General features: G+C 41.1%; 1 protein-coding gene and 3 long non-coding RNA genes across 25 annotated transcripts in view; 2 read left to right on the plus strand and 2 right to left on the minus strand.

The window, feature by feature from the left end:
- LOC138356756 (uncharacterized) overlaps positions 1 to 22,855 on the plus strand; it is a 100,273-nt gene extending 77,418 nt beyond the window's left edge. The window contains exon 2 of the long non-coding RNA XR_011224636.1: positions 22,698 to 22,855. This is a non-coding gene — a long non-coding RNA (uncharacterized lncRNA). The remainder of the gene's footprint in view (positions 1 to 22,697) is intronic.
- A 6,184-nt stretch (positions 22,856 to 29,039) lies between these two features.
- Positions 29,040 to 43,109, plus strand: LOC138356761 (uncharacterized). 5 transcript variants are annotated; one of them, XR_011224639.1, is made up of 6 exons: positions 29,172 to 29,186; positions 30,663 to 30,851; positions 33,747 to 33,908; positions 35,405 to 35,568; positions 36,815 to 36,913; positions 43,011 to 43,109. It is a non-coding gene; the product is annotated as an uncharacterized lncRNA (long non-coding RNA). The 5 variants fall into 5 exon arrangements; XR_011224644.1 differs by lacking the exon at positions 30,663 to 30,851 and having other exon boundaries at positions 29,040 to 29,186; XR_011224638.1 differs by lacking the exon at positions 29,172 to 29,186 and having other exon boundaries at positions 30,538 to 30,851; positions 33,747 to 33,940.
- On the minus strand, positions 42,935 to 46,248 carry LOC138356773 (uncharacterized). Of its 3 annotated transcripts, XR_011224651.1 has the most exons (5): positions 46,006 to 46,248; positions 44,717 to 44,937; positions 44,513 to 44,566; positions 43,642 to 43,713; positions 42,935 to 43,078 (listed from the first exon to the last, which is right to left on the minus strand). It is a non-coding gene; the product is annotated as an uncharacterized lncRNA (long non-coding RNA). The 3 variants fall into 3 exon arrangements; XR_011224649.1 differs by lacking the exons at positions 42,935 to 43,078; positions 43,642 to 43,713; positions 44,513 to 44,566 and adding an exon at positions 44,011 to 44,079; XR_011224646.1 differs by lacking the exons at positions 42,935 to 43,078; positions 43,642 to 43,713 and having other exon boundaries at positions 44,125 to 44,566.
- A 10,305-nt stretch (positions 46,249 to 56,553) lies between these two features.
- On the minus strand, positions 56,554 to 101,928 carry Mvl (solute carrier family member malvolio). Of its 16 annotated transcripts, none has more exons than XR_011224658.1 (14): positions 101,688 to 101,928; positions 90,944 to 91,177; positions 89,654 to 89,776; positions 85,532 to 85,758; positions 84,510 to 84,804; positions 83,024 to 83,182; positions 81,597 to 81,644; positions 79,355 to 79,513; positions 71,247 to 71,339; positions 69,192 to 69,322; positions 68,756 to 68,966; positions 66,644 to 66,702; positions 61,419 to 61,492; positions 56,554 to 57,366 (listed from the first exon to the last, which is right to left on the minus strand). XR_011224658.1 is itself a non-coding variant. In XM_069313156.1 (13 exons), exons 2-13 carry the CDS (start codon positions 91,160 to 91,162, stop codon positions 57,333 to 57,335), a joined length of 1,773 nt encoding a protein of 590 aa, XP_069169257.1. In that variant the 5' UTR covers positions 91,163 to 91,177; positions 101,688 to 101,928; the 3' UTR covers positions 56,554 to 57,332. The 16 variants fall into 16 exon arrangements, 10 of the variants coding, with proteins under 10 accessions (XP_069169257.1, XP_069169264.1, XP_069169239.1 ...); XR_011224657.1 differs by having other exon boundaries at positions 56,554 to 58,319; XR_011224659.1 differs by having other exon boundaries at positions 56,554 to 58,319; positions 101,803 to 101,923.
- Positions 101,929 to 123,680: the final 21,752 nt, after the last annotated feature.

The raw sequence follows: 123,680 nt of genomic DNA on the forward strand, positions 1-123,680 counted from the left end.
CGCTTCCGCTACACATAAGGGCCATAACTGGCCGACCCCTCACAGTGTTCAAGAGAGAACTGGATAAACACCTCCAAAGGATACCTGATCAGCCGGGCTGTGACTCATACGTCAGGCTGCGAGCAGCCGCGTCCAACAGCCTGGTTGATCAGTCCAGCAACCAGGAGGGCTGGTCGACATCCGGGCCGCGGGGACGCTAAGCCTCGGAAGCACCTCAAGGTAAGGTTGGCTCCTTGCAGGGTGAAAATTACAGAGGCTATAATGAATAATCAAATGAAAACTTAACACAATTTACTTTATTAGATACAAACACATGAAAAATAATACCTGAAACTGTGTTAACATACACTTGGCTTTCATACACGAAAACATAACATGAACAAACTTAGGTTCAAGATACACCGCCACAGAGCCGGTGGCTGAGCGGACAGAACACTGGACGCGTGATCCTGTGGTCCCGGGCTCGATCCCGGGCGCCGGCGAGAAACAATAGGGCAGAGGTTCTTTCATCCTGATGCCCCTGTAACCTAACAGTAAATAGGTACCTGGGTGTTAGTCAGCTGTCACGGGCTGCTTTTTCCTGGGAGTGGAGGCCTGGTCGAGGACCGGGCCGCGGGGACACTAAAGCCCCGAAATCATCTCAAGATAACCAAGATAACCACCGGCACACGACGAAGCAGGGAGCAAGGGACGAGTGAAGGCGGCAATGATGACCCCAGAACATCCGAAGGTGTGACTGACAAGGTGTGGAAGGTCACGAATATTTATACCCCGGCTGGTGACGCCACATCCTTTGTCACCGAGGCCTGGAGGCCGGCGGCGTAACTGGTAGTTAGCCACAGATGACGAGCTCGCTGTGGGGCGCCGGCAGGTGTGGGGCGCCGGCAGGTGTGCATCTGACTGGGGGTCGAGGGTTGGATGGAGGGTGACTGGAAGGGCTTCTGTCTGGGGCTGCTGTCGTAGAGGTGAAATGCAGAGTGGTGTACGTGAAGGGGAGTAGGAAGAGGCAGTTTCCTCTCTTATGTGGGGGACTTGCATGATATCATCTTTATCTCCATTTTTCACCCCTTTTTTCTCTCACACACACCTGCTCTGCCTGCCCCCCCCCCCCCCTCCCTCTCCTCCATCCTCTCCCCCTCCCTCACCTCCCCCCTTTTCCTCCGTTTCTTTTCCTCTGCTCCCCTCCACACCTTTTCTTCTGCTCCCCTCCACACCTTTTCTTCTACTCCTCACTCGTCTTCTCAACACTCTTCCTCTTTCCTCTTGCACTCTGCCTTCTCTCCCACATGCTCGACCTCCTCGTATCAACTCATATATATATATATATATATATATATATATATATATATATATATATATATATATATATAATATATATAATATAAATATATATATATATATATATATATATAATATATATATATATATATATATGTCGTACCTAGTAGCCAGAACTCACTTCTCAGCCTACTATTCAAGGCCCGATTTGCCTAATAAGCCTAGTTTTCCTGAATTAATATATTTACTATAATTTTTTTCTTATGAAATGATAAAGCAACCCTTTTCTCTATGTATGAGGTCAATTTTTTTTTATTGGAGTTAAAATTAACGTAGATATATGACCGAACCTAACCAACCCTACCTAACCTAACCTAACCTATATTTATAGGTAAGGTTAGGTTAGGTAGCCAAAAAAAGCTAGGTTAGGTTAGGTTAGGTAGGTTAGGTAGACGAAAAAACATTAATTCATGAAAACTTGGCTTATTAGGCAAATCGGGCCTTGAATAGTAGGCTGAGAAGTGCGTTCTGGCTATTAGGTACGACATATATATATATATATATATATATATATATATATATATATATAAGTTGCATATAGTCCTGGGGACCATTCAGGCTTGTTCGCATATATTATATTATATTATATTATATTATATTATATTAATATATATATATATATATATATATATATATATATATATATATAAATATATATATATATATATATATATATATATATATATATATATATATATATATATATATATATATATATATATATTATATTAATATATATATATTAATATAATATAATATAATATGATATGCGAACAAGCCTGAATGGTCCCCAGGACTATATGCAACTTATATATATATAATATATATAATATATTAATTATAAAGTATATATTAGTAGCAGTTTTTCTTGTAAACATTTGTTGAACATGACCGAAGGGGTAAGATTAATGATTCTAACACGAATATTCTCAATATTTCCCACGTTTTTCTTCACTGTCGGGGGTAATTGAAAAATTAACTCTCCAAAGTTCATTTTCTCATTTTTTATTAATAGGTAGACGCCTAAAAGCATTTCGCAAGGACTTCTCACATTATCAGACAGGTTTACACAATTCATTTCATGCTTATATTCGTACATGTGCCCATCGGGACTCAAGAAGGCTGCCTCTTTAGGGCAGGTTTTAGTGCAGGAAAGTTACTCCAAACCTGCACTAAAAAGGCACCCTTCTTGAGTCCCGATGGGCACATGTACAAGCAAGTAGATGGGGTCGCCATGGGTTCTCCCATAGGTGTCCTATTTGCAAACTTCTAGATGGGTATCATAGAGCAGAGGGTCGTAGTTGATACGGATTTGAAACCCGCCATTTACTGCAGGTATGTTGACATTTTTATGCAGGTACCTGATGTCAGACGTCTGCAGCAGCAGCAGCAGGAGTCATTCGAGCAGAATTCGGTGTTATGTTTCACGTACGAGATGGAGAGTGATGGGAGGCTGCCCTTTCTAGATGAAACAGTCACGGAAAGGAATGGAGGGTTTCACACTGCAGTGTACACTAAGGAAACAAACATAGTAATGTACCTTAATGCCAATAGTGACTGCCCAGACAGGTACAAGAGGAGTGTTGTCAACGATTACTTTGACCGTGCTCTCAGTCACAACTCAGGTTGGAAGCAAGTCGATGAAGAACTCTGTATAGTAAGGCAGGTCCTAGTCAACAATGACTTCTCTAACGGTTATGTTGAAAACGTCATAAAAAGAAAGGTGAAACGTCATGCAACCTCTGAAGAGTCAACTAACACAACACCTGTACCCCCCTATTAGACTGTTTTACAGGAACTTCTTTTCGACTGCTCATAAAACGGAGGAAAGTGTCCTGAAAGATATTAATAGGAACGTTATCCCCACAGACAAAGGTCAGAAGATACAATTGACAATTTACTACAAAAACAAGAAAACGGCCAACCTATTCATGAAAAACTTCCCAGACACCAAACAGAACGCCTTGAAAGAGACCAATGTCGTCTATGCCTTCACATGCCCACTTGGGGACTGTAAGCCCCAAAGATCTCAGTATATAGGCAAGACAACAACGTCTCTTTCCAGGCGATTAACAATGCACAAACAACAGGGCTCCATCAAGGAGCATATAATCTCCTCTCACAACCAAACCATCACCAGAGAAACCTAAACAAGCAACACGGAAATCATCGATAGATGCAGCGATAGCCGGAGACTCGACATCAGCGAGGCACTACACATCAAAAAGTCAACACCAGCAATCAACAGCCAATTAATGCATAACTATATTGTACCCACTTCAAGACTGCGAACCAATATAGAAGCAGCAAGAGAAAATAAGGGCCAATAGGCCCTTTGTAGTTACTTTCATTCTTATGTTCTCATATGCAATTTATACCCATTGATTCGTGTTCTATCTTTTGTCACCTCGCTCAAAAACATTTGTCACATCACCTCACCCAAAACGAATATAAGCATGAAATGATGTGTGTAAACCTGTCTTTGAAAATGTGAGAAGTCCTTGCGAAACGCTTTTTAACGTCAGACCATAAATATAAAAATGAGAAAATTAACTTTGTGGAGTTAATTTTCCAATTACCCCCGACAGTAAAGAAAAACGTAAGAAATATTGAGAAGATTCGTGTTAGAATCACTAATCTTACCCTTACGGTCATATTCAATATATATATATATATATATATATATATATATATATATATATATATATATATATATATATATATATGAGAGAGAGAGCCCCGTTACCTAACGCCCCGTAACTCTGATGCTCTTATTGGTCGCCCGGATGGTATCACAGTGAACCCCTGGAAGAATGGCAAGCAGTTGGTATGGGACTACACGTGCGTATCAACCCTGGCTAACACCTACATTAACCTCAGTGTTGCACAACCAGGTGGCGCTGCCTCCCACAGGGAAGCGGCCAAATCCCGTAAGTATAGAGAACTGGATCACCACTACAATTTTGTCCCCATTGCTTCTGAGACACTCGGCGCCTGGGGTAAAAGTGCTACCAGTTTTTTGAAGGAACTGGGTTCTAGGCTCATTGAAACAACAAGGGACCCAAGAGCTGCAAGCTTTCTTTTCCAGCGCCTCAGTGTGGCGATACAGAGGGGAAATGCGCACTGCATCCAGGGTTCCTGCCCGCCATCTGAGGAGCTGGAGGAACTCGACAACCTATGATAACCATCTTTGTAACCCATATGTAACTCCTTTTTTGTAACAAAGTTCAAATAAAGTAAATATATATGTGTACATACAAAAGAATGTGGGTGGTAGGAGAAGATAATATTAGTGTTCAGTGAGAAACCACAAGGTCTCCTCTGAATACTTTTTATTTTCTTCTCCGAGGCTATGGGTCCCCACATTGGCACCAGAGGTGGTACCCTCACAAACTTTTATATATATATATATATATATATATATATATATATATATATATATATATATATATATATATATAATATGCAAACAAGCCTGAATGGTCCCTAGGACTATATACAACTGAAAACTCACACCCCAGAAGTGACTCGAACCCATACTGCCAGGAGCAACGCAACTGGTATGTACAGGGACGCCTTAATCCGCTTGACCATCACGACCGGACATAAGGAAGTGATAGCCGAAGCTATTTGAACCACTTCCCCGCCGGCACTCGGATGGTAATCTTGGGTTAGAGTCACTTCTGGGGTGTGAGTTTTCAGTTATATATATATATATATATATATATATATATATATATATATATATATATATATATATATATATATATATATATATATATATAACGCTTCCCAGCCTATATGCAGGTAATCGAGGAGGTATTCCCGCTACACATGACAAAACACTTGGACAATACCTGCCATATTTCTGACAATATCTTAGGGAAGGAATAACATGGTGTTGGTTCCCCACACACAATATCGGCGGCCAGGACCTGATGAACGACATCCTCTACCAGGCTTGGGGACCTTCCTCTCTCTCTCTCTCTCTCTCTGTCTGTCTCTCTCTCTCTCTCTCTCTCTCTCTCTCTCTCTCTCTCTCTCTCTGTCTCTGTCTATCTCTCTCTCTGTCTCTCTCTCTGTCTCTCTCTCTATCTCTCTCTCTGTCTCTCTCTGTCTCTGTCTCTGTCTCTGTCGCTCTCTATCTCTCTCTCTGTCTCTCTCTCTGTCTCTCTCTCTCTCTGTCTCTGTCGCTCTCTATCTCTCTCTGTCTCTCTCTCTGTCTCTCTGTCTCTCTCTCTGTCTCTCTCTCTGTCTCTCTCTCTCTCTGTCTCTCTCTCTGTCTCTCTCTTATCGAGGTCTCTCTACAAGGTCGAATTACTGACCCTTCGCAAGATGCACCCCCACAACAAGCTGACTAACTCCTGGGTACCTATTTACTGCTGGGTGGACAGGTGAATGAGGTGAAAGGAAACGCGCCCAACCATTTTTGTTCAGCCTGGGATTCGAACCAGGAATTCTAAGATTGAGAGTCAAGAGCAGCAGATCAATTTACAGAACAGAGATTTCAGATTTACAGAAATCGCAACAGAACAGCAGACTAACGGCAGCAGATTTAGAACAGCAGATAGTAATTTTAGGTCAATAAACAGTCGGACTACAATCTTTTCAAGATTATACATGACAGATATCAGCAGGTTTACAAGTAAGTCATTAACTATTATCAAACATTATTGATTAATGGCTAACTTGTTAAGCTGCTGATATCTGATATGTATAATCTTGGAAAAAAATTTTTAGTCCGTCTGTTAGTTTAGTTAAAATTTTCTGTCTGCTGTTCTGTTGCAATTTCTGCTGTTCCATTCAACATGTAATTATTTTAAATTTCTTTTCAATTTTTGTCTTTTCAATTTCAGTTTAATTCTTGGTTTTGACCTCAATTAGTTTTGTCTTAATTTTTAAGTTTATTTTTCCACATCATGCCCGAAACGCTGTGCATATTAGTGGCTTTAGTCACAGCATATATTAGCTCTATCTAGAAATCCAACATCCTGTTTGTAACTCATTTTGTACGCAAATACTTTCCCCACTTTGGAGCCGGTCGGCCGAGCGGACAGCACGCTGGACTTGTGATCCTGTGGTCCTGGGTTCGATCCCAGGCGCCGGCGAGAAACATTGGGCAGAGTTTCTTTCACCCTATGCCCCTGTTACCTAGCAGTAAAATAGGTACCTGGGTGTTAGTCAGCTGTCACGGGCTGCTTACTGGGGGTGGAGGCCTGGTCGAGGACCGGGCCGCGGGGACACTAAAAGCCCCGAAATCATCTCAAGATAACCTCAAGATAACCTAAATAAAATTATCAAGAAGGAGCCCGACTGTACTCCCGGGACACTTAAACACAACATCAACAAACTTGAACACGACGCTGACACAAACCTCTAGTGACCAATCCACACACTAGAAAATGAAGGGACGACGACGTTTCGGTCCGTCCTGGACCATTCTCAAGTCGATTCTCACAATCGACTTGAGAATGGTCCAGGACGGACCGAAACGTCGTCGTTCTTTCATTTTCTAGTGTGTGGATTGGTCAACATACTTCAGCCACGTTATTGTGACTCTTCGCCTGCAAACCTCTAGTGTCAATGTTTGCTTGAACAGGCCGGTGCGTGATGCAGGGGATGTGTGTCCCACCCCCTGAAAGCCATTGTGTCTGGCTTGCTACACCTCCCCATAATGTCCACCCCACCTCCCCGTAATGTCCACCCCACCTCCCCGTAATGTCCACCCCACCTCCCCGTAATGTCCACCCCACCTCCCCGTAATGTCCACCCCACCTCCCCGTAATGTCCACCCCACCTCCCCGTAATGTCCACCCCACCTCCCCGTAATGTCCACCCCACCTCCCCGTAATGTCCACCCCACCTCCCCGTAATGTCCACCCCACCTCCCCGTAATGTCCACCCCACCTCCCCGTAATGTCCACCCCACCTCCCCGTAATGTCCACCCCACCTCCCCGTAATGTCCACCCCACCTCCCCGTAATGTCCACCCCACCTCCCCGTAATGTCCACCCCACCTCCCCGTAATGTCCACCCCACCTCCCCATAATGTCCACCATACACTCAGGTATTATGATGATGATGATGTGGTGTGGAGGTCCTGTGTAAAGGTGCGTGTGTTGTCTACTCCTGGTTCACTCTCCTCTACTGCCTCAGGGGAGTGTTGACAGGAACAGTGAGGAGTGAAAGAGAAGGGGTGGGGGGGGAGAGGAGGGAAAGGGGGACAGACAGTGTGAGAGGGAAGAGGTGAAAATAGACATAAAGATGACAAGAGAGGAGAGGGGTGAAGGAGGAAGAACAGTAAAGTGATATAAAAAAACGGGTAAATAGAAGACAAGAAAGAAAAAGAAGGAAGAGACAGGCGAGGACTGGTAGAGAGAGGAGTAAAACAGAAAAGATAGATGGGTGAAGATGGAGAAATGTGATCGAAGAGGCATACGAGGAAGTCAAACATGTGGCATAGAAGGCAAAGATTGCAAGAGGGAAGAGGAAGAGATTAAAATGGCAAATAAAGAGAAGTTTGAGGAAGAAGAGCAGGAGAGGAGGACAGGGAAGGAGTACTACAGATACGAGGAAGAGGCTGAAGGGAAGTGAAAGATGGGGAGGGAGAGAGAGAGAGAGAGAGAGAGAGAGAGAGAGAGAGAGAGAGAGAGAGAGAGAGAGAGAGAGAGAGGGGGGGGGATGAGAATATAACAAGTATCCTGGAGTACAGATCAACAGCTTTCCCACCATCAGTATTGTGAGGACATTATGAGTGAGTTGCGCATCTCCTCACTACTCTTGCCGCCGCCTTTTATTTGTCAGGGATATTCCCGCGCGGGCCCTAAGCCTCTGGCTGGCCCACTAAGTGTTACTTGTTTCTGTTTTACTTGGGCGGAGTATGAGTATTTATGACTTGTATGGTCGCTTCAGTAAGATTATGCCCAAGTGTTTAACAACTTCTTCTGCTCTGTTGAATCCAAGTTGAAATATTATTGGGTTTGCAACTGTGTACTGTGTTAGATAATGTTCCAGTGGTCTGTCGGGCATTTCTCCACAGTGCTGACATTTCCTCTCATCTTCCGGAACCAGTAAGCCTATTTCCCCATGCACATGGGTATCCAAGCCTGATGCGATGTAAGTGTACTTCTGTTGTTCTACTGCTCCCTTTCATCAAACTAAGTGGTTCGTAGTTGGTTGAATTCTTGTACCAACCCGCAGATCCTGATGTTGCAACTGCTGTGTTGTGGTCAATGTATATCTTCTGCATTGTTCTATTTCTAATTACTTTCTTAATCTGTGATAGACTCTGTGGTATGTAAATGTCTACATTTCTTCTCTTAGTTGCAAGTTTTGCAGCTTCGTCTGCAATATCATTCCCTATTATTCCTTTAATAATATGAATATATATCCTTGGTGATACATATCACTCAGTTGATAAGTACCAGACGGCCTTGACGTTTGAGTGTTTGCATTAATGCTATGACATTTGTGGTCAAATGGATGTTGTCACGTATGTGTTCTTGTTGCAAGGTTTCAATGGCAGTTCTCGAATCTGTATGTCTGAACACAGATATGCTGTCGGTGTTCAGCAAGAGCATGTTCTAAAGCCTTTTGAATGGCTAGCATCTCTATAAACTTGAACACCCGTTACAGAGTCTCTAACTAACTACAGAATTTGCTGCCTTAACTTCAGCTCGGGATTCTTGTCCCAGCTGGTCTACTGATCCAGCTGTGTGAAGTATGGATGGTTGGCTTCTGCACATCTGCCACTGTTGCTTGGTCTTCAGGAAGATTGACAACATTGATCATGGAGTATTTCAGAGAGAAAGGAAGAGATGGGGAAAGGCAGAGAGGAAGAGGGAGCGAGCGAGCGAGGGAGGGTGAGGGAGAGAGAGGGAGGGAGTGAGGGATGGAGATGGAGAGGGAGTGAGGAAGGGAGAGAGAGAGAAAGAGAGGGAGTGAGGAAGGGAGAGAGAGAGAGGGGGGGGGAGGAAGGGGAAGCGGAGGGAGAAAAAGAGGGAAGAGAGAGAGGAAGTGGACAGTGTACACAGTGTATGGTTCTAGTGTGGAAAGGGAAGGGAGCGAGGAGGGTCTCTCAGGAGGGAAGACCTGGCAGTGTTGCTGCTGGTGGAAGACCTGGCAGTGTTGCTGCTGGTGGAAGACCTGGCAGTGTTGCTGCTGCAGGAAGGACATCAGCTGCCACACTCAGGGCCACGCTGTGGTCCTCAAGGTGGTGACAAGACTCCTGCCTGGTTGGCTCTGACCAAGCCAGTAGTCTTCAGTAGTTTTCAGATGTCTTCAGTTGTCTTCAGAAGTGCTTACATATCAGTAGTCGCCTGTCAGTCACTGTGAGGGAGCAAGATCTAGCTCTGGGCCCCGCCTCCTACCCGTTTATAGCTGGCACGTTTAATTACCTCAACATTTCAATTTCCATCATATTTTGTTTCATGAAGTTGGGGATAGAATTGATTCCGACAACCTCTTCTACCAATGTACTTCCCTCTCCGTCCACCGGTTCAGGGCAGGAGATTTTCCTTACATTTCTTCGACTCAATTGTGTGTCCAGTTACCACCGAGGTCCCCTTGTTCTACCTTGTTTGTCCACATTGTATAAAAGATCCTAAAGGAAATAGACAGAGATCAAATCCCTTCTGTTTCTTCTCTCTCTCCTGATAGGTTGCGAGGATGAGTTCAATACCCTCACAGCCCATCCTTCTCAGTTCTGGTGCTCGTCTAGTTGAAAACTTCTGAACTTTTTCAAGTTGTTTTGGTGCTTAACTGGGTTGCTTGCTGGTGCTGCATACTCAAGTACTGGTCTCACATAGGTAGTGTGTATGGACTTTAAGCTCTCCTAGTTTAAATTCTTAAATTATGTTCACTTCCTGTCTGTTTCATTTCTTGATTTTGGGAATTACGTTCACTTTTTCCAGAGTTCCAGGAGCCCTTGTATCTCCAGCGCCAGGTTGCCACACATCGCACCTCTTGCTTCCTAGTTTATTCTGGTTGAGAAGTTAATGAAATATGTATTTTGTGAACGTTGTTGAGAGCAGCCAGTGTGGCTCTAGGGCTTGGAGTCAACATTATCATGTTTGCTTCTCACTACACGCGCGGTCTTCTCTCTAATTTTCTCTCAACATTTTAGATAAGACTTTCGACACAAATCCCAAATTACTGCAGAATACTTCATTATAGATCTAATTTACGAGTTGAGTAATAAACACCATTTAGCAACTGTGTGATGCACAATACAAAAATGCTAATTTCGTAGCTCATTTAAATGCAGCATTTTTTTGACGTGTTGTGAAGGACAGATCTCCATAACTTCCGGTCCTAATTGACAACTGACATTGAATATCAGCGTTTCCCTGTCAAGTCCTGTCAAGTCCGGCGAGAGGCCGGTGAGTCTGGCACTGAGGCAGAGTCCGGTTGGCCTTCCTTCGGGGCAACAATATCTTGATAATGTCGTCTCAGAGATAAAATAGTTCTCAGAGTTTCACTGACGGCAGTTAAGACCATTTTCTTGGCGCCTGAAACAAAGTTAATTAAAGTGTACAATTATCTGAAGAGACAATAATCTATGGTGTTCACCTCCAGGATGGTGGTGTTCACCTCCAGGATGGTGGTGTTCACCTCCGGGATGGTGGTGTTCACCTCCGGGATGGTGGTGTTCACCTCCAGGAGGGTGGTGTTCACCTCCAGGATGGTGGTGTTCACCTCCAGGAGGGTGGTGTTCACCTCCAGGATGGTGGTGTTCACCTCCGGGATGGTGGTGTTCACCTCCGGGATGGTGGTGTTCACCTCCGGGATGGTGGTGTTCACCTCCAGGATGGTGGTGTTCACCTCCAGGATGGTGGTGTTCACCTCCGGGATGGTGGTGTTCACCTCCGGGATGGTGGTGTTCACCTCCGGGATGGTGGTGTTCACCTCCAGGATGGTGGTGTTCACCTCCAGGATGGTGGTGTTCACCTCCAGGATGGTGGTGTTCACCTCCGGGATGGTGGTGTTCACCTCCGGGATGGTGGTGTTCACCTCCGGGATGGTGGTGTTCACCTCCGGGATAATGGTGTTCACCTCCGGGATGGTGGTGTTCACCTCCGGGATGGTGGTGTTCACCTCCAGGATGGTGGTGTTCACCTCCGGGATGGTGGTGTTCACCTCCGGGATGGTGGTGTTCACCTCCGGGATGGTGGTGTTCACCTCCGGGATAATGGTGTTCACCTCCGGGATGGTGGTGTTCACCTCCGGGATGGTGGTGTTCACCTCCAGGATGGTGGTGTTCACCTCCGGGATGGTGGTGTTCACCTCCGGGATGGTGGTGTTCACCTCCGGGATGGTGGTGTTCACCTCCGGGATGGTGGTGTTCACCTCCGGGATGGTGGTGTTCACCTCCAGGATGGTGGTGTTCACCTCCGGGATGGTGGTGTTCACCTCCGGGATGGTGGTGTTCACCTCCGGGATGGTGGTGTTCACCTCCAGGATGGTGGTGTTCACCTCCGGGATAATGGTGTTCACCTCCGGGATGGTGGTGTTCACCTCCGGGATGGTGGTGTTCACCTCCAGGATGGTGGTGTTCACCTCCGGGAGGGTGGTGTTCACCTCCGGGATAATGGTGTTCACCTCCAGGATGGTGGTGTTCCACTGAAGCTGTCTGATCACATTGTAACAATATTATAATGACAAAAACTACTGTTTTAACTATTAATACCTTTACTAAAAATGGAAAAAAAACTGAATATACCAACAGAAGGAACACGAACAACAGTACCACATCATCATCATTATCATCATCATCATCATCATCATCATCAAGCCCTAACGACGACAATGACAACAGCAACGCCAGAGCATCAATGCCTCACCCGAGTGATGAAAAACTAAATGGCCGACAATTAGTACACAACATCTCCCCCCATCAAACTGCCCGCCACACTAACTCGTCTCCAATACATTAATATGTATTAGGAGGGCCCGGTGAGGCAGAACTCGGGCCGCCCGTACACGCCAAATCCTCCTAAAGTTTCCACATTTATGAGACTTTGGAAGCGACGTGAATGATCCGGTGTGTGACCAGACGCCAATGGTCGGGAGTTGTCTTATGATTATCTAAGGCATAAGGGTGAGGGTGAGTGGAGAGGGTTGCCAGAGAGACTGTTACAGACGTGGGCAGGAGACGACTTGCTGCACCTCGACAAGACAGGTCCAGCAAGCGAGCCAAGGGGGTGTCACTTACCATGTTGACAGTCGGGCTCTAACTGGCAGATGTTTCCTCCCTCGCGTGGGAGCTGACTAACGAAGAGAGTTGTTAGAATTGTTAGAAGGTATCGTGAGGTATGTGTGTGTGCTTGCTATGAAGTCAATAACACTGGGCAGGTAATCAGAGAGTGTCCCGGTGATTTCCGGACACACACACATTGTACGAGGGAATTTTGTACACTGGGAAGCCAGTGAACGAACAGAGGGGAGCCGCAAGGAAGTGGATACGTGGACAGGGTCATTAGAACACCGGGCGGCGGCGGTGGTGGCAAAATGTAAAAATATTATAATGTATTGATGGGGAAGTGTTTAATTATCCGTCTGCCAATACGGTGGTCTGCAAGACACTGGTGCACTCCCCCCTCTCCCTCCCCTTGACCCCCCTCCTTCCTTGACCCCCCTCCTTCCTTGACCCCCCCCTCCTTCCTTGACCCCCCCTCCTTCCTTGTCCCCCCTCCTTCCATGACCCCCCTCTCCCTTCTTTCTCCCCCTGGCCCACCCCCAACTTTCCCCAACTTCCTTCCCGTGGCCCCCATCCTCCAAGCTGTTATACCCCATCAAAAGCGGCTGCATCCCATAGTTGACCTTCCCCGTGTGTTTAACAAGCCAGGACTACACACACACACACACACACACACACACACACACACACAGCCTGCAGTCCATAACTAGTTAAACACAAGACAAAGTTAGAGAAGATTCAGCGGTATGCCACCAGGCTCGTCCCGGAACTGAGAGGAATGAGCTACGAGGAAAGGCTAAAGGAGCTGAACCTCACGTCCCTGGAAAACAGAAGAGTAAGGGGAGACATGATTATCACCTACAAAATTCTCAGGGGAATTGACAGGGTGGACAAAAACAAACTCTTCAGCACGGGTGGGACACGAACACGGGAACACAGGTGGAAACTTAGTACCCAGATGAGCCACAGAGACGTCAGAAAGATATTTTTCAGTGTCAGAGTAGTTAATAATTGGAATGCTTTAGGCAGTGATGTGGTGGAGGCTGACTCCATACACAGTTTCAAGTGTAGATATGATAGAGCCCAGTAGGCTCAGGAACCTGTACACCTGTTGATTGACAGTTGAGAGGCGGGACCAAAGAGACAAAGCTCAACCCCCGCAAGCACAGTTAGGTGAGAACGCGCGCGCACACAAACCCTCCTACCCCCCCCCCCCACCCCAACCCCAGTCCTCCCCAACACACAGCTTTCAGGATTGGCTGTCCACAGAACCGTGATCGATTCCCGGCCGAGACAGAAACAAATTGGCACAGTTTATTTCACCTGATCACTCTGTTCACCTAGCAATAAATAAATACTCTGGGAGTTAGACAGCTGTTGCACGCTGTATTCCGAGGATGTGTGTGAGTACTCACCTAGATGTGCTTGCCGGGTCGAGCTAGGCTCCTAGCCCCACCTTCTGAACGTTCTTTGTTTTATTAACATATATACAAGAGTTCTTGCATTCTTAAGCCACTACCACACACAGCGTTTCGGACAAGTCCTTAATCTTAATGTTCCCCGGAATACGACCCGCCAAATCGTTTAACAACCAGGTACCCATTCACTGCTGGGTGAACAGGGACAACAGTTAAGGATTGGCGTCAAGTCAGGCCTCCCAATCTGGACACGAACCCCAGACCAAATCGTTCTCTAAGCACTGGGCGAGTGTCTTACCACTGCGCCGCAGGGACTGAATACAATGACACTTCTCAGGCTTCTCATTTATCATATTTACATTTAAAACTTTAAGTGGACTTAGCCTCAACGGCTCCTACGTCTAACCAACTCCACCTTTTAACAGCTCTAACACTGAACAAGTTCTTTCTGACGTTTTTAGTTCATATATTATGCACCCAATACCCATCTTGTGGGCGGTAGTGGAAAGGGTTACAGAGGCACATAATGGGCTCAGGGACTGAACCCCACAATTCATTTAGCTAAGCAAGTTACAATCTTGATGAACTAGTTACACAATTCAGTATAAGTCGTCACATCAACAATGGGTTCAAGATCGACCACAAGTACAGTTTCTAAATTAAGCAACTGACATATGTGGAGAGCTAGTGTCACAATTGATATGTTTATCCTTTAGGAGGCCTGGTCGACGACCGGGCCGCGGGGACGCTAAGCCCCGGAAGCACCTCAAGGTAAGGTAACCACGCGGCTGTGAGTCGTGACTCGTCTGTGTCTCAGGTTTCCATCCTCGTTCTGCTGTTCCGAGCTTTGAACAATGCTGCTTTGTCTAGCTTAACATATATGATTTTAAGGGAAATTGATATCATATTTCCCCCCCTCTCTCCTTTCCCGCAGTGTGGGAAGGTCCAGTTCCCTCACCCTTCCCTCATACCTTAAGCCCTTCCATTCAGGAACGAGTCTTGTTGCATATCTCTGGACTCTTTCTAGTTCCTCTTTGTCCTTTTTCAGATAAGGGCTCTATGCTGTGGATGCATATTCCTGTGTGTGTGTGTGTGTGTGTGTGTGTGTGTGTGTGTGTGTGTGTGTGTGTGTGTGTGTGTGTGTGTGTGTACTCACCTAGTTGTGTACTCACCTAGTTGTGTCTGCAGGATCGAGCATTGACTCTTGGATCCCGCCTTTCGAGCATCGGTTGTTTACAGCAATGACTCCTGTCCCATTTCCCTATCATACCTGGTTTTAAAATTATGAATAATATTTGCTTCCACAACCTGTTCCTGAAGTGCATTCCATTTCCCCACTACTCTCACGCTAAAAGAAAACTTCCTAACATCTCTGTGACTCATCTGAGTTTCAAGCTTCCATCCATGTCCTCTCGTTCTGTTACTATTCCGTGTGAACATTTCGTTTATGTCCACTCTGTCAATCCCTCTGAGTATTTTATACGTTCCTATCATGTCCCCCCTCTCTCTTCTTCTTTCTAGTGTTGTAAGGCACAGTTCCCTCAGGCGCTCCTCATACCCAATCCCTCGTAGCTCTGGGACGAGTCTCGTTGCAAACCTCTGAACCTTTTCCAGTTTCATTATATGCTTCTTCAGATGGGGACTCCATGATGAGGCGGCATACTCTAAGACTGGCCTCACGTAGGCAGTGTAAAGCGCCCTAAATGCCTCCTTACTTAGGTTTCTGAATGATGTTCTAACTTTTGCCAGTGTAGAGTACGCTGCTGTCATTATCCTATTTATATGTGCCTCAGGAGATAGATTAGGTGTTACGTTCACACCCAGGTCTCTTTCGCGCGTCGTCACAGGTAGGCTGTTCCCCTTTCATTGTGTACTGTCCCTTTAGTCTCCTATCTCCTAGTCCCATTTCCATAACTTTACATTTGCTCGTGTTGAATTCCAGTAGCCATTTCTCTGACCATCTCTGCAACCTGTTCAGGTCCTCTTGGAGGATCCTGCAATCCTCATCTGTCACAACTCTTCTCATCAACTTTGCGTCATCCGCAAACATCGACATGTAGGACTCTACACCTGTAAACATGCCGTTAACATATACAAGAAATAGAATTGGTCCCAGCACCGATCCTTGTGGTACTCCACTTGTTACTGTTCGCCAGTCCGACTTCTCGCCCCTTACCGTAACTCTTTGGCTCCTTCCTGTTAGGTAGTTCCTTATCCATGCTAGGACCTTTCCCCCCACCCCCGCCTGCCTCTCGAGTTTGAACAGCAGTCTCATGTGCGGTACTGTATCAAAGGCTTTTTGGCAGTCCAGAAATATGCAGTCTGCCCAACCATCTCTATCCTGTCTTATCCTCGTTATTTTATCATAGAATTCCAGAAGGTTTGTTAGGCACGATTTCCTTTTCCAGAACCCATGTTGATGTTTGTTCCCAAACCTAATGTTCTCCAGGTGTGCAACCAGTCGTAGCCTAATTATTCTTAACAGTATTTTACAGGGGATGCTTGTCAGTGATACAGGTCTATAGTTAAGTGCCTCCTCCCTATCACCTTTCTTGAAGATCGGCACAACATTTGCCTCCTTCCAGCAACTGGGCAATTCTCCCGACATAAGTGACTCATTAAAGATCATTGCCAGAGGCACACTGAGGGCCTGTGCTGCTTCTTTTAGTATCCACGGTGATACTTTGTCTGGTCCAACTGCTTTAGTTTCATCCAGTGTTGTCAACTGTTTCATTACCTCCTCTGCTGTCACCTCTATATCTGATAGTCTTTCATCTAGGGTAACCCCTTCCAACAATGGGAGCTTCTCAGGCTCGGTAGTGAACACCTACCTCGGTAGTGAACACCTACCTCGGTAGTGAACACCTACCTCGGTAGTGAACACTTACCTCGGTAGTGAACACCTACCTCGGTAGTGAACACCTACCTCGGTAGTGAACACCTAGTGAAAGTGTGTGTGTGTGTGTGTGTGTGTGTGTGTGTGTGTGTGTGTGTGTGTGTGTGTGTGTGTGTGTGTGTGAGTGAGTTAGTTATAAATAATAAATAATTTTTTATTCGGGAAAAGCACATACATAGTTGATTGACAAACATAATGCTGTATTTATAGATAGTTACTTTAATACACGGAATTATTGTAGGTCGGCAGACAGAAGGTTACACAAACGAGGGTTAGGCAGTCGGGGTCCAAGAGCTAAGAGTTTTGACCCTACAAGCACAAGTAGTAAACATAAGGCTGGCGTGAGCAGCTGTTCCTGGCCGCGTCACTCTCGTTAAACACCAAGTTCCTGATTTATACGACAACTGAGGCGGCCTTGTAGTGCTTCAGGCGTAAATCACTTGAGTTATTGGAGCAATTGAGGTTGAAAGCTGGCCCTCCCCCTTCCCCCACCTCCCCCTCCTTATCCTTCCCCTTCCCCTCTCCTTCCCCTTCCTCCTTCCCCTCTTCCGATGACGGCACGTACCTACTGGGCGGGCAGAAGTCGCGGGTGGTACGTCTAGCAGGAGTTTGATAGTAGTATGTCTTTAGTGGGTGGTAGATCTCTTGCGTGGTAGATCTTTTGTGTGGTAGATCTCGTGTGGTAGATCTATTGTGTGGTAGATCTCGTGTGGTAGATCTTTTGTGTGGTAGATCTCTTGCGTGGTAGATCTCTTGCGTGGTAGATCTCTTGTGTGGTAGATCTCTTGCGTGGTAGATCTTTTGCGTGGTAGATGTTTTGCGTGGTAGATCTCTCGGGAGGTAGACGCGCGTCGTCCTCATCAGATATCAGTACTGTGTAATATCTGTGACAATGGCCGGTCGGCCGAGCGGACAGCACACTGGACTTGTGTTCCTGTGGTCCCGTGTTCGATCCCGGGCGGCAGCGAGAAACAACGGCCAGAGTTTCTTTCACCCTATGCCCCTGTCACCTAGCAGTAAAATAGGTACCTGGGTGTTAGTCAGCTGTCACGGGCTGCTTCCTGGGGGTGGAGGCCTGGTCGAGGACCGGGCCGCGGGGAGACTAAAGCCCCGAAATCATCTCAAGATAACCTCAAGATATGGCTATATATGTACTCTCGATGATAGCATGTCACCTCCACTCTCCCAAGTCTGTTACTGCCTTGTGTGTCTCCCCGGGGGTGGTGGTGTCTCCCCGGGGGTGGTGGTGGTGGTGTCTCCCCGGGGGTGGTGGTGGTGTCTCCCCGGGGGTGGTGGTGGTGGTGTCTCCCCGGGGGTGGTGGTGGTGGTGTCTCCCCGGGGGTGGTGGTGGTGGATTCTCCCCGGGGGTGGTGGTGGTGGTGTCTCCCCGGGGGTGGTGGTGGTGGTGTCACCCCGGGGGTGGTGGTGGTGGTGTCTCCCCGGGGACGGTACTGGTGTCTCCCCGGGAGGGGGGGCAAGGTATCACCTGCATCCCCCCCCCCCCCGGTCGGGGCTTGGTGTTCCGGACTACGGCAGTTATCGTCGTCTGCTCCAGCAAGTCGTTTTTTTCTACATAAGAAATATTATATATTATCGTTTTCTGTTATACTTTGACTGTTTTCATTCACCACTTGTCTGTGCCGTTATCTCCTGGCACGGACACGGACACGGCCACAGACAGGGCCAGACACGGACACAGCCACAGACAGGGCCAGACACGGACACGGCCACAGACAGGGCCAGACACGGACACGGCCACAGACAGGGCCAGACACGGACACGGCCACAGAAAGGGCCAGACACGGACACGGCCACAGACAGGGCCAGACACGGACACGGCCACAGACAGGGCCAGACACGGACACGGCCACAGACAGGGCCAGACACGGACACGGCCACAGAAAGGGCCAGACACGGACACGGCCACAGACAGGGCCAGACACGGACACGGCCACAGACAGGGCCAGACACGGACACGGCCACAGACAGGGCCAGACACGGACACGGCCACAGACAGGGCCAGACACGGACACTATAAAGAGGAATGGTTTGGTAACCTATGGAAGAATCGCAGTACCTTCGCCTGCTACCTGAAGGTGTTCTGGGAGTTGTTCTCCTACACAAGCCCGGTCCGGACGTGTCCAGCTTGACTTGTGATAACTTGGTCTAACATGCTGGATGCATGGAGAGCCCAACGAGGCCGCACATCCACCACAACCTGGTTGATCCAGCACTTCTTGAAAAAAAAAACATGCCTAATTATCTCTTGAAAACGTCCACTTTTGTTCCAGCAATATTTCTTACGCTTGCTGGGAGGATATTGAGGAGCCTCGGTACCTATTTAACTCCTGGATGAACAGAAGCTACAGTTAAGGATTGGCGCCCAGTCAATCTTCCCCGGCCAGAATACGAACCCCGGGGCCAAAGCGCTTGCTAAACACCAGCTGGGTCAGATTCACGAGAGCACTTACGCAAACACTTACGAACCTGCACATCTTTTCTCAATCTTTGGCGGCTTTGTTTACAATTATTAAACAGTTAATGAGCTCCGAAGCACCAGGAGGCTGTTTATAACAATAACAACAGTTGATTGGGAAGTTTTCATGCTTGTAAACTGTTTAATAAATGTAACCAAAGCCGTCAAAGATTGAGGAAAGATGTACACGTTCGTAAGTGCTTGCGTAAGTGCTTTTATGAATCTGGCCCCAGGCCGAGTGTGTTACCACTTGGCCACGGGGACTGGTATACCACATTTGCTTACAGCATAGCGTAAGTTGATATCCGGTGTTGGTACGTCAACAGCAGCCACAACAACCAGAGAGAACACACAGAAATCACACTAACGTGATGTATCCAATGAACAAATCCACAAGGGCCGTGACGGAGAGGCTACGAGATCCAGTAAGTTCAGTAGAGCTTCGGTTTCAACTCTTTTTACCCTGTCGTAGCTCAGTCGATTAAGGCAGTGTCTGGGATGCTCCCGGACGCAGGTTCGAATCCTCGTCACGGCCCTTGTGGATTTGTTAACCAGAGAGAACTTCAGCGCAGCAAGATATTAACGTTGTCCCAAGACGTAAACAGCCAAACACTCGTAAACCTTGGCGGTGAGGTCGTTAAGAGAATTGCCAGAGTGGTTTATGTTTAATTGTTAGAGGTGGTGGTGGTGGGCTGGCTTACATCACACTGCCACACGGCCGTATATGCATGCTCGCTCAGCGGTATATGCATGCTCGCTCAGCGGTATATGCATGCTCGCTCAGCGGTATACGCATGCTCGCTCAGCGGTATATGCATGCTCGTTCCTTCGAAGGATAATTCCTTCTCTTCTACCTCCTTGAATTATGGTCTCTCCATACTGCCGTTCACCTTTCATGTGAGTCTACAATTAAAGAAGCACTAGTAGGGGGAAAGTAATTATCACAAGAAGGCACCAAGCCTCCCCGTCTTGGTGCCTTCTTTCGATAATTTTTCAATGTCGGGGATATTCAAAAGGCGCTAAATATCACCGAGGATGCCAATAGGATGCCTCGCCTTGCTACACGAGGCGAGCGATGTCAAAGGTATCAGATTCATTAAGGATTTTGTCGAGGGACATCAGGAGAGCAAGACACGCAATCGTCCTGAATATCTGGACATTTCACAAGGCGGTACACTACTGTGAGAGGGACAATGCTGTTTGGACAGTAAAGAGCAGGGCGGCGTTCCATACACGCGTCCATGAGTTACGCGTGTATGGACAATACGTAACCCTAGTCAAAGAGTTACAGCCCCGCTCCTGTGCCAGGTAAGTCTACAGCGGGCTCACCACAGCCCGTTCTACTTTAAGGTAAGGAAACTATGAGGATGAAATTACGTACATTTTGATTTTACTTTATAATAATAATAATAATATAGACAAGATGAAGCGAGCTGAAGCAGCTGGCAGCGGCGGAGGTGCACGACATTGTGACCAACCAACCAACTATGCCTTATTCAAGGCATAGTTGTCCATCCTATGCCTTGACTAAGGCATAGGACGAACAACTTTTTCATTCGTTAAGAAGTGAGTTCCATAGACTGAGTCCTTTTATTTGTATGGAGTGTTTGCACAGATTTAGTTTGATTCTGAGGCTATCAAAGATATATTTATTTCTGTATTTATAATAATACCAATACGGCTGGGAACCCACCAAAACTCAACTGTCATAAATCTGCTGGCGATTTCTACCTGGGGAAGATGGCAGGTCACATTTGCATGAGAAAACACAGGTGATTATGATAACTAGACCGCACATTGCAAAACTACACGAGTGCCAGTCAGAGTGGGGTTACAAGTAACCTGGGAACCCACACAGTCAACAAAGTGTCTATGGATATACACATCATCAGGGCAGCTATGGTTGTCCGGACAAAGATCATAACATGCGTCTGCGTCTGGGATGCTCCCGGACGCATCTTGAGGTTATCTTGAGATGATTTCGGGGCTTTAGTGTCCCCGCGGCCTGGTCCTCGACCAGGCCTCCACCCCCGGGAAGCAGCCCGTGACAGCTGACTAACACCCAGGTACCTATTTTACTGCTAGGTAACAGGGGGCATAGGGTGAAAGAAACTCTGCCCATTGTTTCTCGCCGGCGCCCGGGATCGACCCCGGGACCACAGGATCACAAGTCCAGCGTGCTGTCCGCTCGGCCGACCGGCTCCCTGCATGGGAGCAGGGCATGTTCCCTCCCGGCATGTTCGAATCCTCGTCACGGCCCTTGTGGATTTGTTCAAAGATCATAATACTTAGTTCGGCCTGTAGCAGGACCAAACAAATCTTGGAACGTAGCAGGGGAAACGGGAAGCAAATGTGTGCGAGTGTGGTGACGCTACGCCGATGACCTCCACAGGGATTGGGGACGAACCCACGTGGAGGACGTACGTGTAGTTCCTTCCATGTTACAATGGAAGGAACCACACCAGGGGACGAGGTAAAATTTAAATTTTGCCCCGAGGGGCGAGTTTATTGGGCAGCGCCACTCATCTTGTGAGTGAACATACCGCCATAGCAGAATGTACAACACTCCCCAATAGGAAGAAAACCCGCTGGGTTGTTCATCCTGTCACTTGTACACTATGGGACGAGGTAGTCACCACAGGGGGCTTGGAGCTCAACCCAGCCACAGAAGTGGGAGGGGAACAGTCAGTCAGTCACTAGGAACTAAGAACTAAGAAGCCCAGTCTAAGAACTAGTTCCCAGAGATGAACTAAGCCCAGTCATCAGGGGTATTCAGAGACAAAGCCGGGCCTGAGCCCAACTGACCCCCCCCCCCCCCCGGCCTCTCTACAATCAGATCTTCTCTACCTGCCAAATATGCCCTAGTATGCTCCAACAAGCCCGAGTATAACGAGAAACAAATATATGAGTTGGTCTTTGATCCAGCATATGCTCGAATGACCGCCAAAGGTAGGATGGTTGGTCAAATATCGCACACATCCGCCGCTGCCAGCTGCTTCAGCTCGCTTCATCTCGTCCTCTAGTTGACGGTCAGAGACAAAGACGTGGGATTTGATTCCTGATATTCATCTAGTTGGACTTGCAGGAGTGAGCTACATCTCTTAGGATCCCGCCTCCGAACATCCTATTGAGCAGTCATATTTACTTTTGAAACTGTGTGTGGAGTCTGTCACCACCTTGTCAGTTTTAGCACATTCTGTGTTCATTATCATTACCAATGACAAAATTATTTTTAATATTTCTGTGGTTTATCTGGATGCTTAGCACATCTTCGTGTACCACCCTTGCTAAAGTCTCTCCTTATCTACACTGTTAATTTTCCTGAGAATTTTGTATGTGGTGATCATGCCTTATGTTTCTTTTCCATTCCAGTGCCGGGGGCTCTAACTTTGTTTAGTTTTTCCTCGTGAAGCTCATCCCGGGTTTGGTACTAGTCTTGTGGTATACCTATGAACTTACTCCAGCTTCATAGTACTAACAAGTTCCGAGCGACTCCCACTTCAGATTCCTAGAAGTCCGTTCTTATGTTAGCCAAACATTCACATGCAGCCACGGGAGACATCTCCCGTCACGCAGGGTGCAGCCGCACCTCCACAGATCTCCAGTATCATCTATTGATACTGGTAATGGCTCAAAAGGGCCACAACTTACGGGCTATTCATGCCCGTGCCACCTTTTGGGTGGCTTAATCTTCATCAATCATCACATGCAGCTGACACTATTCATTGGATGTGGGCTTTTGGGGACGTTGACCTACCAATAATTAAGCATTACTCACAGTAATCACAATAGCGTGATACATCAAATGACCAAATCCACAAGGGCCGTAATGAGGGTTCGAACTTACGTCCAGGATGATACCTTGAGGTTACCTTGAGGTGCTTCCGGGGCTTAGCGTCCCCGCGGCCCGGTCGTCGACCAGGCCTTCTGGTTGCTGGACTGATCAACCAGGCTGTTGGACGCGGCTGCTCGCAGCCTGACGTATGAGTCACAGCCTGGTTGATCAGGTATCCATTGGTGGTGCTTATCCAGTTCTCTCTTAAACACTGTGAGGGGATTGCCAGTTATGCCCCTTATGTGTAGTGGAAGCGTGTTGAACAGTCTCGGGCCTCTGATGTTGATAGAGTTCTCTCTCAGAGTACTTGTTGCACCTCCGCTTTTCAACGGGGGTATTCTGCACATCCTGCCATGTCTTCTGGTCTCATGTGATGTTATTTCTGTGAAAGAAAGACGGAAATATGTAACACTTACCATTATGATCCCAGACGCGCCTTGAAATTATTTTACCATGTAACGCAATCGACTAAGCCGCGTCTGGGATCAACCTGGACGTAAGTTAGAACCCTCATCACGGCCTTTGTGGATTTGTTCATAATTAAGCATATAATCGATAATGAATGCTTTGCTATTGCCCTTTTTTGTTTCGAGTATTTTGTGAGCAGTAGATCAACCTGGAAAGTAAGATACCAGGCTTACTTTCCTTGTAAGCCTGGTAGCTTACTTGTATCTTGCTTGTATCTTATTACCTCAACATTCATTTCTCTCCAAGTGAACACCAGGGCTTAACTCAACCTATGTAATCCGTAATACGTAAGTGTAAGCTTCTCTCTCCTTACCATACTACTTGTGTAAAGGAGGAAATGTATATGTTTATCTCTCAGAATGTTTGGTAATATGTTTATTGCTTGTGATGTGTGTCTATGTATGTATTAACACGATGTACTGAACGGGGTGAGAATAGCTTGAGCTACCTCATCCCTTTGTGTGTATTTTACCTCAATAAACTTATTTCAATTTCTCTCTCCTCTTGTCTGTTATTTCAAAAAGTACCTTTCTGTAGTAGCCACTAATTTTGTCTGCATGTTAGCTGAGTACCCAAATGAGCCACAGAGACATTAGAAAGAACTTTTTCAGTGTCAGAGTAGTTAGTAAATGGAGTGCATTTGGCAGTGATGTGGTGGAGGCTGACTCCATACACAGTTTCAAATGTAGATATGATAGAGCTTGAGAAGCTCAGAAATCTGTACAGCAGTAGATTGACTGTTCAGAGGCGGGACCAAAGAGCCAGAGCCCACCCCCACCCCCCCCCCCCCCCCACCCCCGCAAGAACAACTAGGTGAGTACAAGCACGTCATCCCTGTCAGTTTGAGTGCGAAAATGTCTTCCTTAAGCCCAGAAGAGGAGATTCATAAGGTACATTCAACGGCTGATCAAATTACGGATGCTCAGTTTGTTGATGTACAAATTACGGTGATTTCCTCACCTCCCTTGCCACGTGTGGCAAGGGAGGTGAGGAAATTAGTACAAAATTAACATGGCCCTGTACCACAGACAACTGATGTAACGGTTGGTGTACCATCACCAAACACTGCTGCTACCAGGATAACATTCTGAGATAACGTCACCACTGTAACACTTACCATTATGGTTGCTCTTAACTGGTAACCCATCAGGCTGTAACAATTGTTAAATAACACCCCAGAGAAGTGTCCAAGTCCGCCCTTGCAGTAGATAAAGCTCAAGCCGGTCAACAGGGGGACATTGGTCACATCAACAATGATGTTAAATTAACTTTACAATACAGCAATGGATGGTATTAGAACAGGTTACTCATAACAGATAATTAACGCCGTCATCACTTCTCCTGCATTCGGGGTAATTAAGCCAATTGACTCCGGAGAAGACCAATCAATTAGTATAGAGTATAAGGGAAATTTTTATATTTATATACTTCCAGGAGGGATGAAATTCCTTTTAAACTTTACTTAAGTCCAGACAAGTGGAATATATTGTCTCAAAGATACTCGTAAGATCCCAGGTAATGTCCAAAGCAACTCAGGGGCTATGACTTGGGAATTTAAGGGAAAGTATATGAAAATACACATGAGAACAATTTAATCACTATATTTAATTGAATAATGCAAATTAATTAACTCCCGAAGCTAACAAACATCCTATCCTTGAGGCAATGGAAATGGAACTACAAATTATACACTTAACAGATCCTTACCGTATCCTGCTCCTAAGCCGATGTTGTGGGGTCCTCAGGTTGACCTAACGAGCTCTTGTGTCGTCCGCCCCGTTCACACACACTTGACTACGCTCGTCTTGCAAGCAGGTCAGCTACACCTTCCCGTACCACCTTTTCCGACACACATAGGCCTGGGTAGGCTGTATTTAAACATAACAGATAGTGGGATTCGGAGTTATCTAGAAACAGCTTGGTAGGACATTGCTGGGAATTTACTTTCACAATGAGACGGGTAATAAATCCTCTCTACATGATATTTTTTTTTTTTTTTTTTTTTTTTTTTGAGATATATACAAGAGTTGTTACATTCTTGTAGAGCCACTAGTACGCGTAGCGTTTCGGGCAGGTCCCTGGAATACGATCCCCTGCCGCGAAGAATCGTTGTTACAACCAAGTACACATTTTACTGTTGCGTTAAACAGAGGCTACAGTTAAGGAATTGCGCCCAGTAAATCCTCCCCGGCCAGGATACGAACCCATGACATAGCGCTCGCGGAACGCCAGTCGAGTGTCTTACCACTACACCACGGAGACTATTATAAATATATGAGACATGATTATATCTCCATATTATGATTAAGGTGGTACCACTATCCAGTCCTGGTCAGACAACCTCATTACCTCAGTTCATTACAAAAGCTAAAACACTTTCATCCTCCCGGCAAACGAGGAAAAAAGTAAGCGCAAAGTGCTCTCGGCGTTTCGGGCGATCGAGCGGAAACACTGAAAAGTGTATACTCTTTTCACTGACCTGACCTTAATTTTCAATGTACACACTTCATTTTTGTACCAATGTGTTCGCAATACATATGTTCTTCTAGAACATTCTATCAAATGTCACATAAGAATGCGTTAGACCGGCACCATATAAAGAAACTTCGTTGATTACACTTTGCGTGTCACCAATACAATAGTCCTACCACGATGATACAAGACAATTCCGTTCTCCCAAATAGGCTATGTGGCTATTAGAGAAAACGTATATTTTATGGAAAACATCTTCATACTATCCCCAACTCGATCGGATAAGAATTGAATATTATAGAACTATTTGTTCGTCAGACATAAAAATATGTCGCGCGCTCACATTCAAGAGAAAAATAGTTGTCCCGTTTCTGTGTCCGAATAGTAGGAAAGTGTTTAATTAATTAATTAAAATTAATATGCCTTTGGGCCAATTAAAGGAAATGAATCTTTACTCTCAAACGATGAATGATTATATAGGCAAATTAACAAGGTAAACTGCCAAGTGAATACTAACAGTAAACATTACTTAATAAAGTTTAGAAATTAAGGATAATTGGCACCTGCAACGGCATGGTCGACAGTGAATGATCTGACTCCACACGTTACCAACCACACATGGAAACAATTCCATGAATCAACTCGTCCTCCAAACAAAGACCCAACAGTGATTCCATACACCCGCCAACCCTCCCCCCTCCCCTTCCCTGTTTATGAATGAAAAACGGTTTACACACGACTCGACTGTTGACGTTCGAACACTTCCGGAACAAGTGCTTCACAGCAGCCCGTCCTCCAAACAAAGATCCAAAAGTGATTACATTTATATTCGAACCCCAGTTGGAAACAGACCCAACTATAGGATGGGTTAACCCAAGTATCGCGCTTCCAAAAGGGTCGCCCAAGTTGGAAAAGACGAACGCTGAAAGAATATTGTTGAAAACATCTTGATAACTGATTAAACCAAAATTATTTATTAGTCAGAAACGCGATCTATATGTAAAACCTCTACCAGACAAATATTTTAAGTAAAACCGGAGATATTTGTAGTTGTATAAAAGTGGCAGTTTTCATCGCTCGTCAAACTCGAAAACCGCAGCATTCATCTCAGAACCATGCCTATTTCACGCAGATTCCTTAATAAACGTAAGAGTTTTATATGTCACAAGAAAGACAGATATATAAGCTTCGTTCTAAATACCTTACCATGGGCATATTTAAATTTAAAGCGAAGATACGTGTACTTTTATAATAGCCGAGCTCCGACTCCGGACAGATCGATCGACGGAGCAACTCTCTCTCAGAACAATGCTTATTTTACGTAAATTTGTAAATAATCGTAAATTTTTTATATGCCTCAAGAAAGATAGGAATATAAGGCTCATTTTAAACACTTTATCATAGACATAATTAAAGTTCTAATGAAGATTCATGTATTTTAATAATCGCCGAGCTCCGACCCCCGTATAGACTGAGCGACAGAGCAACTCTCTCAGAAGAATGTTTATTTTACGTAAATTCGTTAATAAACACAAATGTTTTACACGTCTTAAGAAAGATAGAAATATAAGCTTTATTTTAAATACATTACATTAGACATATTTAAAGCTCAAGTGAAGATATATATGTTTTTATAGTGGCGTTCAGTAGCTTTTCGGTCATGGAGTGCAGACGCCTACGCACTTGCCAATATGTTGTGTAATTAACAAAGATACGCTAATAAAGCCTAAAATATTACATGCCTCCAGAAAGACAGAGCTATAATCGTTATTGTGAGTGCATCAAAGGAAATAAATCATGTTGGAGACCAATGATATAGCAATTTTAATTTAAGTTTCGAGTCCCGCCCGGTCGAGAGAGATGGGGCGACTCTCGCCCCATCTATTGGAGATTCTGTCCACTAAAGACCCAAAGCTACTCAAACCTTCCTAGCATTACGTAAGCAATGAAGTAATATGGTATATTTACACACTATAATGTGGATGCTGGATGCAGAAAATGAGAAAACATAATTTTACTCTGAAAAAATATCATTTCATAACAAAATAAGATGTAAATATGTAATATCAAAGGAAGTCGATGGTCCAAGCAACAATATCGTGGAGCGACTTATCCAAGATATATTGCTCTCTGGAAAGTGTTTGCTGGCATATCAACCTTCTGTACACCGTGATCCAGTCGTCGAACTTCTCTGCTCAAATTATCGCAAATTTAATTTATGATGTTAACAAGTAGAATGCGTATTTTTAATAAAATCTAACGATATTAACAAGTAGAATGCGTATTTTTAATCAAATCTAACATAACTAGCCAGAAAACGTTAAAGATTATTTAAAAATACATGGTTGGAAGTTAAATCAACTCCATAGAACAATATTTTTGTTATAGATGCTAATCGTTATTTGTTGGTATGCGTTCGCTACTTAAACTATCATGTACTGTATTTATGTAAAATCTCCCTGTTTCTTCGGACATGGAACACGGAACCTTACACGCTCTCTGATTTACTGTTTAATAGAGATTCACAAATAAGCTTATGATTGTATACGTTATCAAAAAGGCAGTGACAAAGTCAATTTTGCATTTTAATCACAGAGATTAGATCTTAGTGAGATAGAAAAGATATTCATATTTTAAAGAAGGATTTTTGAACCATCGCTCTCCCTATCGATAGAAACTAACTTTTTTTTTGTTATTATTAACAAGCTTAGGTATACACAGTAATGTGCTGCTACCCTATTCTATATGAAAGATTACACAGTGTATATCAAAAACTAGCTATAAGTTCATTAAATATTCCCATCTCACAGGATGGTTAGTTATACATGGAATCAGGGAATAAAATACCAGCCTCAATAAAAAAAAAAATCAACTGTGACTAACAAGAACACCACTTACGGGCTATTCATGCCCGTGCTACCTTTTGGGTGGCTTAATCCTCATCAATCAATCACAAGAAACAAGGGATACATCTCCCGTCACGCAGGGTCCAGTCGCACCTCCACAGATCTCCAGTATCATCTATTGATACTGTTAATGGTTCAAGAGGACTACCACTTACGGGCCTACCTCAAGGTAACAATCAGGTGAGAACATAAAATATAAGGCTGATCTATTAGCCTCCGTTAGCAAAATCCGGGTACAGCATAAGAATATCTTCCAATATTCCTAAGTGTATGAAGTAATTACAGAGTTCAAAGTACCTTGTACCATTTGGTCTGAAGTCACTTATAACAGGGCAATCACAGATATAGTGTTGGTGAGTATGTCCCAGCTCTTGTTCACATAGTTTACAATTGGAATATTCACCATTGGGGGCTATTCATTACCTGCAGCCACCTGCGATACATATCGATATCCTAGCCTAATTCTGGCAATTACAATGTCACTGTCATTGTGACACTAGTGGAAGTTTTATGCTGTCCGTTCATATAATTCTCGATTCTAAACATGTTTACTTAGTTTAGTTCATTAATTATGCACCCCATATATCATCTTGTGGGCGGTAGTGGAAAAGGTTACAGAGGCACATAAACATGTCATAGCTCTTTATACTCTTTCTTTCTGGTTTTTGTGTGTTAGTGACTGCTCTTCTGTCTTCCCTAATTTCCTAAAATATTGCGGCTTTGACAGAAGAGATTGGAATGCCCATATCCCACTCAACTTCAGGCTTATCACATTCAGTTTTAGCTACCTTGTTTGTGTCATCATGCTGGACAACACCTATATGAGAAGGTATCCATACAAATGAGACTTTGAAACTCCTACTGTTTGCAATAATAATGTTGTTTATAATGGATGTTACAACTACAACCTTTTGAAGATCAATGCTAATTTTATCTAGATAATGTAATAAACGAAAGTTTTATATGTCAACAGAAAGGCAGAAATATAAGCTACACTTTAAATACTTGTCATAAATATAACTGAAGTGATAGCGAAGATATATGCATTTGATACTGTACTGTTTCTTGATGGCTTGCTCTAAGAGTGTGAAGCCCTTCACACCAGCCTATAAATTGTGTAATTTATTTCCATATATGCTAATTAACCTTAAAATCTATATGTCAGAAGGAAGGAAGATGTAGACGTTAATGTGACAACATTTCAAGAAATATCTCTCTCTTTAAAGTTAAATAATACAATCCTATCGCCGGTGTCCGGACACATGAAAGCTACTTAGGTATCAGTGGCCAGCCAGATGGAGATCACAGGCTGTACAATACTGATAAATTATGTAATTCACAGAGATACGTTGATAAATATTAATGTTTTATATTTTATTAAAAATACAGATATATATACTTTGTTTCATACGTTAAATGTAACAATATTTCAGTATATATTATATAAGCATAGTATATATAATTCAGTATATACAATATATAATAAGAGTGTCAGACCACGGAGGAAGAATTGAAACAGGAATTTCCTTTAGTACTTTCTTATATTAATACATCTTCAGAGCGAACCATTCCTTCTGAAGATGTATTAATATACGAAAGTACTTAGAGCATTCTATTGTGGTTTTAATATTGAACAATTATACATATCCGAAACAGACAAATCTGGTGTCCGAAATAGTAAAAATATTAGTGTGCGATGTGATCAATGTAAGGGGGATATTGGGTGTGCCTCGTATCCCCTACAACAACAAGAAGTTCGAGAGCGATGAGGCCGCCACCTACTAGCTTCAGGATGTCGTTGAATCTAAATCAACAATATACTACCGCCGCTACTTTCTCGGAAACGTAAGTACCTGCCGCTTTACTTCTCTCACCCTGCCTAGCCTGGCCTGACCTGGCCTAGTCAGACCTGACTAGACCTGACCTGGCCTAGCCTAGTCTGACCTGGCCTAGTCTGACCTGGCCTAGTCTGACCTGACCTGACCTGGCCTAGCCTTACCCAACACTAATCACCACACGTGACAGCCCAAACGAATCGCAAATAAGTACACGTAACAAGTCATATGCCCGGACACTTTCACCTTGTGGACTGAGTGGTAACTATTGTATAGAAGAGCCGGCTCCCTGAGAGTGGTAAGAGGGCGTGATAAGAGGCTAACGTGTGGTCTTGAAGGAAGTCGATAAAGCAGACAATTTTCAAAAGGAAGGGCAGCATAACGAGCAGACAGGAATGGACAGACAGTCGGTTATCCCATAATGTGTAATACGCCCCGCACAGCATGGGTGGAGTGGGGGGGGGGGTTGTAGCAGGGCACAGTATGGTGATGGTGCGGGTGAAGTACACACCCACTGAATTCCTGCCATCAATAATTGTTTTCATAACCATTAGAACAATGGCATCCCTCCAGCCACCATCCTTCCACTGACCCCCTCCTCTGGTCCTCCACCTCAGACAATAACCCCCCACACCCCCTCTCCCTTCCAGACATCAGCATGTCAAAATCAGTACCATAATGTGTTTAAACTATTTAAACTAAGTCATTGTGTATCTCAAGGTATCTTAATTCATTTGAAAGTGTACATGTGCATTCGTTCATATACTCGCCTAATTGTGCTTGCTGGGGTTGAGCTCTGGCTCTTTAGTTCCACCTCTCGACCGTCAATCAACAGGTGTACAGGTTTCTGAGCCTATTGGGCTCTATCATATCTACACTTGAACCTGTGTATGGAGTCAGCCTCCACCACATCACTTACTAATGCATTCCATTAGATATAATCATATATGATTACACATAATCATAATCATTCTATACACATAATCATATATGTGTACGTCAACGTATACATACATGCGTATATATACCTCATATTAAAATACTGATAAACGAATGACCACGAACAAATTTATTTATAATTGTAGCATTATATATAATTTTAATAGACTAATTATGTGTTTATACATTTGAATGGTCCAGACAGGTGGCCAGCCTTGGACATATACACTTCTGGTAGGCACAATGACCTCATGTTAGACCCTTGATAGATTATGTGAGAGAGAGAGAGAGTTGGGGCAGGGAGGTGCGTGCCCCAGGGAGATAATCCATGCCCATGCCCCGCCTCGAGGTCAGTTCTCGAGTCACACCAAGAATAACAATCGAGCAAGTTGTCCTGACCAGGATGTGGCATATTAGGGAGGGTTGAGGAATAGGAAGCCTGTCTGATAGGGCTCTTGGCAAGCAGCTCTCCCTCAGTCTACCTATCTATTTGGAAGAAATGTATCTAGGCCCTCCTCCCCCCTGCCTATTCTCTCTCCCCCACCTTTCTTCCTTCATTTCCTCCCTCCTTCCCTTCCCCTCACTGGTGAGAGAGTAGGAGTGTGAGAGTAGTTAGAGAACTCGTAGTTCTCACGCTCGTGAAATTGTCTGCGACCCTGCAGGAGTAGAGCGGAGGGGGGGGGGGTGAAAGTAGGTGACGATGGAGGAGTAGAGGGGAGCATTATATGCAGTGAACGTAGGTGTCTATGGAAGAGTACATCATAGAGGAGGGTGAAAGGAAGGTGACGATGGAGGAGAAGGGAGGGGGTGTGAAGGTAGGTGATGATGGAGGAGTAGAGGGGAGGAGGGGGGCAAAGGTAGGTGTCTATGGAAGAGTACATCATAGAGGGGGGTGAAGGTAGGTAGCGATGGAGTAGAGCAAAAGGGGTGGGGGTTGAAAGTAATCCTGAGTTTAATTTTTTAGTTATATATAGTGACACCTCGGCTTACGAATGAATATTTATGAACTTTTCGGGTTACGAGCCTAATTTCTTCGAAAAATTTGAATCGGGTTACAAACTTTGCCTCGGGAAAGGAGTTTGTTGATATACGTATGGGCTGACCTAGCGCGTGGTGGCATGGTGATCGTGCCTCAGTTTACCAGTGTCTCCTGCCTAGTAAGTATCGCGCCTGAATTCTTTGTAAAGCATTACATTTGTTTTGGGATTTTTGGCTATTTGAACATAAAATTTGTTATGATATATCTTGCCATGAGTCCCAAGAAAGCCAGTGGTAAGGTTCAAGCCAAGAAAACACATGTGAGAATGACCATAGAGGAAAAACAAGAGAGCATTCATAAACATCAAAATGGTGCACAGGTTGTTGAACTAGCTAGGCAGTACAACAAATCTATGTCAACAATATGCACTGTACTTGCTAAGAAAAAGGACATTATGAACATTAAAGTGGCAAAAGGCATATCAACAATCCCGAAACAAAGAACACAAACACTTGAGGATGTTACAAAGTTTTTATTAATTTGGATACACAACAAGGAGTTAGCAGGTGATAGCATTTCAGAGGCCATCATTTGTGAGAAACCAAGGCATTTGCATGAAGACCTTTTAAAGAAAACCCCTGGAACGAGGGGGGGGGGGGGAAAGATGAATCAAGTTTGAAAATGTGAAAAGTTTGTGTGACAATAGAGCCTCGTGGAAAACTTTTGCTGTGGTCATTACCTGGTGGAATGCACCCAGGATGGAGTATTAGGACTACATCTTTTAAATCATAAAAGTAATAAACATTTCCCATCAACCTTACAAACAATATTAACCTATTTTCATGTATTTCCCCCATGTGCATTTTAACAAAGTTGCTAAATTGCCTTTATCATTCTGTAAAATTTCAATTACAGTACTGTATGTATAATTTTGTTAGTATAAATGGACTGAATATTCTGAAATTGCTATTAATTTTACAATTTCAGATTCAAAGGTGGTCTGGACACCCAATTTGGTCAGACAGGTGAAGAGAGCATCTAGGATAGTTCGAAGAGATGAAGATGGTCGCAATTGTGTTCTAAGAGGCAAACTCCCCCCTTTGCTCCTGACATTATGTTCAACCATTGACCTCTGCACACCTAACACAAGTTAGGTTGAAAACTCCTCCTTCATGTCATTGGTACATTAGCCAGAAACTCAGGGCTCATGTAGGAATATCCCTAAAAAAAAAAAAGTGGCCCCAACAATGCATCCTCCAAGTCTGGAGGATGAGCAGGAGCATTGTCGAGAAGCAGGACCTTGAGTGTCAAACTTTTCTCTTGCAGATATTTTTTGATGGCAGGGCAAACCACTCCACATCACAGTTTTTCTGTACGTTATATATTTTTTAAAACTTTTGGATTTTCGGAATGATACACGAGCAAGGGTTTAATTTTCAAATCGCCACACAGCACAAGAGTTAGCCTATCCTGACACAAGTTAGCCCAAGTTAGCTTGTGTCTGGGCAGTGACGTCTCCTTTTGGGTAATAGATGTCCTCTTCGGCAATTTTTTCCAGAATAGCTATGTCTCCTCACAATTAAACACTTGTTGTGGAATGTATCCATCAATACAGCACAGTGTATCTACAAAATTTTAATTTTTTACTTATATATAGTGTCACCTTGGCTTACGAATGAATATTTATGAACTTTTCGGGTTACGAGCCTAATTTCTTTGAAAAATTTGAATCGGGTTACAAACTTTGCCTCGGGAAATGAGTTTGTTGATATGCGTATGGGCTGACCTAGCGCGTGGTGGCATGGTGATCGCACCTCAGTTTACCAGTGTCTCCTGCCTAGTAACTATCGCGCCTGAATTCTTTATAAAGCATTACATTTGTTTTGGGATTTTTGGCTATTTGAACATAAAATTTGTTATTATATATCTTGCCATGAGTCCCAAGAAAGCCAGTGGTAAGGTTCAAGCCAAGAAAACACATGTGAGAATGACCATAGAGGAAAAACAAGAGAGCATTCATAAACGTCAAAACGGTGCACAGGTTGTTGAACTAGCTAGGCAGTACAACAAATCTATGTCAACAATATGCACTATACTTGCTAAGAAAAAGGACATTATGAGCGTTAAAGTGGCAAAAGGCATATCAACAATCCCGAAACAAAGAACACAAACACTTAAGGATGTTGAAAAGTTTTTATTAATTTGGATACACAACAAAGAGTTAGCAGGTGATAGCATTTCAGAGGCCATCATTTGTGAGAAACCAAGGCATTTGCATGAAGACCTTTTAAAGAAAACCCCTGGAACGAGGGGGAAAAAGATGAATCAAGTTTGAAAATGTGAAAAGTTTGTGTGACAATAGAGCCTCGTGGAAAACTTTTGCTGTGGTCATTACCTGGTGGAATGCACCCAGGATGGAGTATCAGGACTATACATCTTTTAAATCATAAAAGTAATAAACATTTCCCATCAACCTTACAAACCATATTAACCTATTTTCATGTATTTCCCCCATGTGCATTTTAACAAACTTACTAAATTGCCTTTATCATTCTGTAAAATTTCAATTACAGTATACTGTATATAATTTTGTTAGTATAAATGGACTGAATATTCTGAAATCACTATTAATTTTACAATTTCAGATTCAAAGGTGGTCTGGACACCCAATTTGGTCAGACAGGTGAAGAGAGCATTTAGGATAGTTCGAAGAGATGAAGATGGTCACAATTGTGTTTGAAGAGGCAAACGCCCCCCTTTGCTCCTGACATTATGTTCAGCCTATTGACCCCTGCACACCTAACACAAGGTAGGTTGAAAACTCCTCCTTCATGTCATTGGTTCATTAGCCAGAAACTTAGGGCCCATGCAGGAATATCCCTAAAAAAAAAAAAGTGGCCCCAACAATGCATCCTCCAAGTCTGGAGGATGAGCAGGAGCATTGTCGAGAAGCAGGCCCTTTAGTGTCAAACTTTTCTCTTGCAGATATTTTTTGATGGCAGGGCAAACCACTCTACATCACAGTTTTTCTGCACGTTATATATTTTTTAAAACTCTTGGATTTTCGGAATGATACACGAGCAAGGGTTTAATTTTCAAATCGCCACACAGCACAAGAGTTAGCCTATCCTGACACAAGTTAGCCCAAGTTAGCTTGTGTCCGGGCAGTGACGTCTCCTCTTGGGTAATGTATGTCCTCTTCGGCAATTTTTTCCAGAATAGCCATGTCTCCTCACAATTAAACACTTGTTGTGGAATATATTCATCAATACAGTATCTACAAAATCTTTAAAATCACGAACAAATCTTTCAGCCCCCACTTTGTCTGAGCTAGCACCCTCACCATGCCTCACAACACTATGAATACCACATCTTTTTTCAAAATTTCTCAAACCATCCCCTACTCACCTTAAACTCTTTCGTATCTGCAAAACTCGTTCTAGGGGTTTTCTTTATAAGATCTTGCATGAAGATTTCATTGTTGACCAAACCACACACTGGAAATTGAATAGACGACGACATTTCGATCCGTCCTGGACCATTATAAAGTCGATTGTGATGAGATGAGGGAAGCAAGAGCATTAAGTAGGCAAGAGAGAAAGGTGAGGAGATGGCAAGTATGTACGTATGTACATGAATAAAACATTTACATACTTATACATAACGTGTGTAAATAGTGTAATAAACACAATAACAGTATTTTCGGAGGAGGAATGTTGGCGAGTAATGTGTTGGAGGAGGGAGGGAGGACTGGCAGGGTGTGGCAGCTCACTCATGTTTTTTGGGCTCACCATACCAACATAGTGGATCGTTATGGTGAATACATACGTAGATGGGTATATACAATGTGTGTATATAGTGTAATAACAGCAAAAACACTGTTTGATTGTAGAATATGTCGCATATATGAGGCCCATAATTTTGAGCATAGCGATGTTCTATACTTTGAATTATATAAATTCCACAAATTACACACTTTTAAATAATATTACAGCAAAAAAAAAGAAGAAATGAATGAGAAACTTCAAAATAATTGCGCAACATTTTATTCGCAGCAACTGCCATCGCACGGGGTGGCGGGGCCGACAGACCCCCATCGCTCCAACGCTCAGCGCCCATAATTTGCTCAACTTCCCAGCTCCATCGCAGCTAAAGTAAGTCACATACAATATTTTTTGTTTAGTTTCCCCATGATCAGACTCTGCATTTTAACAATATAAGAAGAGAAAAAAAATTTTTGGAAAGAATTTATTTCTTGTGCACCAGGGTGTTATTTGGAGACTGAGCAGTTCAGTGGTTAACTACTATATTTTTGTTTCTCCCACACACGCACCCCCCTAGGAAGCAGCCTGTAACAGCTAACTCCCAGATACCTATTTACTGTTAGGTAACAGGGGTCATCCCCTTTTGTACAAAGAATCTGCTAAACCTTTTAGGGCTAATCTTTGACACTCGTTTGTCTTTGTCGCCCCATATTTTTTACGTCCGAGTTGAATGCTCTAAGGCCCTTAACTAACTTTAGGTCATGTCCCATACTTCTTGGGGAGCTAATCGACACTGCTCCTCTCTTTACATTCCTCTCTCGTTCTGTCTAAACTCGATTATGGCCCTGTTTACTCGTCTGCTTCTCCTTCTACCCTTCACCATCTGGACACACTGCATCATACTGGGTTACGGCTCAGCTCTGGTACCTTTCCTTCGACACCTACCCTAAGCCTGTATGTTGAAACTGGCGTCCTGTTTCTACAGGATCGCCATGATCGCTACTGTCTTCTCCACCTTGCACGGTCCTTACAGCACCCTCACTCTTGCTTATGTCATGCCTTGACTTTTACCCATCCTGTGGTTCCTGTTCCCCTTCACCACCTATCTCTCTCTGTACGGTTGTCTCTCTTACAAAATGCTCTTTCAGTTTGTGTTACCAATATTTCCCCTCGTGTCATTCCGTCTTTGCCCCTATGGAGGGGTCCCCGTTCCTAAATTCTGTAAGCCTTGACCCACATGACTAAAACTTTTACCCCTCCTACAGTTCTAAATCACCTTTTCCTTGAACACTTTTCTTCACACTTCCACTCTATTTCCGTCTTCACCAATGGGTCTTAAGTCTGCAGACGGTGTAGGCTACTCTGTTGTTTTTCCTGACTGCACCTTTGTGTCTCCTGCCTCCGGAGACTAGCATCTTCATGGCAGAACTTTATGCTATTCTCTATGCTCTTCATCAACTCTTTTCTCGCTGTCAATCCTCCTCTGTGTTTGTAGTTGACACTTGCAGTGCCCTCATGGCTCTAGAATCCTTTAATCCAGTCCATCCTTTGGTAGTTGAAATTCAACATTGGCTGTTTCTTATCTCCAGTAGATTTAAGACAGTGGAATTTCGCTGGATTCCCACCCATATTGGTGTGTTCTTAAATGAGTGTGCGGACACTGCCGCTAAGGAAGCTATCCACACCTGTCCCATCTCCCGTAAAGGTATTCCTTATTATGACTTTTACCCAGTTATTCATTTCCCCATTCTTGCCCGTTGTCAGGGTTGTTGGTCTTCTGTTACTGGTAACAAATTGCATGCTCTTAAGAGTAGTGTGTTCCCGTGGCCTTCCTCCTACCACCGTAACCGGTGGTGGGAAACGGCTCTGGCGAGGTTGTATATTGGTCATACACGTTTAACGCACGGGAACTTAATGGAGCGCTGCCCTGCTTCTTATTGTCCAAACTGTTGTCTCTACATGTCCTGACTTCCAGGACTTACGTGTCTTGCTTCCCGACCATCCCTCACTGTCAATTGTCCCTCGATAAAATTCTTGGTAAATTCAATACCTTTGATATTGTTCGCCGTATGCGTTTTTGTTCTTGTATTGGCGACGTTAGTGATATTTAGCGCACTATGATTATCCCACACATTTGATGGTTTGATAATTACTGTACTGTACAGTACTTTGGTTTGGAATGTATCAAATAAAGTTGTTTCATGTATTCAAATGTGTGAGAAAATCCACTGGGGCTGTGAGATGAAGCGAACCTGTAACAAAGGCATTGCCAGTTGCATACTCTACCACCACTGATGGTAAAAGTCTTACAACTGGATATCTTGTGTGACGGGTTATGGTATCACAGCTATACTGAACCAAGATGGTATGACTCTCCCTCACATAAATGAAAGAAATGCTGCTATTGGCCTTGCAGTGTGTAAGTTGCAGGTGGAAACAAATGAAAATTATCAAATAAATAATTAAACAATTTACTGAAATAGTAATGAACAAAAATAACACATGACAATACTTGACTATCATGTAATGCAAAGGTGAACAAGTTAGTATGACCTTAAATGCAAAAAATAAACTATAAGCAATGAATAAAAGTATGAAGATATACTGGTGTTCTGAAGACAGCTACCATACCACCATGGCATCAGTCACATGATGTTGGCTGGAAGTGGACGACGGGTTAGAGACACCAAGGTGATCCTAGAGCACTAAGGGAGAGATTGCCTCTCCAGGGAGGCAGCGCTCTTTATATAGTCCGGCGGTGATGACTCATCCAGTGTCAACACGAGGTGGACATCTGGTCAACTAGCAAACTGCTCGTTGTGGCTGGCGGTGCCTTTGTGTTGAGCTGTACCACTGTCAGTTGAAGGCGGCTAACTGCTTGTTTGTGGGGACAAACTGCCAGTTAGCAGTGGCGCCCGGCTTGCCTCTGAGTCGTACCAGGCCGTGCCAGGCCCTGGGGGGTATGGAGAGGTGGCAGGACTGATGACTCTTCTGGGCTGGTGTAGATGTATACTTCCAGTGCAGAGGCATTAAAGGTGAAGGGAAAAGGCAGTTCCACTGCTATGCAGGGGATTCACGTGACACTTGTGAAGCCACAGAAAGTCTGGAGGCCCTACTGAAGCCAGTCCAAGTATTAAATAAAACCCCTGAAGTACGCCGGTGAAGGGTAAAGTGAAGGGTGAAGCAAGACCGTATGCCCCAACTTCAGGCACACACAGAAAATCACGTTTTGTTATGCTGTAAACATTGCCACAACCCTGTGTTTTATTGATTTAAATGGCCACAGGGAGGCATACAACACTGCAGATTATGATGTCATTAGTTATCCACTGTGCTGACAAGTGGGCTGACTGATGTTCGTTGACACCTGTATCGTGCTTCAATTTAATCGCCAGGAGATCACCCTCTCACTAGACTCGTCTGTAGGAAGTACAGTATAGTATGTCAAATTACCTTGGATCATAAATAGCATAAGACTTGGGGGTAGGAGAGGGTTGCAGTGTTTGTCATGGCTCTCAGTTGTTCCTGGTATTAGGCAATTTAGTTCTGGAATCATTTTTGTTGGCCAATGTTAAACTTTTTCGAAAGTAGATGTTTTTCTGAAAGGGAAGGGGGGGGGGGAACCTCTATGCTTGGATACAGTTATCTAAGTGAATACTTAGATTTATACAGTAGAATAACTACCTTCTTTTCCTTAGTCAAAAAGGTTGCTTGTTTATTTCTAGGGACTTGTATTTTCTTTTATTTTTAACTGCAGCAACTTTCAGTGAATGATAGATTCTTACTGAAAGGACCTTTACTTCATTGTTGTTGCTTTATGGTCATCTCATTGTGTACAGGGATTCCGCGAAGCTTTTGGGGTTAGTCTTTGACACTCGTTTGTCTTGGTCAGCCCATATCTCTTGCCTCCGAGTTGAATGCTCTAAGGCCCTTAACCTCCTTAAGGTTTTGTCCCATACTTCTTGGGGAGCGGATAGGCGCACGCTCCTCTATTTGCACTCCTCTCTCGTCCTGTCTAAACTCAATTATGGTTGCCCTGCATACTCTTCTGCTTCTCCTTCTACTCTTCGCCATCTTGATGCTTTGCACCATACTGGGTTGTGTCTCGGCTCTGGTGGCTTTCGTTCGACTCCCGCCCTTAGTTTGTATGTTGACACTGGCTCTCTCTTCAGGACTGCCGTGATCACTACTGTCTTCGCTATCTTGCGCGGTCCTTCCAACATCCTTCCTCTCGCCTCTGTCGTGCATTGACTTTTCCTCCTCCTGTGGTTCCTGTTCCTCTTCCTCTTCATTGTCTCCCACTTTCTGTCCAGTTATCTCGCTTACAGGATTCTCTTTCTGTTCATATTTCTAATGTTTCTCCTCATATTGTTCCTTCATTACCTCCGTGGAGAGTCCCCCTTCCCAAGTTTTGTACGTCCTTGACTTGTATTACTAAAGCCTTTACCCCTCCTACAATTCTGAAAAGCCTCTTCCTTGAGCACTTTTCTTCGCACTCCCACTCTATTTCCATCTAACCTGATGGGTCTAAGTCTGCGGATGGTGTGGGCTACTCTGTTGTTTTTCCTGACCGTACTTACATTGTGTCGCCTCCCTTCAGAGGCTAGCGTCTTTACGGCAGTACTTTATGCTATTCTCTATGCTCTTCGTCTCTTGCTTTCTCGTTCCTCCTTTGTGGTTGTAGTTGATTCTCGTAGTGCCCTCATGGCTCTAGGGTCCTTTAATCCTGTCCATCCGGTGGTCATTGAGATTCAACATTGGCTGTTTCTTATTTCTAGTAAATTTAAATCAGTAGAGTTTTGCTGGGTTCCCAGCCATATTGGTGTTTCAATGAGCGTGCGGATGCTGCCGCTAAGGAAGCTATCCGTTCTTGTCCCATCTCCCGTAAAGGTATTCCTTATTCCGACTTTTATCCTGTTATTCATTCTTCCCCGTTGGCAGGGTCGTTGGCCCTCTGTGGTTGGTAACAAGCTGCGTACTCTCAAACTTAGTGTGTCCCCGTGGCCTTCCTCCTACCACCGTAGGGACACTGCTTTGGCACGGCTGTGGGTTGGTCATACCCGCTTAACCCACGGTCACTTAATGGAGCGCCGCCCTGCTCCTTATTGTCCGAATTGCGTTGTCCCTCTTACAGTTGTGCATATCCTTGTTGAATGTCCTGACTTCCAGAACGAGCGTGTGTCTTGCTTTCCGACCGTCCCTCGATAGAATTCTAGGTGAATCGGATACTTTTGATATCGTTCGCCTTATGCGTTTTTGTTCTCATATTGGCATTCTTGGTGATATTTAGCGCCCTCTGATTATTTCGCACTTTGATGGTGCTACATGGCCTTCCCGGTTTGGTGCCTTCTTTTGGTAATTACCTTACCTTCATTGTTGTTTCATTTTAATGTGGTAGTTGTGATATGGATTGTTCTGGCTCACATGCAAGGTCTTTGATTTTTTTCTGTTTTATATCAAGAAATTGCCAGTCTTGTTACTATTTGTAGAGTTAGAGATCTGCATTAAGGCCTCAATATTATATTCTCTTTTTTTTTTAACATGTTATCAGCAATTTTTGTTGTTGGTAATATTTAGATTAATGTCAGTGATGTATATGACAATGGTTAAGACCCCTTGTGGTATGACAGCATTTTTCCCAGTCATTTCTTTAACAAATGAAAGGGTCCTCGTAACCATTCTTTTGTCCTTTCTACCATGTACCTGTTTGTTGCTTCTTGGTCTTTCATTTGGTACTTTGGCTATTAAAACAATGGCCTTTGGTAATGTTGCAATTACCATTTCTAAAAAAATGAGCAGGTTCATTAGGCAGGGTTTGTTTTTAGCAAACAGTTTTACAAAAAAAATTCCATTCCTTCAGGACCTTGCAGATGTTAGGTCAAACTAATTGACAGTAATCTGTTTTGCACTTTCAAACAATGATGGTTTTAATCTAGGTAAAATATTTCAGAATATCTGAAGTTTGGCAGACAAATCATTTAAGAGCTTTGATTAAATTTAAGTTACCAAAGACTTTGTGAAAACCATGTTGTATAGATGCTTCGGTGTCACTTTTCTAATGTTTTGTAAATTTAACAATGATCTTTTAGTTAATTTAATCATAATTTGTACAAAGGTGTTGCATAGCTTTAAATTTACTTTTAAATTTGAAAACTAAAATATTGACTAAAGTTTCTTCCACTTTAATATTTCAGACTAATTTGCAATATTTTAGTTTATGTAAATTGAGTAGGTAGTCCACTTTTACATCTTTCCAATGCATTTTGCATGCACCTATGTAACAAGTTACAAATAGGTGTAAATTTTACCAAGTATTTATTTTCAAAGTAAAAAAATTTCAGATGTTTAAACATTGCATCAATAGTAGTAAACAATTTCCTGCATAATTTCAGGATAAGGTATATAAAGTAGTTTCATTAAAATTGTTTTATTTAATAAGTTTTACATATAGTATTTATAATACATCTAATATTTATTACCATTTCAGGTTGTGGGACAGATGCTCCTAGATGAACAGAAGATCCAAAAGGCCAAGACAACTCCAGAGACAATCACCTGTAAAAGAAAAATAAACATTAAACAGGGACACTGCTTTTATTATCACCAATGCCTAATAATAAGCCCAAAAAATCCTAACAGCCAATCTTTTAAGATTGGCTCAGCAAGGCCTATCCCTTCCTCTGATTTTAGTGCAGAGCTTGTTCCCTGAATGGGTGCATTACATCCACCACTTTAGTGCCATCAACACATTGTACATATGCTTTACTGAGAGCACTGTACAATGCATGCCAGGCACTAATGTTTTAGATGCATCCACCCATTCAGCAAACAAGCCCTGTGAGAATTAACAATGTAACCATTGTTAAGGGTCCCTAAACCTATGCAAATCTAGTCCATCTATTAGATGGGTAGTAGAGCAAAGCTCTGAAAAAGCCAAGCCAGGGAAATCTGCAGGACTGCCTGGTCCCCTTTTATGAAATGGGGTAGGATCAGTACAAACTGCATCATCCCCTGTGGGTTGTAACAGTAGGACATGGTTACACCTATAAATGGACTAGACAAGAGAATTAAGATAAGGTCATTGATATAGCTAAAACATCAAATTCAAACTTGCCCACTTTTGTAGATTTCCTTTTGCAGAGTAAAGGAGCCTCACTCCAAGCCAGTCCATGCATCATAATCACTTTCACCTGAAAAATATTTCAACAAATTAATTTCAGACTTAAAGCCAATCTTGCTTTACTTTTCAAATTAGCATTCAGTACTTTACAAATTCAGATGGAAAAAATTTCTTTAAGGAATTTACCTTTTCTACATATTCTAGTAGCAGTAGTAAAGATCTAATTTAGCAATATAAATATATGGCATCAATTTGCAAAGTTTCAGTAAATGTCATTTGAGAAACTATCCACAACTGCACTTCAATGGCAATTTACATTTATCTTTAGCCAAAGCTATATTGTTTAAGTTATTACTATTTTTTTACTTTTATGCAAATCTATTCAGATTAACTCTTCCAACTGACAGAGGGACTTCTGGACTTTCCAAACCACATTCTGGAAAACTATATAAATTTAAAACCAAGCTAAAGTAAACATTGAATATTTTTTTTACTTTCAAGGGAAAAATACCATCACTTAGAACAAAACTTTTCCTGCCATTAACTTTATTTGACTCATGATTACCCTTAACAGTGTTATACATTTATAGATTAAAGCTTATTTAACAAACATTTAATGTTAACTAAAGATTTATATTTCATTAAAATTATTAATAAAACACCCTCAACTATGCTGTTTAAGATCTAATGCCCCACATTACAATTTTCACAATTTCAACATACCATTCTATTCAATACATTCCTGAAAGGACTAAACTTGCAGATATGGTACCCACTAGCCTAAGCCTAGACTTCCATACCCTAATATTTAATAGGTTTTTAGCAATTAACTTCTACCCTCTAATTCCAATGTACACAACACTACTTACTGTAGATCTGCAAGTATTTTCCTGCAGCTCTTTGTTGCCAGGACCTTCCACAACCTGTCATGTGAACAGTAAATATTACTAAAAAGTTATTTGCATAGCGATGTTATTTTGTTCATACCTGTACCACCAGTTTAACAGTTGCCGTTTTAAATGGCACACTAAGTATCTTGTTGTCCCATCTTTATTAATTACTGTACCACTTACATTTTAGTGTGGGCTTCATCCACTATTCTGATGTTAGCTGGAACATTTGTGCCAGCTGCTGGTTTGAAAGGGAGGCATACCATGTGCCAATTCAGGAAGCTTTCCACGTTCCTCACTGCACGTCAGCTCAGGACCTCACTACCATGTTGGGAGGCAGTTGAAGACTAACCAATCAACATCCCAGGCTGGAGAGCAGTGCCAGCTCAGGGAGAATTTACCACCTGCAAAAAATTTATTACTCTTAACAATCTACACCATCTATCTCATCTTTACCTAGCCCCCAAACCTTATATTTGTCAGCATTAAACTGCATCTGGTAGTCTTAACCATTTCAAAACTGGGCATCGGTATTTTTTATTTGCCAATTCTGCAACTATTGCAGTCTAAACCATAATCTTGCGAATAACCGAGGTCCAAGGAGAGCTTTTAGGCACTACTTACAACACTTCTCCCAACTTAACCCCATTTATACTAATTTCCTTTGGTATAGCCATGACCTAATCAACTTCAGTCAGCATTCCCAATGATCCGAGCCCCTATCAATTTTGCGCCACTATCAAAATCTCTGCTGAAGTCAAGGTACACAAAATCACAAACCTTATCACCATTTCCTCAACTATGCAACCTAATCCATGAACATTTAGTAATAAGACTATGCGATTCATGTATCTAGTCATGTTTCTCAAAAAGAGTAGAGAAATGACACTTGCAATGTTAGATTCTAGTAACTTTCCTCACAATAGGCTAAGCTAATTGGTCACTAACTTAAGCGTTAAAGTTAACTCAAACTTTTCCTTTAAAACTTGCTATATTAGGAACTTTCCACGACCGGCCTTTACCCGACATAATTAAATAGGGTAAAAACGGTATATTAAATGCGGTAAAACTACGGTAAATTCAATATGATAAACTTGCATTCTTTAAGCATGGGCTGCATAGTAAGTGAACTAAACTAAATGTTAAGCACCCTGGCAAACCACTTCGTTCTATTCAATTTCTTTATTTAATCACTTTGTCCGGCTAGAATTTTTAGATTAGATTAAAGGAACACCCTCCCTGGTAACGGCTGAACTAGTTAACCAAATACAAATATTTAGGTAAAATACTTTCATAAAACCAGTCTACTTCCCCCACCAGTAGACTTGTTCAGCTAAAGGCATAATGTAATGTTCCACTTTAGTAAATAAAGACTTAAAAAAACACTACCCCATCTGTGTAGTTACCGGTTACTTGACATTCTACGCTTAAAATAACCCATCTATTCCCCATAATTGTTCGATATAACTTACCTCTCACCCGCTGGTCGAGTACACAGCAGTATATATCCTCCTCCATCACTCACCACGTGGATACTATTTCACTCTGGCCGCAAATTGCCTCAAATCACCTACGTTGTCCATAAACATATATAGAAGAGCAACTGACCGTAACACCCGTATAGCGATCATCACATAACGTGGGAACATTAGTAGTACTGCTGTCAAAACATAGATGGCGCCAGGACAAACGGTAATTCCTATGGACTCGCCTAGTTATGCGTAGGGAATTGAGCTTCAGCTGTTTGGTCCCGCCCCTCAGCTGTATTCACCTAGTTGTACTCACCTAATTTGTGCTTGCAGGGGTTGAGCTTTGGTTCTTTGGTCCCGACTCTCAACCGTCAATCAACAGGTGTACAGGTTCCTGAGCCTATTGGGCTCTATCACATCTACATTTGAAATTGTGTATGGAGTCAGCCTCCACCACATCACTGCTTAATACATTCCATTTGTTAACTACTCTGACACTGAAAAAATTCTTTCTAATATCTCTGTGGCTCATTTGGGTACTAAGTTCCCCTTGTTCGTGTTCCACCCGTGTTAAAGAGCTGTCTTTGTAACTATCAAAATGCATATATCTTTGCTTTCACTTCAGTTATATTTATGACAAGGGATTTAAAATTTGCCTATATTTCTGCTTCTCTGATGACATTAAAAACTTTCGTTTATTACAGTATCTACATAAAATTAACATTTATCTTCATTAGGTTGTAGTTCTCATCAATAGGGAGAGCGTCGGTAAAAAAAAAATTGTTTAAATATAAATATCTTTCCTCTCTCAATAATATGCCCGAAACGCTATGCGTACTAGTGGCTTTAGGTATTGTATGTACTAGCTCTATCTATAAATCCAATATTATGTTTGTAAATCAACTATTTATGTACTTTCCTGAATAAAATGAACTTTACTAATATCTAATCTCTGTGACTAAAACGTAAGAACGACTTTATCTATGCCTTTTTGATAACATATACAATTATAAGCTTTATTAGTGAATCTCTATTAATTAAACAATATATCAGAGAGTGTGTAAGGTTCGGTGTTCCATGTGCGGAGAGACATGGGAGATTTTACATCAGTACAGTAAATGTTTTAAGTAGCGAACGCATACTAACGAATAACGATTAGTATAGACCAACACTATTGTTCTATGAAGTCGATTTAACTTCCAGACATGTATTTTTCAATAAGTCTTAAATATTTTCTGGCTAGTTATGTTAGATATTATTAGAAATACGTATTCTACTTGTTAATATAATAAACTAAATTTGCGATCATTTAAGGAGAGAAGTGCGACGACTGGATCACTGTGTACAGAAGGTTGATATGCCAACAAACACTTTCCAGACAACAATATATCTTGGAAAAGTCGCTCCACAACATTGACACCTGGACCGTTGACTTCCTATGAGGCCACATATTTACTTATTACATAATGGAAGTATATTATTTTATAGTAAATATATGTTTTCTCGTGTTCTGCATTAAGCACCAACATTATAGTGAATAAATATACCATATTTCTTCATTATTTAAGTAATGCTAGGAGGCTTTGAGTAGCTTTGGGTCATTAGGTCAACAGAACCACCCATAGACGGTCCGTCTAATTACCACAAGCTACCACAAACTACACAAACTTCAGAAAGCTTCCTGGCAATACGTTAGTAATCAATAAATATGATATATTTACTCATTATAATGTTGGTGCTGAATGTACAACACGAAAAAACATAATTTTAATCTGAAAAAGTATCTTTTTATAAAGAAATTAGACGAAAATAAAAAGCTGGTGACGCCAAATCAAGTCGACGATCCAAGCTTCGGTTAGGTTAGGTTAGGTTTGGTTAAGTTAGGTTAGGTTAGGTTAGGTTAGGATAGGTTAGGTTAGGTTAGGTTAGGTCAGCCTAACTTAATATATCATATTTATTCATTACTAACGTATTGCCAGGAAGCTTTCTGAAGTTTGTGTAGTTTGTGGTAGCTTGTGGTAATTAGACGGACCCTCCAATAGATGGGGCGAGAGTCGCGCTATCTCTCGCCCGAGCGAGAGTCGAAACTTATTTTAGAATTGATATATCTTTGTCCTCCAACAAGATACATTTCCTTTGGTGCACTCACAATAACGAGCATATCTCTGTCTTTCTGAAGGCATATAATATTTTAGGCTTTATAAGCGTATCTTTGTTAATTACACACTATATTGGCAAGTGCGTTGGCTTCTGCATTCCATCACCGACAAGCTACTGAATGCCACTATAAAAACGTATGTATCTTCACTTGAGCTTTATATATGTCTATGTTAAAGTATTTAAAATGAAGCTTATATTTCTATCTTTCTTGAGACATATAAAACATATGTGTTTATTAATGAATTTACGTGAAATAAGCATTGTACTGAGAGAGAGTTGCTCTGTCGATCAGTCTGTGCGGGGTCGGAGCTCGGCGATTATTAAAACACATGTATCTTCATTAGAACTTTATATATATCTATGGTAAAGTATTTAAAATGAAGCTTATATTTCTATCTTTCTCAACACATATACAAACATTTGCGCTTATTAACGAATTTACGTGAAATAAGCATTGTTCTGAGAGAGAGTTACTCCGTTGCTCGATCTGTGCGGGATCGGAGCTCGCCGATTAGAAAAATACACGTATCTTCGCTTTAAATACAAATATGCCCATGGTAAGGCATTTAAAATGAAGATTATGTTTCTATCTTTCTTGAGACGTATAAAAATCTTACGTTTATTAACGATTCTGCGTGAAATAAGCATTGTTCCGAGATGAATATTGCGGATTTCCGGCTCTACGACCGATGAAAAATGCAACTTTTATACAACTACAAATATCTTTAGTTTTACTTTAAATTTTGTCCTGAAAGAGTTTTCATATATAGATCCAGTTTCTGCCGTTCTTCTGACATGAAAAGACCTTTGGTTTAATAAGTTATTAAGATGTTTTCAACAATATTACTAGGGCGTTCACCGATTCTAACATGGGCGACCCTTTTGGAAACGCAACACATGGGTTGACCTGATTGATATATGGGTAGGTTCCATTAAGGTTCGGAACAATTATATCTCCATATTAATATTAAGGTGGTACCACTGGCCAGTCCTGGTCAGACAACCTCATTACTTCAGTTCATTACAAAACCTAAAACACTTTCATCCTCCCGGCAAACAAGGAAAAAAGTAAGAGCAAAGTGCTCTCGGCGTTTCGGGCGATCGAGCAGAAACACTGAAAAGTGTATACTCTTTTCACTGTCCTGACCTTAATTTTCAATGTACACATTTCATTTTTGTACCAATGTATTCGCAATAGAATGTTCTAGAAGAACATGTGTATAAAAGTCACATAAGAATGCGTTAGACCGGCACCATATAAAGAAACTTCGCGTGTCAACAATACAATAGTTTTACCAGGAAGATACAAGACATTCCGTTCTCCTAAATAGGCTATGTGGCTATTAGAGAAAACGTATATTTTATGGCAAACAACTTCATACTATCTCCAACTCGATCGGATAAGAATCGAATATTATAGAACTATTTGTTCGTCAGACATAAAAATATGTCGCGCGCTCACATTCAAGACAAAAATAGTGGTCCCGTTTTTGTGTCCGAATAGGAGGAAAGTGTATATTAAAATTAATATGCCTTTGGGCCAATTAAAGGAATTGAATCTTTACTCTCAAACGATGAATGATTATATAAGCAAATTAACAAGGTAAACTGCCAAGTGAATACTAACAGTATACATTACTTAATAAAATTTAGGAATTAAGGATAATTGGCACCTGCAACGGCATGGTCGACAGTGAATGACCCGACTCCACACGTTACCAACCACACATGGAAACAATTCCATGAATCGGCCCGTCCTCCAAACAAAGACCCAACAGTGATTCTGTGCACCCGCCAACCCCCCCAACCCCCACCTTCCCGGTTTATGAAAACGGTTTACACACGACTCGACTGTTGACGTTGGAACACTTCTGGAACAAGTGCTTCACAGACGAGTTTTGTTCCAACCACAACGCTATAAATGCTTCACCCACGTACTACAAATACAAATAATCGCCAACAGAACCTAAACACCTAACCTAACCTATGCCTATATATATATATGCACAATATGCTAATATAGTATAATTTAATTTATATGATAAAATTCCCACTTTGAATGAACAGCATGCAAAAATTTATGAATACGTCGACCGCTGGATGTAATGGACTTGAGTCAAGCACGGGTTGCATGAATAATCATCAATCTGTATGATAACATGAATATATATAACTTCACTCCTCATATTACATAACTTCAAGGTGGTCTCAAAAACTGCTCTATGCAAGTGCAACCGCAGACAGATATCTCCCAAGACCACATGGGTCTGGGGTTGGTAATTTCACGTGCGAGTGTTAATTCTCTAGAGGCCGAGACAGGACATGTACCAACTTGCTTCACCATCCCACGCATCCGCACATTTTCTTTTATTATTTATATTATTATTTATGCTGTGTATACAGGAGTTCTTGCATTTTATTTATTTATATTTGTATATACAAGAGTCCTTACATTCTTGTACAGAGACTTGCATGCATAACATTTTAGGCAGGTCCTTAATGTTAATATTTCCCCGGAATACGACCCCACCAAATCATTTAACAACCAGCTACCCATTTTACTGTTGGGTAAACAGACGCTACAGTTAAGGATTTGCACCCAGTAAATCTTGTAAAGCCACTAGCAGGCATAGCATTTTGGGCGAGTCCTTAATCCTAGTTTACCCCAGAATACTACCTGCCAAATTATTTAACCACCAAGTACCTATTCACTGCTGGGTGAACAGACGCTAAAGTTTAGGACTGGCAACAAACCAATCCTTCCCAGCCAGGATATGAACCCATGCCAACACCCTCGCGAAATGCCAGGATGTATTACCACTTCTCCATGGGAACTGCTATATAACAAATGCATACCTTTTTAATACAGGAATACATCACTCCATGTTGGCTAACTATTACACAGGATCCTTCATAATACTAGGCACACTAGGAAAAGTTGCAGCAAAGCAGACACATCATGCCTTGCTATTACTGCAACTTCTTCACACAATAACCCCAAAAATTACAAGTTGTAAGAAAGTAACACAAAGAAAATAATAATAAGATTTATTATTCAGATACAACTGTTACATGCAGAGCACTACTGATGTCTGCTGCATGAGATTCTGTGCATGAGAGTGCTATGCTGGTGCCACTAACACCCAGCACAGCAGACAAGGCCATCATCAAAACACAAATATTACTTATAATCTGCAAAACAACTTTACAGATTTACTTTACAGTACTTTAGCAAAATGTAAGTACATGTAACCTACATTCAGTATCTCATGTATGGTCATAAATTGTATTTTTTGATGACCAGCCTAAAATAAAATCATCCACTTTGATATCACAATTTGAGTGAGTTATCAGATACTTAAAAGTAACTTCACTGAGGCAATAATGGCTAATATTGTTCCCTAAGTCAAATAAAAACAAAATCTAAACTAAACAAATTCATCTAATTAGAATTCTTAATACACAAGAAAACCATGCATTCAAGAAATTCAAAGACAACTGCTTTGAAGTTATTGAAGCATTTGCAAGCAAATATGATCCACAGGAATAAAATCATGATTGAACATATGTAACGTGTCTCATCCAATCAGTGTAATCTAGGAGACAGTAAATTGCATTTATAAAAATTCTGTGAAGTAATTCAGATTACAAAAATAGTAGGTAACCTATTGGAAGCTGATGGCACAATAAAATGGACAATATAAAGGGAAGTTTGTATACAAAATTGGTAAGATACAAAATACATGCTTGCTTAATTTATTGTCTTTTATAATGCTTGCATTAAAAAACTTATTTTCTCATACTCAATAGCACAAGTGGAAAACAGATTTATTTTTTAAATCTAAAAAAAATATATTAGATATCCTACTGTATATAGACAATAATCTTACTGGATATTATATACATCTAAATACTGTAAATCTTAACTGAAACATAACATTATGCAAAATGTTTCATTAACCTTGCAGTTAACATGAAAGCTGGTGAATAAATATTTGTTGCACAAGAAATTACCTGTCAAACATGCAGATCGTAACTATTTTGTATCGCGCTGTTAATTATTATTGTCATCATTAATGCCGTTTCCAACAACACTGCACCTAACACTTCACTTCTTTCTATACATTCCACAAATTGTATCTCCCAGTGCCTGTATAACAACGATCAATAAACCGCTCAGGTACAATAACGATGACCCTCCCCCATCGAAGGCGACATTGTGGGAGATTACTTTTATTAGGCACACACACACACGAGACAGACTATGAACACTTGAAGACCCCCCATAAGATTCTTACCCATAATGCTAAAATAATGAAGTTTCCCTAGGGCAATATAGTCCTAAATCATTTGTTACACTTCAGATTTTCTGGCAATCAACCAATAATAAAATCAAGATTAGTCTATTAATAGCATACAAGTATTCCTAACTGCATAGGAATATATGCAGATAGGAATATGCATATAACATTTCAATTTATCAATAATACAATGACTGAAATAGCAGCATTTACTAAATAAGAGCATGGGAGTATATTAAAACAAATTCTCTTAATTGGGCATCACTAGGTAAAAATAAATATAAAAATTCCATAAAGCTGCCATTATTTACTCTGATAGTGATGATGATCTATAATTTTATGTAACACACACACACACGTAAGATACACGTTATTTGCAAACTATGGCATCATTTAAAAACCTCTGAATGGACCCATGAACAACCCATCCTCCTGAAATGATACAACTGTTTTTATAACTATGTGGTTAATTGTACCAATATGAAGTAATGGAGCTCCAGTGAGCCACATTTTGCAGCTTATTTTTATAGCCGAGAAAAATAAAGCTAAAAACCAAACTTAACAATTCACAGGCCTAGTAAAGCATTTATATATCAACTATATTAACAATTCATAGGCCTAGTAAAGCACATATATGAACTATATTAGACCTTATAATGTGTATTAGGCCTAGGATGGTTTGGTTAAGTTTCATTAGCAACAAATATAAAAAAAAAACTTTCCCTGATTTGTCCAGAATCAATAATACAAATCTGCTTTCTATTGGTCCATCATGACATAGTAACTATGTGGGTAATATCACAAGTACAGTACTATACTCTCATTTTAGGAGGATGGGCTAAGATTAAGTGCTGTACAGAACTAATATTTTAAGTTCCAATAGAAGAAGTAAAAGTTTGTTATTTTAGCACCTACTAGTCGCAATGTTCACATGTACGGGGGTAATTTAATTATATTATATTATATTATATATATAATATATATATATATTACACAGTACATATTTTAGTACAAAAATTTAATCATTTTAATTTATTTAGGTTTCTGCGCTCCAGAAATGTAGATAATCCAAATTTTGATTAGAGTCGAGCAGTCAAAAACTCACTCAAATTTATTCGGATTACTCAAAGATTTGGCTTGCCGGAATTTGGATTAGCGAGCTCTTACAGTACAGTACAGTAATTGAAAGTGCAATGTAAAGGTGAATCGTAAGATACACCTTATTTCTTGACAATAATATGGCAATGCTTGGAAAAACTATGTGCAAAAATCACAAACCGGCACCCACTACTGTACATCATTTGGTATCATAAACCATAATACGGTTTAACAATCTCCCACTGATATTCGCTCTACACATACAGAGAAGAGATACAAACTCTGCAACAACTTAGATTAATTTACAGTCAATTATATTATATTTTCAAGGTTTACAATGAAAACTAGCTACCATCACAAACTATCACTTTCACACTGGCCACAAAGCTTCTTCAGAAGCTTTTTTAAAATGTCAAAAATAATCAAGAAAACAATTAGAAAAGTAATTTTGTTTTTAAGTACACAGTGAAACAGTTGGGAAGAAAGCTAAATGTGTAATAGAGAGAAAATAAGGAAGAGGAATATTTAAGTAAAATTTTTTAAAGAAACAAAAGGTGTAAGGAGAAACAGCTTGAAGAGAGTACAAAGAGCAGCACTCTACTGTGTGGAGAGATATTGGAGAGGTAATCCAGGCAGCATACACACACAAAACAATGTTTACATGTGCAACATTGTGTGCGAGACAACACCTCATTGCGGATATTCCAGAATTAATAACAAAAGCACAGTCAAGCCAGATAGAGGAATCTCTGCTTCTCTCCCAGCAGTGAATCTGTGGGCGACCAAGATCTACCCGTCTAGTATCCATGTTCTATCAATATAATTGTATAATATAAACTATTAAAAGAATGCCAACAAAATAAATAAAAAGTCACAGTAAAAATGTATTTAATAGTAAAACCTAGTGTTATGGGAGTTTGGGATAATTATTATGCGATAGTTATGGGATAATTATTATGCGATAGTTATGGGATAATTATTATGCGATAGTTATGGGATAATTATTGTTATGGGAGTTTATTTGGGTGTTTCTTGTATCACTAAAGCACTGTCACTAATATAAAAATCTGGACCTCAAAATGATTTGCTTAATTCAGGTGGGAAACAAAAAATAATAATAATAATAATAATAATGAAGTAACTTACTACAATGGCAGTGTTTGAATGAAGGTAAAGACCCAATATATGTAAAAAAACTGTGGAAACCTCAGACAACCAACCACTATCCACACTCACAAAATAAACACAATCTCCAGCAATTCTTCTATCAATCACAATGAGCCAGAATGTACTACATCTGGGCAAGTGTTAACAAAATCATCACTTCAAACAAAATATACAATACATGACAACAAATTCCTTACCAAGATGAGTGGGGGAGAAATAATCAAACTGGAGGTCTCTGGAACATTACCAAGCCCTCCACATAAACTTACGGTTGTTCTGTACAAGATTTCCTAGAATTGTACAGATCGTGGGCCCACTGTGCCTAACAAGTTGCTCCTCAGTAGCTTAGAAAGGAAATAAATCCCCCAGACAGTCATAGATACATTGCCACCCTGCACATTTAAGTTAATGATGTTTTTATCAAACCTACAATCAGTAATAAAACCGTTTTTAATATTACCGAAAGTTAGTCGATTTTTAAACCGTTAACATTATTTTCACTACCTAATGTGAAGATATGATAATAAAATTAAGCAGAAACAAGTGTTCATAGTGGTCTGAATTCTAAGTGACAAAAATAACTATTTTATTTAAAAATAAAATCATTTGCATGATATTTACATTATAAATAGTTAATTCAGTAATTATACAATTAAAAATACAGTTCAGTAATCTTCAAAAACCTGATTCCACTTTACACATCTTGAATTTTTAAACAAACATTTTGAGCATTTAAAAATTATACATTAATAGTTTAAATAAAAAAACATACATAGAGTTTGTTGTGTGTGAAGAGTTAGCTGTGTGCACTTCAATTAACAAAGACCACAGGTATTGGCCCCTCTATCACAGATCCTTTGCTAAAAAAAAAAAATGTGTTATTTTGATCATGATCCAACACCTACATGACTGTGCTGGGTCAAGGATTGAACTAAGCGACAAATGCTAAATACTTTTAAATGTTAACTGGCCAAGACTGATCAACATCAAAAGGCATTCATTGCGTGCACCTTACATTTCACTACCAAACCACTCAAGACATACAACTGCCAAGGAGGATGCTGACCTGGCAATTGCTCTTATTCTTAATCAAAGTACTAAACAATTTAAGTGTTGAAAATTTATAAGCATTTATACAAACACACATTCTTAGATAACAGGCTAAGACCTGTTACCTAAGAGGATTTGTAACTGCCATTAAAGTTTTAAAATTGCTATTCCATATACAGTACCTCTGTTTCAAGTCTTTTTAATATTCGGGTAAACAGTAAACTCGGGATATTACAACCCATTACCCAAGGGTTTTGTATACAGTACTTATATTGTATATGTATGTGTATTATATATATATATACACACATTATATTATATATATATATAAAATTTTGAATTTATTCAGTAAAATCAGTAGTATGCAAGTCTACCACCACCAATCACAGCCTTTACAAATTTAAAATAAAGATCACAGCTTGTATGGACAAGTTTATGCACACACACAATATATGAGAGAGAAAGAGATATAGAGAGAGAATGCTGCACCCATGACATAAGCTTTCCAGAGCCACTAATGCTCGTGTATACAAAATATCATCAGAATACAGATCTCAGTATATGCCATTGTTAATTGCATAATTATGAAAGACAGACAGAACACTGAAGTCAGAAATGATGCAGCAAACAGAATCAGACTTGTTTAAATGATTTACTATATCATCGGTAATATCCTTCCTCGCTGTCTTACTGGAAGACAAAAATATTGATTTTTAAGTTTTCATCAATTTGTTTCATCCCATTTCTTGTCCTAAGATTTGAACATCCAATAATATTTCTTTTTTTTATTTAATACAATGAAGACAAGACTTCAAATGGATGTTAATAAATTATTTGCTACTTTTACCCACTATCTAATTGGGCTCTTTCTATTGCCTTGAATTAACTGAACACATTTTCCAAGTTCCCATGATAAACTAATGAGAAACTTTACATCTCTGAAATATAATGTCAAAATGTTATGTAATGTTTGTATAATGAAGCTACCTAATGGACTAAACACTTCTTCACTCATTAAAATTTTTGGCAACAAACATTTTTTCTGCTCATGATGGTTTCAATTACCTCAATGTTATTTCACATGCTTGAGATAAAACAAATGGCACTCGCTCAAAAACACGTCTAGTAAATGGAAAGGTATCCATAACAGATTGCAGCTCACAGAAAAAAGATTTGCATACTGGACAAAACAGGCACCCAAAGCTAGCAGTATACTGGACAGAACAGGTACCCAGAACAAATAAGTACTTTACAATGGACAGAAAGGGTACCCAAAGCAAAGTGTACACTGTGAAGATAGGGTACCCCATGGATAAAAGTCAATAGACAGAAAACAAATGAACTGTGTCTATACAAGAGTATTATATGAACACAAAAATATATTAAATAATAAAGTCCTACATTAATTATAACTAATATTGCTGTACTATAAAAATTTACCGAGCTCTATAGTGATTCACCATGAAGTACTGGACAGTGTTGATTACATTTCCAAAAATAATTCAAGTTATACCATAACTTGGATGGAGGATTATTCCACTTGGTTTAAAGATTTTAATGTGAAATTTCCATTCTGATGTCTTGAGATCTGTGAAGAACGTTTCAGCTATATTCAATATTACGATAAAACACAAGTCACAAGCATACAAAACGCTAAATAACAAACTTAAAAAATGCAAATGGGCAAAGCTGTCCGAACTAAATGTAATTTCACCGAGATAACTACATTACAACAGGACCAGAACTTTGCATATATTAAGAAATCTGAGCATGTAACTTTTCATGAAGTAATGAAGAGAAACTTGTTAATTGGTATGGAGGATTTAAAGTACATATTGTACTTCAAATTCTGAAAGTAGTAAAAAAAGTAAATGTAACAAAAACAAAACTAGTACATGCAACTATTAACATTTCACTTATAAAAACAGTAATGCATACAATAGAAACTTTGTTAAATTCAAATACTAGTGTATGGGTATTGTTAAAGGGCATTAGTGCTAAATTGGTGATAATTTTCCTCTCAGTTCATTAAATTTGATTAAATATTTTATTCAATTTCAATGTCATTAATAACCTTAGGTTTTGCACCAAAAATTATTGGTATCGCTATAAAAGAAAACAGATTATAATGAATAATGACAGAACAATGAATAACTAATGGGTTTTACAGAAACAATTATCTCTGTAAATACAAGTCAAACTAATGTGTACTTTCATCGTCTTAAATGAGAGGAGAATTGGTGTTCAATAAGATTAAAATCAATAACTTAAGACTTTAAGCAGCCAGTAGCATGCAATGTTATTTGCCTATGCACAAAGCAGAAATAACAAGAACTTCACCGCAGCCACCCCATGCCATGACCCAAAGCGTATCAGATTAGCAAGAAGCCTTTTGAATCCTCGCGCCATGCATTTGAATATTTCCTTCATGTGCCAGAGTCAAGCGTGTCACAATAGAGAGGGTTTGTCCACACAACATCCACAGATTCATCATCAGTATCCAGTCCCGAGTCATAGAGAGGGTTGCTCCACTTGATAATTCTAATGAGAGATTATAATAATTAGGCAACTAATAGAAAAGTACAAGAATGAATGCAAAATTTCTAGAAACAGAATAAGCTATAATACATATTAACCTCATTGTTTTTTAGGTTAATTCTTTGTGACTATCTCTTACACACCATGACAGTTCTGTCCAGTCAAACTCAAAATGCATTAAAATCAACACTGTTCTGCATCTCTATTTTCTCTAATGTGATAATTTTTTTTAGTTTTGTGCTTTCTCTGCAGTTATATCAGTTTAGGTCAGAGGAATGTCAGCTCTGCTTCTCACATTCTAAGTGTATCACCATTGACAGCACAATGCGAGTTTTACTTGCTCAACCAATTAAAAATGATAAAATAGCTCTTCTTGATCAAATAAAAACACTGCTAATGGCCCTTGGTAGAATCAAGAGTAAAGAAGAACCAAATATTATTCTCCCTACTCAACTAGGATTGATATGTTGCTTCCTCAGGAATACAACAGAATAACAACTGTGCATTCTCACACATACGCACAAGCTTTGACGATAATTTTGTCAACCTGAATTTATAAACGAAAGTTGGAACCATCATATCAAGTAGTGGATAAATCATATCTTTGAATTAAATAATTTACTACCTGGTTACAACAATCCCACTAAGCCTTTATACACCTATGTTAAAATGATTCTTGCGTATAGCCAAAGACACCAAAGACTCGTCACTCCATCTGACACATTCCTTCCTGATTACATCCCAACCATTTACCTGGGATGGCAGTAGATAAATATAATATAAGGCATACAAAGCTCAACAAAACACTAGAAACAAGAAAACATTTAAGAAATTGTAAAAGGTTGGATAGCAATGTCCGCTAAGGTTTTTGAAGCTCTGCATGCAGCATGAATTTAAAAATATTAGCTCCAAAATGCATTTATTCTGTAATCCTTGTATCAAGTAATGACAGAAGCTGGCTAGAAATGCAAAGCCTAAGTTAATATATCCTAAAAAACCAACCAGAAATAATGTTAATGTGTACAGGCACGTAATGTGTGTACAAAAGTAGCATCATATTAACTCATTCTTAAACTATTGTAATTATTATAAAAGATAAATACCAAATATATTTTGTATATCTAAATGTATTCACTAAAGCACACTAAAAGACCAATTATAGTAATTTTAAATTCATTACATATTAATGTTTATATAGAAATATACAATATAGCAGGGCCTCAAAACCCAGTGTTAAATTTAATGAAACACCTTTTTCTGATAGAGCCCCTGTGACTTCCTGTAGCTATCTCACTCAAATTGCTCCACACTACAAGGCCCATCAGTCACATGAGCTCAGTTTGACTTACCAGGGCCAGAACCAGCCCCCCCCTCCCCCACACGAGGCAGAAAGAGCAAATGACATTGTGCCATTTCACCAGTTATGCATCCAGAAAGCCAGCAAAGTTTTTCAGAAAATTGCTGGGTTTACAAGACTCGAAGCCATGCAACTGCCAAACAGCTCTCTAAACAATTACAGTAAATGAAAACAAAACAAATATTTGTTTTGAACCTCGAGTGAACAAGGTTCACTCGTTCACTAAACTTTAGTGCTTCACTCCAGCACTAAACTAGCTGGAACCTGTTGGAACCAAATGCTGCCAACAGGTGGATAAAGCTTGGTTGAGCATCAGTATGCACTTCACGAGCAGGAAAACACTGCAATGAACTGACAAACATGGAAGGGAGGGAAGGAGACAGGGAGCCACCTGGGGTTTTATCAGAGAGGTGTTTCACTACACTCAATGTTGGGTTTTATGCTGCATTGCTGTTAGCAAGGCATCAAAAACTGAACTAAAGTGCTTGCTGATGCTGAATCAACCTCCAGACCAACCTTGTGGTGGCCTTCAGAATTAATGGGTTCTAGCTTGTTTCATGTGATTTCTTTTGTTTAAATTGAATTGTTTTGGAGCAGTTTTGCAGTTTCATGGCCTTATGTCTTGTGAACCCAGAAGTTCTTTGTAAAGCTTTGCCGACTTTCTGGATGCTTTCTATGTGAAATGGCCGAATGTCATTTGCTCTCTGCCTCGTGAAATGGAGGGAAGGGTGGAAAGGCCAAGTTCTGGCTCTGGTCCTTAGTAGGCCAAACTGAGCTCCCAGAACTGATGGGCCTTGTAGTGTGGAGCAATCTCGGCGAGCTAGCTACAGGGTGCCACCAAAGGGCTCCCACAGAAATAAATTCCCTTTCCACATATTTCATTATGACCAAGGAAAGTATATATGGAGCCTTAGTAGTAAGTTGGGCTTACCTATGTGCTTGGAGAGTATTGAGAAGTTAACAGCAAAAATTTAATTGTAATAACTGAGGTATTTACATTAGGAAAATTAACCCCAAAGTTGAATGTGATGTGCATTTTATCATCAACACAACCACATCAGACTGACTCAGAAAATTGTGGCCATACAATAAAACACCTGTTCTGCAATATTATGATGTACATGTGTAACATTGTTCAGTATCATCATTACAAATTGTATTAAAGTATTTCATTTAACAATGGGTTACAGAGGGTATGGCTCCACCAGAATACTGGAGCTGGAAGCCAAAAGCACTAGTAAAGAGAGAACCATGACAACCCTCATCACTGTTGAGCTGCCAGGAGCATCACGCTTCCGAGTGACGTGTGCTTGACAAAGTTATGCATGCAGTATCTTACAAGCATTCTACTTTACATTAATGGCAATCAAAATAAAGTTAACAAATTTCAGAAAATTCTAGCAAGTCAAATGCAAGGTGGAAGTACAACCAAATACAATTTGCTGTGCCATTCATAAATGAGGTCAAAGTAATAATTAGAATATTGAGAGAAATGATACTGACCCATTATATATAATGCTATATCAGAGGTCAGATAGACATTATATAGAATTTAAATCAGAGTACTAACCTTTAACTTTACTTTACTTTAGTAAAGTTACTTTACTAACTAAAAGTACTTTACTAACTAGTACTTTACTAACTAAAAGTTAGTAAATTATTAGCTAAATTGGATGGAAGACATATCGAAGTATCCATTCCACAAGCAACTAAACACACATGGAGTACTGAGGAGTAGGTCTCACCTATATATGCTGTCTGTCATGTCATCGCCAACACTCAACTGGTAGGATACCTCACCTAGATACTTGGATACGAGCTGTGAGAGAGAACGAGAGAGATGTGAGAATGCCCCCCCAATAATTTACTATTTAAATCACTTTACAAAAATATGATGATCACAAACACATTTGTATTAATTAAAAAACATTCATCAGTTTACAAATGTGGCTTAAAGTTTATTTTTCATTCATTTTAATTTATTATTCATCAAATTCATTCTATGCACAATTAATACTGTACTCATCTTTAATACTATATTCACATGAATATATTTCTGTATGCAGTTAGAGCAATGTTTCCCAACATTTTTTGATCCTTGCCTCACCTGAGCACTTAAAATGGTTTAATTTTTCCCTTGGTTGAGGAGCTATATACAGTAGTGTATGTGTATATTATAGATGCCGTTAAGAGAATTCAGTTTCAATTTCATGGCCTATTTAAACTACATACTTCAAACATGTACATAAGAATGTAATTAAATGTATGATTTAAATTACAATAAATGAAATATATTTGCATTGCAATTAACGATGAAAAATAAATAATAGCCTATACAACATTAAATGACAATAAATAAAATGAAGTTGTCAGAATATATAACAAATTCTAATAAATGACATCGTGCTTGTGGCATCCAAAACATAAAGCAAGCTCAGTTCTGGAAAGTAAAATAAACATCAATACAATCCTTGCACTTGGTGTCTGCTGCAAAGTATTTTTATTTTAGGTGGTAATTTGGTCAATTTTAATCTCAACTCACCATGGTTTGTAATATCCTGTCAATTTCTTGTAACAATAGATCACTTACAGCACTAAACGCACTTTCAACCAAATATGAACTCCGAACTGCAACAGTAATTTTCTTGCTAAATTACTCGTGTATGGATATTTGGCTCTTTCACTGCAGAGCCATAACACTGTTCCTTTTATTTTAAATAAGGTTCTAAATGAGTCATCGTTTTGCATGTCTGATAATTCTTCTTGACATTACAAAGCCACCACACTTCAGTCCATTAGCATTAGCTGAGTTATCCAAGGTAGAAAACAAATTTTTCAAATTGGAAAATCTTTCATTCAAATCACAGACCATTTTGCTCAGGTGATCCGCAATAACAAGTACTGTACACCATTAGTAACTTCTCACTTAGAATAGAATGCATTACACAGTGATGTGGCGGAGGATGACTCCACACACAGTTTCAAATGTAGATATTATAAGAGCTCAATACATTCAGGAATCTGTAATCAGTAGATTGACAGTTGAGAGGAGGGATTATAGAGCCGAAGCTCAACCCCCACAAGCACTAGGTCTAGGTCTCTTACTTAGTCAACAAAATTGGCCAAAATTGACCAAAATTGGTCTTCATATTTATGAATTAACTTTTTTTTCTTCCTCTATTATCATCCTCAACAATTTTCTTCGGTTGAGCTTTACCACTGACTTTCTTGGGACTCATGGCATGATATATAACCAGAACTTTTATATTCAGAAACAAAAAAAAAAGCACAAAAACAATTACATCCTTTACAGAGAATTCAAGCACAGTCATCACTAGGCGAGATACACTGTAAAACTGAACGTGCAACACTCCATGCCCAGCAGAACCAAAGCGCCGACTCATACAAGTATCAACAAGAGTCGTGTACTCTGGAGCAAACGTTGTACACCGGGTCAAATTTTACAATGAAATTGTCGGCATACACCAAAAAATTCATACTCTGGGACACTCGTAGACCAGGGTTCCGCTGTACATTGATGGTGAAATATTAAAGAAACTATTCATGACTTTTGAGACATCAAAATTGAAATATGCAGCAGCTGTATGATGCCCATATCACCAGAAGTACATCAATAGGCTGGAAAGGTTGTAAGGATATGCTACAAAGTAGCTTCTGAAACTAAAAAAAAAAAAGCTACAAGAAGAAGCTAGAGGTGTTAAATATGTCAAGGCTAGAAGACAGAAGAAAAAAAAAGAGGCGATATGATTACATATAAAGTAGTAACTAGAATCAACAAAATTAACAAGGAGCTAAAACTGTCAGTAGTTTCAAAGTGTCATATGACAAAGAGTACTGGGAAGACGGGACACCACGAGCACAGCTCTCATCCTGTAATTACACTTAGGTAATTACATGTGTGTTCATATTCTTACCATCCTGTCAATTTTCTTGGTCTTCCTCTTTCCCTACCCAAATAAATTCATTAACCTATCAGCTATACTTCATTTCCAACTAACAGGCCTAGACCAGGTGCATTAACCCTTAAACTGCTCTGGGCTATATGGCCTTCAACACCCATAGGTGCAATAAAAAATAAATAAATATAAATATTTTGTCTTATAAAAAGTGTTCATTTGTGTTCCCTGATCACAGGAAAAATAATACAAAAATTGTAGGTGGCATATTTTGGCCGCAATAGGGCTAGAAAGTCTGGCAAAAAAAAAAAAAAAGCGTTAAATGTAATGAAACACCATTTTTTGGGTGAGTCCCGGAGGCTCCCCAGAGCTATCCATGGCTGACATGGATACCCTGACTATTTTTCATCAGTCGATGTGGGTGAAGTTCTAGGCCATATTAACGCACCAAGGAACGCCAAGACAGGGTATTGCGAACCGGCACCCAAGTCTACCAAACGAACTTCTAAAAGCTGAACCCCTGGGACGTGGCCACTCACAGGGGCCTAGCGGGGGATACCGCCAACACACAAGAAAACACACACTGTACTCGGACTTATCCTGTTTCTGATATATGTAAATGATCTCCCAGAGAGTATAGACTTCTTCCTCTCAATGTTTGCTGACGACGCCATAATTATGAGAAGGATTAAGACAGAGAAGGACAGCTTGAGGCTTCAAGAAGACCTGGACAAGCTGCATGAATGGTCGAACAAATGTTAGAATTTAACCCAAGCAAATGTAATGTAAAGAAGATAGGCACAGGGAGTAGGAGACCAGATACATGATATCATTTGGGAGCTGAAATACTTCAAGAGTCAGAGAGAGAGAGAGAGAGACAGAGAGACCTGGGGCTTGATATCATGCCAGACCTGTCCCCTGAAGCCCATATCAAGAGGATAACATCAGCGGCATATGCCAGGTTGGCTAACATAAGAACAGCCTTTAGAAACTTGTGTAAGGAATCTTTCAGAACTTGTATACCATATATGTCAGACCAATCCTGGAGTATGTGGCTCCAGCATGGGGTCCATATCTGGTCAAGCATAAGACTAAACTGGAAAAGGTTCAAAGGTTTACCACCAGACTAGTACCCGAACTGAGGGGTATGAGCTATGAGGAGAGACTACAGGAATTAAATCTCACGTCACTGGTAGACAGAAGAGTTAGAGGGGACAAGATCACCACATTCAAGATTCTCAGAGGAATTGATAGGGTAGATAAAGACAGACTATTTAACACAAGAGGCACATGCACTAGGGGACACAGGTGGAAATTGAGTGCCCAAATGAGCCACAGTGACATTACAAAGAATTTTTTCAGTGTCAGAGTAGTAGACAAATGGAATGCAATAGGAAGTGATGTGGTGGAGGCTGACTCCATGCACAGCTTCAAGTGTAGATATGATAGAGCCCAGTAGGCTCGGGAACCTGTACATTAGTTGATTGACAGTTGAGAGGCAGGACTCAAGAGCCAGATATCGACCCCCGCAAGCACAACTAGGCAAGAACACCGACCCTAACAACAGAGGGGAAAAACAAGGCAGACATTCCCCACCAGGTAGGAACAAACAAAAACAAAAGAAAAACCCTGCAAGAGGACAATGTACCCAGGCGGAACAGAGCCAGCCACTATGATAGGTGATAACTAGCTGTGCAGTACCCCGAGCCCCTATCAGTGACGAAAACTACCTCCTATCCAGAGACAAACAAGGGCAACAAAACCCCAGCTCTGACATTCCTGTCACTAAATTCTGAATATGAATCCATTTCCACAAGGTTATATTTATATTGTAAAGCTCAAGATTGTTTTATGATGTGTACATGCACGAAACAATGGCCAAGTGCTGTGGCTGTCTGCCACACATTGTGATCATCATAACTAGCATTGTGTTCACTGATACCTGAACATTGTACATATTCTTCATTACAGTTAGGATCATCTATGACTGAAAAAATAAAACTAAGACACTATCAAAGCAAAATAAACCCTGTTACTTATTTCATTCATGACTTATGTGGTGCTGTGGCTCCTAGCTGCACAGCGGTGCTGAGAGCTCCAGCTGCACGCACCAGCCTTGGTCACACTCTCAGTACTGAAGCTCTCGCAGCCAGGAGAGATGAACATTTTTTTTTTCATGATGGCATCTGTTTACTGGAGCCCTGAAGAACAGGATGTGAGCCCTGTGCACCCGCGGGAGTTTAAAATCTTATGCTATACCTAAAAAACCTGGTTGTGGTGGTATGCACCATCAATGAAACAACCCTGGTTGCGATGCGCAGTTGTTGGGTTAATACGTATATTTTTCGTTATTTTATTTTCACACTTTTCATTTTAATACAGTCTCCATGTCCACTCAGTACACTTCTATTTACATGTTTATCCTCTCCCAAACTCGATTCCAACATTCACCACATTTCCTACCCTCCACATCATTCCCTTATCCTTCACCACCTTCTATAACCTTTACTTCTTCCCCCTCTCCACCACATCCCATCTCCTTTGCTACTTTTTAGATTTACTTAACAAGTAAATAAATTCTGAAACATTTTGGCTTTATTAAAATTAATACAGGAACTGTACTGCGTAATTACCACCTAAACTAAGCATGATCCTATTGTGTCTATACAGCAATTCCACTATCAACATTTGTCTTATGATTAATAACAAATCTGACTCAAATATATTCATGGTACAGTAATATCATGTATGAACGTATTGGGATACGACAAGAGAATGTGATGAAGAATGAAAGTCGAGATCTCACAGTTAAAACTATAAAAATACAGGTATAGTAATTTTGGTAACCCACTGGACAAGTGATAACATTTTGATAAATCACTGGTATGCATGTGGTTAATTCTCAGAGTGAAAAAGAGATGAAATACATGTTATTAAAGATGAGATAGTTTATTATCGTGCACAGAGATTCTTAGTCATGAAATTGCACTGCTTATCATACGAAAAAAAAAAATATAGTAGGTAGCATTATAGTAAGCTTGAAGAACACATACCCTTCGAAGCTCTGTTGCAAAGTAGGACTAATTTCATCCATGCCCGTAAGTCCAGAAAGCTTGAAAAACAAATGTACGAGTTTTGGAGAAGTTCATCATATCATGAGGATTAGAAATGCAGTTATTAAAAGAAAAGACAAGCGATGCAAAGCACAAAAACAAGTATGCAAGAACTGGACATCTAACAAAGTAACATTCATCATATTCAACTCTGGTCAAGGTCAACATAAAGACTCCAACTTCATCATCTTTTTGCCTCATCTAAGATTTCAGCATTTATTAAAATATAAACACCCTTAAACATTATATTCCAAGCATAATATTTCTTACTCAGTAATGATCCAGTTAATGAAAATAGTATTAAAGGACTGTATTGAAAGCAAAAACCTTAATATACATGTTATGCGTAATACACCTTATTTGCAAAGAGTACATTATACATTTTACAGCAATGGTTCCCAACCTTTCTGGACTCATGGCTTTATTTTCTAATAAAGTACTCAAAAGACCTGTGACCCCCGTGACACTTTCAGAACTGAAAAAATTCAAAGGATGAATTTAGAAACAATCACATCATTAAGAAGTAGCAGCTCACATCATTGATGTGAGCTACTTTTCAAACTGCACGAGGGTCGCAACCCACCAGTTGAGAATTGGTAGTCTATTGAAAACTAGTGGGGATACCCAGAATTGCTTGGGTAATAGATGCCGCATTTTTACTACTAACTTCATCACTGTAACCATCTTCCTAACATACTACCATCATCGCAGTACCATCTTAACACACCGGCACACGCCTTCCCTCTCCTTCGCCACTTCCCAACGCTTCACCACCCTCTCTGTACATTACCAACTTCTTTACCATTCACCACCTTCCCCACATTTCCTACCCTCCACATCATTCCCTATCCTTCACCACCTTCTATAACCTTTATTTCTTTCCCTCTCCACCACATCCCATCTCTATTGCTACTTCCCCCTACCCTTCACTACATTTCCTACCATTCACCACACTCCCTAGCTCTCACTGCCTACCCTAGTCTTTCTACTCTTCACATTCCCTTCATTCCCATAAGCTTTGTGAGGATGGAGTCTTTTATTTAGTGAGATCTGAAAGTAGTATGATTTGCTATTTCATTCAAAAGGGAGGGAGGTCACTGGGTTCAACCTTGACCTGCCTATGACGATCTCCAAAGACCAGTCATTCTGTAAAGTTTGGCGAGACCAGCCCCAAGCATCTGGCCCCTAACTTAGAAGAAGACAAAGAAACAAACACAGAGAGACACACACTTTTATAGATACACAGCATAATTATGCAAATAAACTAGATATATTTTTATCACAACCAATCAATGGAGGTATCCCAAATCCCTGTTAGGCATATCTCACAATACAAGCCATTTATGAATATTCTTCAAAAACAAAACTATACTATGTACCTATATTAAAATGTGGACACAGTGAGAAAAGGATATGGGAGGCATGGTGGTTTTGGTAGATTCTTCAAGTAAGGTGCTGCTGTTCTCATGGACAGGACTATTCACAGTCTGGCAAGAATGATATTCTGCATCGATGCATCATGAATCTTTTGAAATGTCTGTTGGGTCACTCTAGTATCTTCCTAGCGGTATGGCCCAACAGGGATGTTTAAAAGGAGCCTTGTTGTGTTGGTTCAAAATATCGACCTGCCCTGACAGTCAATAGCCCTGTCCACAGGATTAATAGGACCAACCTCAAGAAATAATCAAGTGGTATAGAGCTCAAACATAAATATGAACATGACAAAATAATAACAAAAGACCTTTGGGGACACCTAATTATGTAAGTATAACTGAGAATACTGTTACTAATTAGAGTATTTGGAAACATGCACTGCATTTCAAAGTGCTAGAAACATTTACTGTACTGTACTTAATTTAAAAAAGCTTATACTTTTTATCAAGAACACACACACACACACACACAAAAAGAAAAAGCTGTTATCCTTATTAATCAACATATGTCAAACATGAAAAGTTCCATACACACACACACACTTGACCTCTAAACTTCAAACTGTTTTTATAAATAATGAAATATAATGTGAACCAAAATTATAAACTTGGTACTCACCGGCAAGCTGCAGCTGAAATTAAAACCAAATGCAATGGCGAGGAACAACGCCAGGTAAATTATGAGGCTGAAGTACATGATCCCACACACGCACACCAGAAGGTACGCCCACCACTGCCCGTCAAGACGAGTGCCCAGGAAATTGACTACAAACCACATGTTAATGGCAATCACCAATAGCGACAAGAGGGAAGCCAAGATTTTTGTGAACCTGTAAGACAGTGGAGTCTCTTAATTAACTCTTGCTTCAGTGAAATCACAGTAGATTTGCTAATAAACTACTGTACCTATACTGTATTAACTGATTTAAACATTGATTTTTGTATAAAATACTTCCATCCTAAAAGACTAAATGAAATTTTAAAGTACTTTAATGAGATTAAAAACATACTGTAGAGCATATAGGAGATATATAATCAGAATGAAAGTAGCTTACAATCCATTTTTGAAGTCTCCCATAATACGCTCTGATGAGGTGAATGTCAGAGTTGGAATCAGAGCAAAAGGCAACTGAAGGGACATGACAGCATTCAGAAGATCATTCATCCCAGTGAGGTCATTGATGTTCTGCAAACATAATAAAGTACTGTACTGCCGGTTAACAAAATACAGTACTGTATATCGATTTATTTTTGTATATGCCACCATTCTATCAAAAGTGAAACAATTAAATCTTGTATTTATTTCAAAATGAATAATAAGCTGCAAAGAAATCACATTAAGGTGATGTATCAACAAGAAAATCGGTAGATGCCATGAGGATTCGAATATGCACACTAGGCTTCGACATGCTAACGCAATGCAACCTCATTCAACTGAATCATCTAGGGGTCCTTAAGGTTTTCATTGGAGCTCAATCAGGATTTCACACGTTGCCTGCATGCACTCTGCAGGCACACATTCCCATATCTATCCATTTTTATCTGCAACACACTTCTCTTCTGTAAGTAGAACTCCTAGATACCACAGCCAGAGTGCAAGCAAGCAAGTGGAAGTCTTAGGACCCGTACAGATTCAGTTGAATCCCAGGTTGCATTTCCTTCAGCATGTCGTGGCCGAGTTGGTTAGGACGAATACTTGGGAGTACCCAGTGTGCAGATTCGAAGCCTTATCATTACTTCTGCTTATTTTCTCATGTATAATAATTTTCCAAAATTCTTTAACTATTTCCTTAACTCCTTGGAGCCTTTCGTTTTCTATGAAGAAAACATTAAAGAACATGCACTCATCACAGCACCAGGAGGCAGGAGTCACACTGCAGCAGGCTCCAGGAATATCCAATTGCCTAAGTATTGGGAATGGGCTGAGGGCTGTAAGTGTTGGTATAAAGGAATAGGGAGTTGAAAAAAGTAAACAAGATACAAGAAATATGCGAAATTGAGTGAAAATTCTGTGTTGGGAAAGTTTATACAGTACTCCAAAACAAAAGATCGTCAATAACAGAGATGGCTGCCACCATGGAAGATGTAAGCACACCAGCAGATGAATGATTCGAAGGATTCTCAACATAAGGAAAGTTTTTTTTGGCAGACTAGAGATTATTGAGGATAGGCTGAAAAAAAGTATAAAGAAAAAGTCCTTAAATTACAACAAGAAAATGAAGCTTTCAGGAATGAGTTTTGCACTTTAACCACCGTCAGGGGTTTAACCAGCTGTCAGGGGCCTGACAGCTGAGTGGACAGCGCTTCAGATTCATAGTCCTGAAGTTACGGGTTCGATCCCTGGTGGAGGGGAAACAAATGGGCAGAGTTTCTTTCACCTCTAATGCACCTGTTCACCTAGCAGTAAATAGGTACCTGGGAGTTAGACAGCTGCTATGGGCTGCTTCCTGGAGGTGAGTAACAAACAGGAGGCCTGGTTGAGGACTGGGCCGCGGGGGTGCTAAGCCCCCAAATCATCTCAAGATAACCATGCTGCACTGCCTTAAAATATGACATTCCCGCTGTGCGCATAAAAAAATTCTTTGTGAAAATTTCTTTGTTCTCCAAAAGTTTTAAATACCCTCCCCCTGATCACATATACAGTATGTTGAAAATATTGCACAAATGTTTTTACTTACAAAAATGTAACTATTTTTTTAATTGATTTCGGTTTTTGTTCACCAGAAATATCAGAAATACATATTTTTATTCGAGTTGAGCAGTCAAAAACTCGAATTTGAATTTACTTGAATTACCCAAAGATTCAGGTTACTATAATACAGATTACAGAACTCTTGCACTATTACAGTAATTCAGCATGATGGGTAGCAATACTGAATTTTCTGTTTGGTGGTATCGTACTTTTTGATGGCTTTAGATTCTATACTCTTCTAATTGTGCTGTCTGCATCCATGATGAGCTTACCAAAGAGCACAATGTGCTGACACTGTTGTACAGAAATGCAAAGAATAGACTCATATTAAATGATGTTTTACCTGTAAGGCTTTACCAAATCTAATAGATAAATAGGTTCAGTGCTTATACAGGGGTAAAATAACTGATATACTCACCTGGTAAAATGCAATAAAGAAAGTCGGAGTAATGGCAATAGTTCGGGTAAGAAGAACACGCTGCCAACGTTTCCACCGCAGGTTCAGGAAGCCCTACAAAACAAAAAATACATCTCATTTTTGGTGTTTAGCACCAAACCAAAAAGACAACTTACTTGATGTAAAGAAAATTCTACTCTTATCCTGATTATCTATTATACTTACAAAATTTATCATTAATTTCTAAGGAAAGAACTGCCTGGCACCCCCCCCCTGGTCTATGCTAGATACGGAAAGGAAAACCACCTGCCATGACACAGCAGGGATCTTAAAATTGTTTTTTAGGTCATACTGGTGCTAGGTAGGGTGGGTGCCAGGAAGCCTCCGGGGCTCTACCCAGAAAATGGCATTTCAATTCATTCAACGCTGGTTTTCTGTGGGGGAGCCCTGTCGGCTCCCTGGAGCTAACTATCCAAAGAGAAAAGTAAAAGGGACTTTTCTGTGAGGCAGCTGCACTGCACAACTCATAACGAAGACGAGACAACTGGCTGCAACCGCCGACCCAAGGCGACACAAGACCACTGAGGGCCATTGACTAGATATCGGGCAGCCAGGACCCTGTTCGATCCCCAAAATCCCCATGCCCGAATATCCACCAAAGACATATTTCTAAACACAGCAGCCAAAGCTGCAAACTTACAAACATGATGAGAGCGAGGGTATACCACAGGCTGGCTAGACTTGTCAATCCTGCAGACGACTTGAGAGACTGAGCCTTGGAACAGGGGAACAAGACCACCACCTTAACCTGTCCTGAAAGAGCCAAGAAAGAAAAGTCAACACAATACGACCCGAGACCGAAGACAACTTATGCAGGGAAAGGAAGTGGCGAAAAGACCACTAAGAGACCTGCTCGGTCTCTTGGGTCAATGGGGCTACCTACGAAAGGGCCAGTAACCCTTCCGAGAACCCAACTTGCGTGCAAGATGAACACCCTGCCAACCACACGAAGACAGGTCCAGAGCAGAAGCTGGCTCAGAACTGCTACCAAAGGCCCAACTCAACCAGTGTATGCCGAAGTCCTGGTACGACCTTTCCGGGAAGCACGAGAACTCGCACTCCGGATAACCAACGTATCCAAAAGAGGGAGACAATTAACACTTTCGCGCTCTCGGCGCTCAAAAAAAATCAATACCCTAGATGCTTTCGGCACTTCGCGCCCCTACGCGTAAGACCGAAAAAGTGTACACTCTTTTGACTGTCCTGACAATAATTGAAGGCGCACGTATTTAAATTTGGTATCACTGTGTTCGCAATGAAATTGTCTATAAGAGCATACCTATAAAATGCCGCCCAAGCATAAGGAGTATCAACACCAAATAAAAAACTATGCAGATCACTCGCCGAGAGCGCCAAACAGCAACAAAATGTTTCCACTCTCTTAATGGTTGCGAAGCCTACAGTTGTCCTACATCGCTAATTTTGGTATCATTGGAATCGCAATAAAATTCTCTACACGGACATATGCATATGAATGTTTAATATAGGTAATTGCCCACCCGCAAGAGTGTGGGAAGTGGAGAGTAGTTAGCCGCGAGCGCACTGGCGAAAACACAGGGGGGAAATCATGCTTGGAAAGTTTATACATTTATACGTTTCCTGACCCTACTTTTCTATGTACGTATTTCTTTTTTATACCAATGTGTTCGCAATAAAATTTTCTATAAGATGAAATGTATAACATTTGTACAAAGCATGTGTAAGAGAAGCGCCAAATATAGAACCACGTCGCTCAGTATGCGTTCACGGCAGAAACGAACGCATTGTTTTCGTTCGTTTGATGTTTCTTATGTTTATACTTGTTGAAACATTTTATAATTTGTATGACAGTGATCACAGTAAAATTCCCTACACAGACATATACATAACACATACAAATATTTCCCACGTGTTGGATATATCAATGGCTAAAGGGAACCCACTGCCACACGCCCGCCACACCCAGAGCCACACCCGCCACACCCCCAAACATACTTTGTGTTTTTTTTTTTTACTCATAGAAGTTTATGTGATATAATATTCATTCTGGTACCAAAAAATTCGCAAATAAATTCTCTACAAAACGTATATAATACAACTTCTTATAGATGATAAAAAATTCCAAATAGGTGTACTTACCCTGTCTATGTTGATTGAAGATCAACAGTTGAGCATTTTTTCTTCACTCCACCATCTTCAGGCTTCTGATCCTGAAGTTGCTCATCTGATGTTTCTTAGGTGGAGTGAAGCTGTTGCCGGTGGTTATTTTTTCTCCACCCAAAATATCTTTCTTCGGTGGTACCTTGTGTAGCAAGGCGCAGCGCACAGTGCCACATCACAAGTTTTACATCCATATATCACGTCCCTCCTTTTGCCAGACTTGTAACAAACACGGCATCTTTTTTTTTTAGCCAAGTGCACGAGTTCATGCGTCAACTTGTAGTTGAGACGTTGTTCTGAATCTATAATTCTTGTATTTTTTGGATTCACTGGAAGAATATTGTCTTCTACAGGAACCACCAAACTTGTAGTAGAATCTTCTATGAAATCAGAAACATCAAGTGGTTCTATGTCCTCAATGTCCATTTCAGAATTTGTGGTTGATGAGTGGGCTTTAGGTGTTGAGGTGAACAGAGGACGCCTAGCACCAGATGGCCCGGGTGTTGAAACTGCCGCGTCAGCAGGAGGAGCTGCGCTGGCATCTATGTCGGGAACATGTGGTATACTTGTTGTTGTTGGCCATTCCTTGCTGTTCCACGCCAATAAGGCTTTTATTCCTACTGCGTGAAACTCTAATAGTGTTAGTTTTTTTGTATCTGTTGAGTAGTGGTTATACAATGCGTATGCATTGTGCATGGCCATTTGCAGAAAATAGAAAGTGATCTTCTTGGTCCATTTGTGGGTTTTTCTTGCAAACTCATAATATTTGACCATTTGATCAAAATGATCAACACCTTTCATGAACTTATTGTAATCCACTATGGCCTTGGGTTTGTTCATTTTCACAATTTCTACACCAGTTCTCCCGTCACCTTTACGAACGCGTTTCCTGCGCTGTGCTTGAGTAGTGTCGGCATTGTGGATATTGGTAATGACAGAGACGGGGCGCTTGTCCTTCCAAACTATAACAAAGGTGTTATCCTTGCGCATGTATACGGTCGTGTCGGTTGCCATTTTACCCTTTACAACTTGTTGCAGATCCTTGGGGGCGCCACGTTGTAGTCTAAGTGTGCCACATGTGTAAACATGTGGAAGAACTTAGAAATGTGTTGGAACCGAGCAGACGACATAAACAAGTTGAAGAATCGACAATGCCACATCTGATTCGTCTGCCAGTACATCCTCATTGTAGGCATCTTCACTATGCCCATCAGTATGCACAGGGCCAAATATCGGGCCATTTCTTTCACCGACACTGGTTTCCACGTTTCTCTTGCTGACTCAGCCATGAGATGTATGACGTGTGTGGCATGCAAATTTGTTTCATACTCTAAGTATTCAACCACTGCTCTAGTGAAAAATAATTGTAAAAACTGCAATGGAGTAGCAGGTAGTGGAATTGTTAGGCCAGGGGTTGCAGTAAAGTTATCAACGATGGGAGGAGTATTGCTACGATTCCACTCATCACCCAGCCTAGCCCTCTTTGGTACCGGACACGTGCGGTCACCGCGTGGCGGGGCTGGGGCTTCTTCATCACTCTCATCCTCACTCTCACTCGAAATATCTTCATCACTTGAGGAAACCTCATAAAGAACATCATTTTCCGGTTCGTCAGCCTCCAAATCATCATCAGAAGACCCTGAAAAGGCTTCAACAACGTCGGGAATCTTGGATGGAGTGAGATTGACCCCACGATACAGATCGAAAATCCTGGCGATCTCTTCTGCTTTCCTAGATTTCCTACCTTTGTTTTGCGTTCCACTGCTTGTTCCTGGTGCAGCATCCATGTTGAAGGTATTGAATGGGTTTTAGGTACACGAGAACGGAAACGGAACGGAAATAAATGCGTAAAACGGGTCACGTTTGCCGCGAGAGGGGAGCACAGTGTGGGCACTTGGCGTGTCAACAAAACAATGGGCCGACCACGTGACTGGGTAGGCCGAGATGCCATGTGTTCGGTGAGGGAGAACGGGAATTTCATGGAGAACAATCTGAGAGTATCCCCATCCATTTCGGTTAAAAAATGGAATTTATAGAAATATTTTTTTGATTGACGAGAAAAGTAGGCAGTTATGCGGAATCGTAAGAAAAACCAGTGACGAGTTATCTCTACTCGAAAGCGCGAAAGTGTTAATATAAGCCGCCTGGAGAAACAACTGAATCCGCAAAAAACAGCAGACAAAATGGAGACAAAAAGCTTACGAGCCAGGGCCCAAGCAGAATCCACAGAGAGCGAGAGGACAGCCTGCTGACGTGCGAGGCGAGAGGCAAAAATAAGGACACCACCTCCCAGAGAATAGGCGCAAACAGCTTAAGCAACATTAAAGTCAACGCAGCAGACGACGACCCGGCAGCCAACTCCTCCACAAGCCAGCCCTTCTTGAGCTGTCCGAAAACAGCTCAAGAAGGAAAAAGAAGCGAGGCACCAAAGCCAAATGCCCAAGAGCGCAAACATCTTCCGCAGCCAAAGCAGCTGAAAAGGAAGGGACCTGGACGTGCAACTGGAGCACACCAACCTCATGAGGAAGCACAAGCATGCATTAAGATGCTCAAGCATGCCCCCCCTAAGTACACTTGCAACACCGTAGTGAGCTCTAGCCACTCAAGCATGCAGTAACGACAATGTATGCCATGCTTCCAACAAAAAGAAGGGGCAGTCTGCGAGCCATGAAGACGCTGGCACCTCGTAACATATCCAATATGGCGAAGAAGACCCGAACTCAAGGGAGACTGGGTCGAGCAGAGAGATGGAAGCCGGGTTGATCAGCATGAGGTATGCACCTAGGGCATCCCGATCCTCCTCAGGGGAATTCGAGAGGTCGAAAACCTCTGGAAGGATGCAGCCGCAGAACCCAAGGGAACCCAGAAACGACCCCCTGGGGGGGGGGGGAGCCGATCCCATATCAAATTCTTACAAGTGGGGCACAAAACCCCCGAACCTCTCGACAACAGACCCCGCCCCGAAGGTACTATGACCTAGGGATGGGATCCGGTCGGCCGAGAGGACAGCACACGGGACTTGTGATCCTGTGGTCCTGGGTTCGATCCCAGGCGCCGGCGAGAAACAATGGGCAGAGTTTCTTTCACCCTATGCCCCTGTTACCTAGCAGTTAAATAGGTACCTGGGTGTTAGTCAGCTGTCACGGGCTGCTTCCTGGGGGTGGAGACCTGGTCGAGGACCGGGCCTCGGGGACACTAAAAAAAAAAAAAAAACCCGAAATCATCTCAAGATAACCTCAAGATAGGTAGGATCGAAAAGGGCCAAAGCGCCCCAGGCCGCCTTCCCCCCAGCCCTAGAATCCACCAAACTAGATCCGGGGCAGAGCTGTCCTCAACACTCTCCACCCTTGAAGGAAAGGCAGAGTCCAAGGGAAAGGCATCCAAGAAAATTCCCTGCTTGAAGGGCCCAGGAGCCTCGGCGGGAGGAACCGGTTCAAAAGCCTCCGTCCCCACATCAAATGGGGCAACACCTGGAGCCGCCCGAGCCTCATCAAACAGCTAAGCCCTGCCCCAACCCCGAAACCCTCAGACGTTTGGGGGCCGGAAGCAGGGGAAGAGGAGAATGGTGAACTACACCAACAAGGGAGGACGAAGAGCACAGACAGAACCAACGTCGAAGCGACAAACGCCCCAAAGTCCAGGTCCCCAAAACGAAAACGAGGTAGCCCCTGTTTTGGTATTCAAGCAGGCAACCAACTGTGTATGTTGCAGTAACCTAAACCTAGCATGCAATGCACGAGCCGCTTGACCCCTAACCTCAGCCATAGCAGGATGGGTAACTTGGAGCACGAGCAGAGAACAAGTCTCGCAAGACTCCAGGTCAAAGGTGTCGCCGACCCAACAAGCAGCCTGATGGAGGTAATACAGGTGATTGTCGCCCTGAAATGGGAAATGAGCAACCTTAAAACTCACACAAGGTGAGATGGGACTCGGAAAACTCGCCCATCGAGGTCAACAAACTCCCGACAGGGTTTTCCAGGGCCTGCAGGGAGTTGTGTCCATATACGGAAAGCCCAGGTGTTGGACCACCAAAGACGGTTGTATCCCCATAATTGATCTGGGCAAACTGGCCCCAGTGAAGTGAGCAGCCTGGAGGACAAGAGGAGGACTGCCCTACTGACCCTAGGTAGCACTTAATGTGGATTGTGGCAGCCTCCCAACGGGCAAGAAAGCAAACTAAAGATGAAAAGAAAACTCAAAGAAGCACCATAACGCAGGGGACCAGAAAGAGTCACGGCTGCTGCGATTACGGAAACTGAGAAGCCCAACATGCCCCAACCAGCAACTAACCACCCCCTACTCAGGGCCAAATGAAAGTACCGGGACCTAAACTGACCCCAAGTGGGAGGTAGTGAACAAAGCAGTCACTACACCTTGGTACAAACTCCTGGTCACTGCCTACACACAGAAGGAACACCAGCAGGGTGAAGCCAATCAGGTTATCGAGGCCAGAGCAGGCGTCCACCCTGTAAAGCTTCAACCGACAAACTGACGCTCCTTATGCCTGCTCGGTGATGCAACCCCCTCTCCCCCTGCAAGGGAAGAGGTAGCACAAACAAGTGGAGCACGGTATGATAACATGTTGCTTTTTTTCCTTGGGGAGTTTCTCGCTTCTGTTCAGTCTTGGGTTGTAATATTTCTACCATGAGGGGTGTGTTTTGAAGCACCTACCCCTTTCTGGGTGCTCAACCCCAGTCGATAGCAGACATGAATACTTTCATACATGTGAGTTTCATAGGCCATTGCTCCCTTCGCCTCTCTGAGGGGACCATGTTCTAGCTAGTGGTCCCCAGTAGGCATGACAACTTCATATGACTGAAGCCCCCATACTAATATTAACTAATATCAGTCTAATAGCTCCAGGGGACCCGACAGGGCTTCCCCATAGAATGTTTAAAAATTCATAAACCCTTTCAAACATTAATTGGCACACAAAGGATCACCTATTAAAGAGCTCCCACATATTTTTGGTAGTCCTACCTGGTGACTACATCTGACAGGACAATCAACCTGAGCCCCTAAACAAACCACCAAAGTCCAACAAAGTAGGGACAGAAGGTATGGTTAAGGAGCAACGAAGTGACTTGCTCAGAAGAGCACTTAGTATACAGTCAGCCCATGCTTTACAAGAGCAGTATTGTAAAACAGATTTGGTGGTTCTCTGTTATCACTTTTACACAAAGATTTAAAGTGAGTGCGAGTTGCTCTTTGTTGCATTAGTTATTAAATGATCTGTGGGTGTACTGCCTAGTTGGCAATGTCTCAGGCTCTATAAACATGTAATAATTCTTATCTTACAAACACTTAGTATTCCTACATCAATGCACCTCTTAATTTACATGCATTTATAATGGGTGCAAAGTAATGGAGGTATTAAATATTAAGGTTCAAGTTGGTGTTTAATTGAGCAAAGAATTGAAGAAATTTAACATTTGGAAGCTCTAAAACATAACCAAATTTGTTTCCATATAAATGCATTTACGTTAAATTTGTGTGGATTTTGCTTCAGAAGGATTTTTTTTTTTTTTTACAAATTTAAGCCCTTCACAATTCAAAGGCCACCTTTACTCAGTTCAATTTCTGAGCTACACCAATCAATTGTTCCTTAACCCATTGGGAATTAGAGAACACAGGGGTAATGACATGGTTACTATCATGGAACGGAAAACTTTATGATGGGTAAAATTATCAGGCTGAAACAATGAAAAACTGGTAACGTGATCAGAATTGGAAGCATTCCTTAATTTACCAGAGGGCCACCATCTTCCATTGCCTGTGAAAGATCGTACATTATTCCTGAGGATTTTTTCCATGTATATTTTGTACTCAATATTTACGGCCATAGTGGGTAGGGATTATAAAGCTAGAAATCATTAAAATAGCAAAGTTATTTAATAGAAACATAAATTATCTAAGCAAAAAACACTTGCCTCCATTACAAACTGTCCAACGTATGTACCAGTCATGGTTGAGCTCTGCCCAGCTGCCAGAATGCCTATAGACCAGATATACATACACGCTGCTCCAAACGTACACCCAAGGAATACTCCAGCTTTGTAGATGTCAGCATCTACTAGTTCACCATCCTCCTGTAACATGATTATCAGCATGTAAAGGCATACAACATATACTGGAAGTCAATTTTATAAGATATGTCAATACTGAAGTGATTAAAATACCTTCACATTCTCAGGAAGTGCCTGGCCCACAAAACTGCCCCTCACCCTTCCCCACACTCCTAAGTGATTTAAGTGTAAGTGGCTGGCAGTATGCTGAATATGAATGTTTATAAACTAATTGCACAGCTGTTTATTACTGTATATTTATATGTTTTAGATAAAAAAGAGCAACCATCTGTAAATAAATAATATATATATTGTATATATGTTTGTATCCTTGGGCAACAGGCATTCCTTTAAGCATATTTGGTTATATTAAGACCAACAATACCAGCAATGTGGTCTTTAGTGTAAGCTTTCTATGCTTTTATTCTCTTAGTGTCAGGATTAAGAAGAGTAATCAAGTTACCAAAATTCATGGCAAAGATCTCTAGTAATTATTGAAGAATTTCTTTTCTACACCGTTTCATTTCACTTTAGAATATCTTCAGGTAAAGAATGAATACACAAAGGTGCAATTTTAGGTTAAATGCACATGTGGAAGAGGTAAAGTTGTGTGGGGTGAGGTAAAGGTCGAAGTAATATAGGAGCAAACAAACTTAAAGTAAGGAAGAGGGGAATAATGGGAAAGGAAGTCAATCAAACATTGGGTAAGCGGTGGGCGGGGAGAACTCGGTAGAGATGCAATTACCTAAGTGTAGTTACAGGATGAGAGCAACGCTCGTGGTGTCCCGTCTTCCCAGCACACTGTCATATAACGCTTTGAAACTACTGACGGTCTTGGCCTCCACCATCTTCTCACCTAACTTGCTCCAACCGTCTACCGTCTAATGTCATCGTTATCTGGTGCTGTTTGACAAGATCTGGATCCGAGTATCAACACAGGACAGAACACGAAACAATGGATATAAATTGGATAAGTTTAGATTTAGGAAAGACTTGGGTAAATACTGGTTCAGTAACAGGGTTGTTGATTTGTGGAACCAATTGCCGCGTAACATTGTGGAGGTGGGGTCCCTCGATTGTTTCAAGCACGGGTTGGACAAGTATATGAGTGGGATTGGGTGGTTATAGAATAGGAGCTGCCTCGTATGGGCCAATAGGCCTTCTGCAGTTACCTTTGTTCTTATGTTCTTATGTTCTTATGAGTGTAGCAAAGTCCACAGGCACGTTCATTAACAGGGATTCCACGTCTAGAGATGCTATGATCCCTTCAGGTTTAGTGTTCTTCACTATGTCTAAGAAATCAGCAACTGATTTCAAGCTGCAGTTATATTACACACACAGTCATTTAGCTAGATTATATGTGGATATAGAGATCTGTAGGGTTTAGGCAGATCCCTACACCCACGTATAATCTAGCTAAGCAAGTCAACACTATACTGACTCCAGATGTGTCAAATAACTACAGCTTGGAAATCAGTCGCCCAACCAAGCCAATATACATCTGAAAACTCTTGACCCCTGAAGAATTGGAACCTGGTCAGCCAGGGTCTCCATGTCCCAGCAGTCCCGTGCTGTAACCACTCGGCCAGTGACTCAAAAGTACTGGGAAGTCGGGAGACCTACATGCACCCAACACCATTGTCAGGTGCTTTGGGGCCATTTAAGCTTTACACACACATATGTATATATACATGTATGTAATGGAGGTATGTATGTATATAAAGAAAAAAAATAAAGGGTGGGGGGGGGGGGAAATGAGGTAGTACAAAACATGGAAACTGCACTGGAGGGGAGACCCAAAAATCCCCTCTAATGCATTGTATGTACATTTTCCTGAGGCTATGGGTGCCACCTCTTCTTCCTGCCAGAGGTGGTACTCCCCCCCCCCCTTAAATATGATTTATGAGTGGTTAATCCAAGAATATAAAGGACTGAGTGAAGGACAGGTTGATAAGAGGGAGATGTAACCAAGTGTATATATATATTCCTGTGTATATGGAGAATGTTAAATAAACAGTGACAGATGATTAAAATAGAAATAGTGACATTGTAAGAATACAGTCCTAACAAGTAAGATATAATGAACTAAGCAGTCTCGTATACTTACCGGGAATATTTTAGCATGGGTGCTGTTGGCAGATACGCAGCTGTCATGCTGAAAAAGAAGTGCAAAATAATAGTGAAGAATATGCAGGTTTGTCATTTATAGTATAGGGCTTTGCTTGTTTTTTCCATCGGTACAACACTTCACACCATAAATACTTAAAAAGAAAACAGCCATGAATATTTGGGGAATTGTCAAGCTATTTACTGCTAGGCAAACGCAGACACGAGGTGAGGGGCAGTGTGTCTAAACAATAACAGACGAAAAAGCATTATGTAACGAGCAGCAAATGTATATTTAAGAGATTCATATTCATTCACAATATCTTCCATACACATTACTATCATGGAAATTAGGAGCAAGACTCTCCAGCGAGGTAGCCACAGTAGTACATCGGATGAAATTCACTGTTTTTTAAAAACTAAATATCAATAATTCAATCAATTCATACAAAATGAATCACATTCTGTCCTCTTCAGCAACTCCATGTTATAAGTTACGTACTCAATGTCTTCACCTACACATACACACACACACACACACTAGGTAATCACACTTAGGTAATTTACACTCACCATATATCCCTTAGAGGTTAGAGGCATTAAATATGCAAAAAGTAGAAAATAGAAGAAAAAGAGACGAAATAATCACTACGTACAAAATAGTAACAGAAATCAATAAAATTGATAGGGAAGAATTCCCGAGGCCCAGAACTTCAAGAACAAGAGGTCATTGATTTAAACTAACCAAATAAAGCTGCCGGAGAAATATAAGAAAAATCACTTTTGTAAGCAGAGTGGTAGACAGTCGGAACAAGTTAAGTGAGAAGGTGGCGGAGGCCAAGACCGTCAGTAGTTTCAAAGCATTATATGACAAAGTGCTGGGAAGTCGGGACACCACGAGCGTAACTCTCATCCTGTAACTACACTTAGGTAATTACACACACACACACACACACACACTAGGTGAGTACACATTCATTATTTAATTACTTCAACATGACCTTACCATCAGAGTGCAATGCTCACTCTCAATCTTACAATTTACAGCCATTCCCACTCCATGGTCTTCCATTACAATTTCACTCTTTATCCTACCTATTCTTACATGTACACATACTATTCAGATTGTACATTTCTAATGTTCTAACTCTAGGGTTCTCACACTCATGCCAAACTAGTATATTAATTGTACACGAGAAGAGAAACAAAGCATCAGATCTCTATATTATTCATCCTTTAAAAAAAAAAAAAAAACTTTCAATACACAAGCATCTTTCCTTATGTTACATGCATTATCTCCACTGGTGCAAATTCCTCTAATCAATTATACATAATAACATTTATCAAAGAAATTATATGTATCTAAGTATTGCATTACACAATAGTAACTCCAAATTTGGTAAATCTTTAAAAAATGACAAAACTTACGACTTCTTGATTAGTGACTCCATAAAGTCCTTTGGCAAACACTGCTACCACAAACACATTGATGATGAATGAACAGAGAAGAGCAATACAAGCTTCAATGAAGAAGTACTTGTTGGCTTCCTTAACATCATCTTTGTTTTTGCGGTCCACATCTCGTGACTGCCAGAAACAGAATATTTCATTAGTAAAAATAAACAGTTTGTAGCTATTACAGCATTATACTTGCAGATAAAATGAATCTACTTTACTAATTTCAACATGCAAGCAGACATACATATGTGCATAAATATGTTCATGTACGTATATCATACCTAATAGTGGTTCATATTGGCCCATATGACACACACACACCACAAACAACATATTTCTGAGTGATAAACACACACATTTCTCTTTTTGGTAACCAAGATATCATGCTCCCATGCAAATATCGTTATTGTCCCGGTTCATGCAGTCATTTTCACCTTGAGGGGTACAATTTCTACTTCTATTTTCTGTACTTTCCAGGGAGCAGACCTATTACACTGTCAAGAGGGTTTGCAGCAGGCTAGTATATCGTATTCCCTGAAGTCATTAGCCAAACCTCTTTTGTAGCATGTCTCTGTTTCCTGAAAGTGTATACGTCATTCAAGCAATTCTGAACGCTTTGAAAGTGCTTATTCCCTCCTTTCCTCATGAAGTGAATAGAAACTCTAGAGGTAATGTCAAAGACTATCATACACAATGTAAATTTAATTCCATTCTCATTATTTCAATCATTGCACTTCTTTGACATCCAAGTATAATGCTCATAGCTTTGTTCGGTACCAGCTCTAAGTTTTTTAATTCTGCCTTGCCCTCTGTAAGACAAAATGGGTACTGCATAGTCTATCAGGGACTGAACAGTGCTTATGTATAACATCTGTAAGATAGGTACCCTAACACCTTTACCAGAAAATGCTAGTGCCTTGAGAGGATGCAATTGCACTTTACTTAAGATGCCGATATGATATATTTCAGCATTTTTACTCTCACATGTGTACCCAATATATATGCCCAGATACGTGTACTTCTGAGCACAGCTCAGTTCCTTACCATTTAGAGTAAGTGTTATATTTCTTCAAAACCACACTCATATTTAGTTTTGTCTGCATTTAACTAAATGTGGAGGTAGAGCCAAAAACTGATCAGGCAATTAAACTTAAAAAATCTCTAGGAGAAACCTCCAAAGAGGTCTCTCAAAATAAACACCCTTGGCATTGACAGCTTGTGACAAAGCTAAAAACCAAGAGTTGACCATTATATGCCAAAAAAATGGTCTCAACTCATAGTCCACATAGAAGTGTAGTGCATAAAATTCCTCCATGTAGAACCATTAGTAAACTTGAAAGTATGAAAGATTTGTTAATTCTAAGAATTTTAAAATAACATTAGAATAGGGGAATTTGCATCATACATAAATTTGTTCATACATGTATTTTAACAATAGTGAACAATTCCATCTTACCTTCACAAGAGCAGAATGCAAATATAGGTTATGAGGCATTATAACAGCTCCGACAATGCCAACAGCCTGAAGGAGTGCCCGTGTGTCACAATTATAGCACCCTGGGATAAACAGTCCTTTCAGCACCTGCAGCTGGTCGGGCTTGGCAACGCCATATTCGTACCCAAATGTAACAGCCATCACAAAAATGAGAAAGCCAAAGAAGGCCTCTAGCTTGCGTAGCCCATAGCGGTCCAGAGCAAGAAAAGTGAAGGTGTCTATAATGGTGATCAGAACTCCGCCCCACAAAGGTATTCTGTTCAAATACAAAATAGGGATTTTTATCCTAATCTGATATTAGAAATAATTACATCAACTAAATCAATGACTTAAGTTCATTTATTAATTCATAACACTAATCAAGAATATGAAAGTGATGATTTATACACGATCTAAACTCAAAATACAAATAATTGAGTACCATACATAAAACTAGCATGGTATAATAAAGAGCTGCAATTTCTTCAAACTGTTTGTACATATTTTTTTCCTGTAGTATAACAAACCAAGAACCCATAACATCACTTTCCAAAAAACTTATTGGCAATGTTTCAATTAAGGAAATGGGTCTGTGCTCTCCTTGACAAATAATAACCTTAGAACACAAGTAGCAACAGACATGCCACATCTAAAAGGATTCCTCTATATACTTCTTTCTATAACCTTCTGTTTTTGCTATATCTGTATCTGACTGACTACTCATCTCTCTCTCACTTGTAATATCTCTGTATGATTATTTATCTGTGAATATTCTGTACATAATTAAATTACTCTTTCTAAATAACTGGAATTAAACCAAATATAAAAGTAATGAAATATGCCAAATATCTCGCTAGAATTCACTTGTGTTGACAGAACAACAGAACAAAAAAAAGTTGCACTTTTGATTACCTAATGTGTAACACACTTTAACATGAACTTTACAATCTGACTTAATTCAGCCTGATAAAATTATACACGATACAAAAACACTCTCAACTTACGCTTCATTTGACAGCAGGTAAAGAGCAATGGAGGTTCCAATAACTTCTTGCATATCAGATCCAATGATGGCAATCTCAACCATGATCCAGACCATGATGCGGGGAACACGTGGATAATAACGGTAGCACACCTCGGCCAAGTGGAGGCCCGTCACCGTGCCCAAACGGGCAGAAAGACGCTGCATTACTAGGCCAAGGATAGTTGCCCACATTAGCACCCAAAGAAGCTGTTAAAATATTGTATGACATTAGGTAGCCACTTAATATAAATACAGCACATACATTCTTCTCAGAGCTAAAAATTAGTAAATGAAGTTAATAATGTAGTTGGAAATACAGTATAGGGGCAGCAAAAATATTTTGCAATTTGGCAGTAATATGGTGAAGTTTGAAAATGTTAGCAACTAAGTTGAATACATGTACCAGTATATGGGTATTTGTTAAGAGTTAATTTGACAAATGTGATATTATTTCTTGTGAGTTTAAAGCACAGGATGGCATACAAGAAAATTACTGTACATAGTTTGGTAAAAATGAGTATCAGCATGTAACAAATTTCCCTTCCATAAGCCATAATAACAAAGTTGGCCAATATATTTAATCATGGGGACAAGATTATTCAGAATGACCCCTGATCAGGATGACCTATAGATGCCACTACTGAGGCAATTGTAGCCCTAAATCAAATGCTTAATTATAGCATTTGACTATAATTAAGGTTTGGGGATATCTAAGGTTTCACAGAGGAACACACAGGCTTGGGGATATCTAAGGTTTCTGCAATTTTCTAAATATTTCAGCACTTTGGTTAAACAGTAGAGAAGGGCCTCTTATGATCCCCAAGGGTTGTCTGAAGCAGATCCAGCCAACTTTCTGTCCTATCTGACGACACCAGATGGGATCGTCATTGGATCTTAACACAAGGTCCCAATGGAATCTTGTGGAAAGGACTTAAAGAACAAAGAAAGAGATCTAGGGGTGGTTCTCAATAGTAGACTGTCAGCTGAGGAACACACAAATGGCATTGTGGGAGGTAAAATTATATGGAGGTGAAATACTAAAAAAACTGTTCAAGACTTTTGTGAGACCAAAATAGGAACATGCAGCAAGTGTATGGTGTAAGGTGTAAAGGCACGCTACAAAATGGCTTCCAGAACAGAAAAACAAGAGTTATTAAAAGAGGCTACAGTCATTAAATATGCCAAAACTAGAAGATAGAATAAAGAGAGGCGATATGATCACCACTTACAAAATAATAGCAGGAATTTACCAAATTAACAAAGAGGAATTCCTGAAACCAGCAACTGCGAGAACAAGAGGTCATAGATTCAAGCTAAGGAAACAAAGGATACCAAAAAAATATTAGAAAATTTTCTTTTGCAGAGTTGATAGATGGTTGAAACAAGTTAAGCGAGTGTTGGAGGTCAAAAACATCAGTAGTTCAAAGCATTATATGACAGTGTTGGGAAGATGGGACACCATGAGCATAGCTCTCATCCTGTAACTACACATATGAAATTACAACAATGGAATCCAAACAACAGTAGCATCCAAAATCTTCTCACACTAACATTTCAGAAGTGGACCTTCATCTGTAAGATTATGCCATAATGTTATAGAATGCCAAAGGGATTCTGCTGATTGACTGCCCGAGTGCTTCAGGTAATGGAGGGTGAGAGTTTATAGTGCAAGTGGAGTGGGTCGTGCTTACCTATCCATGACTATGGAGGAGTAAGACTCTTTATACCCCCCCCCCCCCCCCACCCATTTAAAGTCATGTATTACCCATTGCACCAATTACCTCTCTTAATATAAACATTTCATCATATTTTCTTTTTTAAGTTGTGGATAGAATTGGTTTCAACAACCTCTTCCCTCAATGCATTCCACTTGTTTACCATCTGTACAAGGAAGAACTTCCTTGCATCTCAACTCAATTGTGTCCAGCTTCCACTAATGTCTTAATGCCCTACCTCTTTTTAATATAAATAGGCTTTCTCTGTACATGAATGGGTGCTGTGTGGATGGGTGCTTGCTTTGCTCCATACAAGCATTTCCTTACAAATATCTGGCTTATCTATGTCTCCAACTTACATCTGTGCCCCTCTGTTCTGCTGTCCATCACCTGGAATAAGATTGCATCTATCCACTTTGTTTATCACTCTCTTATCTTGTATGTAGTGATCACATTAGCTCTTGTTCTTCTCTCTTCCAGTGTCATTAGATTTATTTCTCTTAACCTGTCCTTGCACCTCATCTCGCCTTATCAGCTAGAACAGAAAATTTCTGGACTAGACTAATGTATGCCCTGCACTCTGGCTTAAACTTTAAACACTGCCTCACAGCTTATATCATGTTCCTTGCAGACCCCCTCCCTGTCACTTTGTGAATATACAGTATTTGACATTGTGTTTCTGCATAACAATTTGGTTCTTAAAGGTTTATTGTCTTTTCACAGCCATATTATTCATAGCTGATCTTGGGCTTTAGCTCCTATCCAGTCTTAAACTGTCTCTCTGTTTTCCATGTAACCATAGTTTACAGATTTTTAGCTCTCATTAGTGCCTACCCAACCACTTGGTCTGGACTGTAGAGCGACAGTCTCGCTTCGTGAAGGTCGGTGTTCAATCCCCGACCGTCCAAGTGGTTGGGCACCATTCCTTCCCCTCCGTCCCATCCCAAATCCTTATCCTGACCCCTTCCAAGTGCTATATAGTCATAATGGCTTGGTGCTTTCACTTGATAGTTACCTTCCCCTCCCTTCTTATTAGTGCCTCCTGTTTGCTTTAGTACTCTGATAAGTATACTAATTCAAAGTCTTCAAATTGTCTTTCTTTATCTCCTTGCACTGTCCATTAAACCATGGGTTAATCTGGCTCTTTTACTACTTACATCTTTTAATTTGTTATCCTCCTATCCAGCTCATTCTCTCACTAGAATTCCTGTAGGAAATCTCTCATTGTCCAGAAGTCTTGCCTGCCTCTGGGGCTATTATGAATCCCACTCTCCACCAACTTAACCATGTGCATTATAAGCTGCACATAACATAGTTATGAAGTATCTACCAATTTTCCCCGTCCATGTGTGGGGCAGGGCAGGCGGTGCGGGTGGGGCAGGGCAGGCAGTGTCGGTAGGGCAGGGCAGGACAGGCGGTGAGGGTGGGGAAGGACAGGGCAAGGCAGGCGGTGCGGGTGGGGCAGGGGAAGGCAGGCAGTGCGGGTGGGGCAGGGCAGGGCAGGGCAGGCGGTGCGGGTGGGGCAGGGCAGGGCAGGCGGTGCGGGTGGGGCAGGGCAGGGCAGGCGGTGCGGGTGGGGCAGGGCAGGGCAGGCGGTGCGGGTGGGGCAGGGCAGGGCAGGCGGTGCGGGTGGGGCAGGCCAGAGCAGGGCAGGTGGGGCAGGGCAGAGCAGGGCAGGCGGTGCGGGTGGGGCAGGGCAGGGCAGGCGGTGCGGGTGGGGCAGGGCAGGGCAGGCGGTGCGGGTGGGGCAGGGCAGGGCAGGGCAGGCGGTGCGGGTGGGGCAGGGCAGGGCAGGGCAGGCGGTGCGGGTGGGGCAGGGCAGGGCAGGCGGTGCGGTTGGGGCAGGGCAGGGCAGGCGGTGCGGTTGGGGCAGGGCAGGGCAGGCGGTGTGGGTGGGGCAGGGCAGGGCAGGCGGTGCGGGTGAGGTTGGGCAGGTGTTGCGGGTGAGGTTGGGCAGGTGTTGCGGGTGAGGTTGGGCAGGTGTTGCGGGTGAGGTTGGGCAGGTGTTGCGGGCGAGGTAAGACAGGTGGTGTGGGTGAGGTAAGACAGGCAGTGTAGGTGAGGTAAGACAGGTGGTGTGGGTGAGGTAAGACAGGCGGTGTAGGTGGGACAAGCCAGAAATCTGGTAAATAAATGAAAACAATTTATTTAATAAATGAAAACAATTTATTTAATAAATGAAAACCATTTATTTAATAAACAAAAACCAGATAAAGCCTGTATATAAAAACTATAACAGAGGATCAATCAAATTATTATAGGCCAGCCTCATCAAACTGAATTGTGAAAAAGCGAGTTGAAAAACATAAAAAAAAAAAAACATTCAAGTGCTCTAAAACAATGGTTATATAAACTTTCTGTAGCACTAAAGACTTATAGACTCTCACCTTATAGCTAGCGGCAGCTCCTGACTGTAGGTCTGACTCAATGTTTCCTGGGTCAAGGTAGGCGATACTCATGAGAAATCCTGGACCCGTAAACGCCCAAAGCTTTCGAAAGCTGAATAGTTTCTGAAGAAAACAAACCAACAAACGGGTGTAGGATCCATATAACAGTAAGTATATTTATAGTACACTAATATACTATCAAATAATGGTGAACTATTTTGAATATGTAATACCATTACAACGCATCTGATTATAATATTTCGGAAAGTCTTAAAGTTTTAATATATAATTAGAAAGTAATGTTAAATTAGCAAAAAATTTAACATTAAATTCAACCGAGATAAATGAGTACTGTAAGCATGTATTATTACCAGTAAAAATTACAAATTAATATTAAGCTAATACAGTAATAAACATACTGTATGATATACTGTACAATATTGAATTTCAAATAAAATACAATCTAAAACTTATTAAATATACAATATACGTACATGAATTAACCTGCAAATATAAAGGAGTAATTGGACTTGTTATATACAAATGATTAAACAAATTGATTAATTATAAATCTAAAAGAACAAAAATAATTAATAATTGTATAAAGATACAGTATTTGACTGTCAAATGTAATCTATGTACAGTACTGTATTTATTGCAGTTCTCTGAACAAAATGCTTAGAGATTTACAGAATGTAGACAAGTTGAAAATAGTATTGATTTGCAAAAAGAAGAATGTTAAGAATGAATAAGGGGCAAAATTTGTGGTGGTGAAGAGAGAAGGAAATGGTATGAAATAAACCAAGCCTAGAATGCAATGTGACATACTTTTCTGGTGTGTTTTCAGTAGGCCCAGTAGGTGGGTCTTTAAAACCCCACCCTTGTCTACAAGGAGCCACAAACAGAATCTGACACTACATATAAGAGGTGAGAGGAAGCACGAGAACCAGAGATTAACCCAAGACTGAGAAAACATACTATACTGTACTTAAATGTTCTTCAGGAAAGTGGCTTATTAAGTTGTGCTCATGCTATTGTGTGTTTGTGTGTTCTCGGTTATGGGTTGAGCTCTGATCCACCAAGCTTCTCCCTTGCTTTGTGGCGTGCCAGAGTGTCCTTCTGGTTCCCAGTAGACAAGGATGGGTCATTGAGGCCTCTGGTACCTCTCCCTAAGGCATGACTCCACCAACTTGGGGAAAGTGTACAGAAAAAATACAGAACAAAGAAAACATTTAGTGACGAAAATGAAAGAGAAAAAGTACCGTTAGTACTACAGTATACTGAACTTACATTTTCAACTTCAGGAATATGAATCCTCTCGTCAGCAAAATATGTGTCAAAATTTTCCTCCCCTGGGGACAGCATTGTGTGCTCTGTGAGTGTGGCAGTGCTGTTTGTGGTGCTGGTGGGAGTTGGAGGCCAAGTGGACTGATGGGTAGTATTAGTCGAGGCCTCCGGTGAGCCGCTAGTGCAACTTTTATTTTCAACTTGTTCATTTTTGGTATTCATTGTTGCTACTATATTCTGAAACATAGCAAATAATTTTTTTTTAATTATATAGTAACAAGAAATTATATGAATAGGAAAAAGCCAAAATCACAACTGATAGCTAAAACAAAACATTGTCACAGAAACAAAACATTGTCAAAAAGACAAATTGTCTCATTACATGGGTCGCCAATGTAGAGGCAGGCTCCGTGCTCTCAAGGCTGTGGCAGGCTACCATCCAAGCTATGGTGCAAATGTGAGAATTGTCAAAATGATGTATCTCTCATATATTAGGTCTCTGATTGATTATGCTGCACCCATGCTTGCTCTAGTGCCTGAGAGAATGCTTGGAGGGCTGGAAAAGATGCAAAACGAAGCTATGAGGATAATCCTCAGATGCCCCCGTACAACTAAATTACTAAACATGAGGAAAGAATTGAATATTTCATGTGTAAGTGATCATATCACTGAAATTAATGCTTTAATTGGTATCAAGATGCCTAGGCTAACCCACCCTAACCCCTGCACTGAAGCCTTCCAAGCCTTCCTCCTTGAAGGTCAGCATCCTTCCAAATGGATTACCAAAACTGCCAATGTTCTCAGAATGTATAACTTTCATCACCCCTACCAAGAGAGACAACAACAGCACTTTCCTGCCCCATGGGAGATCACTCCTTTCCAAATTACTGTCCCCCCTTTCCCACCCAAGAAGCTGATTAAAGAACAAGCCTTGCTTCGACAAGAAGCAAAGTACAATGCCTTAAGCCAAATTGATGCTTTAGTCAGAGAGCGCTCCCTTTCCCAGATTATTTACACTGATGGATCCTTGCATCAGTCCTATGGTGCTGGAAGTGCAGTTGTTGTGACAGGGAGAGATGGTTCCTTCTCCCATGAGTGTGGAGCGAGTCTAAGTAACTGGGCCTCCACTCTTCAAACAGAATTGGTTGCCATAATCCTTGCACTCGAGCGCGTATATGAATCCAAAGTTGACACGCTAATTGTAAGTGACTCCTTGTCATCCTTGACTGCCCTCAGCTCCCCAAGGCATAACTGTGATGTGCTTATCTCTGAAGCTAGACACAGATATAGTGGAATAGTCCTGCCCAGATGGTAATTTTGGGCATAGCATTTTATCAAATCACCTCATTCTTTGGGGCATACGTGAGGAACACAAATGCGAACTAGCCTGAATGGTCCCCAGGACTATATGCAACTGAAAACTCACATTTCAGAAGTGACTCGAACCCATACTGCCAGGAGCAATGCAACTGGTATGTACAGGACGCCTTAATCCACTTGACCATCTCGACCGGACATAAGTATTGAAATACCGGTGCTTTGTATTGAAATTAGGTACTTCACTCTCCACTGTCTGCCCTCCATATTGATGTGACAAGACCATTGTAAAGTTACTTGCTACTGTGCAGGATAAAATCAGTTAGAGCCTGTAGTGTCAATCATATCCGGCAAGAACCATATAGGCTCTGGCTTAAGGAGCAACTGAAGTGCCTTAATTCTGAACCAAATTATAAATTTGACATTTGCTTGTATAATCTTGTCATTAAATGTACAATAATGAATATAAATAAATTTTGTCAACCATACTTTATATACCAGGCATATTTAATTTTAGTCACTGACATATACATTACATGTACATAATTCTTAGAATAAAAACCTATAAACTGCATTACTTATATCACATACACATACTGGCTAGCAAGTTATTAAGAAGAATCTACTCACTTGTAAATATGATGAGCTGCGACAACCACCACGCTCGTTCTCCCCAATACATACACCAACAATGAGACCCTGTTCTGACTGGTACTACTCACACACACACTACATACTCCACAATGTGTGATAAGCACTTCAATCTTATCTTACAGGCAGTACGTGCACCAAGTAAGTATTCTAACTAGATGAATAGCAATTGTAGTGTACATACAGGCAGTAATAAAGTACAGTATTGCAGAGACAGCATGCACAATCCATCGTGCCAAATGGGATCAATCCATCATGCCAAATGGGAAAATTATTCTTAAAGCTCAGCTGGTGCCATAGGCCAGTAATTTATATGACTCAAGAGAATAGAAGAATTCATACTGGAAAATGCCTTTAGATAGAATGAAAATATACAAAAAAACAAAGTGTATTTCAAAATATGAAAACGAGGTGATCTAATGCAAGTGTTTCTAATCTTTTAAAGGACACAGCAATTAAGTCTAAATACAGCTATTGCAGTATTTTAATTTTGCTCAAACATAATATGCAACAACAGTTTCAGTATTACAGGGGAAACAACTTTGCACTAATGTAGTTAAACACTTCTTTAATCTCTTTGTAAACATGAAACTGCTTCTCAAGGGATATAATACAATGTAGTACAGTAATATTTGAACTTGGACAGCAATTATCAAAATTGCAACTCACCATATTTGTAACACTATAAGCTTTCAATAAATTGTCTACTTTGGACCTAATAGTAAGATGCAATTTGGAACCACCTGTAAACCTTTGTATATGTTATATACTCAGTAATGTACTTTATTATAATGTACCAATGTACTATATTAGTTTGGTCATAATTTGTAACTAATACTGCATAAACCAATTAAATTCCAAAATTTACATTTAAGAAGTTTGAAAGAGCGAGTATTATCAAGAACTTTGAAATGAATATACAGTAGTTATATTCAACAAATATTTACATTATACAGTGCAATATATTAGACTACAATTACAAATAACTTGCATTATCCTTTTAAATTATTTTCATAGCTATTGTAATTACTTAAGTCTAATTACATAATTGGTGTAGTTACAGGATGAGAGCTACACTCAAGTTGTCCCGTCTTCCAAGTACTCTTCGTCGTATGAAGCTTTGAAACTACTGATGCGTTTGGCCTTCACTACCTTCTCTCTTATCTTGTTCCAACTGTACATTTGTTTGCAAAAAGTGAACTTTTGATGTTCACAGCTTTTTAGCATCTTTGTTTCCTTAGTTTAAATCTATGACCTCTTGTTCTTGTCTGAGAGATTAGGTGTCATTGCCACCAATCATTCCCAGAAACAGCCATTAACCTTGGAAACAATGACATTATTGTGTCTATCAGTATACCAAGATAAGATACATGACAGAGTGACATCATCCTTACACCTCAAACTCTCGACCTAGGTGAGGCTTCCTTCTCAATGCATGAGATTTTGAATGCAAGTTAGCATAGCATTGTCAATTTTCTTAGGCAGAAATGTGGAACACAGAAATTTATGACTGCATTGTTAATGGTGTTCAATGTGTTTGGTATGCAACAGTTCAAGCACTGAATAATAGCAAAGTAATTAACTAAACTAAAATGCAAGAAATTTCTTGAGATGACCAATGTTGAAGATACCCTGCTACTAATGTCACCCTAAGTGAAATATACTGTAGGTGATTTTAGGGGAAGAAACACCAAATAACAGATTTTAACTGTAGATAACGTTTTGTTCGTAACTGCTTTATCTAATCTAAGAGAGATACACAGGCCAAGTGCTCATAAGGAGATAAGGTCAGGAAGGTTTAAGGTCAGTGAGGTGAAGATCAGAGAGATGAGGGCTTACATAACAATATATATTATGACATTAATTAAACAAGATGGGTAGCCAACAGAAATAAAGGTGGGTGTTACTGTAGTGAAGGTTAATATTTACAATGAGGACCAAGTTTCCTGTTTAGATAAGCCTCATGTTTATCCTCCCTCATCTGCCCTGATGATTTTTTCCAGTTGGATTTTAAAATTTAACAGTTTTGGCTGGTAGGCAGTTCCATGGGTTTATAGCCACGTGGTGAAATAGCATTTCCTGTTCTCAGTCCAACATTGTGGCTTGTTGAGCTTGAAACCGTTGCTCCTTATTTGTGTTGCCTCTGACCTTTTGAAGAAATTGTCCGTATCAACATCCTCCAAACTGTTCAGTACAGTACAGTGGAATTTTGAGTGACGAGCAGCTCCATCTACTAGCATTTTGAGTAACGAGCAAGCCACTCCCCGAAAAATTTTCTCGATTGACGAGCTTTCGCTCGAATAACGAGCAAACCATGTGGTGCTTCCAAGCGTTCCTGCTGGTTCTCGCAAATTCTCGGACGCCTCCGACGATAGTGCTGTTGTTTTATCGTATAGGATAAGCATCCCTCTGCATTTATTTGTGCTTTTCTTTGGGTATTTTGTGGTTTTGTGACTACAATTTATAACCCACGATGTCCCCAAAGAAGCTGCTTGCTAAAAATAGTGTTGTCAAGATAAAGACACACAATTACTGTAGATTTGAAGAAGGAAATCACCTGACTTGGGGTGGATTCTCCTTCCACACCATAACCCCTCTCCTCCTCCCCACCTCCCCAGCTTATCCTTCAAGCCAGCAATGACTCTTCATAAAGTAAAGTACATGTACAATTGAAAATAGTAAAACATTTATAATAATTACATGTACAGTATTATAATTACATTATAAAATGTCATATTGATGTTTTTGTGGGTGGAACGGATTAATTTTATTTCCATTATTTTAAATGGGGAAATTCATTTCGAAAGACAAGCGTTTCACATGACGAGCTCGGTGCTGGAACGGATTAAATTCGTTAATCGAGGCTCCACTGTATTTTAAAAGTTTCGACGAGATCTGCCCTGTCATGCCTCCTCAACCATTCCTGGTACAAGAGTTAACTTAGCTCTGTAATGATTTTTTGTTGCCCAGTGATGCACTTTGAATAATATATATCAGGTCAATTTCTTCAATTACATTACAGTAAAATATTCTGCAATAATACTAAATAGCTTTAAATAAAAAAAATAACATTAATACATGCTATAACATTAATTAGTGTCAGCATAGCATTACGTTAATTTAGTTAACGTTAATACATTATATGATACTGTACATTCTTAAACATATAGAGAATAAAGTAAACAAATATAAAACTTGTTCCTTTCAAATGCTATGATCACAACACATATAATGCAGGGATCAATTCACCGCTAGAAAATGATTGAGCAACTACGTTTATAAATGGGTAGTCTTAGTAACAGTTTATTATACGAATACTTAATGAGTCTACTGAACGACTCACCTTGGACCCAGACGTTATCTAACACGCCATACAACTAATGTTATCTCCATCACTACAGATAGTGTCGTGCTTATCATTCAATTGTTTTGCTCTTACTCCCAATCTTAAATACTTATACAGTAATTAAACTCTGATATTGAAACTAACATAATATAGTAATGTCAGAGCAAAAGTTGATTTTATTACTACTGTAATATGATACACTACTCAAAGAGCTGTAACCAAGGCTATTTTGTAACACCAAAATTTGCTTAGTATGAGAATGTAAATTTCTTAGTCTTACTTTTTGTGTGAAAATGCATCAATAACCTTACTATACAGACAATATTTACCAAGCATATTAAATAGAGTAAATGCCCAATATTGCAACATATTTACATAATACCACACACCTGTTGACTACCTTTCAAGAGTTCCGGGGATCAATGTGTCCACAGCTCGGTCTCTGACCAAGCATCCTGATCGCTGGTCTGATCCACCAGACTGTTTGATGTGGCTGTTCACAGCCTGACATGAGTCACAGCCTGATTGATCAAGTATCCTTTGAAGGCGCTTGTCGAGTTCTCTCGAACACTGCGACAGGTCAGCGAGTTATGCCCTGTATGTGTAAGGGAAGATTGTTGAAAATCTTGGCCCTCTTATGTTGAGTTCTCTCTCAGTGTGCCTATTGCACCTCTGTTCTTCAGTGGGGCTATTTTACACATCCTGCCATGCCTTCTGGTCTCATGCTATTTCTGTGTACAGATTTGGAAATAGTCTTTCTAATATTTTTCAAGTGTAGATTATTATGTACTGTTTCTCTCTCCCGCCTGCACTCTAGGAAATACAAATTAAAAATTTCTAGGCGGTCCCAATAATTTAGATGTTTTATCGAGTCGATTCTAGCAGTAAATAATTTTTGCACATTATCCAGGTCAGCAATTTTTCTAGCGTTGAATGGGACTGTTAATGTGTAACAATACTCCACTCTTGAGAGCACTAATGTTTTAAAAAGTATCATCATTGGGTGGCATCTTATGTTTGGAAGGTTCTTGTTATTCAACTTGTCATTTTATTCAACTTCCAGTTGTGACCACAACTGAGAAAATTTTGTTTTTTAAATTCTTTAAAAGTAAGGTCTTCTGACATAATTACTCCCAAATCTTTTACATGGCTTTTTCTTTTAATAGTGTGGTTTGACTGTATTTTATGTGGTTTCTGCTTTGCTTTTTTTTTCATAGCATAATAACTGGAACATAACCTCATTAACCACTGTGCAGCGCCAACCGAGAAAACTCGGTCGGTGGGAAACTGCCCCAACCGAGAAAATACCTGAATATTTCATACCCATTCAAAACACGTGTGCGGTAGGTTGCTGTACGAAATGAACCATTGGGACCTCCAGTTAGAGGCAGCCATCTTGGAAAAATTTTTCAGAATGTCCAAGGGCTGCTGGCTGGCTTAGTACCGAGTGAGCAACCATGGGTGGTGCATGCGTCTTTGGCTCCCAAACTCCTGTCTGACGCAGTGTTGAAAGATCACTCTCTGTCGATGAAATTCAGACCTTATTGTTTGAAAAACGTAAGGGTCATGATATTGATGAAGCTAGGCGCAATAAGGACCTAACACAAAGGTTGGAAGCAAGTGATACACACTGATGAGGACGATATAGCGGGCGTATCCAGTTGTAACTTTTAGCGCCACTCTTGCCTACCCATGCCATCTCCAATTTTTATAGATGATACATACATAAATCATTTTCTGGGTTCAGTGATGATGCATCTGATACAAGTAGCAAAGATGAACAGCATTAGCAGCGTCCATGATGGCGTTTTCCAAAGATATTTTCAAGAATAGCTGAATCTCTTCCAGAATGGCTGAATCTCTTCCTGATTGACTGAATCTCCTCCAGTGAGGGACTTTACAAAGTCCAAAGTTTATAATTTTTCATTGAGGAACTTTACAAAGTCCCTCACTATATATTCTCATAAAAATTCTAGTGTCATCTGCAAAGGATGATAGTACTCTAGTTTGTATCCTTGTCTATGTATGATGCGAGGATCAGGAAAAGTGCCGGAGCAAGCATGGTACCTTGGGGTACTATGCTTGACTGAGTGAGAACCCCTGTTCAGAGGGGTCCCCTAAAAATAATAATGAATTTATATATATAGTATTCCATTGCATCTTGACATTCATCTAAAACAAACTTTTTCATTTTTCAATATTGATTCAAAATTAATTTGCTTTTATTAACACAAAGAATCTTTATTTTATAATTTTTCAATTCCAAATTTACACTGAAAACAAAATGTTTAATAATTAGTCCATATGAGTATAGTACAGTAAGTAGCAGCCCTATAGGCAGCATAGGTCTAAGCCTAAGATCTAGGGGAATTGGAGACCCACCAAAATAAGTTGTAAAAATAAAATGTATGCTCTAAAAATCAACATTGTATTCTTTGACAAAGAAAGAATAACATTAAACAAAATTAAAAATATATGTTTGCAACTCTTAGTTTGCAGTGTCATTAATAATTTTCAGACAGTTACATTTGTGCAAACTGACTTTTGCACATGGTCCATGGTTATCTTAACACTTTCACGGCCCAATGACGGTGTCGAAGTCATAAACCAAAATACGGAGTAGACCCCATGATACAAACTGCGTCAAATATTTAAAATTTGTAAAAATTCCATTTTTTGTCCAAATACTGCGATATTTGTTTTAAAATGCACACCAACATCTTCCCATGCTCTGTATATCCCATGTGACATCCCCACCCCGCGGTCGGGAATGTTGGGAATGAATAATGACTAGAAACAACGAAGAAAAGCAGGGATTGTTCATTTAACAATGAACTATCTTATACTATTGGTAACGTTGTTCTAATATTTGTTCTTATATGTAAATATTCCTTTAGGGTATTCTATTGCGAACAATTTGATACCAATTTGAATGACATAGCACAAACATTTGATGTCAGAAGGCTGATCAGATTATAAACATTTGAATGTGGTAGTGAGCTCACAGGCCACACACGGACTACCTGGTGGTGCGCGGCAGGTCTAAAGTATGGAAAGGTAAGACTTATATATTCTTGTATGCAAATATTTTCTTAGACCATTCTATTGCGAACAATTTGATACTAAATTAAACGACGTAGCACGAACATTAAGGTCACAAAGCGGAAAAAAGTACTGTATAATCTTATTTATGTGATGGCAAGTTCATACTCAATAATCCGCCTACCTTGAGGTGCGAGGAGGGGCTGTGTGCCGGGCACGCGATAGTGTTAATCTGCCTCTCGAGTGCAATACAGTACGTGTAATCATTATCAGATAAGATTTTATATACATATATACATATTGCACCTGGATACGTTGCAATGAGACTTACAATATTAATATTCATTATTTCTGAAGACTCTCAGGGCTTTGTAACAATTTGGCAAGTACAAACAATACACTTATTAATATGGGGAAATTGCTACAGATGAATTACCAACCACTAGGACTGGTTGGCACATTGGAGGTCTCACTTCTTGCAAGGCAACGTTCAATTCTCAATGGTCCAAGTGGCTGGGCACCATTCCTTCCTTTCATCCTATCTCAGATCCTTGTTCTCATATTCTTTTCCAAGTGCTACATATGTTTATGTAGCACTTGGGTACACTTGTTAGGTACACAAACATAGTCACTAACATGCAGAGTCTTTCATGCAGTTTAAAGTTAACATAATACTTGAGGCATATATTGAGATTATGCTGATTTTGGATGCTAATAACAGTGAAATGTGCATATACTATAGATACCATGTTGGGGTACTAATGTCTATATTTCGATATCGACAGACATTAGATTAGTCCAAGGGATGGTAGTAAAGACAATGAAAAACATGAAAAACAATGATAGTGAAGGCATCATTGGTGCCTTCATTGTCATTATTGTCTAGGACTCAAAGCTGTGTGGAATTACAGTACAAGTCTTATGGAAGGCCTAAATGCTATGACATTTACAGAATAGGCTAGTGCAGAAGTATAGTACATTATCTCTGCAATACACAAACATCACATTGTAGTACAGTGTTTGAATTGAAGGTCTAAGCCATATGAGCCCAACATTTCTTATGTCAGGAAAAATCAGTCATACAGCAATACACTGCATTGCCTAATGGCAATAAACTCAAATCCCAGTCTGGCAAAAATGTAACACTGACTCCCTGCATGGGAGCCAGTCGGCCGAGCGGACAGCACACTGGACTTGTGATCCTGTGGTCCAGAGTTCGATCCCAGATGCCGGCGAGAAACAATGAGCAGAGTTTCTTTCACCCTATGCCCCTGTTACCTAGCAGCAAAATAGGTACCTGGGTGATAGTCAGCTGTCACAGGCTGCGTCCTGGGGGTGGAGGCCTGGTCGAGGACCGGGCCGCGGGGACACTAAAGCCCCGAAATCATCTCAAGATCATTCAGCCAAGCCATTATCAGAACTTTTTGCCTGCTTAATTCATTATCAGGAGACAGGCAGCCAGTTTACACACAGAGGACATGCTAGGCTTATATCGAGCTCCCCTTCCCCCCCCCCCCTACCCCAAGATGCAACCCCACAACAGGTTAACCAACTCATGGGTACCTATTTACTGCTAGGTGGACAGGGACATTAGGTGATAGAAAACATGCCCTCTCTGTTTTATAATGAATGAAAACAAAATATTTAATAATTAGTCGGGAATGTAACATTCCCGGTCCCCTAGTAACCCTTAAATCCCATCCAGGATTCAAGTCTGGAATTCTCGATCAAGAGTTGAGAATGAACCCGACCGTACTACTGGGACCCTAAAGAACATACAGAAAAGATAATCCTTATACCAAATTAAGGATAATACAACAAAGACAACCCTTATACAGAATTAAGGATCATACAGAGAAGACAATCCTTATACAGAATTAAGGATCACAGAAAAAATTAAAAACTTATCAACTACCTTGTGCTCTAAATGATATAAGCTGTCGTATCAATCCTGAATGTTGACGAATGAAGTTTTATGGCATAGTCATAACCCAAAAATTTCAGCGACCACCAGACATACAGATGTCCACCCAATATCGAGGATGAATCATATTTTATACAAATATAATGTATTACTAAGGAAAGCCTTAACCAAGAGACAGCAGAATCAATGACAACAGTGATGCTGGGGCCAGATTCACGAAGCAGTTACGAACCTGTACATCTTTTCTTAATCTTTTGCAGCTTTGTTTACAATTATTAAACAGTTAATGAGCTCCGAAGCACCAGGAGGCTGTCTATCATAACAACAGTTGATTGGGAAGTTTTCACGCTTGTAAACTGTTTAATAAATGTAACCAAAGCCGTCAAAGATTGAGAAAAGATGTACACGTTCGTAAGTACTTGCGTAACTGCTTCATGAATCTGGTCCCAGACCTTGTGATCTCTGACCTGGGCAGGTGGATAGGAAGGAGTCTCTGGGGGGCGTGACGACTCTTGTTCTTCTCCTCCTTCAGACCTAGTTTACGAGTCACTCCCTCGCCAGTTACCACACGTATCCCTTTACCTTTGACGGGAGGAGTCTTTAGTTCAGCGTCTTCGATTAAATTAAAATCGGCGAGAGTAGCACCCTGACCTGACGGTCGTAGGAGCTCTGTGAGTGGCAGCCTCTTGTTTACCAATCTCGTTTCGTACATTACCATTTCGCCCATTGATCGTTTCGCCTAATAGTTCTAAGGTTAAAAAAAACAGTATAATTTACAATTTGTAGCTGTTTTTCTATACCCACAAATAAGACTAGAAATGTCACACTAGTATTGTTTAGGTTAAGTATGATTAGGGGTTAACATTTATAAATGAGCTGTCAGGTATACGAAGTGATCTGTGTCCAAATCAGCTGTGGGCCTCGTCCGAATGGAGTCTTCCCGGTATTAAAATTAATATACATTGTCACTCTAACTATTAATAAAACATATTTTAAATATAATGTAAATTTTAATCACCTATATATATATATATATTTACTCGCATAGCTATTTTTTTATTAATATTTATATCTAAAGAAAATTATACGTGTTTTCGATTTTGTGAGAACACATTCGGATAATGCCTAAACTGAGAACGTAAAGCCCATCGTTAAGAAATCATTTGAGTACGGAGCCACGATGTCTCGTACGTGGCATGTGACATCTGCGTCCTTGTGCAAGACAAACATATAAATTTTGACACTAGCTCTCCACATATGTCAGTTGCTTAATTTAGAACCTGTACTTGAGGTCGATCTCGAACCCATTGTTGATGTGACGATTTATACAGAATTTTGTAACTAGCTCATCAAGACTGTAACTTGCTTAGCTTAATGAATTGTGGGGTTCAGTCCCTGAGCCCATTATGTAACCCCATTACACAGGTGACATCTGCGTCCTTGTATACCCTAGTAACCCATTACACAGTACCAAGTGACATAATAATAATAATTTATTTAGGAAAAGTGCGGGGGTTGAGCTCTGGCTCTTTGGTCCCGCTTTCTAAGCCTACCGGGCTCTATCATATCTACATTTGAAACTGTGTATGGAGTCAGCCTCCACAACATTAATGCCTAATGCATTCCACCTGTTAACTACTCTGACACTGAAAAAATACTTTCTAACGTCCGTGTGGCTCATTTGGGTACTCAGTTTCTACCTGTGTCCCCTTGATCGCGTACCAACGGTGTTAAACAGTTTATCTTTATCTACCCTGTCAATTCCTCTGAGAATTTTGTAGGTAGTGATCATGTCTCCCCTTACTCTTCTGTCTTTTCGTGTCGTGAGGTGCATTTCTCGCAGCCTTTCTTCGTAACTCATGCCTCTTAGTTCTGGGACTATCCTAGTGGCATATCTCTGAACTTTTTCCATCTTCGTCTTGTGCTTGACAAGGTACGGGCTCCATGCTGGGGCCGCATACTCCAGGATTGGTGTTACATATGTGGTATACAAGATTCTGAAAGATTCCTTAAACAGGTTTCTGAAGGCAGTTCTGATGTTAGCCAGCCTCGCATACGCCGCAGATGTTATTCTTTTGATGTGGGTTTCAGGAGACAGGTTAGGTGTGATTTCAACTTCTAGATCCTTCTCTCTGTCCGTTTCATGAAGGACTTCATCTCCCTTTCTGTTTCCTGTGTTTGGCCTCCTGTTTCCACTGCCTAATTTCATTACCTTACATTTACTCAGGTTGAATTTTAGTAGCCATTTGTTGGACCATTCATACAGTGTCTAGGTCATCTTGTAGTCTCATACTGTCTTCCTCCGTCTTAATCCTCCTCATAATTTTTGCATCATCAGCAAACAATGAGAGGAATGATTCTATACCCTCTGGGAGATCATTTACATATATAAGAAACAGTATGGGTCCAAGGACTGAACCCTGCGGGATCCCACTGGTGACGTCTCGCCGATCTAAGATCTCACCCCGCACAGTGACTCGCTGCCTTCTGTTACTTAGGTACTCCCTTATCCAATGGAGTACCTTCCCTTTCACTCCTGCCTGCATCGCCAGCTTTCGCACTAGTCTCTGGTGTAGTACTGTGTCAAAGGCTTTCTGGCAATCCAAAAATATGCAGTCTGCCCACGCCTCTCTTTCTTGTTCGGTTCTTGTTGCCTGATCGTAGAATTCAATTAATCCTGTGAGGCATGACTTGCCATCCCTGAAACCATGTTGGTGTTGTGACACAAAGTTCCTTCGCTCCAGATGTTCGACTAGCTTTTTTCGCACAATTTTCTCCATTAGCTTGCATGGCATGCAAGTTAAGGACACTGGCCTGTAGTTCAGTGCCTCCTGTCTATCCCCCATCTTGTATATCAGGACTGTTTGCCGCCTTCCAAATTTCTGGCAGTTCACTTGTTACCAGTGATTTGTTATACACCATGGAGAGTGGCAGGCACAGTGCTTCTGCTCCTTCCTTTAGTATCCATGGTGATATTCCATCTGGGCCAATAGCCTTTGTCACATCCAACTCTAGCAAAAGCTTCTTTACATCTCCACTGGGAATCTCAAATTCCCCTAGTGGTGCCTGGTTAATTATTCTTTCTATTATCTCTGGAACTTCTCCTTGCTCTGATGTGAAGACTTCCTGGAATTTCGTATTGAGTTCTTCGTACACTTCTTTGTCGTTTGAAGGGAATCTGTCTGCCCCTATCCTCAGTTTCATTACCTGTTCCTTCACTGTTGTCTTTCTCCTGATGTGGCTGTGCAGCAATTGGCCTTGCTTGCGTGTGTGTGTGTGTGTGTGTGTGTGTGTGTGTGTGTGTGTGTGTGTGTGTGTGTGTGTGTGTGTGTGTGTGTGTGTGTGTGGAAAAAATCAGTTGATTAAGTGACAGTCAAGAGGCGGGCCCAAAGAGCCACAGCTCAACCCCCACAAGCACAACTAGGTGAACACACAGAGAACACTGGGTAAGTTTAGTTTAGTTCATTTATTATGCACCCCATACCCATCTTGTGGGCGGTAGTGGAAAGGGTTACAGAGGCACATAATGGGCTCAGGGACTGAACCTCACAATTCAATTAGCTAAGCAAGTTACAATCTTGATGAGCTAGTTACAATATTCAGTATAAGTCGTCACATCAACAATGGGTTCGAGATCGACCACAAGTACAGTTTCTAAATTAAGCAACTGACATATGTGGAGAGCTAGTGTCACAATTGATATGTTTGTCCTGCACACCGCCCCCCATCCAGTGGGCAGCGGTGGATAGGTTACAATCACTTAGTTACTACCTACAGTTAGCAAACTGGGGATATTTGGCTAAAATTTCTGGTAGCAGATCATTTTGAATGAAATATTGACACATCGCTGGAACATTGGTTATAGAATTGTCTCTGAATTCACGTATCTTTTCGCACTCCATCACATAGTGACGGAGGGTGTGCGAATAATTTTGTTGACACAGTTTACATTTGGTCAGGTCTACATCGGCAGATAATGAGAATTCCCAGAGATACTTGTAACCGAGTCTAAGCCGAGCAGTAGTAACATCTAGAAGTCTGCTGACGTCCAAAGGGATTGGAAAGGATGTGCTCCTCTTGCATGATAGTATGATGATAGATGGAATTACTAGAGTCGATTTCACTTTGCCTCAGATCTACAAGATTTTGTTGAAGTTCTCGGTGTACTATTGCTCTCAGACATTGACAATCCAAGTTTATACTCAACGTCTACTTTAAAGGCAGATTTTTCGGTTAACTCATCATCTCTATCATGCATTCGGAGGCCAACATGAGATGGAGACCATATGAAATGGATTCTGTTACCATCATTAATAATTTTGTTGTATTTGTGTCTAGCTTCGGACACGAGTAGAACACTGGGTAACAAAATGAAAAACTCAGCCCCAACTAAAACGTCAAAAAGTCACCCAGTGTCCGCCGGCAGAGCAGATGCCAGCCGCCCATCATGGCTGAGGGCACACCAGGAGCCCACCAATACCCACCAACTCCCGGTATCCCTCAGCTAAGCTGGCGCCAAACACCGACACCACGCCTGAAAAACCAGCCAGAAAACGTTCAGAATCTATCAACTATCCTGTGATCCAAGGCGATATGTGACATGTTACGCTAGGCATCGTAACAATCTGGACCGTTGAATACAAACGCCGAACGGCAGTATCAAAAGCCAAAATCGCGAAACAAAACGCCCTTCTGTGCCCCCCCCCCCAGACGGGTGTCCAGACGTTCGCTCGTCGTAAGGCTGAACCAGGAGTCCTTAAATCTGTTAGATTATGGACCTTCCCGGAAAGCTATACGAATAGCTTACCTTTTCAAGAATGTAGGCCTTTTCAAGAATGTAGGCCTTTTCAAGAATGTAGGCCTTTTCAAGAATGTAGGCCTTTTCAAGAATGTAGGCCTTTTCAAGAATGTAGGCCTTATCAAGAATGTAGGCCTTTTCAAGAATGTAAGAACACCAATATTATGTAAAGTACTGCAACAGTGTCATTAGTGATAGAGATGACTACTGTGAATATACTTTTGCTCAATTTTCAATTAAATCCCTTAAATCCCCATTGATTATTGGAGCCATCTATAGATTTCCCAATACTAACATAGCTGCATTCTCAGATAACTTGAGGAATCTTATCATAAACAACAACCTCAACAAATATCACATAGTTCTGGGAGGTGACTTCAATATTGACCTAGGGCAACAAAACAGCCCTCAAGTCGACTATTTCCTTAACAGCATGAATTCCTGTATGCTCATTCCCGCAATTACCAGGCCCACCCAATTCACTCAAACATCCGCTACTACCCTGGATCATTTATGGACCAACATAACAGCTTCCCTTACATCTGGTATAATCACTGACAGAACAACTGACCACTATCCTACCTTCCTCGTAGCGAACATGGACATAACACCACCAGCTAACAAGAAAATTACCTTTAGGTTACACAGTGAAGCAGCAATAGGCAATCTCACAAATGCCCTCCACAATATCAACTGGGAATCCGAATTTAATAATACACAGGATATAAATTCGTTAACTAGCCTCTTCCTTTCTAAAATTCTAAGCCTTTACAATACTTTTTGTCCTCTCCTCACCAAGCATTGTCCTCTCCTCACCAAGCATTGTCCTCTCCTCACCAAGCAAGTAACTGGCAAAAGGTTAAATAATCCCTGGCTCACTTATGGCATACTCAAAGCAATCGACAAGAAACGTGAATATGAAAAACAATTAGGATTGGCCTAGTTGCAAATGAAGTAGTTAAGAGGTACTCATCAGTGCTTACCAGTATAATAAGAAGAGCAAAGCGTTCCTATTACGAGAATACAATACAATACAATACAATACAATTTTATTTAGGTAAGGTACATACATACAATAAATATTTACAAGGATTGGTTGACTTATAGGTATAGCTAGTACATACAATGCCTAAAGCCACTATTACGCAAAGCGTTTCGGGCATGATAAACTTAAATGACAAGCTTAATACTAATTGAGCATAATGAGTAGAATGAAAACAAGAAATGAAAACATAGATGAAAAAGCAGCACAAATACAATTATGTCGACAAACAGCGCTCTTTAAAGAAAAAAACAGACATTGGTTGACAATAGAAGGGTAAGGTAGGTTACAGGGAATTTATTAGGTATAGCTTCGCTTTTAACTTAAACTAATCTAATAATCTAAGAATAGATTCAAAGAAGCAAAAGGCAACATGAAAAGCACATGGAGAGCCATCTCTACCATCCTAGGAGCTAAGCAACATTCACATAACCAGATAAAAATCTCTAAAGATGGTTATACACCAGCAATAGATCTTGAAACAGCAACTGAATTTAATGGCTTCTTTTCATCGATTGGTGCTAACCTTGCCCGAAAAATCCCACAGACCCAGACACATGTTACCACACATCTTTCAGGCAGCTACCCAAACTCTTCCCCTCTCACCGATCAGCCCTACAGATGTTGTGTCCATCATTCACTCACTAAAAAACAAAGCTGGGAACATTAGTGAAATACCATCGATGGTATACAAGAGCGCCTCCCATGCCCTTGCACCACCCATAGCTATGCTGTTTAATAAATCTCTAGAGTGCCATACCTTCCCTGACATCCTAAAAAAAAGCAAGAGTAACACCAGTTCATAAAGGAGGTAACACTGCAGACATAAATATTACAGACCCATATCAAATCTACCCTTATTATAAAAAATATGTGAAAAAATTATTTACAAACAGCTCTACTCCTATCTCGTAAAATTCAACATATTAAGTCCCTGTCAGTTTGGCTTCCGCTCCCAAAAGAGTACCAATAAAGCAATTGTTAGTCTGCTTGACTTAATCTACTCAGCCCTTGACAAAAGTGAGTTTCCGATTGGACTCTTTATTGACCTGAGAAAGGCTTTCGATACTGTTAACCATAACTACCTCTTACTTAAACTCCACCATTATGGAATCCGAGGCCTTGCCCTGAACTATATCCGATCCTATCATAGTGACAGACACCAATATGTAGCCATCAATGATATAACCTCTCCTACTCTACCACTAACCGCAGGGGTGCAGCAGGGCAGCATCCTAGGACCCCTCCTGCTTCTTATATACCTCAATGATCTGCCTAATGTCTCTAACATGCTTAAACTTATATTGTTTGCTGATGATACTATTCTCATCTACTCTGACCCCAACCCTTTCTTATTAAATAATGTTGCAAACAATGAATTAAAAAAATAGTCCACTTGTGGACGTCAACCAATAAATTCGCACTAAACATAGAACAGACCTACTACATCTTATTTGGAAGCAAATCATCAAATGCAATTTAGCTTCAGATAGATAATGTAAACATTAGCAATAAAAATGATGGAAAGTTCCTTGGCCTATACTTAGACAAGAGACTCAACTTCAGTACCCATATACAACACACAACTAAAAAAAGTTTCTAAAACAGTTGGTATACTCTCTAAAATCAGATATTATGTACTCTGCTCTGTTATTATCACAATCAGATATTATGTACTCTCCTCTCACTCTATTAGGCACTTATCTATCCCTATCTTACTTATGGTATCTGTGCTTGGAGTTCAACCTCTGCAAACTACCTCAAGCCCATCATCACCCAGCACAAATTTGCTATCAGAACAATAACAAACTCTGCTTTCAGACGACACACAGCTCCCCTGTTTAAATCCCTAAACATGCTAAACATAAATTCACTCCATACATTCTCTTGTGTCAATTACATTTATAAAATCCTTTTCTTAAGTGCAACCCTGTTCTGAAACTCTTCCTGGACAGATGTAATAGAACACTTACTCACCACACCAGACATAAATATCTCTTATATTCCCAGAGTCAAACTTAATCTGTGTAAACACTATGCAAATAAAGGAACCTAGTCTATGGAACTCACTCCCTAATGAATTGAAAAGCTGTCCAACTTTTGCCTTATTTAAAAATAAAACCAAAAAGTACCTATAATTTCATCTTCATAGTTTTCTATCTAGTACTTTAACTCGCACTATATCTAGCTACCCAATCCCTCAATATTTGTACCTAAGCCACATTACTCTACCATTGTAATCTTAGATATCATCTGATATCATGGTTGTTGTATTAGAGTGCATTTTCTATTGCATTATTCCTTGAAATGATCAGATTCAGATTCAGATTCAGATGTTTATTCAGGTAAGGTATATACATACAAGTGATGTTACATTAATGGATTGATATATAGATAGAGCTAGTACATACAATGCCTAAAGCCACTATTACGCAATGCGTTTCGGGCAAGAAAAACATTAATATCTAGAACTTAATACTAATTGAGCATAAAGAATAAAAGATGTTGAGAACAAATACAAATAAAGATAAAAAAAAAGGGGGAACATGACTGAAAAAGCAGCACAAATACAATAGGTTGACAAACAGTGTTTATTAAAAAAAAGAAAAAAAGAAAATAACAGACATGGGTTGACAATAGAGGAGTGAGGTAGATTACAGGGAATTTATTAGGTAGTGTTTAGTTTTTATCTTAAACTGGTTGAGAGAGGTACAGTCTTTAACATGGTTGGGAAGGTCATTCCACATTCTGGGCCCCTTGATTTGCAGAGCATTTCTAGTTTGATTAAGACGTACTCTAGGAATATCAAAACTGTATTTATTTCTGGTGTGGTGCTCATGGGTTCTGTTACAACCTTCTATGAAGCTTTTAAGATCAGGATTGGCATTATAGTTTAGCGTTTTATATATGTATAATACACATGAGAGAATGTGCAGTGACTTAATATCTAACATATTAAGAGATTTGAGTAGGGGTACCGAGTGATGTCTGGGGCCAGAGTTGGATATTGTTCTAATAGCGGCTTTGTGTTGGGTAATTAGAGGACGTAAGTGATTTTGGGTAGTAGAACCCCAAGCACAAATACCATAGTTGAGATAAGGATAGATAAGGGAGTAATAGAGAGTCACCAGAGCAGGGCGTGGTACATAATATCTGATCTTAGAAAGAATGCCCACAGTTTTTGAAACTTTTTTTGATATATTTAGAATGTGTCCCTGGAAATTCAGCTTGTGGTCAATGATAATGCCAAGGAATTTGCCATCTAATTTGTTACAAATTTGGGTATTGTTTATTTTGAGATTTATAAGACTAGAGGATTTATTGCCAAACAGAATATAGAAGGTTTTGTCAATGTTAAGGGTGAGTTTGTTGGCAGTTAGCCAAAGATGGACTTTATTTAGCTCAGTATTTACTGTGGCATTTAGAGCAAGAGGGTCAGGACTGGAGTAAATGAAGGTTGTGTCGTCAGCAAATAGAATTGGTTTGAGGTGTTGGGAGGCATTTGGAAGGTCATTAATGTAGATGAGAAAGAGGAGAGGGCCAAGTATGCTGCCCTGAGGAACACCAATGTTGATGGGTAGGGTGGGAGAAATTGTATTATTCACAGAAACATATTGGAGCCTATTAGTAAGGTAGGACTCGAGGTATTGTAGGGAGTGTCCTCTGACTCCATAATGATGTAATTTAAGAAGAAGGTTTTGGTGGTTGACAGTATCAAAAGCTTTACGCAGGTCCACAAATAACCCAACAGGGAGCTCCTTTTTATCAAGAGCTGTATGAATCGAGTTAAGCATACTAATAAGTGCATCGTTAGTGCTTTTTTTGGGTCTGAAGCCATATTGGCAAGGGCTAAGTATATTGAGTTTGGCTAGATATGAGTAAAGCTGCTTGTATATAAGTTTTTCAAAAATTTTTGACAAGTTTGGCAGGATTGATATAGGTCTGTAGTTGTTAACATCTGTGGGGTCACCACATTTGTGGACAGGCGTTACTCTCGCTTTTTTTAGAATATCTGGAAAGGTTTGGAGTTCAAGTGACTTGTTGAAGAGCAAAGCAATAGCAGGGGCTAAAGATCTGGAGGCTTTTTTGTAAATTAAAGTTGGTATCTCCTCAAGGGCACCAGACTTGGTTTTAAGGGAAAGGATTATCTCATTGACGTCAGTGGAGTTAATAGGCTTTAGGTACAGAGACTGTGGATAGTTACCTGTAAGATAGTCCTTAATGTCAGTACTGGAAGATGGAATATCATTTGCAAGGGATGAACCAATGGAAGAGAAGAACCTATTGAACTCAATAGCAGAATCAGAGGCTGAAAGCTGACCATCGTTATTAGACAGGAGAGTCGGTTTGTTATTTAAAGATTTCTTTGATCCCAATATTTGTGAAATTGTGCTCCAAGTTTGTTTAATGTTGCTCTTTATTTGAGTAAATTTATCTTCGTAGTAATTAGTTTTGGCTCGTCTAATTATCTTAGTTAGCAATAATGAGTAATTCTTTGAGAATTCTTTGGAGACAATTCCTAACCTATACTTCTTCTCAAGGTCGTGTTTTTTGTTAATGGATTTCAGTATTCCCTTTGTAAGCCAAGGATTGTTAAGCCTTTTGCTTGTGACTTGTTTTGTAAGCCTAGGACAGTGGGTGTTATAAAGGCTAAGAGTTGTTTGTAGAAAAGATTGCACTGCTAGGTTGATGTCCCCTATGTTACCTAATTCGGACTCCCAGTTGACATTATCAGCAGCAGTTATAAAATTGTTTATAGCAGTTTCATTGTGCAGCCTAAAGCTTAACTCCCTTGTTTCTAGAGGTGGTTTGCTAATGTTAGTTAAGAGAAATGTGGGGTAGTGGTCTGTAGTGCTATCGGTGATTATACCTGAAGTAAGCGGAGAGGTTATGTTGGTCCAGATGTGATCTAGAGTCGTGGCAGTGCTATCAGTGATTCTAGTAGGTCTAGTGATTAAGGGTATGAGGAGGCAGGAATTCATGCAGTTGAGGAAGCTAACAGCAGTAGGGTGTTCTGGCTCGCAGAGGTCAATATTAAAGTCCCCTGCGATAATTAGGTGGTTTTTGTTCAGTCTGTTATCAAGTATTAGATTTCTAAGGTTTGAGTTGAATACAGACACATCAGTGTTGGGAATTCTATAGACTGCACCCACAGACAGGACAGACTCGGCACCCTTGACTCTGAAGCTGGCGAAGATATACTCCCCATAGCAGTCCCTAGTTCTAATTTCTTTTAAGCATGTTAGTTCTTGGTGGTAGTAAAGAGCAGTGCCACCACCTCTCTGAAGTTGACGACAGTTGTGAATTGCTGAGTAGTTAGGCATGTTAAAGAGTTGAGTAGTATCTTCTTTCAACCATGTTTCAGTAAGTATAATAAAAGAGAATTTGTTGCCAATAGTTTCAATCAAGGCACTAACATCATCGAAGTGTTTACCTAGGGATCTAACGTTCAAATTGATTACAGAGATATTGTGATTATGAGTTAATACATTGTTTACATCATGTGCTGCAAAATATCTGCAATTTAGATCATTAAAGTGATTATTGTCATAGATAGTGGATAAGAGGTTAAGTTCTGGGTCTATACTTGACTGCATAAAAGAAGCTGATTGTGGAATCAGAAATAAGTAGAAAAAAGCTATAAAATAGGGAAAAATATATACACAATACTGTACAAAACAAACACAAAAGGGGCTTACAGGGGTACAATGGAGTAAGGGAGTATGGCTAGGCTAGGCAACCTAGGCAATTAATGAGATTAAAGAAAAAACATGTAAACATGGACTATACAAAACACAAGATATGGAAATACAAAACAAAAAATATAAGCAAGACTAAGCAATACAAAAAAAACACATTGAGCAAAAATGAGGTAGATTGCTTACGAGTACTCACAGGTACACTGTAAGTAACAAATTGCAATTTGAGATGCAGGCAAAGCCAGGGGTACAATGGAGTAAGGGAGCATGGCAAGGCTAGGCAACCTAGGTAATAAATGAAATCAAAGAAAAGTTGAATAATAAACATAGGCAAATTTAAGCTAATGATTAATGACTATAGATAGTTCAGTAATGACTGTATAATTAAAAAGACCTGAAGAACTACTTAATAACTCAATTAAATAATTTCGGTAAATGACTAGGTAAGAGTAAGTTAAAAATTAAGTCAGAAAATGAACCAAGGAGACTTAGGATACCTAGCCCCACTAGTTGACAGGGGGTTAATTAAGTTAATTCATTGGGAGTGATAAGGTGAGACAAACCACATTGGGAGAGGAAAGTGTTGAGGTTTTCTTCTCTAGTAATAGTAAACATTTTGCCCTCTGCGGTTTTTCTCACCTTTATCAGACCATCTCTAACGAAGCACTGATGAATAGCATCTGGGTTTTGTTGCCGGATTTGACGCAGGCGGTAGAGGATTTGCTGTCTGTTCCTGGTCAAGCACTCGTTGATGTATAATCCCTTCCGTAGGGATCCGTTCCGTAAGGATCCTTATTTTATGCTTCAGTGAACCAATGTATGGAAATGTTATCCTAATGTGCCTAGTAATCCTTGTTCATTATTGTGTATTGTTATTATTGTGCATTATTCTGATCTGATTTTGTGTCAAAATTTCTTGTAATGTACCTGTATTTTTTTGTCAATTTCACTGTAATTATTCTACTTAAAATTATCTGTACCTGTAAAGCTGTAAAGTACCTGTAAACATTTGTTGTCAATTTTACTGTGAATTATCTGAAAATTATGTTAGTTTAAGGACTTGCCCGCACTGGTAATGTACCTTCCTTGTATACAAGTACCTTCTTGTATATAAATAAATAAATACAATAGTTTGTCTATGCAGTCTCATTTTCTGAATATTTTTTTTAAAGAAAACGAAATCATAAACTAATGAAGAAAGACATATTGAATTTATTTATTTAGTTAAAATAATTAGTTTTGTTTACAAGAAGGTACATTGAGTTGTGAGAGTATTTAACATTGGTGTTTGAGCGCTGCATTCTAGCAAAGCCACTAATAAAGGGACCCAGTTTATGGAATTCACTCCCTACTGAATTGAAAAGCTGTCCAACTTTTACATCATTCAAAATCAATACTAAAAAGTACCTAATTTCATCTTCATAGTTTTTCTCTTTTTGCCTTAAAATTGCACTGTATCTATTGCTACCCAATCTCCCAACCTTGTTGTTCCCAATTTGAACATCTTTACCATTGTGATCATTGCTGTTTTCTTATATGTGCTGCCATTCTATTGTATGGTGTTTATAAATCTTGTTTATCTGTATCTTTTGCTACCCAGTCTCCCAATCTTTATGTACCCATTCTGAACATCTTTACCATTGTGATCATTGCTGTCTTATATGTGCTGTCAAACTGCTGTATGGTGTCTATTAATCTTGTTTAAATTACTAATCAAGCTGTCAATGTAATCAATCAGAGCTTTAATATAACAATGTGCTTTAATATACTTACTTATCTCTCTCATCTCATTTTTCTCTTGTAATGTATCTTTCATTTATCAATTCTGATTGAACTTACCTACTTAAAATTATCTGCTAGATTAAGGACCTGCCCGAAACGCTGCGCGTACTAGTGGCTTTACAAGAATGTAATTACTGTATCCAATGTATTCTCACAAACCCAATGTACCTTCTTGTATATAAATAAATAAATAAATAAATAAATAAATAAATAAATAAATAAATAAATAAATAAATAAATAAATAAATAAATAAATACACAGAGCGTAAACGTCAAAGTAATAATAGGTACATTGTAGCAGTATTTATTATTTTATTTATTTATTTTATTTATGCATATACAAGAAGGTACATTGGGAATGTGAGGATACATAAAATGGTAATTACAGTCTTGTATAGCCACTAGTACGCGCAGCGTTTTGGCCATTTAAATTTAACATAACTGCAATATAAATTGATAGCATCGATTATACTAGTGAAGTTGCGTGCCTTAAGTACTAGAATTTACATGAATTTACCCGAGGGGCCACTAACATTCTAGTTCCTCGAGGAGGACATGAAGCCGGCGGCTTGTCTAAGGTCCCCTCTATTTGTCCTGATGACTGTTTCAAGCTGGATTTAAAAATACTAAAGTTGCAATTCAGCAGCGTTTTGATATTTAAGGCTTCGACGGGTAGACGAATTTTGATGAAATGGTTTGCAATATTCTCATCTATGTCACCCCACTCACCACATTCCGCAGTCAGATTAATTTCCACTTAGCACACCCTTTTGGGAGGAGAAGTGTAAGCGAGCACGCGGCCGCCTGGGGCCTCGTTACATACACGTGACGGTAAATGTGGCGGGACCTGTAGTTGCCAGTGGCCTCCCTCTACACGCTATTATTTCTCCCCTACAACAATAACAACAGCAGCGCGGATTCCCGCGCGAGGGTCGGCCATCTTGGCGCGCGGATTGTGCGCTCTTGGCTGGGTTTTCTTTCCTCACCTCATTCGGAGCTCATCTTTGAACTCAGCTGGCTTCTTTGGACTAGTGTGTGCCTCCCTAATAGACGTCCCCCCAAGCTGGGGCGCTTTGGACGTTGACAGCAAGTCCCAGAGAGGAAAACGTCTGTTGGAAAATGAGTCGGCTGATGCTGCCCCAGAGCGAGATACTAAGAGAATGTCTTCGCCTTCAGAAGACCTTCCTCGTGTGGTATCTCATTCCTCGTTTGTGGTTGTCCTAATCCAGTCAGTAACAGGTCGGTGCATGTTTGCAAATCCTCGTACCTTAGGTGCAGCAATTGAGGCTTCGGTATTGTGGCCACATTGCCTGCCTGAGACCAAGCGTACCCTGGGTAGGGGTGCAGCACTGAAGCTACACATCAGAAAGGAGGTGCTATCGCACGTCCGTGTATCCGACATTATTAAGTTGGGGGACTGGCCTGTCAGGTGCATACAGGTATTATCGCAGGAGGAGTCTCAGGCCCGGCATGGGAAGATTGGCCCAATTGACCCGAGTGTTGAAGTGGATGACATCCAGGCCGCTCTGCACGTGTTAGGGGGTGCATCAGCGGGATTATTGGAAGTTACCAGGATTCGTGGAGAAGCAGTGCCGACATTCATGGTCCATGTAAAGTTCGATGAGCCTCTCCCTGACCGGGTGGCACTACTCAGGACCTCGTATCAGGTTCAGCCCTACAACTTCCCTGTGTTACGATGCTATGCTTGTCATCTATTGGGCCACAGTCGCCTCACCTGCCGTAATGCAGCACGCTGTGCAAACTGCGGCAAAACAGGCCAAACAGAGATAACGGTGGGTGCTCTGCTGCACCTCGCTGCCTTTTATGCCATGGCCCTCACAAGGTTACGTCCAAGAGTTGCCTGGTATATCTTGAGGCCCTCCAGTTGGACATCGATCATAAAAGAGCGGGCACCCTCGACATGAGCTGTTCCAGAGGCTGCGCGCCCTCAATCAGTCAATCACTCCTTCTCGCCTCCAGGTTTCCCCTGGCCGGGCCTCTTCACAAGTAGGATCTAGCAGATGCTCTTGCCTGTCCCAGTCACATACCTCATACGCCCAAGTTGCTAATCGATTTTCCCTCCTGGGTTGCCTCGACATGGAAGAAAACTCATCCACGGATACAGACATGGACGCTCAGTCTCGGCCGGAGTCTGGCACTCGTCACCCTCCTGCCTCTCCCCAGAGAAGCCAACACCGGCGTCGTCGACACACCCATCGATCAGGAGGTTCTGCTCCATCAGATAACCCTGATGGTCATCTGGTCCCCCAGGTGCTTTACCAGGGGATTGTGACACCGGTGGAACATGAGGCCAGAGTGAAGCTCCCACCAATCGCAGGCGCCGTTAAGAGAGTTTGCGAGCTGATCACCGCTTCCGTCAGGTAGAGAGAAGCATTGCTCAACAGCCTTTGGACTGGCTGTCATTGATACCACACATTTTACTTACTTTGTATGAGGGGTTTATTGCTTTTTCTGGTGGTTCCCCCTTTGGAGACATCTGTGCACAAGTGGTCAGAAAGTTAGCTGTTGTATTTTACGGATAATGGTGCCCCATCCTGAGAATACTGTGGTGTTTTGGAATGCCCGTTCCCTTTTTAAGAAGACGCAATTTCTACGCAATTTTATCGACAGCGCACCACCGTTTATCGTGGGATTCTGTGAGACTTGGCTTACTGACGATCTTTCCTTCACGGTGCCAGGGTATTCGGTCTACAGACAAGATCGGCCAGTACGGGGTGGAGGGGTACTTGCCTTCTTGATCAGGGACTCAGTTCCGAGCTCCTTGTTCCGGATTCACTCCTTTCCGGGCGGGCATTTAGAGTTCATGGCAGTGAAGGTGGCCTTCTCCCTTGGGTGGGGCACCTTTGGAGTTCTGTATAACCCCTGTCTACCGGTAACGAAGAAGGAACTAGAACACTATTTTGGTCAGATCACAGACACCTGCCTCGTCATGGGTGACTTTAACGCTCGGCATTCATCATGGTAACCTATGCTATCGGTTGGTTAGCTATCGGAGTGCCACCACAACACGGCTGGCCGAGCCCTGTTTCAGTTTCTCCTTGACTCCCCAGACCTCTCCTCACTGACGCCGCCAGGTTTGGGAACCCGGATAGACCCGCTCAATGGGCATACTTCACCGTTTGATCTTTACATTGGAAGAGGCCCCTTCACGATGGTGCAGATATGGACTGGGCCATACCTGGGTAATGATCACCTGCCCATCGTCATCTAATACGGGGACACTGTTCGTCCTGATCCGATCACCCGAAGATCCAAGTGGATCTTCTTGAAGGAGGGGTGGCTTGGCTATAAGGCGGATGACTGGTCGACCCTTTTCCTCAGACAGCACTGCTCTTGTGCCAGGTAAGTCCACTACGGGCTCACCATAGCCCGTGCTACTTGCCCCGCTCCTGTGCCAGGTAAGTTACGGGCTCACCATAGCCCGTGCTGCTTGGAACTTGTTCCGAGTGGCTGAATCTATAACAACAACGACCCTTTCCCCAGTTACTGTAGATCTGCACGGGTTAGCGGATGCTCTTTCTGAGTCCCTCTTCAGTGTAGGCTCTCGGCATTTCAGGAGGACTAGTGGCCAGACAACCAATCCTTCCCGCCGTGGAGCACCGTGGTGGACTCCTGAATGTCGGCAGGCAGTACTGGACCGGCGACGTGTATGGAATTCGTGGTGGCGCTATCCTACTCCATTGCAGCGGCAGACCTTCCGCAGGGCGGACGACAGGTGTAGACGAACAGTTCTCCTTGCCAAACGCAAGGCCTGGGCTGATTACTGTGCCTCTCTCCGATTTTACCCCTCCTCTGCGGGAGCCTGGGCCTTTATTTGCAAAATGACAGGTATGTACTCCAGGCCTTCCATCCCACTCAGAGATCCCAGTGGTAATGGGGCCTGAGGGAAGTACAAATAGTCAAACTTTTGGCTGACCACTTTGAGGATGTTTACCGTCCCCCGCTCCTTTCTGTGAGTGCCATAGGATGGGGCTCCTAACAGGGTATAGGACTAGCTCATAACCTGGATCGTCCATTTACATCTGTTGAGCTTGAGGACGCTCTGTCACTCTCTAGGTTGGGCACAATGCCAGGGATAGACAACGTCCCATATGAATTTGTTCGGAGGGCGCCCAAGATCCTTCAGTCCCACCTTCTTCACTTCTACAACGCCTGCTGGTCCTCTGGTGTCTTCCCTGCCCTGTGGAAACACGCCATTCTTCTACCATTAGCCAAGTCAGGGAAGGATCCGTCTGTCCCGAGTTCATATCGGCCCCTAAGTCTGCTTCCATGACTCGGGAAACTGATGGAACGTTTTGTTCACACCCGGCTACAATGGGTGGTGGAAACCTCAGGTCTCCTACCTAAGGGGTATCAGTGGATTTCGGCTGGGAAGAAGCACGACGGACTGCCTCCTCTCCTTGGAACATCGAATAATGGACACTTATCGCCGGAGAAGTGCTCCTTGCACCATTTTTCGACATGAAGAGTGCATTTGACTTTGCATCTCATTCTGCTGTCCTTCAGAATCTGGCTCGACTAGGTCTCTCGGGTCCGGCGTTGAGATGGTTCCAAAACTACCTACAGGGCCACTCATTCAAAGTGGCAGTTGGTGGAGTCGTCTCTATGTCGCCACCCTCTCTCTCGTGGTGTCTTCCAGGGAGCAATTCTCAGCCCGCTATTATTCTCTATTCTTCTATCTGATCTCCCGGTATTCCGGGTGGTCCAAGTTTTAGCCTATGCCGATGATGAAACCCTTGTGGCGGATGGTGCCACTCTCCTGGAGGCACAAGGCTCCCTGCAAGACGCCATGACTGTGTTCTCTGCAATTGTGCTGGGGAAGGGGTTGTCCATTAACCCAGTGAAAAGTTGCGTCATGAGCTTCACCTGGACCCGCTTGACAGACCAGCCAGTGGTGACCGTCGGGGGCCGTCGTCTCCCGATCGCTACGGAACACAGGTGGCTGGGGGTTGTTCTAGATAGCCCTCGGTTGACGTGGAGGCATCATGTGGATTACCTTCGGGCCTCATGCCTTCATCGCATGAACATCATGAAACGGCTCTCTGGTGCGGCATGGGGGGCTTCACGGGAGTCGCTCCTAGCTCTCTATAAGGCCTTTATTTGTAGCAAGATCATGTATGCGAGTGAAGCATCATCTGTCTTGGCAAGGTTGGATCCCATTCAAAATGGTACCCTTCGCTCAGTGCTAGGAGCTATACCCTCCTCGCCAGTTCTCTCTCTCCATGCTGAGTCAGGGTTATGGCCCCTGAGCTTTGAGCGTTCTGACTTTAAGACATTACTTCCTGAAGTTCTGGATTTAGGACATTACCTCCTGAAGTTCTGTTTTTAGGACAAAATATCCGTGTGTCTGTCTGTCCAAGGTTGTAGGCTAGATGCTTGGGACTAGCCTCATCCAAGTTTGCAGGGGGTAATGGTCAAGGGTATGGGACGGACATAGGCTGGTCGGAGCCAGCTGGAGTGTGGTGGTGGTGGTGCTGGTGGCCCGTGATGCTGGAGTGTGGTGGTCTCTATATATCCAGGAATATCCAGGAAAGCCACAGGGATGGGCTGACCAGCCAAGCCTGTGGCTTTCCTGGATATTTCTAGGTTGTAAAATTTATATAGTCAAGAAAGGAAATATCTTTTTAAATATTTGTATATGTCTAAATTATTGTAAAAGTTGAAGCCAAGGGAGATAATTGAGGTGTTGTTTAGGCAGGTAGTGTGTTGTTGTGGCCTCCCTGGTGGTGAGAAGAGCAACTACAAACATGGGTCCCACATGCACGTACCATCGCCCAAGGTTATTACATTAGCATATATATACACATGAACGAGAGCACACACACACACACACACACACACACACACACACACACACACACACACACACACACACACACACACACACACACACACACACACACACACACACACACACACACACGTTAGAAAAAAATTTTCAGTGTCAGAGTAGTTAATAAATGGAATGCACTAGGAAGTGATGTGGTGGAGGCTGACTCCATACACAGTTTCAAATGTAGATATGATAGAGCCCAATAGGCTCAGGAACCTGTACACCTGTTGATTGACGGTTGAGAGGCGGGACCAAAGAGCCAAAGCTCAACCCCCTCAAGCACAATTAGGTGAGTACACACACACACACACACACACACACACACACACACACACACACACACACACACACACACACACACACACACACACACACACAGGGGTAAGTCCTTGGACCTATACTGTTTCTGATATATGTAAAGGATCTCCCAGAAAGAATAGTCTCGTTCCTGTCAATGTTTGCTGATTAAACAATTATGAGGAGGATTAAGACAGAGGAAGATAGTATGAGGCTACAACATGACCTAGACAAGTTGAAGGAATGGTCCAACAAATGGCTACTAAAGTTCAACTCAAATAAATGTAAGGTAATGAAACTAGGTGAAGAAAATAGAAGGCCAGACAGGGATACCAAATGCTGGAAGACAGAAAAACTCGGGGAGATATGATCACCACATACAAAATTCCAGGGGGAATTGACAGGGGGTGGACAAGGATGGATTATTTAACACGGGTGGTACACGCACAAGGGGACACAGATGGAAGCTGAGTACCCAAATGAGCCACAGAGACATTAGAAAGAACCTTTTCAGTATCAAAGTAGTTAGTAATGGACTGCACTAGGAAGTGATGTGGTGGAGGCTGACTTCATACAGTTTCAAATGTAGATATGATAGCGCTATGATAGCTCAGGAATCAGTACACCAATAGATTTACAGTTGAGAGACGGGACCAAATAGCCAAAGCTCAATCCCTGCAAGCACAACTAGTTGTGTACACACACACACACACACACACAAACACACACACACACACACACACACACACACACACACACACACACACACACACACACACACACACACACACACACACACACAAGGAATATCTAACCAGGCACCACTGGAGATTTTTGAGACTACCAGCGGGAGGTCAGGAAGCATTTGCTAGAGTTGGATGTGGCAAAGACTATATACCTGGACAAAATCTTACCATGGATACTAAAAGAAGGAGCAGAAACACTGTGCCTACCACTCTCAATTGTGCATAACAAATCACTGATAACATGAGATCTGCCTAAATTTTGGAAGGCGGCTAATATTGCCCAGATATACATGAAGGGCGACAGACAGGAGGCACTAAACTACAGGCCAGTTTTCGTAACTTGCATGCCATGCAAGATGACGGAAAAGATTGTGCGAAACAAACTAGAAGAACATCTGGAGCGACCAGATCTTACATTTAAGGTATTGCATAGGGAGCCACCGGCATAGGGAGCCGGTGGCTGAGCAGACAGAACACTGGACACGTGATCCTGTGGTCCCGGGTTCGATCCCGGGCGCCGGCGAGAAACGATGGGCAGAGTTTCTTTCATCCTGATGCCCCTGTTACCTAGCAGTAAATAGGTACCTGGGTGTTAGTCAGCTGTCACGGGCTGCTTCCTGGGGGTGGAGGCCTGGTCGAGGACCGGGCCGCGGGGACACTAAAGCCCCGAAATCATCTCAAGATAACCACAAGATATTGGGACAATGGCTGGTAAAAGGCGGACTCAATCACATTTCCTTCAACTGAGCCACTCCAATGGACATTCCAACCGATGGTATTGATTGATAAGACTAACATGGCGGAACATGTCAGGTATCTACAAGATTGGGTCATCAACACACCGACGGTAGACATCAGATTTAAGGTCCATGTCACAAGGACCTTTCCCCTCAGTGTCCACAAGCTTCACCCAAAATATCCCCCAAGTCGAATACTTCATAAACGGCATGAACTCCTGTATGCTAATCCTCACACTAATCAAGCTCTATCTTACATACGGTATCTGTGCATGGGGTTCAGCTACTGCAAATTACCTCAAGCTTATCACCGCTTAGCAAAAATCTGCTATCAGAACTATAACAATGTCTTCAGACAACACACAGCCCCCCCCTGTTATAAGTCCCTTAACATGCTAAACATACACTCACTCCACACATTCTCAAGTGCTATCTACATGTATAAAACATTGTTCCTAAATGATAATCTTGAACTGAAACTTTTCCTTGATAGGTTTAATAGAACCCATGAGCACCACACCAGAAATGAATATATCTTTCATATCCCCAGAGTTAGGCTAAATCTGTGTAAACACTCCATGCAAATAAACTTATGAACCCATCCCTGCCCTTGTGTGGCAGTGCACAATAGGAAGCTGTTTTCACATATCCACACATTAAAACATTGATTGTAACCATGATATATATGTGCTTCAGCCTACAGTTTAGACCTATTGTCTTGTGTATGACCCTCTGTCCTGCGTGACAGTGAATACCAGCATTATCCTCACTTTAATAAGACTTAATTGAAATCCTCAGATTAGGCAAAATTGTAATTAATTTTGTCAATAAAGATGTTAATAATAAAAATGCAAATAAAAGGTCCCAGTCTTTGGAACTCACTCCCCGATGAAATAAAGCATTGTCCAACCCATGTCCTGTTCAGAAGTAAAACCAAAAAGTCCTTGATTGCATCCTCATAGTGACCTGCCTTGTGCTTCAAACTCTGTATCTTGTACTGCTCTTTTCCCCAATATTAATACTTAAAACATATATCTTCACTAGTGTAATCTCCACCTGTTAATTTATATTGTAGGTATATGTTGATATATAAACCTTGCTACAATGTACCCTTTCACCTTATCTGATAAGAAAGATTAAGGACCTGCCCGAAACGCTATGCGTGATAATGGCTTTGCAAGAATGTAAAGATACCAATCTTATGTAATCTCACAATTTCATTGTAAGTTGTAATTAAATTATTATTACTATTCTTATTCTTCTTCTTCTTATTATTATTTATTATTATTACGTTACAAATTCGTAAACTAGTCATCACCAGTACACCACTATAGTCATCACCAGTACACCACTATAGTCATCACCAGTACACCACTATAGTCATCACCAGTACACCACTATAGTCATCACCAGTACACCACTATAGTCATCACCAGTACACCACTATAGTCATCACCAGTACACCACTATAGTCATCACCAGTACACCACTATAGTCATCACCAG

Source organism: Procambarus clarkii, chromosome 7 (genome assembly GCF_040958095.1).
Source record: "Procambarus clarkii isolate CNS0578487 chromosome 7, FALCON_Pclarkii_2.0, whole genome shotgun sequence".
Lineage (NCBI taxonomy): Eukaryota > Metazoa > Arthropoda > Malacostraca > Decapoda > Cambaridae > Procambarus > Procambarus clarkii.

Coding starts and splice junctions, on each gene's coding strand:
- Mvl (XM_069313104.1), bottom strand. CDS start 91,379: ATGGTAGCCTGCCACAGCCTTGAGAGCACGGAGCCTGCCTCTACATTG. Junction 91,178..91,322: donor CCTCTACATTGGCGACCCAT/GTAATGAGACAA, acceptor GCTATGTTTCAG/AATATAGTAGCAACAATGAA. Junction 89,777..90,943: donor ATATTCCTGAAGTTGAAAAT/GTAAGTTCAGTA, acceptor TGTTTTCTTCAG/AAACTATTCAGCTTTCGAAA.